Source organism: Oncorhynchus mykiss, chromosome 8 (assembly GCF_013265735.2).
Source record: "Oncorhynchus mykiss isolate Arlee chromosome 8, USDA_OmykA_1.1, whole genome shotgun sequence".
Lineage (NCBI taxonomy): Eukaryota > Metazoa > Chordata > Actinopteri > Salmoniformes > Salmonidae > Oncorhynchus > Oncorhynchus mykiss.
In genome coordinates, this window is record NC_048572.1 from 34,103,412 (window position 1) to 34,247,590 (window position 144,179).

At 42.5% G+C, this 144,179-nt stretch overlaps 4 protein-coding genes across 9 annotated transcripts; 3 read left to right on the forward strand and 1 right to left on the reverse strand.

Annotated features, from left to right (window-relative positions):
* Nucleotides 1–33,146: 33,146 nt before the first annotated feature.
* LOC110529846 (WD repeat-containing protein 20) lies at nt 33,147–54,226 on the reverse strand. The gene is made up of 4 exons (XM_021612441.2): nt 53,903–54,226; nt 37,616–37,798; nt 35,894–37,354; nt 33,147–35,519 (listed from the first exon to the last, which is right to left on the reverse strand). Exons 1-4 carry the CDS (start codon nt 54,149–54,151, stop codon nt 35,466–35,468), a joined length of 1,947 nt encoding a protein of 648 aa, XP_021468116.2. The 5' UTR covers nt 54,152–54,226; the 3' UTR covers nt 33,147–35,465.
* A 1,330-nt stretch (nt 54,227–55,556) lies between these two features.
* On the forward strand, nt 55,557–63,303 carry LOC110529845 (heat shock protein HSP 90-alpha 1). Its single transcript, XM_021612440.2, has 11 exons — nt 55,557–55,846; nt 57,845–57,994; nt 59,810–60,176; nt 60,343–60,476; nt 60,657–60,965; nt 61,091–61,256; nt 61,379–61,569; nt 61,686–61,836; nt 61,956–62,224; nt 62,321–62,654; nt 62,903–63,303. The coding sequence occupies exons 2-11, from the start codon at nt 57,845–57,847 to the stop codon at nt 63,010–63,012; spliced, it is 2,181 nt and encodes a 726-aa protein (XP_021468115.2). The 5' UTR covers nt 55,557–55,846; the 3' UTR covers nt 63,013–63,303.
* A 355-nt stretch (nt 63,304–63,658) lies between these two features.
* On the forward strand, nt 63,659–74,198 carry LOC110529844 (heat shock protein HSP 90-alpha). The gene is made up of 11 exons (XM_021612439.2): nt 63,659–63,856; nt 66,322–66,471; nt 66,758–67,127; nt 67,297–67,430; nt 67,745–68,080; nt 68,279–68,444; nt 68,545–68,735; nt 72,416–72,563; nt 72,661–72,929; nt 73,151–73,484; nt 73,717–74,198. The coding sequence occupies exons 2-11, from the start codon at nt 66,322–66,324 to the stop codon at nt 73,824–73,826; spliced, it is 2,208 nt and encodes a 735-aa protein (XP_021468114.1). The 5' UTR covers nt 63,659–63,856; the 3' UTR covers nt 73,827–74,198.
* Nucleotides 74,199–74,885: 687 nt separating this feature from the next.
* Nucleotides 74,886–115,268, forward strand: LOC110529847 (serine/threonine-protein phosphatase 2A 56 kDa regulatory subunit gamma isoform). 6 transcript variants are annotated; one of them, XM_021612445.2, is made up of 16 exons: nt 74,887–75,049; nt 75,478–75,537; nt 81,104–81,269; nt 106,127–106,326; nt 108,261–108,371; nt 108,457–108,549; nt 108,676–108,806; nt 108,944–109,003; nt 109,112–109,220; nt 109,398–109,451; nt 109,665–109,835; nt 109,941–110,068; nt 110,240–110,341; nt 110,427–110,499; nt 110,849–110,959; nt 112,322–115,268. In XM_021612445.2, the coding sequence occupies exons 1-16, from the start codon at nt 75,023–75,025 to the stop codon at nt 112,454–112,456; spliced, it is 1,731 nt and encodes a 576-aa protein (XP_021468120.1). In that variant the 5' UTR covers nt 74,887–75,022; the 3' UTR covers nt 112,457–115,268. The 6 variants fall into 6 exon arrangements, with proteins under 6 accessions (XP_021468117.1, XP_021468120.1, XP_021468121.1 ...); XM_021612446.2 differs by having other exon boundaries at nt 74,894–75,049; nt 81,107–81,269; XM_021612442.2 differs by having other exon boundaries at nt 74,886–75,049; nt 109,665–110,068.
* The last annotated feature ends 28,911 nt before the right edge of the window (nt 115,269–144,179 follow it).

The following is a 144,179-nucleotide window of genomic DNA, read 5'->3' on the forward strand; positions in this document are numbered from 1 at the left end:
ACCTGCAGCTGAATATCTCACCGGGTGCAGTGGCATGTACCTGTAATCCAAGTCACTGGGAGGCTGAGGTTGGTGGATCAAGTGAGCTGAGGAGCTCTGGGCTGCAGCATGCTATGTCGAACGGGTGTCCACGCTAAGTTCGGTATCGATATGGTGTTCCTAGGGGAGCCTGGGACCACCAGGTTGTCTATGGAGGGGTGAACCGGCCCAGGTCGGAAACGAAGCAGGTCAAATCCCCCGTGCTGTCCAGTGGTGGGATAATACCTGTGAGTAGATGCTGCAGTGCAGCCTTGGCAAAACATCGAGACCTAATCTTTTCATTTTTTAAAAACCTATTTTTATCTGCTACACAAATTGTCACTTCGAAATGTTTAGCAGACCATGAAAAGTCGACACTGTTTTGCAGCTTTCCAAAAACAATTACCGTTATACCTTCTGATAATCGAGAATTATACTGACTACTACTGACGAAATGTGTGAATACCGGCAACAAAATGCAGCACGGACCGTTGAGGGAGGAGTAAGTGCTAGCGCGATGCCTAGCATGAAACTGAGGCCAGCTCTCCCATCACCCTCGACAGACAGACAGTTCGGATAGGTTCATTTACCTGTGTGAAATGAGCCACAATAATGATCAGCCAAATCATTGGAATTTTTTAAGATTCATCTTCAATTAAGTCCCTTATTGAAGGTGATGCAAACGAATACAAAAAGTGGAATCATGTCATATGTTTGTACTAGATTAAGTTATACAAGGTTGGAATGTTGTTACATAATTTCAAATATAATAATTCATATATTTGACAATAATCAGAAAACAATTGAAATCACACTGTGGATATTTTAGACTGCATAATTGCATTGGGAAAGTGCTCTCAAACTAGGCAAATTACATTCACCATCACTAAAGGCATTTGATATGCATATCTATTGATTTGGTGTTTTGCCTATTTGTTGTGTACAACTTTTGATGATACACCTTTGATGATATATTTAGGCAGATTATATATATTTTACCTGTTTTTGCATGACATCACATTTCTTGTGTGTTTCTGCATATGTACCAATATCTTCAAATCAACCTAAACCTACCAAGGGACCAACTGGACATCCAATGACAGTGTATGCACTAGCTTTATAGAAGCAGCACTTCTTAGTTTTTCCCATGCAAAGGCCTTTAGCCTACAACCATCCTTCGTAATTATGTCACACACTCCTACCTCTATCACCTTTACCTGCAGCTGAATATCTCGCCGGGTGCAGTGGCATGTACCTGTAATCCAAGTCACTGGGAGGCTGAGGTTGGTGGATCAAGTGAGCTGAGGAGCTCTGGGCTGCAGCACGCTATGTCGAACGGGTGTCCATGCTAAGTTCGGTATCGATATGGTTTTCCTGGGGGAGCCTGGGACCACCAGGTTGTCTAAGGAGGGGTGAACCGGCCCAGGTCGGAAACGAAGCAGATCAAATCCCCGTGCTGTCCACTAGTGGGATAATACCTGTGAGTAGATGCTGCAGTGCAGCCTTGGCAAAACATTGAGACCTAATCTTTTCATTTTTTTAAAACCTATTTTTATCTGCTACACGAATTGTCACTTCGAAATGTTTAGCAGACCATGAAAAGTCGACACTGTTTTGCAGCTTTCCAAAAACAATTACCGTTATACCTTCTGATAATCGAGAATTATACTGACTACTACTGACGAAATGTGTGAATACCGGTAACAAAATGCAGCACGGACCGTTGAGGGAGTAGTAAGTGCTAGCGCGATGCTTAGCATGAAACTGAGGCCAGCTCTCCCATCACCCTCGACAGACAGACAGTTCGGATAGGTTCATTTACCTGTGTGAAATGAGCCACAATAATGATTAGCCAAATCATTGGAATTTGAGATTCACCTTCAGTTAAGTCCCTTATTGAAGGTGATGCAAACGAATACAAAAAGTGGAATCATGTCATATGTGTGTACTAGATTAAGTTATACAAGGTTGGAATGTTGTTACATAATTTCAAATATAATAATTCATATATTTGACAATAATCAGAAAACAATTGAAATCACACTGTGCATATTTTAGACTGTATAATTGCATTGGGAAAGAGCTCTCAAACTAGGCAAATGACATTCTCCATCACTAAAGGCATTTGATATGCATATCTATTGATTTGGTGTTTTGCCTATTTGTTGTGTACAACTTTTGATGATACACCTTTGATGATATATTTAGGCAGATTATATATATTTTACCTGTTTTTGCATGACATCACATTTCTTGTGTGTTTCTGCATATGTACCAATATCTTCAAATCAACCTAAACCTACCAAGGGACCAACTGGACATCCAATGACAGTGTATGCACTAGCTTTATAGAAGCAGCACTTCTTAGTGTTTCCCATGCAAAGGCCTTTAGCCTACAACCATCCTTCGTAATTATGTCACACACTCCTACCTCTATCACCTTTACCTGCAGCTGAATATCTTGCCGGGTGCAGTGGCATGTACCTGTAATCCAAGTCACTGGGAGGCTGAGGTTGGTGGATCTGAGGAGCTCTGGGCTGCAGCACGCTATGTCGAACGGGTGTCCACGCTAAGTTCGGTATCGATATGGTGTTCCTGGGGGAGCCTGGGACCACCAGGTTGTCTAAGGAGGGGTGAACCGGCCCAGGTCGGAAATGAAGCAGATCAAATCCCCGTGCTGTCCACTAGTGGGATAATACCTGTGAGTAGATGCTGCAGTGCAGCCTTGGCAAAACATCGAGACCTAATCTTTTCATTTTTTTAAAACCTATTTTTATCTGCTACACGAATTGTCACTTCGAAATGTTTAGCAGACCATGAAAAGTCGACACTGTTTTGCAGCTTTCCAAAAACAATTACCGTTATACCTTCTGATAATCGAGAATTATACTGACTACTACTGACGAAATGTGTGAATACCGGTAACAAAATGCAGCACGGACCGTTGAGGGAGTAGTAAGTGCTAGCGCGATGCTTAGCATGAAACTGAGGCCAGCTCTCCCATCACCCTCGACAGACAGACAGTTCGGATAGGTTCATTTACCTGTGTGAAATGAGCCACAATAATGATTAGCCAAATCATTGGAATTTGAGATTCACCTTCAGTTAAGTCCCTTATTGAAGGTGATGCAAACGAATACAAAAAGTGGAATCATGTCATATGTGTGTACTAGATTAAGTTATACAAGGTTGGAATGTTGTTACATAATTTCAAATATAATAATTCATATATTTGACAATAATCAGAAAACAATTGAAATCACACTGTGCATATTTTAGACTGTATAATTGCATTGGGAAAGAGCTCTCAAACTAGGCAAATGACATTCTCCATCACTAAAGGCATTTGATATGCATATCTATTGATTTGGTGTTTTGCCTATTTGTTGTGTACAACTTTTGATGATACACCTTTGATGATATATTTAGGCAGATTATATATATTTTACCTGTTTTTGCATGACATCACATTTCTTGTGTGTTTCTGCATATGTACCAATATCTTCAAATCAACCTAAACCTACCAAGGGACCAACTGGACATCCAATGACAGTGTATGCACTAGCTTTATAGAAGCAGCACTTCTTAGTGTTTCCCATGCAAAGGCCTTTAGCCTACAACCATCCTTCGTAATTATGTCACACACTCCTACCTCTATCACCTTTACCTGCAGCTGAATATCTTGCCGGGTGCAGTGGCATGTACCTGTAATCCAAGTCACTGGGAGGCTGAGGTTGGTGGATCTGAGGAGCTCTGGGCTGCAGCACGCTATGTCGAACGGGTGTCCACGCTAAGTTCGGTATCGATATGGTGTTCCTGGGGGAGCCTGGGACCACCAGGTTGTCTAAGGAGGGGTGAACCGGCCCAGGTCGGAAATGAAGCAGATCAAATCCCCGTGCTGTCCACTAGTGGGATAATACCTGTGAGTAGATGCTGCAGTGCAGCCTTGGCAAAACATCGAGACCTAATCTTTTCATTTTTTTAAAACCTATTTTTATCTGCTACACGAATTGTCACTTCGAAATGTTTAGCAGACCATGAAAAGTCGACACTGTTTTGCAGCTTTCCAAAAACAATTACCGTTATACCTTCTGATAATCGAGAATTATACTGACTACTACTGACGAAATGTGTGAATACCGGTAACAAAATGCAGCACGGACCGTTGAGGGAGTAGTAAGTGCTAGCGCGATGCTTAGCATGAAACTGAGGCCAGCTCTCCCATCACCCTCGACAGACAGACAGTTCGGATAGGTTCATTTACCTGTGTGAAATGAGCCACAATAATGATTAGCCAAATCATTGGAATTTGAGATTCACCTTCAGTTAAGTCCCTTATTGAAGGTGATGCAAACGAATACAAAAAGTGGAATCATGTCATATGTTTGTACTAGATTAAGTTATACAAGGATGGAATGTTGTTACATAATTTCAAATATAATAATTAATATATTTGACAATAATCAGAAAACAATTGAAATCACACTGTGGATATTTTAGACTGCATAATTGCTTTGGGCAAGAGCTCTCAAACTAGGCAAATTACATTCACCATCACTAAAGGCATTTGATATGCATATCTATTGATTTGGTGTTTTGCCTATTTGTTGTGTACAACTTTTGATGATACACCTTTGATGATATATTTAGGCAGATTATATATATTTTACCTGTTTTTGCATGACATCACATTTATTGTGTGTTTCTGCATATGTACCAATATCTTCAAATCAAACCAAAACCTACCAAGGGACCAACTGGACATCCAATGACAGTGTATGCACTAGCTTTATAGAAGCAGCACTTCTTAGTTTTTCCCATGCAAAGGCCTTTAGCCTACAACCATCCTTCGTAATTATGTCACACACTCTTACCTCTATCACCTTTACCTGCAGCTGAATATCTCACCGGGTGCAGTGGCATGTACCTGTAATCCAAGTCACTGGGAGGCTGAGGTTGGTGGATCAAGTGAGCTGAGGAGCTCTGGGCTGCAGCATGCTATGTCGAACGGGTGTCCACGCTAAGTTCGGTATCGATATGGTGTTCCTAGGGGAGCCTGGGACCACCAGGTTGTCTATGGAGGGGTGAACCGGCCCAGGTCGGAAATGAAGCAGGTCAAATCCCCCGTGCTGTCCAGTGGTGGGATAATACCTGTGAGTAGATGCTGCAGTGCAGCCTTGGCAAAACATCGAGACCTAATCTTTTCATTTTTTAAAAACCTATTTTTATCTGCTACACAAATTGTCACTTCGAAATGTTTAGCAGACCATGAAAAGTCGACACTGTTTTGCAGCTTTCCAAAAACAATTACCGTTATACCTTCTGATAATCGAGAATTATACTGACTACTACTGACGAAATGTGTGAATACCGGCAACAAAATGCAGCACGGACCGTTGAGGGAGGAGTAAGTGCTAGCGCGATGCCTAGCATGAAACTGAGGCCAGCTCTCCCATCACCCTCGACAGACAGACAGTTCGGATAGGTTCATTTACCTGTGTGAAATGAGCCACAATAATGATCAGCCAAATCATTGGAATTTTTTAAGATTCATCTTCAATTAAGTCCCTTATTGAAGGTGATGCAAACGAATACAAAAAGTGGAATCATGTCATATGTTTGTACTAGATTAAGTTATACAAGGTTGGAATGTTGTTACATAATTTAAAATATAATAATTCATATATTTGACAATAATCAGAAAACAATTGAAATCACACTGTGGATATTTTAGACTGCATAATTGCATTGGGAAAGAGCTCTCAAACTAGGCAAATTACATTCACCATCACTAAAGGCATTTGATATGCATATCTATTGATTTGGTGTTTTGCCTATTTGTTGTGTACAACTTTTGATGATACACCTTTGATGATATATTTAGGCAGATTATATATATTTTACCTGTTTTTGCATGACATCACATTTCTTGTGTGTTTCTGCATATGTACCAATATCTTCAAATCAACCTAAACCTACCAAGGGACCAACTGGACATCCAATGACAGTGTATGCACTAGCTTTATAGAAGCAGCACTTCTTAGTTTTTCCCATGCAAAGGCCTTTAGCCTACAACCATCCTTCGTAATTATGTCACACACTCCTACCTCTATCACCTTTACCTGCAGCTGAATATCTCACCGGGTGCAGTGGCATGTACCTGTAATCCAAGTCACTGGGAGGCTGAGGTTGGTGGATCAAGTGAGCTGAGGAGCTCTGGGCTGCAGCACGCTATGTCGAACGGGTGTCCATGCTAAGTTCGGTATCGATATGGTTTTCCTGGGGGAGCCTGGGACCACCAGGTTGTCTAAGGAGGGGTGAACCGGCCCAGGTCGGAAACGAAGCAGATCAAATCCCCGTGCTGTCCACTAGTGGGATAATACCTGTGAGTAGATGCTGCAGTGCAGCCTTGGCAAAACATTGAGACCTAATCTTTTCATTTTTTTAAAACCTATTTTTATCTGCTACACGAATTGTCACTTCGAAATGTTTAGCAGACCATGAAAAGTCGACACTGTTTTGCAGCTTTCCAAAAACAATTACCGTTATACCTTCTGATAATCGAGAATTATACTGACTACTACTGACGAAATGTGTGAATACCGGCAACAAAATGCAGCACGGACCGTTGAGGGAGGAGTAAGTGCTAGCGCGATGCCTAGCATGAAACTGAGGCCAGCTCTCCCATCACCATCGACAGACAGACAGTTCGGATAGGTTAATTTACCTGTGTGAAATGAGCCACAATAATGATTAGCCAAATCATTGGAATTTGAGATTCACCTTCAATTAAGTCCCTTATTGAAGGTGATGCAAACGAATACAAAAAGTGGAATCATGTCATATGTTTGTACTAGATTAAGTTATACAAGGTTGGAATGTTGTTACATAATTTCAAATATAATAATTCATATATTTGACAATAATCAGAAAACAATTGAAATCACACTGTGCATATTTTAGACTGTATAATTGCATTGGGAAAGAGCTCTCAAACTAGGCAAATGACATTCTCCATCACTAAAGGCATTTGATATGCATATCTATTGATTTGGTGTTTTGCCTATTTGTTGTGTACAACTTTTGATGATACACCTTTGATGATATATTTAGGCAGATTATATATATTTTACCTGTTTTTGCATGACATCACATTTCTTGTGTGTTTCTGCATATGTACCAATATCTTCAAATCAACCTAAACCTACCAAGGGACCAACTGGACATCCAATGACAGTGTATGCACTAGCTTTATAGAAGCAGCACTTCTTAGTGTTTCCCATGCAAAGGCCTTTAGCCTACAACCATCCTTCGTAATTATGTCACACACTCCTACCTCTATCACCTTTACCTGCAGCTGAATATCTTGCCGGGTGCAGTGGCATGTACCTGTAATCCAAGTCACTGGGAGGCTGAGGTTGGTGGATCTGAGGAGCTCTGGGCTGCAGCACGCTATGTCGAACGGGTGTCCACGCTAAGTTCGGTATCGATATGGTGTTCCTGGGGGAGCCTGGGACCACCAGGTTGTCTAAGGAGGGGTGAACCGGCCCAGGTCGGAAACGAAGCAGATCAAATCCCCGTGCTGTCCACTAGTGGGATAATACCTGTGAGTAGATGCTGCAGTGCAGCCTTGGCAAAACATCGAGACCTAATCTTTTCATTTTTTTAAAACCTATTTTTATCTGCTACACGAATTGTCACTTCGAAATGTTTAGCAGACCATGAAAAGTCGACACTGTTTTGCAGCTTTCCAAAAACAATTACCGTTATACCTTCTGATAATCGAGAATTATACTGACTACTACTGACGAAATGTGTGAATACCGGTAACAAAATGCAGCACGGACCGTTGAGGGAGTAGTAAGTGCTAGCGCGATGCTTAGCATGAAACTGAGGCCAGCTCTCCCATCACCCTCGACAGACAGACAGTTCGGATAGGTTCATTTACCTGTGTGAAATGAGCCACAATAATGATTAGCCAAATCATTGGAATTTGAGATTCACCTTCAGTTAAGTCCCTTATTGAAGGTGATGCAAACGAATACAAAAAGTGGAATCATGTCATATGTTTGTACTAGATTAAGTTATACAAGGTTGGAATGTTGTTACATAATTTCAAATATAATAATTCATATATTTGACAATAATCAGAAAACAATTGAAATCACACTGTGCATATTTTAGACTGTATAATTGCATTGGGAAAGAGCTCTCAAACTAGGCAAATGACATTCTCCATCACTAAAGGCATTTGATATGCATATCTATTGATTTGGTGTTTTGCCTATTTGTTGTGTACAACTTTTGATGATACACCTTTGATGATATATTTAGGCAGATTATATATATTTTACCTGTTTTTGCATGACATCACATTTCTTGTGTGTTTCTGCATATGTACCAATATCTTCAAATCAACCTAAACCTACCAAGGGACCAACTGGACATCCAATGACAGTGTATGCACTAGCTTTATAGAAGCAGCACTTCTTAGTGTTTCCCATGCAAAGGCCTTTAGCCTACAACCATCCTTCGTAATTATGTCACACACTCCTACCTCTATCACCTTTACCTGCAGCTGAATATCTTGCCGGGTGCAGTGGCATGTACCTGTAATCCAAGTCACTGGGAGGCTGAGGTTGGTGGATCTGAGGAGCTCTGGGCTGCAGCACGCTATGTCGAACGGGTGTCCACGCTAAGTTCGGTATCGATATGGTGTTCCTGGGGGAGCCTGGGACCACCAGGTTGTCTAAGGAGGGGTGAACCGGCCCAGGTCGGAAATGAAGCAGATCAAATCCCCGTGCTGTCCACTAGTGGGATAATACCTGTGAGTAGATGCTGCAGTGCAGCCTTGGCAAAACATCGAGACCTAATCTTTTCATTTTTTTAAAACCTATTTTTATCTGCTACACGAATTGTCACTTCGAAATGTTTAGCAGACCATGAAAAGTCGACACTGTTTTGCAGCTTTCCAAAAACAATTACCGTTATACCTTCTGATAATCGAGAATTATACTGACTACTACTGACGAAATGTGTGAATACCGGTAACAAAATGCAGCACGGACCGTTGAGGGAGTAGTAAGTGCTAGCGCGATGCTTAGCATGAAACTGAGGCCAGCTCTCCCATCACCCTCGACAGACAGACAGTTCGGATAGGTTCATTTACCTGTGTGAAATGAGCCACAATAATGATTAGCCAAATCATTGGAATTTGAGATTCACCTTCAGTTAAGTCCCTTATTGAAGGTGATGCAAACGAATACAAAAAGTGGAATCATGTCATATGTTTGTACTAGATTAAGTTATACAAGGTTGGAATGTTGTTACATAATTTCAAATATAATAATTCATATATTTGACAATAATCAGAAAACAATTGAAATCACACTGTGCATATTTTAGACTGTATAATTGCATTGGGAAAGAGCTCTCAAACTAGGCAAATGACATTCTCCATCACTAAAGGCATTTGATATGCATATCTATTGATTTGGTGTTTTGCCTATTTGTTGTGTACAACTTTTGATGATACACCTTTGATGATATATTTAGGCAGATTATATATATTTTACCTGTTTTTGCATGACATCACATTTCTTGTGTGTTTCTGCATATGTACCAATATCTTCAAATCAACCTAAACCTACCAAGGGACCAACTGGACATCCAATGACAGTGTATGCACTAGCTTTATAGAAGCAGCACTTCTTAGTGTTTCCCATGCAAAGGCCTTTAGCCTACAACCATCCTTCGTAATTATGTCACACACTCCTACCTCTATCACCTTTACCTGCAGCTGAATATCTTGCCGGGTGCAGTGGCATGTACCTGTAATCCAAGTCACTGGGAGGCTGAGGTTGGTGGATCTGAGGAGCTCTGGGCTGCAGCACGCTATGTCGAACGGGTGTCCACGCTAAGTTCGGTATCGATATGGTGTTCCTGGGGGAGCCTGGGACCACCAGGTTGTCTAAGGAGGGGTGAACCGGCCCAGGTCGGAAATGAAGCAGATCAAATCCCCGTGCTGTCCACTAGTGGGATAATACCTGTGAGTAGATGCTGCAGTGCAGCCTTGGCAAAACATCGAGACCTAATCTTTTCATTTTTTTAAAACCTATTTTTATCTGCTACACGAATTGTCACTTCGAAATGTTTAGCAGACCATGAAAAGTCGACACTGTTTTGCAGCTTTCCAAAAACAATTACCGTTATACCTTCTGATAATCGAGAATTATACTGACTACTACTGACGAAATGTGTGAATACCGGTAACAAAATGCAGCACGGACCGTTGAGGGAGTAGTAAGTGCTAGCGCGATGCTTAGCATGAAACTGAGGCCAGCTCTCCCATCACCCTCGACAGACAGACAGTTCGGATAGGTTCATTTACCTGTGTGAAATGAGCCACAATAATGATTAGCCAAATCATTGGAATTTGAGATTCACCTTCAGTTAAGTCCCTTATTGAAGGTGATGCAAACGAATACAAAAAGTGGAATCATGTCATATGTTTGTACTAGATTAAGTTATACAAGGATGGAATGTTGTTACATAATTTCAAATATAATAATTCATATATTTGACAATAATCAGAAAACAATTGAAATCACACTGTGGATATTTTAGACTCCATAATTGCATTGGGAAAGAGCTCTCAAACTAGGCAAATTACATTCACCATCACTAAAGGCATTTGATATGCATATCTATTGATTTGGTATTTTCCCTATTTGTTGTGTACAACTTTTGATGATACAACTTTGATGATATATTTAGGCAGATTATATATATTTTACCTGTTTTTGCATGACATCACATTTCTTGTGTGTTTCTGCATATGTACCAATATCTTCAAATCAACCTAAACCTACCAAGGGACCAACTGGACATCCAATGACAGTGTATGCACTAGCTTTATAGAAGCAGCACTTCTTAGTTTTTCCCATGCAAAGGCCTTTAGCCTACAACCATCCTTCGTAATTATGTCACACACTCCTACCTCTATCACCTTTACCTGCAGCTGAATATCTCGCCGGGTGCAGTGGCATGTACCTGTAATCCAAGTCACTGGGAGGCTGAGGTTGGTGGATCAAGTGAGCTGAGGAGCTCTGGGCTGCAGCACGCTATGTCGAATGGGTGTCCATGCTAAGTTCGGTATTGATATGGTGTTCCTGGGGGAGCCTGGGACCACCAGGTTGTCTAAGGAGGGGTGAACCGGCCCAGGTTGGAAACGAAGCAGATCAAATCCCCGTGCTGTCCACTAGTGGGATAATACCTGTGAGTAGATGCTGCAGTGCAGCCTTGGCAAAACATCGAGACCTAATCTTTTCATTTTTTTAAAACCTATTTTTATCTGCTACACGAATTGTCACTTCGAAATGTTTAGCAGACCATGAAAAGTCGACACTGTTTTGCAGCTTTCCAAAAACAATTACCGTTATACCTTCTGATAATCGAGAATTATACTGACTACTACTGACGAAATGTGTGAATACCGGCAACAAAATGCAGCACGGACCGTTGAGGGAGGAGTAAGTGCTAGCGCGATGCCTAGCATGAAACTGAGGCCAGCTCTCCCATCACCATCGACAGACAGACAGTTCGGATAGGTTAATTTACCTGTGTGAAATGAGCCACAATAATTATTAGCCAAATCATTGGAATTTGAGATTCACATTCAATTAAGTCCCTTATTGAAGGTGATGCAAACGAATACAAAAAGTGGAATCATGTCATATGTTTGTACTAGATTAAGTTATACAAGGTTGGAATGTTGTTACATAATTTAAAATATAATAATTAATATATTTGACAATAATCAGAAAACAATTGAAATCACACTGTGCATATTTTAGACTGCATAATTGCATTGGGAAAGAGCTCTCAAACTAGGCAAATTACATTCACCATCACTAAAGGCATTTGATATGCATATCTATTGATTTGGTGTTTTGCCTATTTGTTGTGTACAACTTTTGATGATACACCTTTGATGATATATTTAGGCAGATTATATATATTTTACCTGTTTTTGCATGACATCACATTTTTTGTGTGTTTCTGCATATGTACCAATATCTTCAAATCAACCTAAACCTACCAAGGGCCCAACTGGACATCCAATGACAGTGTATGCACTAGCTTTATAGAAGCAGCACTTCTTAGTTTTTACCATGCAAAGGCCTTTAGCCTACAACCATCCTTCGTAATTATGTCACACACTCCTACCTCTATCACCTTTACCTGCAGCTGAATATCTCGCCGGGTGCGGTGGCATGTGACTGTAATCCAAGTCACTGGGAGGCTGAGGTTGGTGGATCAAGTGAGCTGATGAGCTCTGGGCTGCAGCACACTATGTTGAACGGGTGTCCACGCTAAGTTCGGTATCGATATGGTGTTCCTGGGGGAGCCCGGGACCACCAGGTTGTCTAAAGGAGGGGTGAACCGGCCCAGGTCGGAAACGAAGCAGGTCAAATCCCCCGTGCTGTCCAGTAGTGGGATAATACCTGTGAGTAGATGCTGCAGCGCAGCCTTGGCAAAACATTGAGACCTAATCTTTTCATTTTTTAAAAAACTATTTTTATCTGCTACACGAATTGTCACTTCAAAATGTTTATCAGACCATGAAAAGTCAACACTTTTTGCAGCTTTCCAAAAACAATTACCGTTATACCTTCTGATAATCGAGAATTATACTGACTACTACTGACGAAATGTGTGAATACCGGTAACAAAATGCAGCACGGACCGTTGAGGGAGTAGTAAGTGCTAGCGCGATGCTTAGCATGAAACTGAGGCCAGCTCTCCCATCACCCTCGACAGACAGACAGTTCGGATAGGTTCATTTACCTGCGTGAAATGAGCCACAATAATGATTAGCCAAATCATTGGAATTTGAGATTCACCTTCAATTAAGTCCCTTATTGGAGGTGATGCAAACGAATACAAAAAGTGGAATCATGTCATATGTTTGTACTAGATTAAGTTATACAAGGTTGGAATGTTGTTACATAATTTCAAATATAATAATTCATATATTTGACAATAATCAGAAAACAATTGAAATCACACTGTGCATATTTTAGACTGCATAATTGCATTGGGCAAGAGCTCTCAAACTAGGCAAATTACATTCACCATCACTAAAGGCATTTGATATGCATATCTATTGATTTGGTGTTTTGCCTATTTGTTGTGTACAACTTTTGATGATACACCTTTGATGATATATTTAGGCAGATTATATATTTTTTACCTGTTTTTGCATGACATCACATTTATTGTGTGTTTCTGCATATGTACCAATATCTTCAAATCAACCTAAACCTACCAAGGGCCCAACTGGACATCCAATGACAGTGTATGCACTAGCTTATAGAAGCAGCACTTCTTAGTTTTTACCATGCAAAGGCCTTTAGCCTACAACCGTCCTTCGTAATTACGTCACAGACTCCTACCTCTATCACCTTTACCTGCAGCTGAATATCTCGCCGGGTGCAGTGGCATGTGCCTGTAATCCAAGTCACTGGGAGGCTGAGGTTGGTGGATCAAGTGAGCTGAGGAGCTCTGGGCTGCAGCACACTATGTCGAACAGGTGTCCACGCTAAGTTCGGTATCGATATGGTGTTCCTGGGGGAGCCTGGGATCACCAGGTTGTCTAAGGAGGGGTGAACTGGCCCAGGTTGGAAACAAAGCAGGTCAAATCCCCTGTGCTGTCCAGTAGTGGGATAATACCTGTGAATAGATGCTGCAGTGCAGCCTTGGCAAAACATCGCCAAGGCTGCACTGCAGCATCCATCTTTTCATTTTTTAAAAACCTATTTTTATCTGCTATACGAATTGTCACTTCGAAATGTTTATCAGACCATGAAAAGTCGACACTTTTTTGCAGCTTTCCAAAAACGTTATACCTTCTGATAATCGAGAATTATACTGACTACTACTGACGAAATGTGTGAATACCGGTAACAAAATGCAGCACGGACCGTTGAGGGAGTAGTAAGTGCTAGCGCGATGCTTAGCATGAAACTGAGGCCAGCTCTCCCGTCACCCTCGACAGACAGACAGTTCGGATAGGTTCATTTACCTGCGTGAAATGAGCCACAATAATGATTAGCCAAATCATTGGAATTTGAGATTCACCTTCAATTAAGTCCCTTATTGAAGGTGATGCAAACGAATACAAAAAGTGGAATCATGTCATATGTTTGTACTAGATTAAGTTATACAAGGTTGGAATGTTGTTACATAATTTCAAATATAATAATTCATATATTTGACAATAATCAGAAAACAATTGAAATCACACTGTGGATATTTTAGACTGCATAATTGCATTGGGCAAGAGCTCTCAAACTAGGCAAATGACATTCTCCATCACTAAAGGCATTTGATATGCATATCTATTGATTTGGTGTTTTCCCTATTTGTTGTGTACAACTTTTGATGATACACCTTTGATGATATATTCAGGCAGATTATATATTTTTTACCTGTTTTTGCATGACATCACATTTCATGTGTGTTTCTGCATATGTACCAATATCTTCAAATCAACCTAAACCTACCAAGGGCCCAACTGGACATCCAATGACAGTGTATGCACTAGCTTTATAGAAGCAGCACATTTAACTGTGTTTGTCACTAAATTGAGGATAGATTAATATAAAAAGAAGAAGAAATAGGTATGTCTATGACTGCAACTAGTCCTTTTCTCAGTGGTTGTCCTTAAAAAGAGAACACTGCCATTTTCCTGAGGTTGAGCAGAGAGCGAGAGAAAGCTGTCATGGTCATGGGTTGTCTTTTAATTTTACCACAGCGTCAGACCTACCTCTAAAAGAACATGGCTCGTCATTTCACACCTTCAAAAGAAGACAGTTTTTGGCAGTTAGGGGTGGATGTACGTTCATGTGGATGATACTAGTACATGTTACCTTTAAAACTTTGAAAAACAAGACACTTCTTGTCAGCAAGTTGGTAATGGAGTGTCTGTAATGAAAATTGTTCAATTGTTAAAGAGGTGAATGTAACTTCCACCAATGATGTAAGTCTATGACTGCAGTCTGTAACTGGTCCTTCTCTCAGTGGATGTCCTTGAGCTCAGACAACTTCCAATGAATTGTGAATCAAAGGAACACAATGTACATCACATAGAATGACATGGCCCCTCCGTCAAGAAATGTCCTGGAATAAAAAAGTCATTGAAATGTGCGTATGTGATTTGATTTGTGTGGTTCATGCTGAAAGAGTAGGTTACACGCTTGCCTACTTAGAGCAGTGGTTCCCAAACTTTTTATAGTCCCATACCCCTTCAAACGTTCAACCTCCATCTGCATACAGGGGCCAGCACCAGGGTCAGCGCACTCTCATATATTGTTTTTTGCCATCTTTGTAAGCCTGCCACACACACACACTATAAAACACATGTATTAAATGTGTTGTACAGTATGCATTGTACAATACATTTAATGAATTTAGCTTAAATTCATCAAAAACGTTAGCTTATAACAGTGAACCTTTAGCTTATAACAGTGAACCATTGGCTGTGCTGCTCATGCATTGAATCTGCTCCTCAAGGACATCATGACACTCTACAAGAGAGCCAAGGAAATGGTTAGGTATGTGAAGGGTCATCATGTTATAGCAGCAATCTACCTCACCAAGCAAAGTGAGAAGAATAAGAGCACCACATTGAAGCTGCCCAGCAACACCCGTTGGGGTGGTGTTGTCATCATGTTTGACAGTCTCTTGGAGGGGAAGGAGTCTCTCCAAGAAATGGCCATATCACAGTCTGTCGATATGGACAGCCCCATCACGAGGATCCTCCTGGATGATGTATTTTGGGAGAGTGGTAAGCAGCCTGAAACCTATAGCAGTAGCCATTGCACAAATTGAGGGAGACAATGCCATCCTGTCTGATGTTCAGACTCTGCTTGCAGATGTAAGAGTAAAAAAATGGTACTGCCCTGCCCACTTCCCTGTTGCTCGAAGCTGAGGAATCTGCAGTTCTGAAATACATAAAAAAGCGTGAGGACTTCTGCCTGAAGCCTGTACACGCCGCTGCGTACATGTTGGACCCCAAGTATGCTGGCAAGAGAATCCTGTCTGGTGCAGAGTTCAACAAGGCCTATGGTGTCATCACTACTGTGTCTCGCCACCTGGATGAGGGCAAGGTTCTTGGCAGTCTGGCGAAGTACACTTCCAAGCAAGGGCTTTGGGATGGAGATGCAATATGGCAGTCGTGCCAGCGTATCATCAGCCACCTGGTGGAAGGGACTTCGTGGATCTGAGGCTCTTTCCCCTGTTGCCGCCATCATCCTCCAAATCCCACCAACATCAGCCGTCTCAAAGTGCAACTGGTACTTGTTTGGGAATGCACACACCAAAGCACGTAACCTGCTGACCAATACAAGGGTTGAAAAATTTGTGGCCACCCGGGCAAATTTGAGGCTTTTTGAGCCTGACAACGACCCATCCTCAACAAGGTTGGAAAGTGACAGTGAAGATGAGGCCTCAGAGTCTGATGTTCAAGTGGTGGACATTGAGGAGGTCCAGGGAGAAGACATGGAAGCCTGAGAGGAAGACAACCAAAGCTTTAATTTCCAGACTATCATTTTACAGATGTATGTTGAAAAAGTTTTTGGGAGATGCGATGAATCATTGGGGATCATTCAATATTCCCTTACTTTTGTTGTTTGTACCCAAGTAGCGTCGGGAGCAACTGCTTGCACGCGCTTACCACTCCACTATGTCTCCCTGTCATGGCTTTTGTGCCATCAGTACAGATACCAACACATCTTGACCACCAAAGTCCATTTAATGTCACAAAGCTGTCCAGTACCTTAAAAATATCCTCTCCTGTTGTCCCGGTTTCCAGTGGTTTGACCCCCCATAAACATAACGGACATATACCTGGAGCTGTGCCAGGCCCGCTCTGTCTGTTGACTCATCCAGCTGTAACGCATAGAATTCACTGGCTTGTATGCGAAGCAGTAATTGTTTCAAAACATCTCCTGCCATGTCGCTGATGCGTCGTGAAACAGTGTTGTTTTGATGCGTCGTGAAACAGTGTTGTTTGATGAAGACACATGAAGACAGAGTTCTTTTGGCCTTTTCCCCCAGCATTGTCCCAGCCATATCCGTGGCAGCAGGAAGAATGAAGTCCTCCACAATAGTATGGGGCTTACCTGTCCTAGCCACTTTGTAGCTCACCATATAAGACGCTTCTAGTCCATTCTTATTAATGGTGTCTGTTGCTTTTATACCTGTCTTAATACTCGAAAGTTGTCTTAATTCTCGCTCAAAAAACTCCCGTGGCTTATTTTTCAAATTGGCATGTTTTGTTTCTAAATGTCTGCGCAAGAGTGAAGGTTTCATCGAGTTGTGAGATAGTACTTTGCACATATAACACACTGTGACTGAGGAAAGGCACTACTCCCAATATAAGTGAACCAAATCAATGTAGTTCTCATCATATTTTCACCTCTTCGATGGTCCAACGTCCCTGTCTATTGTTCAGTGCTTTCCCGGGTAAGAGGGCAGTAGCTCTTCGGCTGCATCAGATTCACAACTGTCAGTGTCCATGCTAGCTGGGCTAACACCAAATGTAGAATTACTGATGCTAGCATTGGATATGCTCGTGGAAGCAAAACAACTTGTGTCGTCAACATGTGCAGGTGTAGTACTGCTGGTAGTAGCAGTACTACCAGTAGAGCTGGTATGTGACTCTATGGACGAGGGCCTTACTTTTTTTAACCATTAATCCATTTTTGAGCAAACGGAATGAGCAGCAGCTTAGTGGAATTCCCGCAAGAGAGTAACGGTTAATGTGATTGGATGTTAATTATTTAACTAGGCTACCTGTATTTGACATTGTGTTGTTATTATGCTTAACACTGTATGGTTTCATTTTAGTTTTGGCAGTGAAACAAGGTTACACAGGCGAGAAAGAAACCTCACCCAAATGTATAGCCCCGTTGGAAAATCTAAATGGACTGTTTGAAAATGTTTCATGTGAATCACATTTTTATTTGGCGTACCCCCTACGGCATTGCGCGTAACCCAGTTTGGGTAATAGCTGCTCTAAAACATTGGCAACAGAGACATGCATTTTTGCCTGTGTGTATTGGTCTTTCATAGTTGACTTTCCCAGGAGAGATTTCAGTGTCTCTTTGATAGGGATATATTGACAGAAGCGTTCCTTGCCACTAGCATCAGAACCAAGGTAAACCTTTCGTGTTTTGCCCGACCTTAAGAATCCTTCATTGTGTACTGTAAGCAGATCTTCTTGTGATACTTCAACAATGATTTGCTTTACCTCACTGTCCTGCAAGTTAAGCATAGACAACTTCTCTTGGAGTTTTTAAAGTACACTGTTCATTCCTCAGTTGTGGACCTCCTGGAACTCCTCTCTTATGGACTGCATTCGGTTGCCTGGCAACAGCATTTTTGGCTTGCATTTTTAAGTAAAACAAGGCTAAGTTACTCAAGAATGCCCCTTGGTCAACTTCATCGTCTTTATCGACATGTGCATCTGCGAGTGTTACATTCTCATCCCCTACTGTGTTTACTGCATTTTGTCTGACATGACTGATCTGCAACCGGCTCCTTATGTCTTCTGCTCAGATGGCAGTTAAAGATAACCTGACATGGAAATATCTAAAGCAGCCTCTATGGGACAATACTTTTTCCCATCTCTGATATGCCATCTCAAATGAGCACACAAAACTGAAAAAAATAGGGTTCTGAAATGAGCATCCCTGAACCTGGCAGGTCCGTGGAAATTCCCCTTGTTGAGTCACCTCATTCTGAGGCTTTGTATTTTTATAACGCCTACATGCATGGGATTAAAAAGCAGAGAAGTTCTTAAAAATGCAAGGGCACTCCTCTACCCCACAAGCAAAACTTCGTTTTTTTGCATGAGTAATGAATGCTTTAATATTTAGGCAACAGGAATTGCAGGATTTACACCTGTACATTACCAAAAAAGTTACTTCCAGCTACCAGCCAGCCTGCAATATTAAAATTACACTACCCCCACCTACCAAATTGCATGCAAATTGCATGCACACACCTGAAGAGCTATCAAGCTACAGTTACCATGCAACTCATGCCAACCATACAATCTCTAAAAACATTTCTGAAAGATTAGCAAAAGCAAGAGGGAAAATTCTACTTCTGTGGAAAAATGCCACGACCATGGACTTGAAGAATGCTGCTAGTTAACCACACAATTTGAAGAAAATGAAAATAAAAGATAACTTTCATATCCTGCATGGGCAAAATACCAGTCTGTGCTGTGCTGAATTAATTAGTGTAATGGATTATGAACATGCAGGGGGAATATTCCACTACACTTCTACTGTCACAAGCACCCCCAGACTGAATATAGGTACAGTAACCAGAGATATTTAAAGAAAGATGTCCAGTGGAATTCCCATCTCTGAGCTATAGCTAACATTAGCAAGCACTGTTCCCCTTTCATCTGAGATGCCTATCATTCCAACTACAGAATCCCCCCAAAACTATACATCCCAAAGGCAAAATGTCAGTCTGTGCCTGCTGACAAACTAAAGGTGCATTCGACCTAGCTAAACTCTCGCTCCCTCCCTAGCGGGATAGTCTTTTTGTGTAGCCTAGTACGACCACTTATGCCAGTAATATCTAATCAAACTTTATTTGTCACATGCGACGAATTCACCAGGTGTAGACCATATTGTGAAATGCTTACTTACAAGCCCTTAACCAACAGCACAGTTCAAGAAAGAGTAAAGTTTTTTTTTTAACCAAATTAACTAAAGTAAAAAAATATTAAAAAGTAAAGTAACACAATAAAATAACAATAATGAGACAATATACAGGGGGTACCGGAGTTAATGTGCGGTAGGGGTGAAGTGACTATGTGTAGATAATAAACAGCGAATAGCAGCAGTGTAAAAACAAATGGGGGGGATCAATGTAAATAATCCGGTGGCCATTTGATTAATTGTAATTAAATAATTAACAGTCTTATGTCTTGGGAGTAGAAGCTGTTAATTAAGGAGCCTTTTGGTCCTAGGTTTGGCGCTTTGGTACCGCTTCTCATGCGGTAGCAGAGAAATACAGTCTATGACGTAGGTGACTGGAGTCTCTGACAATACCAACATTCACACCATGCCACCTGTGTCATGCACCCTCCGGTTAAGTAGCCTATCCAATGAAAGACACATTAGGATTTCTGCATGTGGTTAATATTAAAATGATTTGCTCTATAGCTACAATATCCCTGATCATTCTACCAGCAGAAAAGATCAACGCAACAGACCGACATGTCAACTTGGCTTGTTAACACAATCCAAGCAAGCTAGCTAACTAACGTAGCTTGCATATTTTGCATATGGAATTAGTACATACTAGAGGTCGACCGATTATGATTTTTCAACGGCGATACCGATACCGATTATTGGAGGACCAAAAAAGCCGATACCGATTAATCGGACGATTTTTATTTTTTATTTTTTAATGTATTTGTAATAATGACAATTACAACAATACTGAATGAACACTTATTTTAACTTAATATAATACATCAATAAAATCAATTTAGCCTCAAGTAAATAATGAAACATGTTCAATTCAGTTTAAATAATGCAAAAACAAAGTGTGGAGAAGAAATTAAAAGTGCAATATGTGCCATGTAAAAAAGCTAACGTTTAAGTACCTTGCTCAGAACATGAGGACATATGAAAGCTGGTGGTTCCTTTTAACATGAGTCTTCAATATTCCCAGGTAAGAAGTTTTAGATTGTAGTTATTTTAGGAATTATAGGACTATTTCCCTCTATACCATTTGTATTTAATTAACCATTGACTATTGGATGTTCTTATAGTCACTTTAGTATTGCCAGTGTAACAGTATAGCTTCCGTCCCTCTCCTCACTCCTCCCACTCCGTTCGGTTACACCAGCCTCATCTCAGGAGTTGATAGGCTTGAAGTCATAAACAGCGCAATGCTTGACGCACAACGAAGAGCTGCTGGCAAAACAGCATGAGAGTGCTGTTTGAATGAATGTTTACATGCATGCTTCTGCCTATCACCGCTCAGTCAGATACTTAGATATGCTCAGTCAGATTATATGCAATGCAGAACACGCTAGATAATATCTAGTAATATCATCAACCATGTGTAGTTAACTAGTGATTATGATTGATTGTTTTTTATAAGATAAGTTTAATGCTAGCTAGCAACTTACCTTGGCTTACTGCATTTGCGTAACAGGCAGTCCCCTTGTGGAGTGCAACGAGAGAGAGGCAGGTCGTTATTGCGTTGGACTAGTTAACTGTAAAGTTGCAAGATTGGATCCCCCGAGCTGACAAGGTGAAAATCTGTCTTTCTGCCCCTGAACGAGGCAGTTAACCCACCGTTTCTAGGCCGTCATTGAAAATAACAATGTGTTCTTAACTGACTTGCCTAGTTAAATAAAGATTAAGTACAGGTGTAAAAAAATATATTAAAAAATCTGCAAATCGGCGCCCAAAAATACAATTTCCGATTGTTATTGTTATGAAACTTTAAATCGGCCCAAATTAATCGGCCATACCGATTAATCGGTCGACCTCTAGTACATACCTAGCAGCTGCTCAAAAATATTTAGGCGACTTTTCCCCAAAGGAAAAGATCCAATAGCTCGAGCAGAACATAAAGCTTATTTTTACTTTCTCATGCGTCTTGTAGTTCCCAAGGTATGTCAATTCTGATTGGCCAATGGGATTTCACAGTGGCGACCCATCATTCTGCCCCACCTGTTTTGAGCCCCACATTTTTTTTGTGGGGGGGGGGGGGCGCTTGCCTCTTCTGCATGTTTATTTAGGCATTAATACGTTTCACATATCAGTTTGCAAATAATGTAAAAAAAATATATATATATAGATCATTGAGTTAATAAAGCCGCATACAAACATGGTCTCTTTTTTGTTTTCTTTAGTAAGGCAGCTCTAAAATGCAGGTGTTTCAGCCTAGCTCAGTGCTTTCTGTGATGGTGGGGCAAGCGTCAGAAAATACGGAGCGTTGCGCCATTATTGGCTCAGTGCTCTGTCACTCATGAGGACACTACGTCACCGCCAAGTCTAAGAGTAGAGCTACAAAAAAGTAGTGTCCATCCAAGAAGGCTTAAGGTCATTAGCCACAGATAAAATGACTTCAAATCACTCAGGCTCCTGAGTGGCGCAGCAGTCTAAGGCATTGCATCTCAGTACTAGAGGAGTCACTACAGATCCTGGTCAATTCCAGGCTGTATTACAACCGGATGTGATTGGGAGTCCCAAAGGGTGGCACACAATTGGCCCAGTGATGTCTAGGTTAGGGTTTGGCCGGGATAGGCAGTTAATGTAAATAAGAATTTGTTCTTAACTGACTTGACTAGTTAAATAAAATGTATTATATGTACAGTAGTTTTGATTGGACTGATCATGTCAAAATCATACTTTCAAAATCTTAGCTAGCGGTCATCATCATGAATCAAGTCAACAATCTACTGGCAAATCCTTTTTAATCCTTCTCATATGAAGAGAAATAATAGCTAAAAGGTATTGGTGCTCATCAGCCTTTGGACATAAGCATTACACAACAAGTTGGAAATTGCAAATTCAACAATGAGTGGTTTGGAAGGAATCAGTGACAGTGGCTAACTGCTAGCATTGAAAAGCAATAACTAGCCTACTATTCAGTGGAGTGGCTGTGTGGTCCCAAATCTGCGATATGATAGATCTCTTTTACAAGTTTAAAATTATAAACATTCAACATTGGTCATGCTGTCAATGAAGCATGATTTGTGCCGCGCTCAAAACAACTGTTAACTCGGAACTGCGAAAACTTGACTTCAAGACAACTGGTACGTCGGGAATAAATGAACTCCGACTGGGACAACGCGTTTTGAACGGTCATCCAACTCGGAATTGTAAATCCGGCCTCTTTCTAGAGCTACAACGTGAAGATCAATAACATCATCATGATTCAAGCTTGTTTTTTTTCAGAGTTCTCAGTTGTTTTTAAAGCACCATAAATCCAGAGAATACCAGACTTTGATGACAAAATTTGCCGAAGCACCGCCACGCCACCTTCCTGTTCAAGTGAGCACAGTACAACGAGGTGAGTCCAAAAATGTACTGTATACTGCTGCATAAATTATGTAATATGCCAGGGAGATATATATACTGTAGCTAAGAAAGTAATATTAAGTGTATTTTGTATAGTAAGACCTTAGTAGCCCATGGGCCTCACCCTAATAATTTGGTCTATTTACCCCTCTTAATTTCGCCTACTGTTCTGACTTGGTGGTGCACATGTAGCCTATAAACTGGTTTAGAGAAATGTAATTATTGAATATCGTAAGCGCTTTCATTGTCTGCTTATATTCCTACTTTATTTATCCTACGTTTCTGGCTTGGTGTACAGGGAGAACACTTTAAGAACGGCCCTTGTTCTGAATTCTGTTGCTGTACATTTCAATAGTGCTAAACAAATAGTTATACTGACTTACTGTACGTCCGTCCTAGCTCGCTCATTAATGTATTCATCGAAATAACGGATTGCCTCTTATCTGCTTGTTGTCCCCTTATGCCATAGTTTGTACATCTCAAATGTCATTAGAAACCACATTTGTCTACAAGTGTATTCATGTTTGATTGTTGGGATTGTTGTTTTAGTCTGACAATCGGGGTGGGTGGGATTTTTATTTTTTTTTCTTCCTTTTTTCTATGTTTATTGTTTCCTTCCTAAAGAGACACACAGGTCACTTTTGTGCTCAAACCAAAGTTGAAACATTTCCTAATTATCTGCATATGATAGATTTCTATTCAGTTACATATTTGAAACCTATGCTTAATCCACTAAAATATGTCACATTCAACGTAAAAGGTCTTAACAGCCCGATTAAAAGGAAAAGAGTCTATACATACCTTAAGAAATTAAAGGCTGACATTGTGTTTTTACAAGAAACACATCTTACAGCCAGTGAACACAAGAAATTGAAGAGGGAATGGGTAGGACAAGTTTTTGCATCCTGTTTTAACTCCAAAGCAAGAGGAACTGCAGTAGACACATTCCCTTCTGCTCTAACAACACCATCTCTGATCCATCTGGCAGGTTTGTTTTGGTGCAGGGGCATATGTTTTCAGAGTCTTGGATCCTATTGAATATTTATGCTCCTAACTTCGATGACCATATGTTTATTCAGAATGTCTTCCTTCAGGTTGCTCAAGCACCACCAGGATGGCTACTGGTTGGAGGAGATTTTAATTTTTGCTTAGATACAGTTCTTGATAGGTCTTCTGATAAACCCTCACTTCTTACCAAAGCCGGCAAGCTCACCATGTCATTCATGAAAGATCTCAATTTACTAGACATCTGGAGACAGTTGCACCCACAGGATAGGGACTACTCTTTTTATTCACACCCACACAAGACACACACACGCATAGATAACTTTTTACTTTCGACACAACTGTTTCATAGAGTGTTAGATGTCGAGTATCTCCCCAGATTGCTTAGTGACCATTCTCCTCTGGTATTATCAATCTCCATTCCTACCAAGGTAAATGGAGCATATAGATGGAGACTAAATTCTACACTCCTAAAGCAACCTGAATTTTGTGCATTCATCAAAGAGCAGATCAATATGGTTACTTTGACAAACAAACCCTCTGCTCCAGACAGCTGCATTCTTTGGGACACATTGAAGGCCTATCTGAGGGGACAGATTATTTCCTATACTAAAGGGCTGAAGAGAAAACACGGTGCGGAACTGAGTGCCCTTGAATCTGAAATCTCCGAGCTAGAGAAAACCTACCAAAGAGGCCCAACTAAAGATCTATACAGGCTTTTGGTAAATAAAAAACTGAAATATAATATTCTGAACACATATCAAGCTGAGAGGGCCATCATTAAATCAAAACAGTGTTATTACGAGCTTGGAGAGAAAGCTCACAAAGTATTGGCATGGCAACTGAAAGCAGAGGAAAGTAAGAGGACAATTAATGCCATAGAAACTCTTACTGATGAGATATCTTTCGACCCGACTGAAATTAATAACACTTTTAAGAAATACTATGAAGACCTCTACCCTTCCAAATCAAGCGATGACCTATTAGAGATCGACTCCTTTCTCTCCTCTCTCAACCTCTCATGCCTGTCAGGGGAAGACAGCGAGCGCCTGAGTGAACGCTTCTCAGTTCCTGAATTGTTGGAGGCCATTAAATCCTTACCTTCTAATAAATCTCCTGGGGAGGATGGCTTCCCTCCAGAGTTCTATAAATAATTTAGGGAGCTGTTGGTCCCCTACCTTATGGAGGTACTTAAAAAAGCCAGAGAAGACAACTGCTTTCCAGAGTCCTTCTCTCGAGCAGTGATTACTGTAATCCACAAGAAAGGGGAAAACCCGCTAAAGTGCGCCTCCTATAGACCAATCTCTCTCCTTAACACAGATTGTAAACTGGTCACCAAGATGCTATCTAAGAGACTGGAGTCATGTCTTCCCCTGTTGGTCAACCCAGATCAGACTGGCTTCATAATTAATAGATTGTCCTCCAATAATCTCAGAAGGTTCTTTGATATAATTCACCTTGCTAACCAAAACAAAATACCTAGTGTCGCAGTCTCCCTCGACGCTGAAAAGGCCTTTGATAGGGTTGAATGGCCATACCTCTTTCGCGTCTTGGAAAAGTTTGGTTTAGGTACCGTGTTTGTAAATTTGATAAAATCACTCTACAAATCTCCTAAAGCTAGGATTGCTACCAATGGGATTTCTTCCTCCTCTTTCCCTCTTTATAGGGGGAACAGACAAGGTTGCCCAATTAGCCCCCACCTCTTTGCCCTCACCAACCGTTGGCTGAGGCTATTAGAACTTGCCCTGACATACATGGCTTTGAGGTGGGCCCCCATACCTATAAATTATCACTCTTTGCGGACGACCTTATCTTATTTCTAACAAACCCAGAACATTCCCTCTCTCACTTGCAGATTCTACTACAGTGTTATAGTTCTTTCTCTGGATATAAGGTACATTTTGATAAAAGCTAAATCTTACCGTTGTCTGTCTTTGACCATCATACCATCAAGCACAAGTTTCCTTTTAGATGGTCGCCTATGGGCTTCACATATTTGGGCATAATGGTGGATGGTAATCTGAACAACCTCTATAAACTCAATCTGGCCAGTTTGTTGCAAAAGGTGGAGGTTGATCTTTGTAAATGGATGGACTTACCTCTCACTCTACTGGGTAGAATCAATGTAATTAAAATGAATGTCCTGCCCAGATTTCCATATCTGTTTCAATCTCTCCCTATCCCTGTTCCCGCAGCATTTTTTTCCTCTCTCGACAAGCTGACCAGACCGTTTATCTGGCACGGCAAAACCCCTAGGGTTGGCCTGGATAAACTGACCCTTGATTACAGTCAAGGGGGCTTAAACCTCCCCAATTTTAGAATGTACTACTGGGTTGCACAGTCTAGGTTTCTGGCTCAGAGGTTTGACAATGGTCCCTCGCCCTCATGGTTGAACATTGAAAAGCTTGAGGTAAATGATGACACTGGGGCAGAATTGTTTTACAAATGGGACAGGAAATCTATAAAAACCATCACAGACAACCCTTTAATCATACATTCTGTCCTGGCATGGTGTTAACTGCATGAGCTGTTCGGACGAGAGGGATTCCTTTCCCCTAAAACCCCTTTATGGAACAATAGATTGATCCCTATGTTTTTCCAGAATAGTAACTTTAGACCATGGTCTGATAAGGGGATCACTCTTCTGGAACATTGTTACGAGGAGGGTGTTCTTATGTCTTTTGATCAGCTGAAGCATAAATACCACTTGCCTAAGAGGGACTTCTTTAGCTACCTACAACTACGAAACATTATTAGGGTGACTCTCAGGGGACAATGGAACCTACCTAAGATGTCACCTATTGAACAACTTGAACAGCCACGCAGACCAACCACTGTTCAAGACCATTTCCCGTGTATACGATGCTCTTATGTCAGGACTAACACTGCCTGGGCTAGATAAACCCCGACTTAGATGGGAAAAAGATCTGGGTATTGATCTTGATGAGGATCTATGGAGTAATCTATGCAGGGATGGTGTTACATCCACATTGAACTCCAAATACAGACTGATCCAGTTTAATTTCCTCCATCAGCTCTATATCACCCCATCTAGACTGCACAAGTTCAACCCAGATATCTCCTCCCTATGTTTTAGATGTGGCTCAGATGAAGGAACATTCCTCCATTCCACTTGGCAGTGTTCAAAACTACACGGTTTCTGGCAGGGGGTATGCGATACCATATCCTCAATTCACAGGGTTGCATTCCCTTTAGACCCGGAGATCTGTCTACTGGGTAACTTTACTAACACCAATCTTAGGCAAAGCCATACTATAAAGCTAACAGAAATATTGCTAGCGATTGCCAAGAAATGTATTGCCTTGAAATGGAAATTGGATTCCTCCCTGCCAGTTGCAATGTGGCTATCGGAAGTTAATAGTTGTATCCCTTTGGAGAAAATCACTTACTGCTTGAGGAATAAGTTAAAGACATTTTACAGAATTTGGCAACCTTTTATTGACTATATGGAGAATCTCCCCCCACATCTCATTGATTGAATCTATATATAATCCTCATAATGTTTCACACATAATGTATAATATGTAGCCTACGGCAGGTGATCCAATGTCTCGTTATTATTTTTTTCTTATTGTATGTTTGTATATATAATCATAATTATTTTCTTTTTTTTTTGTTACGCTCGTCTGTTACTGTCACTTTGTCCTATCGTTGTCTAAAGTGGCTAGTGATATATTTTACATACATTTCCATCAATTCCCATTGAAGATGAGAGATTTGTTTTCAACATGGCTAGCAGCTAGCAAGCCGTATTTTGTTATTTAAAATGTTCCGGGTGCCAAATGTCATCAGCAAATAAAAATCGAATAGTATCAACTGAACAATTTAACATGTGGCATAAGATAAGGGCATGATAACATCAATACTGAGGGAGTTGCTGCATATCAACATTTGCTGGTGCTGTAGTGACACCCACTGGACATTAAATAAATGACCATAAGGGGAGAAGACATGACTCTTTCTGCTCCTTTTCTGATAGTATAATAACCAGCAGAGGGGTCAAGTTGCTGTCAGAAATGACGCGGTTGACTTGGTGAGTAAGATCACGGGAGAGTGCACCAATCCTCCCCTGAGATATGAGCTAGATTTCAACATCCATTATTTCACCCGCCCTCGAAAATATGTTGACATTCTCAACTTTATTGATCATGTTCACAATGTCTTTTGTTTTGAATTCAACACATATGGTGTGACATTGACCCCATACTGGATGTCAGATCGTAGGGATTGCTATCACAGCTGTCCGTGGTACTGAATCCCTGATTTCCAAGCCATAGTTTGTTTAGGCTACTGTCTGCTACCATTCTTCACATCGCATAGACACAGCAACACACTCACGATGATGAAATAGTTATTCAGACTTTATGATGCAGTCGGGAGGAGGATGGAAAGTAAGGTTTTGTGGTTCATATTCTAATCTAGATGACTATTTCTGAAATCTTATATATGGATGGGATATAATATATATAAATTGGAAAAGGGACATTTGCAGATGTTGTAAAGACCAAATGTCTAATGGATGGAAAGTAGGACTACTCTGCCTGTAAGACAATAAAGCAGCCTTTAGAAAGGTAATTCAGCTGACAGACCAGCAGAGATGTGCACCTTGTAATACAGATATTTATACACACTCTCTCACACACAGCATTATTTGATATTGTGATTATAAGTTAAAAGTGATTAAAAGCTGTTCGTCAAACATCTAATTCCAAAATCATGGGCATTAATATGGACTTGGTCTCCCCTTTGCTGCTATAACAGCCTCAACTCTTCTGGGAAGGTTTTCTACTAGATGTTGGAAATATTGCTACTGGGACTTGCTTACATTCAGCCACAAGAGCATTAGTGAGGTCGGACACTGATTTTGGGCGATTAGGCCTGGCTCGCAGTCGTCGTTCCAATTCATCCCAAAGGTGTTCGATAGGGTTGAGGTCAGAGCTCTGTGCAGGCCAGTCATGTTCTTCCACACAGATCTCAGCAAACCATTTCTGTATGGACCTCGTTTTGTGCACAGGGACATTGTCATGTTGAAACAGGAAGGGGCCTTCCCCAAAGTTTTGCCACAAAGTTGGAAGTGCAGAATTGTCTAGAAGTCATTGTATGCTATAGTGTTAAGATTTCTCTTCATTGGAACTACGGGCCTAGCCCAAACCTTAAAAAACAACCCCAGACCATTATTCCTCCTCCGCCAAACTTTACAATTGGCACTATGCATTGGGGCAGGTAGAGTTCTCCTGGAATCCGCCAAACCCAGATTCATCCATCGGACTGCCAGATGGTGAAGCGTAATTCATCACTCCAGAGAACGCATTTCCACTGCTCCAGAGTCCAATGGCGGGAAGCTTTACACCACTCCAGCCGACGCTTGGCATTGCGCATGGTGATCTTAGGCGTGTGTGCGGCTGCTCAGCCATGGAAACGTTGCTTTCAGAGGCAGTTTGTAACTTGATAGTGAGTGTTGCAACCGAGGACAGACGATTTTTAAACGCTACACGCTTCAGCACTTGGCCGCCCCGTTCTGTGAGACCTTCCACTTCGCGGCTGAGCTGCTGTTGCTCCTAGACGTTTCCACTTCACAGTAACAGCACTTACAGATGAGCGGGGCAGCTCTAGCAGGGCAAAAATGTGACGAATGGACTTGTTGGAAAGGTGGCAGCCAATGGTGCCACGTTGGAAGTCACTGAGGTCTTCAGTAAGGCCATTGTACTGCCAATGTTTGTCAATGGAGATGTGGTTCAGCTCAGGGCATGTCTGTAACCTGTGGGAGGTCCAGGCTAACAGGAGACTGAGTTCTCATCTCAACATCCTGCAACTACATCAGATCATCTTGTGAGTAACACTGAATGTGTCTGTCCATTCCATAGGCCATCTAAGGCGACAAGCCTGTCACAGGTATTCGTAATTGTTACTAACATTTTATTTTTGGATAGAGGTTTAGTTACATTAATTCTACATGGTTGTCTCAGCTCCTATTTTGAATGCATGTCACTTCAAATAAGCATCAGTTAACTGACTAGTTATGTTCTGTTCTTAAACAGAATAACTCTTCTGTACTACTTACCGAGAATTCCTTTCTGAAGTCATCACACTGAGGATAAACATTTAATATCAAGGCACACATGCTAGTTTATTTCCCATTGCCACACTCTTCTTCTTCTGTCTGATGTGTCCTGTCAGTGATGAGAACAGTGGTGCCATAGAGAGAGGGTTGAAGTCGGAAGTTTACATACATCTTAGCCAAATACATTTAAACTCAGTTTTTTACAATTCCTGAAATTTAATCCTAGTAAACATTCCCTGTCTTAGGTCAGTTAGGATCACCACTTTATTTTAAGAATGTGAAATGTCAGAATAATTGTAGAGAGAATTATTTACTTCAGCTTTTATTTCTTTCATCACATTCCCAGTGGGTCAGAAGTTTACATACACTCAATTAGTATTTGGTAGTATTGCCTTTAAATTGTTTAACTTGGGTCAAACATTTTGGGTAGCCTTCCACAAGCTTCCCACAATAAGTTGGGTGAATTTTGGCCCATTCTTCCTGAAAGAGCTGGGGTAACGGAGTCAGGTTTGTACGGCCTCCTTGCTCGCACACGCTTTTTCAGTTCTGCCCATACATTTTCTATAGGATTGAGGTCAGGGCTTTGTGATGGCCACTCCAATACCTTGACTTTGTTGTCCTTCGCCATTTTGCCACAACTTTGGAGGTATGCTTGGGGTCATTGTCCATTTGGAAGCCCCATTTGCAACCAAGCTTTAACTTGATGTCTTGAGATGTTGCTTCAATATATTCAAATAACTTTCCCTGCTCATGATGCCATCTATTTTGTGAAGTGCACCATTCCCTCCTGCAGCAAAGCACCCCCGTGTTTCACAGTTGGGATGGTGTTCTTCGACTTGCAAGCCTCCCCCTTTTTCCTCCAAACATAACAATAGTCATTATGGCCAAATAGTTATGTTTTTGTTTCATGAGACCAGAGGACATTTCTCCAAAAATAACTGTCTGGCTTTTTTATGGCAGTTTTGGAGCAGTGGCTTCTTCCTTGCTGAGCGGCCTTTCAGGTTATGTCTATATAGGACTCGTTTTACTGTGGATATAGATACTTTTGTACCTGTTTCCTCCAGCATCTTCACACGGTCCTTTGCTGTTGTTTTGGGATTGATTTGCACTTTTCGCACCAAAGTACATTCATCTCTAGGAGACAGAACACGTCTCCTTCCTGAGCGGTATGACGGCTATGTGGTCCCATGGTGTTTATACTTGCATACTATTGTTTGTACAGATGAACGTGGTACCATCAGGCATTTGGAAATTGCTCCCAAGGATGAACCAGACTTGTGGAGGTCTAAGATTTTTTTTCTGAGGTCTTGGCTGATTTTTTTTTATTTTACCATGATGTCAAGCAAAGAGGCACTGAATTTGAAGGTAGGCCTTGATAAACATCCACAGTTACACCTCCAATTGACTCAAATAATGTCAATTAGCCTATCAGAAGCTTCTAAAGCCATGACATCATTTTTTGAAATGTTCCAAGCTGTTTAAAGGCACAGTCAACTTAGTGTATGTAAACTTCTGACCCACTGGAATTGTGATACAGTGAATTATAAGTGAAATAATCTGTCTGTAAACAATTGTTGGAAAAATTACTTGTGTCATGCACAAAGTAGATGTCCTAACTGACTTGCCAAAACTATAGTTTGTTAACAAGAAATTTGTGGAGTGGTTGAAAAACGGGTTGTAATGACTCCAACCTAAGTGTATGTAAACTTCCGACTTCAACTGTCTGTGAGCTGATTAAAGGTCCGTGAAGGTTTATGTAGTCTTAGTCTACACTTAGTATATGGCTGCATTTCATTTCAAAACATTGTTCCCTTCCTTCTTCATTTCTCTTCATAGATCTGACTGGTGGTCATAACCAGTTTTTCCATCTAGTTTCCCACCATATTTCTTCTACATATCCAACCCCATCAGAGTGAAAGAGGGCAAAAGGGAAGGAACGTTCACAACTGCCGGGAATGAAACGAAGTCTTTGCCTTTGTTGGAATTTAAAATGCTTTCAGCAGTAAACAGGTGATTTTTATCAGGGGTGAGGTGTAAAAACTATGCCTCATTACTACCATAACCCCTGACCTCTGAGTTAGCCCGACAGTACTCCATGCCAGAGAGCAGGCCCCACAACTTCATGTACCAGTTCTGCAAGTCTCTGGACCACATGTACCGGTAAGCACAGATGAGCATAGGAGAGCAGGCTCACTTGATACTGTGTCAAGGGTAATTTCAGTTGATTTCTGTGACGTGTAGATTCTCTCCTCACAGTCGTGGGCTCTTCCACCGGGATGTGAAACCAGAGAACATTCTGATCAAGGTGTGACAGACTCCCTCAGACAAAGATCTATTGAGTTTAGTAGAGAACTCCATTGCATCCATCATGGTGGCACTAAGAATGCCATGACAAACACAGTACATTTCCATCTCTGTACGAACAAGTTATATTCTACCCTACTCCGATAAAGATGATTATAGGCTCTGTCTACTTGTCCCTCTAGCCCACAGAGGAGTCCCATCGCCCCCCTGGGCTGCACATGTGGAGGGGTCCACAAAGACCCAAAACACTAATAGCTTCACTACTCCTAGGCCCATAATGTTTAGGGTGGGGTAGGTGGAGACACAATGTTGTGGTTTAATCTGTTCCAAGAAACCATTTCCGCTTTTTTAGTCATAACTCTATTGAACAGTTGGTCAAACAAAACATTATGTTGAGTGATTTGAGACAGTCGTCTGTTCAAATGAAATTGAAGTGTCATTTGTCCACTCAATACTACCAAAACAAAGTGTTACAGCTACAATCATAATTGTTTAATTCAAGTGTGAATAAAACAGAATTGAGAGGGAACTTTTGACTGACTGTCCATTCATACTCATTCAGCCCGTAGGCCTACTAGTAAAGACTGGAGGTCGGAGACAACGAGGTCTGTCAAAGTTGTTTAATAGGTGTCACATGGAGGAAAAAATTATACTCCCACTGTTAGACCTTGGAGAATCCTCACACTGCCTACCTGGGTGCTTCACAAAACTCCCTCATCTCCTGGGGTGGGTTCAGGGAGGTGAAACACTCAGGTGCGAGTTTCCCGGACGCTTCACAGCGCTAAAATAATCATTATAGACATCCATTGTAGGCAATGGTCTCAGTGCCATGAAGCTTTCGGAAAACGCTCAGCTGAAATGAGCACCTAGAAATGTCATGAATAGAGCTAACTCTAGTCCCCATCTACACGACAGATATTCCCATATCTTTTCTAGATAATACATTTCTATGTGAACGTTTCATAATGTTGCACCCCCGTAAACAAGGCCCAGCACTCATACCGCCATCAAGTAGTGATGTTTATCAACAGTGTCAGTTGACCAGAAATGTGGTTGACACACATTTCTGGTTGACACACACTCCCATTGTCATTACTTATGTAGCGGCCATAGTCCACACACACCTATAACACCGGTTTAGTCATATTTGTATACTAGGTAGGTGAATTCAGATATTTTATGTACTGGGGCCTAATAATGGGTAAGATAATTATGTTAGCGTTAGTCTTCTGTGGTTTACCTGAGCTCTGAGTGATGTCTGAATTAGACGGCTCCTACCTTAGCCTACGGCCCAGTCCCAAAACAACCACTAGCACCTAAGCCCTGTGACACTTGTGGCGATCTAAGAAGATTGGATAGGTATATGAGCAATATGGTAAAGTATATATCTAGTCTTTCAATTTCCACATTTCCTATACAATCCTCTCAGCATAGCAGAGAAAAATATTACTCAGAACCCCATCGACAGCACCCCCAACCCAAAACTTCCTGCGGCCATGCTCTCAGGACTTCACAAGTGCATAGGGTGCAGGAGCGAGTTTGGGACTGGGAAAACTTTTCTACATAGAGGAGTCTGCAGCGACAGGCTAGCTTTCAGCACTACCTACTAGATAAAGAGGATTCCATAGAGACATCTCCTATAACAAACATTTCATTATGAAAAATACACCTGAATTCTCTTTATGTACAACAGAAAGGAAAAAACATGAACCTGCATATTCAAGATTCATTTTTAATATTATTATGTATATTTTTCTGAATTAGAAATATCACTATTTTCTGAAATGAAGAACTTCAAACTAGTGTAACAATGATAATTTCACCAAATCATTGAAGTACAATATTTACATATAATACAGAGCCCATTTTTTAAATCTGAAACAATATTAAAATAAATGTTCAATAGATAAAGGTTTTTAATTCTATTTATATTTTTAACAACCTTGTCGGGGGAGTCCTTGCACACTCCAAAATTGTAAAGCCATTCTCATCTAACAAACTATTAAGTGCAAACAATTCTCTTTTTCTTTAAAAAAAACAACTATGATTTTAGCATCCAGACAGAGATTACTCGCCACAACCCAAGTGCATCCAAAGGCTATCTTCAACCATCTTGTTTCTGTCATAATTATGAATAAAAATTTACATAAACAATAAAATCAGTGCAACGTACTCAAGCTGTGATATTCTGATTTAAATTCAAAAATATTTTTTTATTGTAGTTATAGGAAGCTAACTGCTCCGGTCTCCCTTTGCTATGAACATGTGATCCAACTCCACCAGGGTTAGTCATGGATGAGGATCAAGCTAAAAGCGATAGCACCTGTCCCAAGACAACACCTAGCCCCTAATACCTAGGCTAGATCTGAGAGAACTGAATAGTGGAGAAATGTGCCTACTACCATAATGATTAAACCTATCCAAGGTCTTTCAGATCTACATGAAGAGCCTAGGGGGTAGTAGTGGCTAGGGGTGGTTTCTGGAGGAGGCCACGCTATTAGAGACAAGCCCAGTCTGAAAACAAGCTGTAGCTTTTACAGGGGTTGTTTTTGGACCGGGAAAGAGAATGTTGAGAGAGGAAGGGAGGTGAAAACAAAGTAAACACATCGCAGCCAGCCTCCCTCTCTGAACAACACTTTAAATCCTCCTGGACGATTTCAAGCATTCTGCACCTTTCACACGATCCTTTACACTCTTTTCAGACTGTGGGCCAACCCATCTACCCTCAATGGCCCACGTTAGCTATCCATCTATCTATCTAAAGATTAACAGAACAAAAAGAGCTTCAGTAGTGGTGATGGTGATGAAGGTGTGTGAGAGAGAGAGAGAACAGCGCTGCAGGGCTGTGGCGAGGTGTGGCCAGGTCATCCTGTCCCGTCATGTCTGGTGGAGCTCGGTTTAGTTTAGCAGCACTAGCACCAGGGCTATACAACAGTCCCACTAGGAGAGTTGGCCGGGTTCTGAGATGATAGTAAGCCCTGTGGAGGAAGAGAGCAGAGGGGAATGAGTTAGAGGAGAAGAGATGGTTTTTGGACACTCAGAACGGTAAAACAATTTGAATTCAAACTTAGGTACTTGAGGGGAAACGGTACGTTTTCATCATCATAAAGAAAATCTAATTAAGATCTTGGATTGATAATCACCCTTGTAAGCAAGTCACAGTGGGCAAAAGAGGATCCTGCGTCGCAAACCCAAACTCACTCAATCATTTTCAGAGATTTATGATGTGTCTAGTCTAGGTGTTAGATGTCAAACTGAAGTGTCTGGGGTTGAAAGTGGCTTGGGGTTAAGACTCACCACTTTTCAAGGCCTGGCCCATATGTCTAGGGGTTAGGGGTTGTAACAGACTCACCACTTTACCGGGCCTGGCCCATGTGCAAATGAAGCCCTCCTGGCAGGCTGTGACCAGACAGTCCTCCAGGAAGATTAACACAGTGAGTCTTTCGTGAGCAATCTTCTTACACACCAGCGGCTCCAGCAGAGGAACCTCCTCCATGCGCGGGCACAGCAGCGTGCCCAGAGTCTTAGCGGCGTCCGCCTTGGCCGTCCGCGCCGCAGAGCTCAGTTGGTTGAGCTTGTCGCTGCTCTTGCTGCTGATGTGGCCCATGCTGTGGTTGCGTTTGTGGTCCTTCTCGTGGCGCTCCTTGCGTGTGTCGTGCAGCGACAGTGTAGCGAACTTGCTGACGCCCGTGGCGATGAAGGTGCTGTCGATGATGCTGCTTCCTTTGCTGCTGGTCGTGTGGCAGTTAGGCGTGGTGCTGCCCCCTGCGGGGCCGGAGGAGTGTGGCAGGCTGTTGGAGCGCGGCAGGGGGGCAGGGAGCGAGTTAGCTGGGGCGCCACTGTTACCACTACTACTGCTCACTGTGTTGTTGCCATTGGTACCAGGTGGGTTAGTAGTAGGAGTAGTAGCAGTAGTAGCAGTAGTAGTAGTAGTAGTAGTAGTGGTAGTAGCAGCAGCAGCAGTAGTAGTAGTAGTAGTAGTATTAGTAGTGGCCGCCCCAGTAGCCGGGGGGCTGGTGGCACTCATGACGTTAGTGTGAGTTCTGGTACGTGACAGGGGCAGGTGGGGAAACAGGATGTCCTCAGTCAGGTCCCACAGACACAGCTGGGTGTCCTGGCCCACCGAGCCGAAGCGATAGGTCACGCTGACTGGCCTGCCGTCTGTAGAGTTCCTCTTGGAAAGATGTGATTGGGAGCTATTAGCCCGGTCCCGCCCCCCTCCAAAGTGGATCTGCTCGTGGAACTCCTCGTCACTCCCGCTGAATTCGGCGGGTGGGTCGCTGTCCTCCACGCTGGTAGTACAGTGATCAAACGCCACCACACTCACCCACGACTTGTGGCCGTGGCCCCTGGCGATCACCCTGCAGTCTGAGAAGGACCAGACGGTCACTAGGTCGTCCTCCCCCCCGGCCACTATATATCGTCCGTCCGGGCTCCAGCACACGCACAACAACCCACCGAAGTAGCTCTTCATTGTGCCGTGCAGCTCGGCTGCATCGAAGCCAAACACGCGCAGGAAGCCGTCCTGGCTGGCGCACGCAAGGAACTTCCCATCGGGGGAGAAGGCAAACTCGTTCAGCGCCCCCTCGCCTACTGTCCAGCGCAGTAGGGGGTTGCGGGCCGACTTGCTCTTGCAGGTGTGCACGGCGTAGCCATCGCCCTGTTTGAGAAGCTGGTAGTGGGGTGGCGTGGTGCCACAGGTGTGCTCTACGTTGTACAGGTACAGGCTGCCGCTGGAGTGGGCCACTAGGAAGAGGCTCTCTGAGCCAGGAACCCACCGTACACATGTCACACGAGACTTGTCTATCAGTCTCTGAGGGAGAGAGGGGGAGACAATGATTGTCAGCGAGAGACAAATAACTCAAGTGTCAAACATGCATTCAAACAAGATATCAACACTAGCGTTACACTTAAATGCATGCCTAATACATTGGATATTGGAACAGAACCTTTACTCTCATTTTGCATTAGAAAACAGTTTCCTCCCAGTAGGGAGTCAACATCATACATTGATATTCAACCACAGGACACCCATCTTAGCCAGCTTGGCTAAAGTAAACGCTGTTAAACCTACCTCCTCATTGAAGAGCTTGCTGGTCTCCTTCTTGATTGGGTCAATGAGCTGCACCTGGCCGGCCGAGAAACCCACGAGCAGGGAGACGCTCTCCGCTGTGGCTGTGAGGGGGTTGAAGTCATGACACGTGGGCTGCGTTCCTTTGTAGATCCTCTTGTCTATGGGCTTGCTCAGGTCAGCCGCCTAGAAACGTGGAGAAAGACAGGACACAACGTCTGACTCACAGGTAGAGCAATTATCTTGAACATACACCTCAGTTATTTTACAAAGCCATTCCTCCTGTCTATATAACACTTGCAGATCATCATTGACCTAATGAGAAATAGTATAATTTCCATGTAAAACGACCCATGATCACCAACATGTGAAGTTCATAGGAGAATGTCAAATTGAGTGTCAAATGAGTCTGTTGTTGTGGAATTAAGGGACATGTAAATTGTTCAACCATTTTCCATCCTAAAAACTTGGAATAATCAAAGGCTTTGAATTCTGGTCAAACAGATAGAAAACGGGTCTTAGAAAACATCTACCAGAAAAATAAGTCTTAAAAGGTATTAGAAATACATTTTTTTCCAGCATTTAATAAGCATTGCCTTGTGCCTTAACTCCGTTATCAAAAACCTACATATCTAAGATATTTTCAAATCGCACTCCCTCATGAGGGAGAATAATGAAAGTTCACAGAAGTAACAAGGTAGACCTTTCAATTAGTTAAGTGTTTTTACTGATAGCAAATGTGTTCATTAATTGTTAAGCGATTAAAACTACATTCCGTTACAAAATCAGTCATGTAATTCCCTAAACAAAAAAAAACTTTAAAAAAATTGGTAACAGACCGTCTGCAATTGAATTGGCTACAACGGTAAATCATAGTAGTCACAAACCACAGTAGAGTTCACAAGTTTGGACAGTACAGCACAGTAAAGAGTAGAGTAGTAAAGAGTAGAGTACAAAGTAGAGTACATCTCACTAAAGTACACAGCACACACACTAGAGTTGAGTATACTATAATGTACTGTACTCTACTGTGCTGTACTTTGATGTCCAAACTTGTGAAACAGATGTCTATGATTGGTGAAGAGTTGGTGCAGTCCAGACATTGTTAAAAGCCTTCCTTGTGCATAGTTGTATGGATTGTTAAACTTTGAAATCAATGTTTTTTTGTTAGGCATACATTTTAAGTGACAAATCAGTCTCTCAGCACAATTCCCATATCGTGGAATTGCCCTATAGCAACAATATTAGTAGAGATGTAACGATTCACCACCGATAAGCAACGTCCCCAGTTCAAATGTTTAAGATACGACTGCATCGGCCTGCGTCCGCTCTTTCAGTGTCGAGCGAAGTATGTCATTATGTTGACAGTCATTGATCTACAAATCATTTTTCATATCGAACAACGCCAGGCAATATCAGTAGCCTAGTCAAAATGCACTGCGTCGAGAGCTGACCAATGAGGAGGTAGGCCTATTCCTGATCTGGCACATCTGCGCGTCACCTTCAGCATTAAAATGTTTGTAAAAATGGCTTGGGGAACATAAGGCTTTATTCGTTGAATGACAACCCAATGTCATTTGATAGGTTATTTTTTATCATGTTTGTTAAATTGTGTTTTACCGGAATAAAAATAGCCTAAGCTACCACCGTTGACAACTCATCTGACTATATGTAGGCTACACGCTGATCAGGGCTGACATGAGATTTTATTTGATTGCTCAGATCTTCCATCACCAATAGGTTTGGTAGTTTTTCTTGAAACAATCAGTATATATGCTAGCGCGGATCCACGAGGGGGCAAACAGGCTGAAGGCAGTGATGGACCCTGGCTTTAAATTTACAGCCACCATGGTTACAGAATCAGTCTTCTCGATCCTCCAAACAAATTACTCCATGCAAAAGCAACATATCTTTACACTAGAGTCAAAGTGGTCCGCAGTGCGTTGGAGTGTGTTGAGAAGCTGAGGTGTGACAGCGAGTTCGAAACCATTTGGGCACAGTTCCGTGCCAGTGGCACTGACTCACCACCAGCTCCAAGCAAACGACAACGTTATGTAAGTACATATCTCCAGCAATACATGGTGGACAGTACAGTAGGCCTATGAGGACAGAGAAAAGACTGAGTGTAAAAAGACTGTTCTTGGATGCGTTCATTGGTGAAATTTCAGAATGATTCAGCAAACGCAACAGCCAACTGGTGGAGGCCCTGTGTGCCCTGTGGAGGCCCTAAGAGCCATGACTTTCCAGATGTGAAAACGTGAAACCACTGCTGGATCTAAGCAAAACAGATTTGGTGGAAGCTGAGTTTAGTGTCACTTGCCAGTTTTTGCGCCAATGAGGACAAATAAACCCACTTGATATCCTGCAAACGAATCTCTGGGCCTCTCTCCGCTATGCCGACAGTGCTTACTGCACATGGATTGACTTTTGGGGCATCCACAGCTTCATGTGAGAACTCCTTTTCCACTTTGACAAATGTGTTCAGTCAGCACAGAAGAAGCATGCTACACCCAAGGAAAACTAAAACAACTGGCATTTGAGGGGGATCTTACAAGAAGATTGAGAATGGAATGACCGATTATTCAGGAAGTTCCACAGAGGATCTTTTGAAAAAGGTAAACAATCTAGCTGTTTGATTTTTCAAAAAATCTTTGTGGTATAGCCAGCAGCGTCATTTCGGCAAAAACCTAGGGTATGGAATGATAAAATTACTTCCTTAACCAGCCTAGGTTTTCAACAGCCTTGCTTTAGTGTGTAGGGTGCTTGGTCAAAAGCAATCAATGGTCTCAGCATTTGAACTTACATTTATTATGGTATAGCGTGATAAGCTGTTTTTTTAATTTTTTTTTAAGTATTCCAATTTCATTTCTTTAGCACTATCACATATCATTATAGACGGTATTTTTACAATACATACTGGTATGTGGCTGCATAGTCAGATCCACCATCCCTCACACACACACAGTTAAAAAAAAATCATAACCTAGCAAGTAGCAACATTGTCAAACTTGCCCAAGGACAATCATATCAAGGGCATTAGAGGTATTGCATGTCTGTAAATTCATTATTAGGCTATCTCCAGAGGCACAAGACGCTGGTCCTACTGCCTTCCTGATGCCGACCAATCATTAGCCCAGAGAGAGAGAGAGAGGCAGAAACAGAGACAGAAAGAGCAAAAGAGAGCTGCAGTGCCAATGTCTACCAACAGGTGGCTAGGGCAGAGACGCACCTCTGGGGTGACAACTTGACTCCAAATCAGAGAGATGCTACCGTATAAACACTATAAGAGGGGTCATTTGTAATGTCGGTAATTTAACAGCGGTTGTCAAATTCATGGATGTAAAACATTTAAGAGTAAGGGTTTGTGGACAGCTGGTCGGTACTAGGCAGTGAGTGGTACAGTAGGTCACTGCAGCTGGATTTGAGGAAGGTATAGGCTAGGTTATCACTTGTAAGATAAGTAGCTATATTGTTGACCATTAGGCCAAGAGTTTTTCCTGTCCATGTGAACTGACAAGGAAAAACACCTGGCCATAGTTTTACCGAAAGCTTTTCTGAGGAAATTCAGAAAAACTCCTGGCCCAAGGGATGATACTGTAGGAGTCAGTCTGAGACCCTGGTGATGCAACTGAGTGGAGGATCATCGGAGGCAGCGAGGTAGATTATATGGTTGTCATAAGACTGCTGACAGATCGGTCAGAGCACGGCCAGCACACTTTGATATGCCAAGAATCCATGCTGCTCCAAAGCCCTCGACAAACCAATGACCATAGGCCTTTTCTATCCATGGCACTTTAAACTTTAACTCATGTCATGTGAAACTCAATTCAAAACACACAAAAGACAGACAATTGATTAGGCCAAGCCTATGTCTGAGAGAATAATGCAGAGTTCAACTCAGGATCAGATCTTGCTGATCTGTGGACCCTCGGATGAAAGACACCATGACAAATTCAATCACACACACCAAGAGCCACAACAGGACATAAATGCTCTGTCAGACCTGCTAACTCCGAGCTCCAGCATGAGTGATGACAGTGAGTGATTGAAAATGAATGTCAATAACCAGGTTTCTATTAGGGGTGTGAGCATTTTAAAGTTAAAAACTTTGAAATAAAAGTCTGATCTTTAACATTAAAGAAAAATGTAAATAGTGCAGTTATCACAAAACATGATTTTCCGTGTTATAGCCTAACTAAACGATAGGCTATAAGGCCTGGGGAAAATTGTGTCATTTAAATAGAACTTTAGGCTACTTTGGTAAATATATGCAAGGCATGCTAAACAGATTATCAAGACATTCACATCACAGCTTTTTCTGCCTGCCCCTTCCTTGCACCGGCTCGCCTAGGGCGTATTCATTATGCCGATTCTGTTTCAAACCATTTCTTAAACGGAAGCAAACAGGGAGCAACCTACCAGCATTTATACAATAGAAATCTTGTTTTAGTTGCAAAATGTTTTGAGCCGAGATCTACCGCTCAATATGTAACTTTTTGGCCGACCCAACCAAATTCACATAGAAATGTGAGCTATAGATCTGTCACTCATTAATAGCAAGTCTAAGAAGCGGTAAATATGTTCTGTGTGCACTTTCTATGCTTCAGGTTCTTAAGTTTGGTTTTTGAAAAATATTTCACATGGGTTTAGATGGTACAATGATTCTCTACACTACACACTTGCTTGTTTTGTCACAAACCGAAATTGGGTAAACTGTTAGAATTTTAGCAACCAGGAAATGGCGGAGCAATTTTGCACCTTTAATAACCTATTAAAAACCGTTCTGTAGCAATGAGGCTTGTGCAGGCTATAGGACCAATACATTATCACTGCATTTTGGCTATGCTTGAATTGCCCTGCCAGTGTTGTTATTCTCAGACCATTTAAAAATGATATTTCAAAACCTGAGGCATATGAATACACTGGTAATATATCATTTGTTGTATTACTTGTGAGGCACAGCTGAGTGAACAAAAACTAAAATAATTCCTTTTAATTTTACTGGACTGATTGTGCCTGCATCTGATGGCCAGCCTCTCACAGTTCCTCAGCTCTCGTTTCCTGAGACTGACCAAAAAGGGGCCACTGTCTTGCACCACATTTCATTATTTCTGCCTCATACATGAATACATGTTCTTACTCCTATCACCAGAGAACATGAAATATTCCTCAATATTAAAAAAGGCAAGCCACTAAAAACATAAGTCAATCGATACTTTGTAGCGGGAGTGGATAGGGAGAAGCACATTTTCTGGCTTATATAAGTGTTGACAGTGCTGAAAAAAATACAAACATTCACTCACTCAGAAAAACAGCTGTTCTTTGCGGTATTAGTTGAGTCTCTAGTCATGGTTTTAAAAGTTTAGAAATGTCAGTATCAACTTTGCTATGGGCTCGTGGAAGCTGCAGACATGGTGATCTGATTAGCCAGCAGTAGGCCTATAAGGGCACATGATTTGCTCTCCCGGCCTTCCGGGTAGGAGTTTTTACATTCAGACAGATGAAATAGCTCAAAATGGGAACACTTTTACTACCTAGCATGCAGGGCAGCTGAATCCTGTACACCTACCGCAAAACTAATAATACTTCATCCGTTTTTTATTGTATTTTTTATAGAAATGTTTGGTGATGGACTGATTGGTGACCACTGGATTGGACTAAATTACACCCCTGCTCTTTCTCTTCGCTAATGATACAAGTGTGTTCAGTCTTCGGTCTGTTGCGTGTAGACTATCGTAGCCTATTCATTGATAGGCCCTGCTTTACTGAAATTGCAAGCCAAGAAATTGTGAGATACATCATTCCATTGAGAGATACAGCTTTGGTTGTTGCCAGATAGAACCGCGCACTAGGCCTGTCTGTCTGCCTGTCTGGTGGCAGACCTGCCCATGTTGTGCTCCTCCCCTTACTCTCACACCATGCCCAAACGCGTTCGCCATCGTGCGCAAATTTATTATGTCCCCCCCACATCAAATGCGACCACAGCACGCAGATTGAAATATCAAAACAAACTCTGAACCAATTATCTTAATTTGGGGACAGGTCGAAAGCATTAAACATTTATGGCAATTTAGCTAGTTAGCTTGCAGTTGCTAGCTAATTTGTCCTGGGATATAAACGTTGAGTTATTTTACCTGAAAATGCACAAGGTTCTCTACTCCGACAATTAATCCACAAATAAAAGTCAAACGATTTTTTTCTAGTCATCTCTCCTCCTTCCAGGCCTTTTCCTTCTTTGGACTTTATATGGCGATTGGCATCTAACTTTCATAATAGGTGTATTACCAAAACCGACCGACTGACCTCAGTTCATTTTTCAATCACCCACGTGGGTATAACTAATGAGATGGCACGTGGGTATATGCTTCTATGAACCAATGAGGAGATGGAGAGGCAGGACTTGCACCACGTTCAGCGTCACAAATACTGTTTGCCAACGCAGACGCTTGTTGGCACGTGCGAGCAGTGTGGGTGCAATGATTGAATAACGTGTATATTTATTTTGCGGCGCAAGCGGTGTGGTCAGAATGTCAGTCCCTCATTGCTCGCTATGAAAGTTGTGAGTATTTGTGTTCTCAGAAGTACAGCAACTAATCAGTCTCCTCCTTTCTAAAAAGACTTAACCTTAAAGAGTCGGTTCGTAGCTGAATCGAATCCTGACACTCAGAAATGGGAGTAGACGTGCAATGATTAGAGGAATAAATTATTTGAGTCGACTTTCTACCACTACGCCACCGTCGTTAACAGTTGGACAAATGGCAGAGAAAGGCAAGCGACAGCAGCGAATTCCTGTATGGCTTTCAGAAGTTAAATGAGAAGGAAATGTTAACTTTGCGAGATGGAACGGAGGTACAGTGATGGTAGTACAGTTGCATTTGAAAAGGGACAGATGCATTTGAAAAGGGACGCACCGAGAGACCCAACCCGTTGTTGGCAGCAGCACAGCTGCATTGTTAATTAGTGTGAATTTTAGAATATGTTGTTGTTAATGAAAAGCAAAAAAAAATTGCTGCTTAAACGTTAAGAAAAAAAATATTTTGTCATATCCCTAGTTTCCATCCAACCTTTATGCAATTAAAGTAAAAGTACATGTTGGATATAAAAAAAAGTCACGACAGGCCTGACGGAAACAGATAATTTGTCAGTAAACTTTTCAAACGTCGACAAAACAAAAAAACACACTAGACAAGATGGGATCTTTGTAAAAATGAATAATGTGATAAATGGTGGTAGAAATGCCTTTATGGGCAAATATTGATATAATAACCATCATATTGAAGTCAACTTGGAGTCACACGATGTGTTGTGTGGTCCTCCCACTACGATTTGGGAATTGATGCAGTTTATTACGCTACAGCTGAAATAAATTATGAACTTCACAGGGTGGTAAAAATGCACGGTGAAGAGTTTCATGCTCCTTTCCAATAAATATCAAGGGTCTTATTCTGGTGACATGATAATCAATGCTTGGCTGGCGTTTGACAAATAAAAAGAATCTCGCTCTTTTGTCCATAATAATCTGATCATGTAGGCCTAGGCTATACCAACCCAATGAAACCAAACAGCACCCTCAAAACTAATCAACAGGCATTAGCTCTGCAGCCCTATTTACCTAGGGGTGTTCTACAAAACAAGATCAATGAGTTAGCCACCTACCTCTAATAAAACTGCAGAAATAACCATTGATTTTCTTGTTAATTAAAAAAAAAGCTAAACTTAGATGTGTTATAGTTTGTTTAATCAATTAGACCACACACACATTTCAAGCTTCTCTCTCAAAAAAAAGTTATATCAGAAGATTTAGGCAAGTTAGCTGGCTTGTGGTATACCCTTCTGGCATGCTTCACTGACTACAGGAAGGACTACATAGAGACCTGCTGAGTCCAGTCCTGGGGAGGGCAGGTTTGCCAACCTGTGCTAAGACAGCACTGTTTACAGGAAATGACAATGTGACAGGAGTGAACTCAGTGAAGAAGTAGGCCTTTATGTATGATGCATTAAACCAGTCTGTCCCTTAAATTATTTTCCAGACAGGGCACAGAGGCCTCCAAAGCAACAATTGTGTCAAGGTCAGTAGACCATTTATTTGTCAGGAACACTTGCAGACAAGTGTTAAAATATCTTACAATCTCCCACACAGATCTACTCCATCCAAGAAGTGGCCCACAAGTCCCCCATGTTAAATGGGCAGTGCAGTCAAAAACATGACTTTCCTGTGTTTAACAGTGACTTTGGAAAGTATTCAAACTCCCTGACTTTTTCCACATTTTGTTAGGTTACAGCCTTATTCTAAAATTGATGACAGTTTTTTCCCCCTCCAATTTACAAACACAATACCCCATAATGACAAAGCAAAAGCAGGCAAAACATTTATTGCCAATTTATATAAAAAAAAAAAAAACTGATATCACATTTACATAAGTATTCAGAACCTTTATTCTGTACTTTGTTGAAAAACCTTTGGCAGTGATTACAGCCTTGATTATTCTTGAATATGAAGCTACATGCTTGGAACACATGTATGGGAGTATCTCCCATTCTTCTCTGCAGATTCACTCAAGCTCTGTCCGGTTGAATGGGGAGTGTTGCTGCACAGCTATTTTCAGTTCTCTCCAGAGATTTCGGTCGGGTTCAAGTCCGGTCTCTGGTTGGACCACTCAAGGACATTCAGAGACTTGTCCCGAAGCCACTCCTGCATTGTATTGGCTGTGTGGGAACGTTGTCCTGTTGGAAGGTGAACCTTCGCCCCAGTCTGATGTCCTGAGTGCTCTGGAGCAGGTTTTCTTCAAGGATCTCTGTACTTTGCTCAGTTCATCTTTCCCTCGATCCTGACTAGTCTCCCAGTCCCTACAGCTGAAAAACCTCCACACAGAATGATGCTGCATCCACCATGCTTCACCGTAGGGATGGTGCCAGGTTTCCTCCAGATGTGACGCTTGGCATTCAGGCCAAAGAGTTTAATCTTGGTTTCATCAGACCAGAGAATCTTGTTTCTCATGGTCTGAGAGTCCTTTAGGTGCCCTTTGGCAAACTCCAAGCTGGCGGTTATGTGCCTTTTACTGAAGAGTGGCTTCCATCTGGCCACTATACCAAACAGGCTTGATTGGCGGCCAGCTCTAGGAGGAGTTGGTCATTCCAAACTTCTTCCATTTAAGAATGATGGCGGCCACTGTGTTCTTGGGGACATTCAATGGTACAGCAAATTTTTCGTACCCTTCCCCAGATCTGTGCCTCGACACAATCCTGTCTCAGAGCTCTACGGACAATTCCTTCGACCTCATGGCTTGGTTTTTGCTCTGACATGCACTGTCAACTGTGGGACCTTATATAGACAGGTGTGTGCTTTTCAAAATCATGTCCAATCAATTGAATTTACCACAGGTGGACTCCAATCAAGTTGTTAAAACATCTCAAGGATCATCAATGGAAACACGATGCACCTGAGTTCAACTTCGAGTCTCATAGCAAAGAGTCTGAATACTTACAGTACCAGTCAAGTTTGGATATACCTCCTTATTCAGGGTTTTTCTTTACTTTCATTATTTTCTATATTGTAGAATAATAGTGAAGACATCAAAACTATGAAATAACACATACGGAATCATGTAGTATCCAGAAAAAACTGTTGAATCAAAATGTTATATTTGAGATTCTTTAAAGTAGCCACCCTTTGCCTTGATGAGAGCTTTGCACACTCACGGCAATCTCTCAACCAGCTTCATGATGTAGTCTCCTGGAATCCATTTCAGTTAACAGGTGTGCCTTGTTAAGTGAATTTGTGGAATCTCTTTCTTACTGAATTTGAGCCAATAATTTGTTCTGTGACAAGGTAGATGTGGCATACCGAAGATATACCAAATAGGGCTAACACCAAGTCCATATTATTGCAAGAACAGCTCAAATAAGCAAAGAGAAATGACAGTCCATCATTACTTTAAGACGTCAAGGTCAGTCAATGAGGAAAATTTCAACAACTTTGAAAATGTATTCAAAAGCATATACTCTTCTGTAAACTAGTCATCTCTGTATACCCGTCGCAAGACCTACTCAGGGCTCTATGGTGCTACCATTTTGGTCATATTGGCTCCTAAATATTTTGCTGTGCTACCTGACATTTTCATTTGGAAGCGCCAGTGCCCCTACAGTACTTGGATAACATTTAGTGCAACAAAAATAAATGAAAAGGGATAGCCTCTTCAGGATATTTTTTCATGTGCTCCTACATGTTTCAACTGAGGTGCACATGTGCTCCTCGTCAAAAATCTCAGCGTAGAGCCCTGCCACTGGTTGTTGCTTATTTATGAAACCCTCTTAGGCCTCACTCCCCCCTATCTGATATATCTACTGCAGCCCTAATCCTCCACATACAACACCCGTTCTGCCAGTCACATTCTGTTAAAGGTCCCCAAAGCACACACATCCCTGGGTCGCTGGGCTTTTCAGTTCGCTGCAGCTAACACTCAAACTGGACAGTTTTTATCTCAATCTCTTAATTCAAAGACTCAATCATGTACACTTACTGACAGTTGTGGCTGCTTTGCGTGATGTATTGTCTCTACCTTCTTGCTCTTTGTGCTGTTGTCTGTGCCCAACAATGTTTTTACCCTGTTTTGTACTGCTATGTTGTGAGCTGCCATGTTGTGTTGCTACCAAGATGTTGTCATGTGTTGCTGCCATGCTATGTTGTCGTCTTAGGTCTCTCCTTATGTCGTGATGTGTGTTTTGTCCTATATTTTATTTATTTTTAATCCCAGCCCCGCAGAAGACCTTTTGCCAATTGGTAAGCCGTCATTGTAAATAAGAATTTGATCTTAACTGACTTGTTAATTAAATCAAATAAAAATGTGCAAAAGCCATCAAGCGCTCATGAGGACAGCCACAGGAAAGAAAGACCCAGAGTTACATCTGCTGCAGAGGATACGTTTATTAGAGTTCCTGGCCTCAGAAATTGCAGCCCAAATAAATGCTTCAGAGTTCGAGTAAGAGACATCTCTACATCAACTTTTCAGAGGAGACTGTGTGAAATTAGGCCTTCATGGTCCAATTGCTATAAAGAAACCACTACTAAAAGGACACCAATAATAAGAAGAGACTTGCTTGGGCCAAGAAACACAAGCGATGGACATAAGACCAATGGAAACCTGTCCTTTGGTCTGATGAGTCCAAATGTGAGATTTTTGATTCCCTTCCGCAGTGTCTTTGTGAGACGCAGAGTAGGTGAATGGATGATCTCAGCATGTGTGGTTCCCAACGTGAAGAATGGCGGAGGTGTGATGGTGCTTTGCTGGTGACACTGTCTGCGATTTATTTAGAATTCAAGGCACACTTAACCAGCATGGCTACCACAGCATTCTGTTATTCAAAAGGACAATGAGGGGTGGCAGGTAGCCTAGTGGTTAGAGTGGTGGGTTAGTAACCTAAAGGTTGCCAGATCAAATCCCTGAGTTGACGAGGTAAAAATCTGTCGTTCTGCCTCTGAACAAGGCAGTTAACCCACTGTTCCTAGGCTGTCATCGGAAATAAGAAATTGTTAATGGACTTGCCTAGTTAATTTAAAAAAATTACCCAACACACCTCCTTGACCAAGAAGGAGAGTGATGTAGTGATGCATCAGATGACCTGGCCTCCACAATCACGCGACCTCAACCTAATTGAGAGGGTTTGGGATGAGTTGGACTGCAGAGTGAAGAAAAAGCAGCCAACAAGTGCTCAACATATGTGGGAAGTTCCAGGTGAAGTTGGTTGAGAGAACGGCAAGAGTGTACAAAGCTGTCAAAGGCAAAGGGTGGCTACTTTGACGAATCTAAAATAACATATTTTGATTTGTTTAACAGTTTTTTGGTTACTACATGATTCCATGTGTTATTTCATAGTTTTTACAAATGTAGAAAATTAATCAGGCCCTTATCTATGGATTTCGCATAACTGGGAATACAGATATGCATTTGTTGGTCACAGATACCTTTTAAATAAAAAAATAAAAAAAGTAGAGGCATGGATCAGAAAACCAGTCAGTATCTGCTTCATGCTGCATGAAACACCTCCTTTGCATCGAGTTGGTCGGGCTATTGATTGTGGCCTGTAGAATGTTGTCCCACTCATCTTCAATGGCTGTGCGAACTTGCTGGATATTAGCGGGAACTGGAACACGCTGGCTTACACGCCAATCCAGAGCATACCAAACATGCTCAGTGGGTGACATGTTTGCGTATGGAAGCCATGGAAGAACTGGGACATTATCAGCTTTCAGGAATTGTGTAGAAATCCTTGCGATATGGGGATTAAACATGAGGTAATGGCGGTGGAATGGCACGACAATGGGCCTCAGGATCTCTGAGCCAATTGTGTTCGTTGTCTGTAGTTTCTGCCTGCCCATACCATAATCCCACTGCCACCATGGGGCACTTTGATCACAATGTTGACATCAGCAAACCACTTTCCCACACGAAGCCATACACATGGTCTGCGGTGGTAAGGCCGGTTGGACGTACTGCCAAATTCTCTAAAACAACGTTGGAGGCGGCTTATGGTAATGAAATGAACATTCAATCATCTGGCAACAGCTCTGGTGGACATTCCTGCAGTCAGCATGTCATTTTCACACTCCCTCAAAACTTGAGACATCTGTGGCATTGTGTATTGTGTGACAAAACAGCACATTTTAGAGTGGTCTTTATTGTCCCCAGAATAATCAAATCAAATCAAATCTTATTTGTCACATACACATGGTTAGCAGATGTTAATGCGAGTGTAGCGAAATGCTTGTGCTTCTAGTTCCGACAATGCAGTAATAACCAACAAGTAATCTAACTAACAATTCCAAAACTACTGTCTTGTACACAGTGTAAGGGGATAAAGAATATGTACATAAGGATATATGAATGAGTGATGGTACAGAGCAGCATAGGCAAGATACAGTAGATGGTATCGAGTACAGTATATACATATGAGATGAGTATGTAAACAAAGTGGCATAGTTATAGTGGCTAGTTAAAGTGGCTAGTGATACATGTATTACATAAGGATACAGTCGATGATATAGAGTACAGTATATACGTATGCATATGAGATGAATAATGTAGGGTAAGTAACATTATATAAGGTAGCATTGTTTAAAGTGGCTAGTGATATATTTACATAATTTCCCATAAATTCCCATTATTAAAGTGGCTGGAGTTGAGTCAGTGTCAGTGTGTTGGCAGCAGCCACTCAATGTTAGTGGTGGCTGTTTAACAGTCTGATGGCATTGAGATAGAAGCTGTTTTTCAGTCTCTCGGTCCCAGCTTTGATGCACCTGTACTGACCTCGCCTTCTGGATGATAGCGGGGTGAACAGGCAGTGGCTCGGGTGGTTGATGTCCTTGATGATCTTTATGGCCTTCCTGTGACATCGGGTGGTGTAGGTGTCCTGGAGGGCAGGTAGTTTGCCCCCGGTGATGCGTTGTGCAGACCTCACCACCCTCTGGAGAGCCTTACGGTTGAGGGCGGAGCAGTTGCCGTACCAGGCGGTGATACAGCCCGCCAGGATGCTCTCGATTGTGCATCTGTAGAAGTTTGTGAGTGCTTTTGGTGACAAGCCGAATTTCTTCAGCCTCCTGAGGTTGAAGAGGCGCTGCTGCGCCTTCTTCACAATGCTGTCTGTGGGTGGACCAATTCAGTTTGTCTGTGATGTGTATGCCGAGGAACTTAACTTGCTACCCTCTCCACTACTGTTCCATCGATGTGGATAGGGGGGTGTTCCCTCTGCTGTTTCCTGAAGTCCACAATCATCTCCTTAGTTTTGTTGACGTTGAGTGTGAGGTTATTTTCCTGACACCACACTCCGAGGGCCCTCACCTCCTCCCTGTAGGCCGTCTCGATGTTGTTGTTGGTAATCAAGCCTACCACTGTTGTGTCGTCCGCAAACTTGATGATTGAGTTGGAGGCGTGCGTGGCCACGCAGTCGTGGGTGAACAGGGAGTACAGAATAATGTACCCCTGTGTAATGATCAGGCCGTTTAATCAGCTTCTCCATGTGGCGGCAGGTAGCCTAGTGGTTAGAGCGTTGGGCCAGTAAATTCTGTTATCTTTTATTTAATCTCATGAAACCAACACTGTACATATTGCATTTATATTTTTGTTCAGTGTATATTTGCACACTAAGAGGTTGGAATAATACTTGGGGGATGCATCCAGTACAGTAGGTGGCGGTAATGTACTATAACATTGGATGCCAACAGCCAATGAACCCCACAGAAGAAGCCAGCTAGGACAATGGGAGACAGTGTCCTTTGCCCCACTTGTCAGGCACTGCTTTCCTGCAGTTCTGTTAATGACGGCAAGGGGCAGGTGTTCAACAGGCTGGAGCGAAGGATAGACACTTTGCTAGCTAGGAAGGCTCTGGTACACAGCAGATACTTTTATTTTCCTTTTAAGTTACATTTTTAGTAGCAAGGACAATCAGGGAAAATACAGAATACCATTAGTGTCACACAAGCATGAAGATGCCGTGCTCGAAAAGGGGGGCGTTCATGCAGGAACCAATGGGACACTCGAGGGAGGAGGAATTTATTATTGTTTTGGTCTGCCTCGTTAAAGCTCAGACTAATAACAAAGAGTTCCCAATAACAGCTCATTTTCTAGTTACATATCAGACAGGGGAGGAGATTTTAATAATACTCTGAGTAAAAGAGAATGTTTTTGGATTTTCACCCTCCAGACATTATTTCCTAAAGGACTTAATGATGAAATGCCTATGTATGTTATGAATTTGAACATGAAATATGTGTCTCTTGTAGATTATTCTGACGTTTTTCGTATGATGTACCTTATGACTAATGAAAACTTGCTATGTCCTCATTGAGATTTTACAGACATGTTTAATACGCCTTGTTCATACACTTTTGTAATATTTATGAAATGCATATTGTTATATTTGGTAGCACTTATTTATTTTTCCTTTGCCTCCAACCCCCTTCGATGTGTAGAATGGATGTGGGAGGGGCCAGGTCCACATAATGGTGCAACTTTCAAAAAATCCCAAAAGCTCTGACGAAGGCCGTGTGGCCGATACGTAAGCTTATTAAAGATCGGTGATACTATCAAGAGCAGTGTGTGGTTTCCTTTTTCCTTCATCTAGTTACATATCCCTCCCATTAAGCTCCTCCAATTAGGTACCTCACTGAAGACTACTCGTGCAAAATTATTGCGTGAGAAATAGCTTATCAAAAAGCTACGTGTTTCTTTTTGACAATTTTAATTGAAAACAATCACAGTAAGATAATTAATTGTTAGCCAGAAATGATTTGATATTGTGATAAAAACAGCTGCAATGGACCTTTAAAACCAACTAGGCCAACACAGTAAGTCATGGAAGTGGTAAAACATCTTCCTCATCATAACACTAGAAAGCCCCTAGCAGCCAATGGATTATTTACTGGTGTCTGATAATGGTCTAAGTTTAACTTGTTTTATGATTTGAACATGTTTAGAAATGTGTGGATCAGACATGTGATCACCATCATCGTCACTAGATACCTTAAACAAGCATACAGCTCGATGCAGTGACATCCCCAAATGTTGCATCACCACCCCTGTCAGAACCAGACAGATCACTTGCATGACATCATCATCCCGAATCATCAACAAACACAGCTTACTTCCAACCTAACACACATTCACAATACTGTACAGCGCTGGCTTTGGGGCCTTGAAGTACCAGCAGCATATCACACATAACTAGCTTGCTATGCAATGGTCAACTATTCTATGATTGCAAAGAACCTGTGCAGAATCAATTAAACAAGAGCACTAAAAACACAACCAGTTAATTATCACTAACGTCAAAATACATTATGTCAACGAAGAAACGTGTCTTATTTAACATACTCTGAAACTGCAGATGGCAATCAACATGTCAGAACTGAAGACGGGCACGAGCCTTTGCCCACACTCCAAGGTTAAATCGTACATATTCATATAGAGCAAATAGGCATCACACAATAGTAATCTCATGCCTATGCGTAAACAGTCCACCATAACAGAAGGAGGGCCCTTCGCTTGAATTGAACTGGTTAACTGGCCAGCTAGATAGCTAAGTAGGTGGGTGACATGTAAACCAGCATATCTCCACAAGGTGCGGGCAAAACAAACTGTGGCGATGCTAGCTAGCTAGCCACCATAGCTAAGTGGCCTAGTCTGGCTATCTGCGCACGTCAGTGAAAATACCATACTGGACAGCAAATTACTATGCGTTTGAACACACACATTCACTTCTTGATAATACAGGCATTGTCACCTGGGTGCTATGTACCTTTCTTACGCCTTTGTAGATATAAAAATACAGTTCCCGGCCCACATTGAAACAGATTCTGTCGCCGTTGCCGGACTGGTCGTTGACGTTCACGAAGGAGACTTTCACCGGATTCGAGCCCTGTGAATTGAAAGGCACCCTGTTAGGGCGGCTATATTCGGAGTGAGTGAGGAGTTTATAGACACCTTCCCGAGTGGTGAATTGAGTTTTAATTTCGTTCATCTCCTTCCCTCCTCCCTCCGCCGCCATCTTGGAAATTGGCGTTCATCCTGTCCAAAACCCGGATCTTCCCCACAGAGCATGCGCTCGGCAATTGATTCTAGAACCCATGCGCTAAAAGCATCAATGAACGTTAGAAGTGACGCTCTAGTTTAGCGAAAGCAGTGAGGTATTTGATAAGACGAAATTCACTTCTAAACCCTCGACAAAAATAAATGTCATAGTTTAATCTAGTTTAAACGCTCTTGTGGAATTGCATGGATGAGTAATTTCTTATTGTGGAAAATGCTGTCTCTGTGGGTCCTTGAATCATGGTGGACCTTTGGAATATAATATCCTCCTGAACACGCTCGAGAATGTCGTAAAGAAAAAAAGTATTGTTTCAATTTGAATACAATCCCCATTTACATGACATTTATATTAATGGTGTGAATATGAATATGTGATGAATATTTGATTGATTAGTTACATAAATGTATGCCATTGAAATTGCAAACTCTAGTCATCCAGTCCAATCATCATAGTTGCAAGAAATTCAATGTATTCCTTCTTGTTAATTATTTGTTCTGTCCAGATGTTCTTTGTAGTGTGACCATAGTCTAAATCTAATTATTCTGTCTCCTCTCGATGTTTACATCCACTTGGGGAGATACAGTAACTTCTCGAAACAACTAGATATGTTTTAATAACTCGTCTGTTGCTAATAGTGCCATCGTCTGGTCAGTCTGCGGTCAAGCGCTGTGCAGTATACCCATGCCTGAGAATTCTGGTATTTTCTATGATTTGACATGAAAGATTTTCTAATTTCTTGTTTATAATCAAGATGTGTATTGTATATGTGTTAGCCTACTCATGTTAAACTCCTCACACAAAATCACCATATTGCAAGTCATGTTAATATCATCATTATAACTAAATGAGCAGTAGTGTCACCATTAGGACACAAAACATGCCCTCTTGTTGGGATAAAACCACACAAAATAGTGTATTTCTATAGGCCTACAAGTGTTTTATTGGTTGGCGGGATTAAAAAATGTAGAAGTAAACTCTTTATCCAATTTGTCAACACAGTTTCTGTGGCCTAGAACTGAACCATTACTTGAACACATCTATTCTTTCCCAATCTCACAGGCCCCAAAAAAATACTTGTGGCCAGCCTGTTATCTTTTCAGTCCTTCTGCCCTGCGTCTGTCTGTCCGGATGGTTCAATGGGAGCAGGTGGTTTGAAAGGCTGCGCACAGCTGTGACATTGCTGACACGCCATAGGGGTGTATGGTGGGGCCTAGTGGGCAAGGCCTGACACACTATCATGACGCCTCAGGCCCCCGAGTGGCAGGCACCCCTTATGACTGTGCTGCCCTATAAGGACACATGTGGTTTATGGCGCGGACCCCTCACAGCTTTCACTGTCACCCCCACCCTACTGGTCATTTCTCTCTTAGCCTTTACTGTAGTGGGACTGGGCATTCCTTCTGGAAGCTTCTGAATGGGGGCTTCGAGAAAGCTGCCCCTTGTATAAAAAGAATGGAGTAGGCCCAGGGGTACTCAGATACAGAAAGTGAGAAGACATTCACCAGAAGCCATAGAGGATTTAGGAGCAGTGAAATACAGAGATTTAAAGACTACATTAATCTGCAGAGGAACAGAAGTGACGCTCAGAGATTCAATCTACAGCGATCAGCAAACGAGAAGTGAAGCACCGGAGCTCATTCTTATCTATTCAAGGTAAGAGAGCCTCTCTCTCTGTGCAGTATACCCATGCCTGAGAATTCTGGTATTTTCTATGATTTGACATGAAAGATTTTCTAATTTCTTTCTCAGGGAGAAAGGTAAACCAAATATGTAGCTACTTGCAATTCAGGGACACAAGGAAGATCAATAGACAATATTCTGGAAATACATTATGCATTGATATTATAAAGGTGAAACACCAGCAGGAAGTAAGCAGCCTACAGTATATATTGGTACTCTAAATTGAATAATATATCATGGGGATGAATTGCACTGTATTAATCTGAAATGGCATTAAATCAGTGAGGAGACTTTGATAGACAGTTACCCTGGATCTGGTAAAACCCTTTTGTGGGTGCATGGCAAGAGAGGAGCACATGGCATGGAATATGACCCTGGTTAGAAGGAGCAAGGGACATGGCAGTTGAAGAGAAAGAAGAGAGTCCTGGCAGTCAGCACAAATAATTATTACAATCAAGTTGTCTATACCAAGTTCTTAAATAATGCATTTATCAGACCTGAAAGTGTCTCAGACCAGAATTCTACTTGTTCATGTGGTCAATTTGAAGCCAAGGACCAGGAAGGATTCATTTATTCATTCATTGAACTGGAAAAATGCCTTTGATGTATTTTAATGATAAGCAGCTACTTTAGGAAAAAGTATCTTTCATGGGAAAGAGTGTTAATGGCATTTGATGAATACTTCTCAGTATATCAGTGCTGTTAAACAATCATAACTTTTAAGAGCAACTCTAATATTTTTGCTGAAAGTTAATAACATATAAAACCCTATACTTGAGAGAAAAATGCAATGTTGAAGACACCCTATGGGTGGATTTACATTAGTAAAATATGTCTAGTGAGATCTATCTCTCTTCAACACCAGATTTGCAAATGTTCTGTTTACACTAGCCTTGGATGTGGTGTGGCCAAATCCACATTCTTGCTTAAAGTGTGACTGCAGCTATTAATTGACATACCGTAAAAACCATAGTATATAGACAAACAAAATAAGGGTAGCAATTCAAACTATACAGGCGCTTCTCATCTAAACCATATTGCACAGTGTACATATTGCACACTTTATGAATGCAATGATTCACAAATGCAGATATTTTAAAAGCCTTTCATTTTCTATTTGGCTAACAGAGCAAAAATGCTCTCTACTGGTGTTAAGGTCATTGTTGCAGGGATATGTGGTGTGGGAGAGCCATTGTCTTTACAATGTACAACTCAGAGGAGGATATGTTGTGTAGATATCTTGCACACTACCTGCAGAGGTAGCGTGGGAGAAATCTCTTAAAAAGAGAGATTTTAATATAGATCCGTCTCTTTACACTAGACAAGTATATCTCCTGGACCTAGTTTGTGTCATTTAAGTAGTGTAGTGTGAAGAAGCTCTATTAATACAACTCTACATTACTCTATTCAAGCCAAGTCTTGCTTCATCTTAATCCTCAATTTCAAAGAAAGGGTATCACATGGCATGACTGCAGCTGTTGGCAAGGGGGTGTGAAAAGGTCTGGAAACTCCGACAGTTTTTCAAATGGCAGAGGCCTTGATTGACAGATGTGGCCTGTGCAATAGGAGCCTCTGACGGAGGGCTGTAACAGGTGCCTCTATTCCTCAATACTTCAATCCCCTATTGCCTCATTGTCATGTGGTCTGACTAGACTAGAGGCTGTATACAAAAAAGCAGGTGTTTCTGGCTTCAAAAGCTGTAAAACATAAAAGTCCACATTTCAGACAATGATCATTTGCAAGCTACCATAAGTTGTATTTTTTTATTTATTTAGCTGAAGCAAGTCTTATTGCAAAATGCAGAAAAAAAGCCTTATGTGCTTTTCAAAAACATGTCTTCTGAATAGCCTTATTAATACAATATTCATCCATTGTTAGGATAATTGAAGAACAATTCAAATCTAAGTGTTGAGGCATCAAAGTCTCCATCAGTCTGAAGTACAAACTCTGCTATTTTGTTTCTCCTTCCAGATGCCAGAAAAAGCCGGCCACACCATGGATGAGGAAGTGGAGACCTTTGCCTTCCAGGCTGAGATCGCCCAGCTGATGTCTCTGATCATCAACACCTTCTATTCCAACAAAGAGATCTTCCTTAGGGAGCTCATCTCCAACTCTTCAGATGTGAGTAGATTAATCATAATGCTGAATTGACCAATGTAACATTTTACCTTAATAAGCAGCCACGTATACACTGCTCTCTGAGCCAATATAGTAAAACAAGCTACAGTGCCTTGCGAAAGTATTCGGCCCCCTTGAACTTTGCGACCTTTTGCCACATTTCAGGCTTCAAACATAAAGATATAAAACTGTATTTTTTTGTGAAGAATCAACAACAAGTGGGACACAATCATTTATTGGATATTTCAAACTTTTTTAACAAATCAAAAACTGAAAAATTGGGCGTGCAAAATTATTCAGCCCCCTTAAGTTAATACTTTGTAGAGCCACCTTTTGCTGCGATTACAGCTGTAAGTCGATTGGGGTATGTCTCTATCAGTTTTGCACATCGAGAGACTGAAATTGTTTCCCATTCCTCCTTGCAAAACAGCTCGAGCTCAGTGAGGTTGGATGGAGAGCATTTGTGAACAGCAGTTTTCAGTTCATTCCACAGATTCTCGATTGGATTCAGGTCTGGACTTTGACTTGGCCATTCTAACACCTGGATATGTTTATGTTTGAACCATTCCATTGTAGATTTTGCTTTATGTTTTGGATCATTGTCTTGTTGGAAGACAAATCTCCGTCCCAGTCTCAGGTCTTTTGCAGACTCCATCAGGTTTTCTTCCAGAATGGTCCTGTATTTGGCTCCATCCATCTTCCCATCAATTTTAACCATCTTCCCTGTCCCTGCTGAAGAAAAGCAGGCCCAAACCATGATGCTGCCACCACTATGTTTGACAGTGGGGATGGTGTGTTCAGCTGTGTTGCTTTTACGCCAAACATAACGTTTTGCATTGTTGCCAAAAAGTTCAATTTTGGTTTCATCTGACCAGAGCACCTTCTTCCACATGTTTGGTGTGTCTCCCAGGTGGCTTGTGGCAAACTTTAAACAACACTTTTTATGGATATCTTTAAGAAATGGCTTTCTTCTTGCCACTCTTCCATAAAGGCCAGATTTGTGCAATATACGACTGATTGTTGTCCTATGGACAGAGTCTCCCACCTCAGCTGTAGATCTCTGCAGTTCATCCAGAGTGATCATGGGCCTCTTGGCTGCATCTCTGATCAGTCTTCTCCTTGTATGAGCTGAAAGTTTAGAGGGACGGCCAGGTCTTGGTAGATTTGCAGTGGTCTGATACTCCTTCAATTTCAATATTATCGCTTGCACAGTGCTCCTTGGGATGTTTAAAGCTTGGGAAATCTTTTTGTATCCAAATCCGGCTTTAAACTTCTTCCCAACAGTATCTCGGACCTGCCTGGTGTGTTCCTTGTTCTTCATGATGCTCTCTGCGCTTTTAACGGACCTCTGAGACTATCACAGTGCAGGTGCATTTATACGGAGACTTGATTACACACAGGTGGATTGTATTTATCATCATTAGTCATTTAGGTCAACATTGGATCATTCAGAGATCCTCACTGAACTTCTGGAGAGAGTTTGCTGCACTGAAAGTAAAGGGGCTGAATAATTTTGCACGCCCAATTTTTCAGTTTTTGATTTGTTAAAAAGGTTTGAAATATCCAAAAAATGTCGTTCCACTTCATGATTGTGTCCCACTTGTTGTTGATTCTTCACAAAAAAATACAGTTTTATATCTTTATGTTTGAAGCCTGAAATGTGGCAAAAGGTCGCAAAGTTCAAGGGGGCCGAATACTTTCGCAAGGCACTGTATATCCCAGAGTTAACCTGCTAAACACTTTGTTAAATTCGCTCAAGGTATCAACCATGACACTTTTCTTTTAACCTTGTGACCTCTTTTTGCCATGATCTGACAGGCTTTGGACAAGATCAGATACGAGAGCTTGACAGACCCAACCAAATTGGATTCTTGCAAGGAGCTGAAGATCGAGGTCACCCCTGACCTGCGCACTCGTACCCTGACCCTGGTTGACACCGGCATCGGCATGACCAAGGCCGACCTGATCAACAACCTGGGAACCATTGCAAAGTCTGGCACCAAGGCCTTCATGGAGGCCCTGCAGGCTGGAGCTGACATCTCCATGATCGGGCAGTTCGGTGTGGGTTTCTACTCTGCCTACCTGGTGGCTGAGAGGGTGACTGTCATCACCAAGCACAATGATGATGAGCAGTATATCTGGGAGTCTGCAGCTGGTGGCTCTTTCACTGTCAAAGTTGACACTGGTAAGCCTCTTCAACAGTATTGATTAATATGCTGCTGCAATTACTTTTCTATAATACAACACCATCAACCTACATCCTGTATCAGTTGAATCTTCTTTTCAACAATGTAATTCAAAAGGAAGTAAGCTTAGATCCAATGACTAAGTCTGATTTTTCTGATCTGAAGGGGAGTCCATTGGCCGTGGCACCAGAGTGATACTGCACATGAAGGAGGACCAGTTTGAATACTGTGAGGAGAAGCGCGTCAAGGAGGTTGTGAAGAAGCACTCTCAGTTCATTGGCTATCCCATCACACTCTTTGTAAGTTCAATTATAACTTTATATTTCTTTGGTTGTAACAATGTAACAACATAATGCGGAGATTGACTGAAATCTGCTGTATGAACTAGGAAAGTAACCCGTTAAAAAAAGTGGATCCAAACATTGTTCCCCATACTGGACAAATCCTACAACTTTTTAATAACAAACATTTTCATCCAGGTGGAGAAGTCTAGAGAGAAAGAGGTGGACCTTGAGGAGGGAGAAAAGGATGAGGAGGCTGATAAAGATTCTGCAGCTGAGGACCAAGACAAGCCCAAGATCGAAGATGTCGGTTCTGATGAGGATGAGGACACCAAGGATTCCAAGAACAAGAGGAAGAAGAAGGTCAAGGAGAAGTACATTGACGCAGAGGAGCTGAATAAGACCAAGCCTATCTGGACCCGTAACCCTGATGACATCACCAATGAGGAGTATGGAGAGTTCTACAAGAGTCTGACCAATGACTGGGAGGACCACCTGGCTATCAAGGTGAGTCTCTATGATGGCAAACTGAAAATCAAAACTCAAGCTTTATGGGTTTGTCTTGATCCAACCTATGAATTAATATATTAGTATGACTGTATGAGTCAAAGTTTATCTCATTATTCCCACAGCACTTCTCAGTGGAGGGCCAGCTGGAGTTCCGCGCTCTGCTTTTTGTGCCCAGGAGGGCTTCCTTCGACCTCTTTGAGAACAAGAAGAAGAAGAACAACATCAAGCTGTACGTGCGCAGGGTGTTCATCATGGACAACTGTGACGAGCTGATGCCAGAGTATCTCAGTGAGTACTGTACCTTGAACCTTTAGCCTTTCATGGATACCTCTTCAGCACCGCACTCAAGCATGACATTGAGTAAAGCTGTAAGTAAGATGTCTGACCAGTTGCCATTCTCTTATCTCCAGACTTCATTAAGGGTGTGGTGGACTCTGAGGATCTCCCCCTGAACATCTCCAGAGAGATGCTGCAGCAGAGCAAGATCCTCAAGGTGATCCGCAAGAACCTGGTCAAAAAGTGTATGGATCTTTTCATCGAGCTCTCAGAAGACAAGGACAACTACAAGAAGTTCTATGAGCAGTTCTCCAAGAACATCAAGGTAAGGTCTTCCTCCCTTTGAAATGGATTTTCCAAGTTCCTGAAACTCTTCAACCAGAACTTCTCCTTCTCTTTTTGAGGGACCTTCAGCTTGAACATTTTCCATCTTTCCATTAGCTGGGAATCCATGAAGACGCTCAGAACCGCAAGAAGCTGTCAGACATGCTGCGCTACTACACCTCCAACTCCAACGCTGACGAAATGGTCTCCCTGAAGGAGTATGTTTCTCGCATGAAGGACACCCAGAAACACATCTACTACATAACTGGTGAGCTGCTATCTATTTTCACTCTCCATTATTCCTCCTTTGTTAAATCCATGTGACATAAAAATACATCATTTAAACCAGGGTAATCTAACTGTTAATAACTGTGCATCCTCTTCTAGGTGAGACCAAGGAACAGGTCGCCAACTCTTCCTTTGTAGAGCGCCTCCGCAAGGCCGGCTTGGAAGTAATCTACATGATTGAACCCATTGATGAGTACTGTGTCCAGCAGCTGAAGGAGTATGATGGCAAGAACCTGGTCTCTGTGACCAAGGAGGGTCTGGAGCTGCCTGAGGATGAGGATGAGAAGAAGAAGCAGGAGGAGCTGAACACTAAATTCGAGAACCTCTGCAAGACCATGAAGGACATCCTGGACAAGAAAATTGAGAAGGTACAAGCACAACTTACCTGAACCCAATCCCTCTGCAATGTGTCTACGCCTTTTAATAACATACCACTTCATACACAACTGTCAATATGTCTACAGGTTTCAGTTTCCAACCGCCTGGTCTCCTCCCCCTGCTGCATCGTCACCAGTACATATGGCTGGACGGCCAACATGGAGAGAATCATGAAATCTCAAGCTCTCAGAGACAACTCCACTATGGGCTACATGACAGCCAAGAAGCACCTGGAGATCAACCCAACACACCCTATTGTCGAGACTTTGAGAGAGAAAGCTGAGGCTGACAAGAACGACAAAGCCGTAAAGGACTTGGTCATCTTGCTGTTCGAGACTGCTCTATTGTCATCTGGGTTCACGCTGGACGACCCTCAGACCCATGCAAACCGCATTTACAGGATGATTAAGCTTGGCCTGGGTGAGTTGCTTTGCCTTAATGCATTATTTGCCCTCAACTTTTGTCTTGGTTGATGGGGTTTAAAGTCTCCTCCTAGATCAATTTACAGTACAGGTCTGCAAACACCAAGTAACTTACAGGACTATCATGGTAGTACAATGGTTAGGAATAAGGCTTTTGTTTTTTCCCATACTTTGGCTGTCTGAATAGCAGATTGTACACGATGTGAATATGTTTTTCTAATGTTGGCTATTTCTTCCCCTCTACAGGCATCGATGGTGATGACTCAGCAGTGGAGGAAATCCTCCAGCCCAGTGAGGATGACATGCCTGTCTTGGAGGGAGATGATGACACATCAAGAATGGAGGAAGTTGACTAAAGATATATCAGAAGTACATCATTTTTTCCCTTTTTAACATTTAATTTTTTAAGTTACTTCATTGTGTCCCAAATAGACTTTACGTTTTCATGACTGCTGAGTCGTGGGGAAAGTGTTGTAATTAATTCATCATAATTAATGAATACCATAATTATATAGTATATCTGCTGTTTTCAACCCTATTCAACTGTAAAAGTCAACAGGGATTTGACGTGTGTCTTTATCTATTTCTGTAAGCTATTTTCTATGAAAAACGACAAGGTTTATAATAAAAAAATATTTTGAAACATATTTGACATGTTTTCTCTTTATAAAATAGTCTGGATTATTGTGATGGCATGTTTATAATTCAATACTGGACTATCTATTTAGCATCTTCAGTCATACTTTTGCAATCACCTTATCCCCATAAGAACTCCCTGTATTTCAGATCTTTTTAGAGTAAACTTTTAGGTAAAAAGTGTATCTTAATTATGAAATCTTGTGAGGGTCATGAATGATGATGAATATCCCAGGTACACTATGTACCCACTGTACAGATTTGATATCGCCACGCCCATAGACCCGCCTTCACGATAGAGTTAAATGAAGGAGGGGCGTGGACAGAGAAACAGTAGGGTTTGATTGATATTCCATCGCTCCTCTCAGTGTACACGCTCATCCTACACACAGTAGAAGCGTCAGGAAGATTCCAGACGGTTCTGGAAGCTGATTTCTCGAACACTCTCAGCGTCTATAAAACCTAGCCAGTTATCATCTCCCCATCTTCTCTGATAGCTGGCTAGGTTTCGTTTCGTTGGCGACCAACTTCTGAAGAAGAATTCAGGGATATTTCCACAGCAAGGTAAGACATGACATAACATTTATGTTCCAACATGATGATGCGAGTGTCATTATCCAATTAATATAGTCAATGGAAGTTTAGAATATCAACATAATATCATCAAATATCGTTTTTACTCTCAGAATAATCCACTCGAAACATTATTTGAAATTTTGTTGCAATGAATTGCATTGTACATTTCCTAATTTGTAGGTCTAACGACGTTATTTCAGAATGAACTTCGTCCGCTATTTCAGAATAGGCTACCACATTCTCTATTAAAGTTGACCTATAAAACCTAGGCCAATACATCCAAATTTGGGTCTTGACTGCCACACATCCTTTTCAGAAAAGTATTTTCATGCACGTCACTTCACTGTCGACATGACAACTATACATCACGATTTGGCTAATATTTATTCAAATAGGAGATTCATCGAGATTCACATTCAAACTCGTTATGGTACCCGGTCGCGAGATTGAGAAAGGATGGAAACGTTTGATCGATCGTTCTGGTAGTTTCTAGAATCATGTTATTAGCCGCGCGAACCGGCAGGTGGAGTATGTTTTGCCGTTGCGCTTGGACAGTTTACACTGGGATATGGAATAATGAATGAAAGCCAATGAAATATATCCGTCCCTTTAAAAACTGTGCATCATCATTATGGCTGGTTCTTACATAGTCTACCAGCAATGTGGAATGTAGAATATTTTATTCCATTTAATTATATTCTAGTGTGCCTGTCCAGAGTACAAAATTATCAATTTATGATGTGCCTATCAATTTCCTTACAAGGAACTTATTTCAGTTTATTGGAGAAAATTTTCCTAAAACCCTTTCCTCTGTGGAAAGGGTTCTACATGGAACCAAAACGGTGTCACCTGGAACCAACAAGGGTTCTCTTATGGGGACAGCAGAAGGAGCCTTTCGGGAACCCTTTTTTCTAAGAGTGTAGTGAGTCCCACTGATTCCCGTTGACCTGAAGTAGGCTTGTGGACTGTCATAACCATACTGTGACTAACATGCTGATAAACAGTCGTTTATTTGGGGATGGAATTTTTGATGGTTGCAAGGGGCAACCAAACCATGCTTTAAGTGGCTGTGCTAACAGCCAAAGGAGTGATGCAAGCTGTCAGAAGACAATGCAGTGCCAGGGCATTTTGTAGTGTTGTGCCTCCTTCTCAGTATGTGCTTACGCTTAACCCTTATTCATGACTCCAATTCCATTGTATTACATTAACCTATTGGACGCCCCCTTTACAGTGTCTCTGAAGACGATGTGGGCGATAAAACTACGAAAAGCCATTAATTTCCAATAGAAGAGAAGCAAAGTGGGTGGAGGACCTTTGGGGCGATGCGAGCATGGGCGAGGGACGTGAACTGAGCGACACCAAAGTTGGGGAGAGCTGAACTTTATGCAAATACTCCAAGACTTTGTGGCACGCTCGTTTCTTAACCCAGAGGCGCAACATCGCAAGACTACAAAGGAACGCTTGCGAAACAGATCAAACAGACTAGGCCGAGGTTTGGGAAATCAATGAGAGAAGCGTAAAATTCTTCTTCAGTTGTTAATTATCTCTAAAACAAAAGGCACAACATAGGTTTCGAACCAATGTCTTAAGTAGTTGAACATGTTTTTACTCCAAGCAATCTGTGAAAGTGACAAACTGACACGTCTAATTTGTCAGAAACAACTTTATATTGAAGGAGTACCTTTGATTTGAGGACCTGATTACATATTTTGCGCATGAGCTTTGCGAGCCAACGTCACCATGACAATGCCTACACGTATGATCTGGGATTTCGATTGGAGATGCAGTTTTTGCCAATATTCATGCTGTACTCTCTTTGCTAGTGTGGCGAGGCGGAATATAAGTACTAGTTAAAACGATCTGTTAGCCTTGTGAGAGATGCTCCGACGCTGCTCCAGTGCCTTGCACGCGATACATTTGGAACTTAACTTTCATTAAGTGAGAAATCATTTTAAAAATACCAAAGATACACTTACTGTAAGCAGTTTAGGAAAGTTGCACCTGGCTGTATTTTCAAGAACACTGCCTCCAACCGAGAATACACTTCCTCCCCTCCATTTTTTTGCTTCAAACTTCTCCTATGGAGCGTATCTAGGGAGGAGGTTTCATATCTCGACTTGGGGCTGTGTTTTAAACAATTCTGCAGGGTGTAACCAGGATGCAACTTTGCTGAACTGCGTACAGTAAGTGCATCATTTGTTTTTGAAATATTATTTACTGCTGTTATGAAAGTTAAGTTACAAATGTTTCCAAAACTGTACCACAAGCAAGGATTATTCGTTTCTAAATGTTAAAACAAAGCGTTGGGATTGTAGTTCACATGGAACCAGCTGTCCTCCATACCATCAGCTGAGAACCTAAGACGGGGACTGGCTGTAAGCCACCTTGGGCCCCCTTGTCACCACAGTGTGTTTACAGTATATTCATTCAGTATGTGTGTTGTGTCTCCACAGATGCCGGAAGCCCATGACGCCCCGATGGAGGAAGAGGCAGAGACCTTTGCCTTCCAGGCTGAGATCGCCCAGCTGATGTCCCTGATCATCAACACTTTCTACTCCAACAAAGAGATTTTCCTTAGGGAGCTCATCTCCAACTCCTCAGATGTGAGTACTTCAGGCACCACAGGCGTTTAGACTACTTGGTAGTTTAGTATTATTTGATGATTTACAAAATACACACACAGGCATATTACTTTAAATACTTGTTTATTACACCACTATTCATATTTTATTACATATCTATAGATAGTTTATTAGGAGGTATTCATATTTTATTACATAAAATATTGACGTAGCCTGCAGAATACATTTACATATAATTAAGAGTTTTGTTAATCTAGTGACGTCAAAAAACAGATTTATTTAGACCTATGTATTTTCATTCAACTAGGCTCTAGACAAAATACGCTATGAAAGCCTCACAGACCCATCCAAGATGGACTCTGGCAAGGACCTGAAGATCGAGGTCATTCCCAACAAGGAGGAGCGCACCCTGACCCTGGTTGACACCGGCATCGGCATGACCAAGGCTGACCTGATCAACAACCTGGGAACCATTGCAAAGTCTGGCACCAAGGCCTTCATGGAGGCCCTGCAGGCTGGGGCTGACATCTCCATGATTGGGCAGTTCGGTGTGGGTTTCTACTCTGCCTACCTGGTGGCTGAGAGGGTGACCGTCATCACCAAGCACAACGATGATGAGCAGTACATCTGGGAATCATCCGCTGGCGGATCCTTCACCGTCAAAGTCGACCCGTCAGGTAAGGACAGATTATAGTTTTACACGTAACTTAACCAGAGCTTGTTATTATATTATTATATATTTTATATAAATTGTGTGAACTGAAGAGGCCTACAGTTACAGACTATTGTTTTCCTGGTGTGGTCTGTTCTTAACACCCACTAAACTCCCATGTCACTCTACTATAGCTGAGTCTATTGGTCGTGGGACCAAGGTGATTCTGTACCTGAAGGATGACCAGACAGAATACTGTGAGGAGAAACGGGTCAAAGAGATCGTGAAGAAGCACTCCCAGTTCATCGGATACCCCATCACACTCTTTGTAAGAGCTAGCAGGCATGAGATAGTGGAAACTCCACTGAGTGATTACCAAATTGTTGTACTACATCTGAAACTTCCTTTCAGGTTTACATAAGAGGTGTCAAGGGAGGGGCTAGGAGTTGATTTCAGATTGGACAAGTAAATGACTGGATGATAAATTGATGCGGATATCTTTCACTTTTAGCATTTTTATATTGAATGAAAAACAGGCACAGTGAATGAAATATTTTTTGACAACTACCCACTCAAAGTCAGCTACAGTACATCAACACATTGAATGTGTCCCCTAACATTCTCATGATCCTCTCTGTTCAGGTGGAGAAGGAGCGTGACAAGGAAGTGAGTGACGATGAGGCAGAGGAGGAAGAGGAGAAGAAGGATGGGGAAGAAGGAGAGAAGAGAGAGGTTGACAAACCTGAGATCGAGGACGTAGGCTCAGACGAGGAGGATCACCATGACCATGACCACGACAGCGCATGCGGTGACAAGAAGAAGAAGAAGAAGAAGATCAAGGAGAAATACATTGACCAGGAGGAGCTGAACAAGACCAAGCCCCTGTGGACCCGTAACCCCGATGACATCACCAACGAGGAGTATGGAGAGTTCTACAAGAGTCTGACCAACGACTGGGAGGAACACCTGGCTGTCAAGGTGAGGATATTCTATTCATATTGGCCAACAGAATAAGTTCCCACACTGTTTATTTACTAAGTTTCCCTTGCTGATGTGTGAAGTCATAGATAGTACCAGTATTAGTCAGCTGATAATGGGTGAGGTAATTTCAGAACGACAAATATACATGTACATTAAGGTTTCAGCAGTTGGCATTCTGTTTGTTTACTTACACAGCACTTCTCAGTTGAAGGCCAGCTGGAGTTCCGTGCCCTGCTCTTTGTGCCTCGCCGTGCACCCTTTGACCTCTTTGAAAACAAGAAGAAGAAGAACAATATCAAGCTGTACGTCAGGAGGGTCTTCATCATGGACAACTGTGATGATCTTATCCCTGAGTACCTCAGTGAGTCAGACAGAACTGAAGCAAATGCTCACGTAGATCTGGGAATGAGCTATAATCTAATTGAAGGTGTCTGACCAATTGTCTCTGTCATTTTCTCCAGACTTCATCAAGGGTGTGGTGGACTCTGAGGATCTCCCCCTAAACATCTCCAGAGAGATGCTGCAGCAGAGCAAGATCCTCAAGGTGATCCGCAAGAACCTGGTCAAGAAGTGTATAGAGCTCTTCACTGAGCTGTCAGAGGACAAAGAAAACTACAAGAAGTACTACGAGCAGTTCTCCAAGAACATCAAGGTCAGTTTCATACTTTTTAACGTAACAGTATAGAACATAGTAATAATGGATTGCATTATTTATACGGATATTCTCACTAGTTCTTTCTGACAATTGATGTTGCAGCAGCACCCACCACATTGGTGATACAAGGCAGCCATTTTGTGCTAGCAGGTTCACCAGAGTCAGCTTTCATCATTATGTAGCATTGCCTTAAAGGTCAACCTAAACTGAACTTAGGATGCATTGTATTTAGTGGTAGACATGATCTAGGTGGATCCTACGATGACCCTTATCACCACCTGTTCTTTTAAAAATCCTTGGGGAACATTCTGAATGGTGTAGTTGTTGAATGTTCCACTAACCTTTAACTGGTCACCACCCGTCTGATCCCCTCGCCATCTTGTCTCCTCTAAACCTGATATAAGCAGCTTAGGGCCCAGTCCTTCACAGAGCTCCTTACCACCATCCTCTGGCTTTCTGTAGTGTGTTTAAATGACTAGACAGACTCTATGGCATATTGTTACAGTTATCGCGTATGTCTTAAGGTAAACCTTGGATTCCATGTGGAAATAATCTGCAGGGGGTGCACCTTTGTCATGTCTGCTGAAATTATGTGAAATCTATCTGGTTTTAATCTTAAAGGGGACGTTTACCCCTTTATATATATTTTTGCATAAGTACACTAATTACATAGTCAGAAAAACCTTACTGACAAGTCAACAACATGCACCTTGTTGGTATCATATTTACTGAACTTAGGTTACTTCCTGGAAAATGTCAGTCTTGTAACACTTCAAGATATTTTTGGGGGACAGTTGTTATTTAACCTTTTACTGCAATGGGATAAATCATGGTCATACAGATTGATTATTGGTAGTCTTAAACAAATCTACTTTGAAACAAGAGTATAAACATCACACACATGGTAATGGCCTTAAAAAAAATAAGATGTCTGTACCATGTCAGATTTAGAATTGAAATGTATTCAATTTTGAGTTTGCATCTGCAACGTGTACGCTGGGAGTCAGGAACAAAGATCAAAACAAGAAACACAAGTAGAGTACAGATATGGAACACAGTCAGTAACGCCTAGGGAAAGAACCAAAGGGTGTGACAGATATAGGGAAGGTAATCAGGAAGGTGATGGAGTCCAGGTCAATCAATCAAATGTATTTATAAAGCCCTTTTTACATCAGCCGATGTCACAAAGTGCTATACAGAAACCCAGTCTAAAACCCCAAACTTCAAGCAATGCAGATGTAGAGAAGCACGGTGGCTAGGAGAAACTCCCTAGAAAGGCTGGAACCTAGGAAGAAACCTAGAGAGGAACCAGGCTCTGAGGGGTGGCCAGTCATCTTCTGGCTGTGCTGGGTGGAGATTATAACGGTACATGGCCAAGATGTTCATAGATGACCAGCAGGTTCAAATAATAATAATCACAGTTGTAGACGGTGCAACATGAGTAAATGTCAGTTGGCTTTTCATAGCCAAGCATTCAGAGTTAGAGACAGCAGGTGAGAGAGTCCACGTCCGGTGAACAGGTCAGGGTTCCATAGCCGCAGGCCAGTTGAAACTGGAGCAGCAGCACGACCAGGTGTCTGGGGACAGCAAGGAGTCATCAGGCCAGATAGTCCTGAGGCATGGTCCTAGGACTCAGGTACTCCAAGAGGAATAATTAGCATACTTAAATTCACGCAGGACACTGGATAAGACAGGAAAAATACTTCCGATATAAAACACAAACTATTGCAGCATATATACTGGAGGCTGAGACAGGAGGGGTCGGGAGACACTGTGGCCCCTCCTGACGATATCCCCGGACAGGACCAACCAGGCAGGATATAACCTTCACCCACTTTACCAAAGCACAGTCCCCACACTACTAGAGGGATATCTTCAAACCACCAACTTACTACCCTGAGACTAGGCTGAGTATAGCCCATGAAGATCTCCCCCACGGCACAAACTCAAGGGGGGCGCCAACCCGGACAGGAAGATCACGTCAGTGACTCAACTCACTCAAGTGACGCACCCCTCCTAGGAACGGCATGGAAGAGCGCCAGTGACTCAGCCCCTGTAATAGCGTTGGATGCAGAGAATCCCAGTGGAGAGAGGGGAACCGGCCAGTCGCTCCATTGCCTTTCCGTTCACCTTCACAACCCTGGGCCAGACTACACTCAATCATAGGACCTACTGAAGAGATGAGTCTTCAATAAAGACTTAAAGGTTGAGACCAAGTCTGCGTCTTTCACATGGATAGGCAGACCATTCCATAAAAATGAAGCTCTATAGGAGAAAGCCCTGCCTCCAGCTGTTTGCTTAGAAATTCTAGGAACAATAAGGAGGCCTACGTCTTGTGACCGTAGCGTACGTGTAGGTATGTACGGCAGGATCAAATCGGAGAGATAGGTAGGAGCAAGCCCATGTAATGCTTTGTAGGTTAGCTGTAAAACCTTGAAAATCAGCCTTGACAGGAAGCCAGTATAGAGAGGCTAGCACGGCGAAATGTGATCAAATGTTTTGGTTCTAATCAAGATTATAGCAGCTGTGTTTAGCACTAACTGAAGTATATTTAGTGCTTTACCTAGGTAGCCGGAAAGTAGTCTAATCTGAGTCTGAGACGCTGGTGCGAGTAACGATGTGACAGGTGTGCGTAATAAGCAGACTGGCGACCTCGAGTGCTTGAGAGGGAGTATACGTGAGAGTACACCCTCCCTGACGCGAGGCCTAAGCCACAGAACACCGACCAGAGGGACGGTCCCAGGGACCAGGAGCGAGCCGGTCGCTTCTGCTGAGACTCGGGAACCTGTCAAGCCAGCTGAGGCATGGGAGCCTGACGTGCTAGCTGAGGCATCCTCCAAGTCTTGTAAACCTTATGAGCCCGCTGGGGCATCCCCGGTTGCTCATGTAGTGGCACCCGGACCCGGCGTCACCTACAAAAACACTCCCTGATGCGCCCCTTTGGTGAGGTGATATTCTGTAACGTATATGCTGGGAAGCAAGTACAGGGAGTGTATTTAATAAATAAATGAACATAGAACAACCGGCTCGTCGGGCTCCCGCGTCTCAGCTGGTTCTACGGGTTCCGCGCCTCAGCAGAGGCGACCGGCCCGCTTCTGGTCCCTGGGACCGTCCCTCTGACCGTCCCTCTCGTCGACGTGCTGTGGATGGAGCCACGCGTCAGGGAGGGGGGTACTGTCACATCTACTCCCACTCCCCCTCTCTGGCTCTCGTTGTCGCCAGTTTATTCATTAGTACGCACACCTGCCACCATCGTTACACGCACCTGCGCTTCATGAGACTCAACTGGACTCCATCACCTTCCTGATTACCTTCCCTTTATCTGTCACTTCCTTTGGTTCTTTCCCCAGACGTTATTGACTCTGTGTTCCATGTCTGTACGCTACTCGTGTTGCTTGTATTGGTCCATGTTTGTTTATATATTAAATATTCACCTGTACTTGCTTCTAGACTCCTAGCGTACACGTTAAATCGTCCCAATATTACACTTTTATACATCACAGAAGACTGAAATATAACATAACTGTTTGACATAGAAACACCAGATTTTCATAGTTTCATAATCTTTATTATTAAAAATATTAATAAAATTCCACCCATGAGGCCAAAGAGGGTGGCTTTTGTCATTGACTGCAGGAAAGGGCCACATAACCTATCCTGTGTTTTCTCTCTCCCAGCTGGGGATCCATGAGGACTCTCAGAACCGTAAGAGGCTGTCAGACATGCTGCGCTACTACTCCTCAGCCTCAGGGGACGAGATGGTATCCCTCAAAGACTACGTCACACGCATGAAGGAAACCCAGAAACATATCTACTACATCACTGGTGAGGAAACACACTCCTCTCTGTACAGCCCAGTTCATAGGTTGTCACATTATAAGAATTTGATTTCTCAAGTCGCTATATCTACTGCATGTTTCAGGCGAGACCAGAGACCAGGTGGCTAACTCTGCATTCGTGGAACGCCTTCGAAAGGCCGGCCTGGAAGTAATCTACATGATTGAGCCTATTGATGAGTACTGTGTCCAGCAGCTGAAGGAGTATGATGGCAAGACCCTTGTCTCTGTGACCAAGGAGGGTCTGGAGCTGCCTGAGGACGAGGACATGAAGAAGAGGCATGAAGAACAGAAGTCTCAGTTTGAGAACCTCTGCAAGATCATGAAGGACATCTTGGAGAAGAAAGTAGAGAAGGTAAGAACGCTTAATCACATTGCTTACATATATCATGTTGCTGAAGGGGTCCTTTATGTTAAGACAAATGTCAGGAGGCTTGACATTACCTTAAAAATGCCACCAATATTTGCCACTGTATTTACATGCTCACTGCCAGTACAACAATTGCCTGATTCAATGTTGTTCTGATCATCTCCCTAATAACCAACCTCTCCTATCTTCTCCCCCCCCCTTTATAGGTGACAGTGTCCAACCGCCTGGTCTCCTCCCCCTGCTGCATCGTGACCAGCACCTATGGCTGGACGGCCAACATGGAGAGGATCATGAAGGCCCAGGCCCTGAGGGACAACTCCACCATGGGCTACATGGCTGCCAAGAAGCACCTGGAGATCAACCCAGACCACCCCATTGTGGAGACCCTGAGGCAGAAGGCAGAGGCTGATAAGAATGATAAATCAGTGAAGGACCTAGTCCTTCTGCTGTTTGAGACGGCTCTGTTGTCCTCTGGGTTCACCTTGGATGACCCTCAGACACACTCCAACCGCATCTACAGAATGATCAAGCTAGGACTGGGTGAGTTAGTTTGTCTAAACAAGAACCATGTTTGCTGTCAATATATGATCAATGCCAGCCCCTTGTCTGTATTCCTTTTGTGTTTGCTGATCTGAAGGACCCATGTTGGTATAATAATGGCTCCATCTAGCCCTCCTTCATTTTCTCAGCATTAAGTGGTCTAGATATGAGAGAACATTGTTTAAGCTTCAGTAACTGACTGAGACTCTATTCCCTCCCTTCCCCTGTCCAGGTATTGACGAGGATGACCTGACCCCCGAGGAGCCAACCTCAGCCCCTGTGGAGGACATGCCTCTCCTGGAGGGAGACGAGGACACATCCAGGATGGAGGAGGTTGACTAGACCAACTGACTCAGCTGCAGTGTTACTGTAACTACACCAGTTTGCTTTGACACTAGTAGTGTTGTAAATTAAGACAGGATGACTTTGATGTTTGTTCATGAACCTGGAATTTCCCCCCTTGCCCTCCTTCTCGATCCAAAATCCCTTGACCTGCATTGATCATATGCAGTTTAGATTCATTCCCATAAGTGTTAGTGTTTACAAAACAAGAGCCTGTTGACACTTTTTTTGTATCTTGAGTTGTATCAATGATTTTTTTTATTGACATTCCAACTTTCTTTTGTGTGTTCACTTGACTGTAAATATTTTCTGAAATTGATACTGTAACTTGAAATGGTGGGACCCCAAAATAAAGTTGACCATGTTAACCAATTCCATTGCTTCATTTTCGCTATTTATGTTGTTGAATGAAATTAGCTCTTTTAGAGGTTTAGTTAGATACTGTACAAATGCTCAAGTTTGAGGTGATGCGAGCTTATTTGGTCACTTACTGTGCTGAGAAATACTTTGTATTACAATAATTTAGTCTAGACCAATTGCACAGTACATAATTACAGTTGCATATCCTGTGCATGTACACCACGAATGGAAAATAACTCTAAATATGCACAGCAGTCAGCGAAACCTACAGTCTTGCGTCAGACAGCTTGGCCACCAGATGGCATCTGCGTCCATGACTACCCCACACAGTGACTGAAAGAGGTCGGCATGAACATGTTGAACATGTTGTTTAAGGCACTAACTACAGTAGCTACTAGTAATAGCTACATACACATATTTGCTAATGTGCATCGTTATTTATTTGTGAAATAGATGTGTCAGAGCATCTGACACAAATACAAATAATTTATAGATAACAGACCATTCTGAATGGTCTCCTGCAGATTAATAAAAAAATAAAAAAGTTAGCCCCACACATTAAAAGAAACTGCAACCTGCCACGTTGGACAGGGAACAAGACCCACCCAATGACTGTATACTTTACTTATGCTGTAATTTGTCTCGCTGGCAGGGTGCTTCCATCACGAAGGTATAAAGAACTCCCTCCAATGCACTCTTTAAGAGCACGTTGAGTCACCTGACAGATATCAGCCTATCATATCCGAGAGGATAGGCGAACGGCTAGTGCAGTGGAGAGTTGTCAGGATTTAGCTTCGGTGTGTCAAAACGGGAACGACGGCGGTTATTTTTGTGCAATGCCGAATAAAGCGAAAAAAGAGAAGGTGAGTTAGGAGTTTGCAAAACAGTTGATACTAGTGCAGAGTACTAACAAAACTAGCTAGTTTTTTTATGTTTTAAAACTACGAACAGACACCCATCGACGCGATATTTGTAATGTCCCATCAACGCATCATCAGCTAGCTAACTAGGCTTGCTAGCTACCTGAGTGTTGTAGTGAAGCTAGCTATAGTTTGAGTAACGTTAATATCTAACGTTACCGTATGTACGTTTTGTGGTACATGAAAACGCTAGCTAACGTTTGCTACAAAATTAACTTTTTTAAAGTCAACTTGTTTAACTAACCACAACTGTCAAACAGTTTAGTTAGCGGAAAAGTTAAAGTACTAGCTAATTTAACGTTAGTCAAAACTTGCCTCTGTCCCTTCACATTAGCTGACTGGTGAATATTGCATCTCCATTTTTTTTACAGGACTCTCCTAAATATGGAAAAGTTGGCAAAACTGGAGGACAAGAGAACTCGGACATTGAGGTAACTTTATAACATGTGCATGCTGACCACACCGCTTGCATGATTATGTTGTCCACCAGCAATAGACTCTACTTAAAAATTAAACGTTTAATTTAACCTTTATTTAACTAGGCAAATCAGGTAAGAACAAATTTATTATTTACAATGGCCTACACCGGCCAAACCCAAACGTCTTTGGCCAATTGTGCGCTGCCCTGTGGGACTCTCAATCACAGCTGGATCTGTGATACAAACTGAACCAACTATATTAATTTGGGGACAGGTCAAAAAGCATTAAACATTTATGGAAATGTAGCTAGCGAGCTTGCTATTACTGGCAAATTTGGCCTTGGATATAAACATTGGTTGTTATTTTACCTGAAATGCACAAGGTCCTCTACTCAGACAATTAATCCACAGATGAAAGGGTAAACAGTTAGTTTTTAATCTCTCTTCCTTCAGGCTTGTTCTTTGGACTTTATATGGTGGTTGGCAAACAACTTTAAGCTGCATTACCACCACCAACTGGAGTGTGGACCTCAGTTCATCTTTTAATCACCCATGTGGGTATATCCTCCTAAAAACCAATGAGGAGATGGGAGAGGCGGGACTTGCAGCGCATCACAAATATAACCAAGTTTTATTTTAGCGCCTGGCTATGCAGACACTCGTTGGCGCACGCAATGATTGAATAACATGTATGTGTACATTTATTTGCAGTGCATGCGGCATGTTATAATGTCAGCATGTTAGCTAACGTTATATAACCAACTAAATATGAATTAACTTTGGTTTTGAATAAAAGCGTTTCCATTTGGATGCTATTTGGTCTATCCAAGTAGCTGTTTTCAACCTGAATCACATGGAGACGACACTAGTTGTTAGTGTTGAAGTCAGTTTCAAAAACATGGTAGCCACTACAATACTTTCCTGTGGATATTTTCTCACATTTTAGGGTGGCCAATCATAAATGCATCTCTTTTGTCCAATAGGTAAAATGTTTATTGTGTAGATACTCCCATAAGAACACCAATGGTCCAAACTTCATGTCTCTAACATAATTTGTTCAAATGTTATGCGTGTTATTACTCTTGTATGATGGCCATTATTATGGTGACTAATGAAGGCCAGAGAAAAAAGTGCTACAAAATCAGGAAAATTGCGTCGTGTCAGCTAGGCTGGGTTCTGTGCAAGAATTAAAGATGGATTATGCAGAAATGTTTTTGCCATTTCGTGGTTGCAAAAGTTCTAATAGTTTGACAAAACAAGCAAGTATAGTGTAGGGAATCAAAGTACCTTCTACACCTCTGAAATATATTTTCCATAACCAAAAATATTGTTTTCAGTTATTTGAAGCTGGTGTACAAAACCTAAAGTTAAAGACTCAATAACTAAACTTTTTTTATTTTATAAAAAACATGTATTTTTTTCCCCACCCTAATTTCGTGGTATCGAATTGGTAGTTAGTCTTGTCACATCGCTGCAACTCCCGTACGGTCTCAGGAGAGGTGAAGGTCGAGAGCCGTGCGTCCTCCGAAACACAACCCAACCAAGCCGCACTGCTTCTTGACACAATGCCCACTTAACCCGGAAGCCAGTTGCACCAATGTGTCGGAGGAAACACCGTACACCTGGCGACAGTGTCAGCGTGCACTGCGCCCAGCCCGCCACAGGAGTCGCTAGTGCGCGATGGGATAAGGACAACCCTCCCCTAACCGGACGACCCAATAGTGGGTCTCCCGGTCGTGGCAGGCTGTGTCAGAGCGTGGACACGATCCCGAAATCTCTAGTGGCAAAGCTAGCACTGCGATGCAGTGCCTTAGACCACTGCGCCACTCGAGGCCCTGCAAAAACTAAACTTAAGAACGGGAAGCATAGAAATAGCCCACATATAACATATCTATTGCTTTTTAGACTTGCTTTCAATGAGAATGACAGATCTATTACACATCTATGTGAATTTAGTCAGGTTCCTCAAAGTTATATATTTCAGCCTTAAGGCTGCTCTTTACCTGACAGGCTCCACTTTCTCATTGAATTTGTCATATCATATCTGCAGGACATAAAACCATAGAGGTTAGATGGACATTTTGAGACATGACATGTAGTATTTGTTTTATGGAGTGGTTGGCTGACAACACAAATGCTGTGTGCATCGATGTGGCTGGAAGGCATGCGTTATGATTCTAAATGGTCAGATCACTAGCAACAATGTCAAGAAGCTGCCGTGTGGGGAATCGTAGGTGGCTCGTGTCTTATGGATACCATGTCTTGTTCAAATCAAATTTTATTTGTCACATACACATGGTTAGCAGATGTTAATGCGAGTGTAGCGAAATGCTTGTGTTTCTAGTTCCGACAATGCAGTAATAACCAACAAGTAATCTAGCTAACAATTCCAAAACTACTACCTTATAGACACAAGTGTAAGGGGATAAAGAATATGTACATAAAGATATATGAATGAGTGATGGTACAGAGCGGCATAGGCAAGATACAGTAGATGGTATTGAGTGCAGTATATACTCATATATCATATGAGATGAGTATGTAAACAAAGTGGCATAGTTAAAGTGGCTAGTGATACATGTATTACATAAAGATGCAGTAGATGATATAGAGTACAGTATATACATATACATATGAGATGAATAATGTAGGGTATGTAAACATTATATTAGGTAGCATTGTTTAAAGTGGCTAGTGATATATTTTACATAATTTCCCATCAATTCCCATTATTAAGTGGCTGGAGTTGAGTCAGTGTGTTGGCAGCAGCCACTCAATGTTAGTGGTGGCTGTTTAACAGTCTGATGGCCTTGAGATAGAAGCTGTTTTTCAGTCTCTCGGTCCCAGCTTTGATGCACCTGTCCTGACCTCGCCTTCTGGATGATAGCGGGGTGAACAAGCAGTGGCTCGGGTGGTTTTTGTCCTTTGATCTTTATGGCCTTCCTGTGACATCGGGTGGTGTAGGTGTCCTGGAGGGCAGGAAGTTTGCCCCCGGTGATGCGTTGTGCAGACCTCACTACCCTCTGGAGAGCCTTACGGTTGTGGGCGGAGCAGTTGCCGTACCAGGCGGTGATACAGCCCAACAGGATGCTCTCGATTGTGCATCTGTAGAAGTTTGTGAGTGCTTTTGGTGACAAGCTGAATTTCTTCAGCCTCCTGTGGACCAATTCACGATGCTGTCTGTGGGTGGACCAATTCAGTTTGTCTGTGATGTGTACGCCGAGGAACTTAACTTACTACTCTCTCCACTACTGTTCCATCGATGTGGATAGGGGGGTGTTCCCTCTGCTGTTTCCTGAAGTCCACAATCATCTCCTTAGTTTTGTTGACGTTGAGTGCGAGGTTATTTTCCTGACACCACACTCCGAGGGCCCTCACCTCCTCCCTGTAGGCCGTCTCGTCATTGTTGGTAATCAAGCCTACCACTGTTGTGTCGTCCGCAAACTTGAAGATTGAGTTGGAGGCGTGCGTGGCCACGCAGTCGTGGGTGAACAGGGAGTACAGGAGAGGGCTCAGAACGCACCCTTGTGGGGCCCCAGTGTTGAGGATCAGCGGGGTGGAAATGTTGTTGCCTACCCTCACCACCTGGGGGCGGCCCGTCAGGAAGTCCAGTACCCAGTTGCACAGGGCGGGGTCAAGATCCAGGGTCTCGAGCTTGACGGCGAGCTTGGAGGGCACTATGGTGTTTTGAGGTGTTGACTGATGTCATGTCTATGCTAAAATGGCAATTATTTGTTAACTAACCAACAACAACTGTATTTGAGAGACAAGTGCTCATTTCAATAAATATTTGGAAACAATAAGGTTTGCATGTTTTCAACTGTCTAAGCCAACTGTCTGTTTTGCCTCATAATTGCGCACGTGTCAGTTTCTTTTGTTAAACAACAAGTCTATTTTTAGTATACACTTTTCATATTCATTTGAAATTCCCCCCCAAAAATGGATGATTTCTCACAAAAACAAGCGTATCGCTGTGAAATATTTTTTGATATAATGTTAAAGACCCCACTGAACGATTCAGAACATGAATAATCATATTTGTCTTGATAAATTGTATTTAAAACAGAAGGAAGTGAAATTTAATCACCAAAGCTCGCTTTCACAGCTGAAAGACATACCGCACAGACAACCGGTAGAGTAGGGTTAAATGTCATTTTATATAACATTCTGGCTTGTAATGAACATTTACATGATTTTTGCAGGCAGTTTCAGACTGTATTACAGCTTGATTTAATCAGACTAGGTAGCCACTATCCCTTCAGAATGGATGGTAAAAATGTTTGCAAAACATTAGCTACTACCATTGTGCGCTGAGACCACTTGAGATGATTAGCTATGTCTGTTCAAATCAGAAAATCTACTGAAGACCAAAATGAAGATGTGGCCTTAAACCCACAGAAACACACAAACCAATCGGTAATGAAAAAAACGAATAGAATGGAAGATGTCCCTTGTTAACACCCAGTAATGCATTTCTTTATTTTGTGTAGTCTGCTCTTCTCTCTGGGGTTATAACCCTGGATTATGTTTCTACTGTGTGTCATCAGCCATGAGGCAGATCTGCTAATGTGCCAACCTTGTGTCAAATTTAAATCGATGGACAACAAGCTGTTGCTGTATTACTCCCCCACCCCTTCCCTGCGTACAGCCAGGCTCCACTCTCCTCATGGATGCTTTTGGGCACTAGGGCTCTAAGCTTTCGACGTCAATGGGACAACGACGACAACATGGGAGTCATATTAAGACAGGCTGATTCAGGCTTGGTAATTTCCTTTGTTTAAGCGCCAATGGTCTGTGAGCTGGCATTATCTTATTGTTTGAGCAAGGTTAAAAAGGGCACTAAATGTAAGCAAAGAGGTCTGTTAATGTATTCTGCTGGTTTCTGAACAGACATTTCTGCCTCTCAGGTTGATATAGCTAAACCTATTTTCTATCCATCTTGTGTGTTTTGGATGTTTGAACCACTCCTCTTATTCAATCTCTAACCCAAGGGCCTGACGAGCCGCAGTATGAAGCGAATACAGTATATGAAGCTATTAAGCCCACACATTTATGAAGCTAACGCTGTTATTTGAAGGTAAAAATAAGCTGACACAGTAAGGAGCTGGCACACATTGGGTAAATGAATCAGCGGGAGAAAAGACCTTCGGTTGGGTCACATGCGTCAGTAATCCAGGCCCATCACGGGGTTCAGCAGCTTTAGTCTCCCAGACAGTCAGCCAGCCGGCGGCTCACTAAGAAGGCCTAAAACCCTAAACCCCTGTCTTGTAGTGTGAAGGGCAAAATTAGTTGAGGTTCTAAGTTCATTTGACAATTCCCACCCCCCTTGTTGTCGTGTGTGTGTGGTGATGAATGGATCCCAGCAGGCAGATGGGACAAAACAGGAGAAACAGCCCACATTCACCAGATTACATATCCAACCTAGGGGAGATTGGGGACAACACTGGGTTGTGCTAAAACCTTTTGAAATGAATAGTCCCTCCCCGTTTGTCTTTTTTTTTTTTTTCGTTTGGTGTCTCATGAACAAACCCAGGTGCATGCTCTGATCCACCTCTACTCTTTCCCTCCCTTCATACAGCAGGGCTCCAACAGAAAAGGCAGTAACAGTGTCCCTCCTACCACTCAGCTGCTGAAGGGCAAGCAGCTGGGTTCCCAGATGCCTGTCAAGAAGGACAAGAGGCAGAGCTCGTCCCGCTTCAGCCTCAGCAACAACAGAGAGCTGCAAAAGCTGCCCGCCTTCAAAGGTATGACTGGACCTAATCTAGTCTATTCCTTGCCTTGCTGTAATGCAGCCCATTATTTTGCCTTCAAAAGTATGACTGCGTAGTACGCCACTACTAGCCTAGGCTAGTTGGGGCTGGGGGATATATCGAGTTAAATAAATAATGAGTTTTTGACAATATGTCAAATGCCTGTATTTTTATTCATGAGCCACTTGTTCACATGTTTTTGGTCTCGCCTCCTTCGCTCCTTCTGAGGTGTACACCTTCCCATTTACGTCAGAGATCTGTATATAATGATGAGATGCGCATGTCTCCACCCTAACAATGGAAGTCGTTGTCCCAAAGGCGGGAAGGGTGGCTGCAAGCTTAGGTCCAAAATAAGCCCATAGAAATGCATTGGGCTTATTTTTGTGCAGATTTTTGTGAGATTGAAACCTCTCGCTTCACCTCTTCGTCTTTGTTTACACACACCAAGCCTCTAACCTGCCACTCACAGCAACAAAGATGGGAGATCACTTCTTCCTCTGACAAGCGGTTTCAACTCGCTATTTGCATTTTGAGTTTTTACTTCCTTTTTTTATTTTTATTTAACCAGGTAGGCAAGTTGAGAACAAGTTCTCATTTACAATTGCGACCTGGCCAAGATAAAGCAAAGCAGGTTGACACCTACAACAACAGAGTTACACATGGAGTAAAACAAGCATACAGTCAATAATACAGTAGAAAAATAAGTCTATATACGATGTGAGCAAATGAGGTGAGAAGGGAGGTAAAGGCAAAAAAAGGCCATAGTGGGGAAGTAAATGCAATATAGCAAGTAAAACACTAAAATGGTAGATTTGCAGTGGAAGAATGTGCAAAGTAGAAATAATGGGGTGCAAAGGAGCAAAATAAATTAATAAAATAAATTAATAAAATAAATTAATACAGTAGGGGAAGAGGTAGTTGTTTGGGCTAAATTATAGATGGGCTATGTACAGGTGCAGTAATCTTTGAGCTGCTCTGACAGCTGGTGCTTAAAGCTAGTGAGGGAGGTAAGTGTTTCCAGTTTCAGAGATTTTTGTAGTTTGTTCCAGTCATTGGCAGCAGAGAACTGGAAGGAGAGGCGGCCAAGGAATAATTGGTTTTGGGGGTGACCAGAGAGATATACCTGCTGGAATGTGTGCTACAGGTGGGTGCTGCTATGGTGACCAGCGAGCTGAGATAAGGGGGACTTTACCTAGCAGGGTCTTGTAGATGTCGCCAAACCCACTGGCTCCAGGTCGAGTATGAAGCGAGGGCCAGCCAACGAGTGCGTACAGGTCGCAGTGGTGGGTAGTATATGGGGCTTTGGTGACAAAACGGATGGCACTGTGATAGACTGCATCCAATTTATTAAGTTGGGTATTGGAGGCTATTTTGAAAATGACAGGATGGTCAGTTTTATGAGGGTACGTTTGGCAGCATGAGTGAAGGACGCTTTGTTGCGAAATAGGAAGACAAATCTAGATTTCACTTTGGATTGGAGATGCTCAATGTGAGTCTGGAAGTAGAGTTTCCAGTCTAACCAGACACCTAGGTATTTGTATTTGTCCACATTTTCTAAGTCAGAACCGTCCAGAGTAGTGATGCTGGACAGGCAGGTCCAGTTAGCGATCGGTTGACGAGCATGCATTTGGTTTTACTTGTATTTAAGAGCAATTGGAGGCCACGAAAGGAGAGTTGTATGGCATTGAAGCTCGTCTGGAGGGTTGTTAATTAAGTGTCCAAAGAAGGGCCAGAAGTATACAGAATGGTTTCGTCTGCATAGAGGTGGATCAGAGACTCACCAGCAGCAAGAGCGACATCATTGATGTATACGGAGAAGAGAGTCGGCCCAAGAATTGAACCCTGTGGCACCCCCATAGAGACTGCCAGAGGCCCGGACAACAGGCCCTCTGATTTGACACACTGAACTCTCAGGTCTATCAGGTTTGGTCCAACATAATTGGTCATATAGACACCGAAACAAATGGAGACATTATTTTACTGTGTTAGAGAAGTGAACCTCTCTAACGAGACCCTTTTTTATTTTTCAACTACTCAAATTGCGCTAAGAGCAGAAACTACTCAAACGGGAGCGTCAATGAACATTGCTTCTGGAAAATGAATGCGAGGTTTGTTACGTGCAGCGTTGTGGTACCAGTAGCTGCATTTTAGACAATGACTGTTATACTAGCTGTCTATTCTGTTTAATAAATGTGCAATAAACATAGAACACAATTTTATATAAGGAATTGGCAACTCGTTCTTAGAAATAAGCTAGGCCCCTTTAATTTCAACATCTGAACAAAGTGGACAGGCTAATATGCTGTTTAAACAGTTGGGGAGACACCGAAGTGTGTTCATAACAATTCAACTGCTCTGCCTTGTTAGCTAGCAAATGGATAAAAATTATTGGCTAAACTTGACATATAAAGATTAGCTGGCTACTCACTAGCACACGAGCTTGAGATTGTTTGAGACCTGTGTTAGTTTTCTAAAACACCTGCAACAAGAAGTTAGTCATTATTAGTGAATGTGCGTTATGCATAGTTTTGGTTAAATTTGTAACAAAGGCCATTTTCGTAGACTGACTTGAAAGCCAGATCAGTGACTATTGCAAAAAAGACGGGTTAAACTATTTTGATTAAATTATTGAAAGGTATGTTTGTGGAAGGCCTATATTTAGCTTGGGTAGCATTTCACGGGCCCTGAAATAATTTAGATTATTGCTGACTGTTTGAAATGCAGTGTATTTGACATTTTAATTGTACAGCAAAGCTTATTTAGAGAACATTAAAGTCAAGATATTGTGGATCGTCTGAAAGTTCATTCTAAGACCTATTTTGTGTCACTCTGTTAGGTAAAAGCAGATTATCTGGACCGAACAAAAATATAAACACAACATGTAAAGTGTTTATCCCATGTTTTATGAGCTGAAATACATGTTTGCTGAAATGTTACAAACGCACATAAGCTTATTTCTCAAGTTTTGTGCACAAATTTGTTTACATCCCTGTTCGTGAGCATTTCTCCTTTGCCAAGATAATCCGTCCACCTGACAGTTGTGGCATAGCTGATTAAACAGAATTATCATTACACAGGTGCACCTTGTGATGGGGACAATGAAAGGCCATTCTAAAATGTGCTGTTTTGTCACACAACACAATGCCACATATCTCAAGTTTTGAGCGAGCATGCAATTAGTATGCTGACTGCAGGAATGTCCACCAGAGCTGTTGCCAGAGACTGGTATGTTCATTCCTCTACCATATGCCGCCTCCAACGTCGTTTTAGAGAATTTGGCAGTACGTCCAACCGGCTTCTCAACCGCAGACCACTTGTATGGTGTTGTGTGGGCAAGTGGTTTGCTATTATGAACAGAGTGCCCATGGTGGGGTTATGGGCAGGCATAAGCTACGAACAACAAACACAATTCTGTTTTATCGATGGCAGTTTGAATGCACAGAGATACTGTGATGAGATCCTGAGGGCCCATTCAACCACCGGCATTGCATGTTTCAGCATGATAATGCACAGCCCCGTGTCACAAGGATCTGTACACAATTCCTGTAAGCTGAAAATGTCCCTGTTCTTCCATGGCCTGCAAACTCACCAGACATTTCACACATTGAGCATGTTTGGGATGCTCTGGATTGACGTGTACGACAGTGTGTTCCAGTTCCTGCCATTAGCCAGCAACTTCGCACAACCTTTTTGAAGAGGAGTGGGACAACATTCCACAGGCCAAAATCAACAGCTTGATCAACTCTGTGAAGGAGATGTTTCATGCTGCATGAGGCAAATAAATGGTGGCCACACCAGATACTGACTGGTTTCTGATCCACCCACCTACTTTGTTTTTTTTGGTGACCAACCGATGCATATCTGTGTTCCTAGTCTTGTGACATCCATAGATTAGGACCTAATGAATTTCCTTTTATTAATTGTAACTCACTAAAATATTTTTAATAGATGTGTGTGTGTGCACTGCTCCAAAAAATAAAGGGACCACTTAACACTTAAACAACACAATGTAACTCCAAGTCAATCACACTTCTGTGAAATCAAACTGTCCACTTAGGAAGCAACACTGATTGACAATAAATTTCACATGCTGTTGTGCAAATGGAATAGACAACAGGTGTAAATTATAGGCAATTAGCAAGAAGCCCCCAATAAAGGAGTGGTTCTGCAGGTGGTGACCACAGACCACTTCTCAGTTCCTATGCTTCCTGGCTGATGTTTTGGTCACTTTTGAATGCTGGCGGTGCTTTCACTCTAGTGGTAGCATGAGACGGAGTCTACAACCCACACAAGTGTCTCAGGTAGTGAAGCTCATCCAGGATGGCACATCAATGCGAGCTGTGGCGAGAAGGTTTGCTGTGTCTGTCAGCGTAGTGTCTAGAGCATGGAGGCGCTACCAGGAGACAGGCCAGTACATCAGGAGACGTGGAGGAGGCCGTAGGAAGGCAACAACCCAGCAGCAGGAACGCTACCTCCGCCTTTGTGCAAGGAGGAGCACTGCCAGAGCCCTGCAAAATGACCTCCAGCAGGCCACAAATGTGCATGTGTCTGCTCAAAGGGTCAGAAATAGACTCCATGAGGGTGGTATGAGGGCCCGACGTCCACAGGTGGGGGTTGTGCTTACAGCCCAACACTGTGCAGGACGTTTGGCATTTGCCAGAAAACACCAAGATTGGCAAATTCGCCACTGGCGCCCTGTGCTCTTCACAGATGAAAGCAGGTTCACACTGAGCACGTGACAGTCTGGAGACGCCGTGGAGAACGTTCTGCTGCCTGCAACATCCTCCAGCATGACCAGTTTGGTGGTGGGTCAGTCATGGTGTGGGGTGGCATTTCCATGTGCTCGCCAGAGGTAGCCTGACTGCCATTAGGTACCGAGATGAGATCCTCAGACCCCTTGTGAGACCATATGCTGGTGCGGTTGGCCCTGGGTTCCTCCTAATGCAAGACAATGCTAGACCTCCTGTGGCTGGAGTGTGTCAGCAGTTCCTGCAAGAGGAAGGCATTGATGCTATGGCCTGGCTCGCCCGTTCCCCAGACCTGAATCCAATTGAGCACATCTGGGACATCATGTCTCGCTCCATCCACCAACGTTGCACCACAGACTGTCCAGGAGTTGGCGGATGCTTTAGTCCAGGTCTGGGAGGAGATCCCTCAGGAGACCATCCACCACTTCATCAGGAGCATGCCCAGGCGTTGTAGGAAGGTCATACAGGCACGTAGAGGCCACACACACTACTAAGCCTCATTTTGACTTGTTTTAACTTCTTGATCCTACTTGAGACGCAGATGTTTCAACTAGGCACCTGGAAATGCAAATGCTCTACGCTAAATGCTAAATGTACTCGTTAAAACTCAAACGTTCATCAAAATACACATGCAGGGTATAGAATTATAGCTACACTCGTTGTGAATCTAGCCAACAAGTCAGATTTTTAAAATGCTTTTCGGCGAAAGCATGAGAAGCTATTATCTGATAGCATGCAACACCCCAAAATGCCTGAATGCGACGTAAACAAAAGATTTAGCGTAGCCGGCGCTACACAAAACGCAGAAATAAAATATAAAACATTCATTACCTTTGACGAGCTTCTTTCTTGGCACTCCTATATGCCCCATAAACATCACTATTGGGTCTTTTTTTTTTCAATTAAATCGGTCCATATATACCCAAAATAGCCATCTATGGAAGCTGTGTAATTCAGAAAAAAACATGTTTTAAAACGCAGCGTCATTTTTTAAAATTAAAAAAGTCGACGATAAACTTTCACAAAACACTTCGAAATACTTTTGTAATCCAACTTTAGGTATTAGTAAACGTTTATAATCTATCAAAATGCTCACGGGGCGATGTGTATTCAATAGCTCCTCGTCTTCAAGTCAATGGCTGAAAATGTGCACTTCAAAACATCCTGGTGGAGACCGGAAGAAATGGAATCCAGTTAGTTGGATTTACCAACAAAAACTCCCCGGATAATGACGACAATGGCGACATCGTGTGGAATCTGTAGGAATTGCATGCAGGTCCATAATTAATTTTGTGCCCTTTTAACAATCCATGAAAGTGACGCATGGATATTATTTTTAGCTTTCAGTGAGCAGTTTTTCTTGCGCTTTTCGATGAAACACAAGATCTGTTATAGTCACAGCCGTGATTTAACCAGTTTTAGAAACTTCAGAGTGTTTTCTATCCACACATACTAATCATATGCATATACTATATTCCTGGCATGAGTAGCAGGACGCTGAAAAGTTGCGCGATTTTTAACAATGTTCGAAAAAGGAGGGGGTAGGATGAAGAGGTTTGGACATTACATCAAAGTTGGATCAGCCTGTAGTGTGGTTTTCCACTTTAATTTTGAGTGTGACTCCAAATCCAGACCTCCATGGGTTGATACATTTGATTTCCATTGATCATTTTTGTGTGATTTTGTTGTCAGCACATTCAACTATGTAAAGAAAAAAGTATATAAGAATTTTTCATTCATTCAGATCTAGGATGTTATTTTAGTGTTCCCTTTATTCTTTTGAGCAGTGTGTATGTATGTATGTATGTGTGTGTGTATATATATATATATATATTTTTTTTTTTTTTTTAATTAGAGGGGGAGGGGGAAAGGCAGCTAAAATCATCAAGGTTTCCATCTGCAGAGCACGCAACTCTGCTGTCCCCAGAACTGGATAATTATTAAATAATTCACATCGCTGACTAATTTTACATTCTTATTAGGCCTGGGCTTTTATACATTGTAGCCTACATTGCTAACAATAGGCAATGGAAATAGGCCTACTCTACATATGTCTTTTCATAAGCTTTACTCAGCTGTCTGTATCTTTTAACTTCTCATTAGATTTTTCCATCTTGATCTTGTTTGCTCAATTTCACTTCTTGTTACCTGTAATATTTGTCATTCAAAATAAAGCTGTGAGAGAGTAGACTGACTTTCACAATTGTTCCCATTTTGAAAGCTGCAATTCTAGGACATTAAACACTTTATTAGAATAGCTTATTTGAGAATTACTTTTCATAACTAACTTAATGCTTTTGATAGGCTGTTTTTTAATTAGTAGGATTTGGCTTTTGGCCATTTTGTTCACAACAGCAATGAGGGGTGCATGAATAATTTATTGTATAATAGACTAGGCTTTCAACTGTAAGGTTTGTTCAAACTATCTTTCGATTTTTCTATCTTGCTCTTGTTTGTTCTACCGCTCTCATTATTACCTTAGGCCAATCATGTTTTTATGTTATCCATAAACAACTTAACTTTCTTATAGCCTAGAACTCCGTTAGATAATTCATTGTTTGATCATGAGGTAGCGTGGCGGGACAAAGCCAGCATGCATAAAAAACCGAAGTCATATTCATATCTAATGGAGAGAAAATTCCAAATTTGGCTCTTTGGCTATATGACCCAGATCTTCCAACATTCAGAGAGGGAGTGGGGGGGTTTGACTGGACATTTTGCACTGCTTGGTGTAAATCTTACATCTGTCTACATTGTTCTCTTGCATTCTGTAAATTGTTTAACATCTTGAAATAATAGGTTATGCAGGCTATAGCAAAGAAATAGGCCACTTGGCATGGCCCGGCTGTGCGCTGCACGGTCAGCTCCTTACTGCGTGGTGCTGGTCAAGTTGAAATGGGCTATACATCGTCTGTCACATCACGATGTCGTCGCCATCTTCAATATCCGATACTAACAGAAGATTTCCCAACCCTTTTGAACTACTTTTGATTGACTAGTCAACTAGTCTCTCAGGACAGAACCATGTATAGGCTTGGTAAGGTTTGGTTTCCCAGCCCACCTTACTGATGCCTGGCCTTGGCTTATCCTTTAAGTTCAGCCTTAACATAGCTGCCTGCCATCTCAGTCTGCTTGCATTCTTATCTGTAAATCACACCGTGTCTATCCCTCTCTTCTCTCTCTGTGTGTGTCTGAAAATCCACACTGCCCTGCTATAAAATGCACCGCCACGGTGTTGCGCAAGCCATGGTAACATTAAATGTAAGTGACTGACTGTGCTTGATTTAACCCAAGTGTCTATATTTAGGGAAAATCCAGAGATAAGGCTTTAATGCTCCGGGTCCTTGTGTTTCAGGATGCTGCCAGTGCCTAGATAAGCGGGTGGCTGGCAGGGAGCTACAGTGTACAACTGCAACCCACCTCTCATCCCCTGCTCCTCTCATGGAAAATGTCAGCAGTGGCAGATACATGTCCAATGCTATCATGTTACTACTTTGAGTGACTGGCACTAAGTTGGCTCTCCATGGCCAAACTTTTAAAGATGTGGAAAGTGCACAGTGTGCAAATCCAGCGGATTTTACAGGAGAGATGATGCAGTCTTGCAGAGTCCATAATAATGTTAGTGTTTAGGAGCTTCTAGAGTTTTAATGTAGCTGTGTTTGGACCACTGTGTGGATCCTCTCCATGCTAATCTACCATGACCTGAACCACCAAACCTCTCTAGGGCAAAGTAGAGAGCCGCTATCTGGCTCCAACTCAGTCTAGACTGGAGCTTTGGCAACAATCCAGCCGAACACACACACACACACACACACACACACCACAGTTGCCTTGTTACAGTTGCAAACCAAGCCAGCTACCTCAGTAGTGATATGGTGTCATGACCTGCATTCACCTCTCATTCTTCCCTATGTCTTCTGTCAGACCGCAGTGCTTCCCTCTAGGATTTTTTTTTCAGCAACAGTGGCAATGGTTTAGGTGGTACATGGCTGCTAGGGTTAGTGAATTGCTTGTTAGCGCATTGACATGCTAGCTGTTCTTATAGACTTCAAGTCATTTGAGCTAACGACTATCCATTTAAAAGCTTGTCTCTTTAGAGCCACCGCTGCTAAATTTTAATACAGGGGAAACACTGGACAGCCTACATTGTCAGACACAAAGGACTGTTTTCTCTGATCATGGAGGACCTTTTATCTTGGTTTTACTATGGTCTTTATAACACATTCCATAAGCTTTGATTCGTGATAACAGCTGGGCAAGTCCAGCGGCCCAGCAACGAGGGCTTCTCCAAGTATTGTCCCATGGGCCATGGATGTTGTCAGTGGTCCTATCCTGACAGACAGTCAGGAAAGGCTTGTTTTCAGAGCTTTACCAAAGTGCTCACTCTGGAGACTTGGGCTACATGAAGTAGTAGAGGGCTGCTTTTGGAAAGTTAGTTCTTCTAGTAAGTGCCTCTTTTGGACAGCAGTCTATAGGCAGGAAAAGATGCCTGATACCACCTCACATTATTGCTGAGTGGAAGATGCAGTATGCATCGTGTTCATTTGGTGATTTAATGCTTGAAAAGAGCTGTGCCACAGTCGCAGGATAATTGATAAGCATGACAAACATGCTATTTTGGGGGACAGCAACAACACAGCGTTCCAGACGGGTGCCTTTTAAAAAAAATATAAAAAAATTCACCTCAACTCTCCAGCTGCAAGTGTTTGCCAAAAGGTAGTGAACGAACAAACAGCTGGTGATAGTGTGAAAAGAGGAACTGTCCTAGGAGGGATAGTTTCTCACGCTCGGTCTCCCTCTGTTGGGGGGAATGGGAACTGTGGTCTGAGTGGATAAAGTTCACTGACTTGGCTGGATGATAAATAGCTTCAAGTTCAGTAATCGAGGTCAGTAGAACCTCGAGGGTCAGCGGTCTCAGTCTTCAATTCCTGTCGTTGACTCCTCTTTGAAATAGCTACAAAACAGACTTTGTTAACGTTAATAGCCAGAGTCAGTCACAAGATCAACCCCGTCGTTCTGCACAGATCTAGAGGCTGAGTTTATAAATAACTGGAGCCCGGTTACGTGTGCCAAAGTAGAGTTTAGAGGATAACCGCAGACCGCTGGAGAGAAAGTGTGTCCGTTCACGCAGGCGTGCGCTTATTTGGTCTGTATCAGAAGAACAACAGCTCTTCAGACAGGAGAATGCCCCATGACTAGACAGTGGGGTGATAGTGAGTGGACTCGTTTGGAGGATTTCCAATTGAGTCAAATCTGTCCACGGCATGAGAGTGCTACAACATCTGCTTTATGTTTGGTGAGACTGAGCAGAACAGATGGAGCTCCAAATGTAGTTAACAAAGGACAAGGCTGCAGGTCTCTATCAATAACTTGAGAAATGAGTCAATAGCAACATCAATGCTTCCTCACACCTTCCTGTAGCCACCCAGCCCAGGACCTACAAAGTTCAGACTGAAAACATTCAGCAGCTAACCTGACGGGTCAAGTTCTGTTTTACCTGTTACAAACAAAGCCAAGAAGTCCCGCTTAGAGTTGGGGTGTTTTCTGTTCACTGGATGCACTATGACTAACTTCACCTAAGGATTTAGGTCGTCAACCACAGTAGGAGGAATACATTGACACGTTTTTATTTTCTCTATGCACTCACTCCATACGCGCACACTACACACTCACTCGCACAGTCACACTGACACTCCAACACACTCACAAAATTTGCTCACACTCTCGGATACAGTCATCATATACACTGATGCTACTCTGTTTATCATATCCTGATGCGTAGTCACCTTACCCCTTATACATACATACATGCATGCATGCATGCATGCATGCATGCATACATACATACAGTATCAACCTCTATTACTCCAGTGTCCCTGCACGTTGTAAATATGGTATTGGAACTGAACTTGTATACACTGTAGCTTACTTTCTCAGGCTTTTATTTCTATCTCTTGTGTTTTTGTTCTACTTTTTTATGTATGTATTATTTTTTTTTATAGTACTACAGATATTGATTACTGCATTGTTGGGAAAGCACGAGCAAGAAAGGCAATTTGCTGTAATTGTGCATGTGACATTAAAAACATGAAACTTGGCTCTTACAATGAATGTGGTTAGTGTACACTCGTGTCAAAGTCTTATAAAGCAGAAAAGTCTGATACACAACTAAGAACAATAGACGGATGTGAGCCATTGCTGTGTGTGCACTATGTGGTGCAGATGGGGACATTGCGTTGGTGTTAAGCACTGTAACTGCTCACTCTGGGAGAGCAGCTGAGGCAGAGCACACTCGCTCACTGGCTTCCTGTTTTTTGTATAATCGTGGCTTCCTGTTTCTCACACCTGGGCCATCTGTCCACACACACACACACACACACACACGTCAGCAGTGAATTCTGTGTTTATAACAGCCTTTTACTGAATGATAATCAATGCTTCCCTTCAAGTGTTGGTTATTTATCACATCTCTAATTGTTCACTGTCATTGTGTGATGTTTGAGGGGAAATCCAGGTGTTGTGGCTCCAGAAAGGCCAGATAAAGAGAGCCTAAAAATGTCAGTGTGTATAGAACTGACCTTTCTATGATGTATCAATGGACTCTCTATGCTTTTCCTGGAGTGAAGATAAGGGAGGTGATATGTATTAGGATAAGCCAAAAACTCTGCTTGTTGGGAATGTAATTTATTGTAGGGTAGACGTGTGTGAGAGCCTGAGGGAAATAAAAAAATAAATGAGGGGAAAGGTTAGCTGTGCCTCAGTTAGCCAGACCTCCTGCCTCTGCTCCAATCACAGCAAAGGTCCTGCCCCAGCCCACCAGCCAATCCCCTGCCTCAGCCCACTAGCCAATCCCCTGCCTCATGGTTATGCATTCTGACGGCCTTCCCCATGTGACCAAGGTTGGCCAATAGGGCTTCTTCCTAGAGGGATGACATCACTAACTAGCCTGTTCCCTCCAGCAGCAGGGCAGAGCTTTATTTTCTGCTCTGAGTGTTTGATGCTAAAATGGAGGCTGGCTCCTCGACTTAGCCTGGGCTATCGCTATCTCTTCTACCCCAGCCCCTAGATGTTGACATGTACTAGAGCTGCCAGTGCGATGGTTCTGGATTCACCCAACTCAAATGGGCCTTTCCAGCCTGTGGCCCTCATGCATTTTAGAGGTGAGCAACGCTAGCTGGCTGGCTTTTTGTTTGTGTGTGTGTGTGTGTTAGGGGGAGGTGGACAAGAATGTTGCGATTTACCATCTGTAGCTTTTTAGTGTACTTTGGAGACAAACAGTTTTGAAAGTAAAGCCTGCTTTAGGAGACCGGGAAGGGTGTCTTATCTTTGTCTGTGTAATTGGGGTGTATTTGGAGCAGGAAAAGGTTGTGCGTGTTTGTCCTATGAAAACGACAAGGATCGCTTAGTGAGAGACAGCGATGGGAGGGGTGCTAGTTTTACTGCCTTCTGCCTCTCCCATCCCCCACCAAGACTGCTGACGTCAAAGGAAGTGAGGTCACAGCCGTTTGCATGTGTTTAGTGTTACCCTAAAGCGGCAGTGCCCTTTGGCTATGTTCTGTCTTGCAGTCCTCCCTTCACAGTGGAAATGGTTTCTTTTTCATACGTCCCCTCGGTGTTACACTGTAGCTTTTGAAGGGGAAAATGAGTACAACAGTAGCAGACGGAGACTATCGTGTGGGTGACTTTTGAGATTAATTAATTGATGTAATTTTGCTTCTGGGTTGACTATCAGAACACCGTAGATATCAACATAAATTGTCCCCTGTTAAATGTAGGCCCCACATAAGCGGAGATGAACACTTCAAGTCAGTGTGTGTCTACTGTAATAATCCTGTTTGGTTTCCTTGTTGCAATATGAGTAAATGTTTATAGATGCCATACTATGTACTGATGGGGACACTACACTTATCTCGTTTTATTATGCACATACAGTACCAGTCAAAAGTTTGGACACCTACTCATTCAAGGTTTCTTCTTTACTTTTATTGTTTTCTACATTGTAGAATAATAGCAAAGACCGTCAAACTATGACATAACAACATTTGGAATCATGTAGTAACCAAAGTGTTAAAACAAATAAAAATGAGATTCTTCAAATAGCCACCCTTTGCCTTAATAACAGCTTTGCACACTTGACATTCTCTCATCCATGAGGTTGTCTCCAGGAATGCATTTCAATTAACATGTGTGCCTTGTTAACTTGTGGAATTTCTTCCAGGGGTGGAATACAGAAGATATCCCTATTTGGTAAAATACCAAGTCCATATTATGTCAAGAACAGCTCAAATAAGCAGAGAAATGACAGTCCGTTACTTTAAGACCTGGTCAGTCAATCTGGAAAATGTCAGACTAAGTTTCTTCAAGTGCGTTCGCAAAAACGATCAAGCGCTATGATGAAACTGGCCACATGAAAGGAAGACCCAGAGTTTCCTCTGCTGCAGAGGATAAGTTCATTATATTTGCCAGCCTGAGGAATTGCAGCCCAAATAAATACTTCAGACTTCAAGTAACAGACATCTCAACATCAATTGTTCAGAGGAGATTGCGTGAATCAGGCCCTCGTGGTCGAATTGCTGCAAAGAAACCACTACTAAAGGAGAGCAATAAGAAGAGACTTGCTTGGGCCAAGAATCACGAGCAATGGACATTAGACTGGTGGAAATCTCTCTTTTGGTCTGATGGGTGCAAATTTGTGATTTTTGGTTCCAACCGCTGTGTCTTTGTGAACGGATATTCTCGGCATGTGTGGTTACAACGGTGCAGCATGGAGGTGTGAGCGTGCTTTGCTGGTGGTACTGTCTGCAATTTATTTAGAATTCAAGGTACACTTAACCACCATGGCTACCACAGCATTCTGCAGCGATACGCCATGCCATCTGGTTTGCGCTTACTCCCACTATCATTTGTTTTTCAACAGGACAATGACCAACACACCTCCAGGCTGTGTAAGGGCTATTTGACCAAGAAGAAGAGTGATGTAGTGCTGCAGCAGATGACCTGGCTGGCACAATCACGCGACCTCAACCTAATTGAGATGGTTTGGGTTGAGTTGGACCGCAGAGTGAAGAAAAAGCAGCCAACAAGTGCTCACCATATGTGGGAGCTCCTTCAAGACTGTTGGAAAAGCATTCCAGGTGAAGCTGCTTGAGAGAATGCCAAGAGTGCAAACTGTTATCAAGGCAACAGGTGGCTACTTCGAGAATTTAAAATGGAACATTATTTTGATTTGATTAACCTGTTTTTGGTTGCTACATGATTCCATATGTTATTTCATAGTTTTGATGTCTTCACTATTCTACAATGTAGAATATATAAAAAAATAAAAACCCTTGAATGAGTAGGTGTCCAGACTTTTGACTAGTACTGTAAATTATGCTAAGACACCTGCGGCCTCAGATGTCATTACATTTTTTGTGGGGTTAATGCATTGAGCATCAGCACTCGTTCAAATATTCATAGAAGCTAATGGCCACTGGCACTGTTGCGAATAGTTTAGCAGTGACACTGCCATTTTGGCTTCGAGGTGGGGACTTGTTACTATACCTAGTCATGAAAAATGCATGTATGCCATTATTTGGCATCTAAATGGTGCAAACATTCAAAGCAGTTTGTTTAGGGAGGGCACTCCACACTTTCATCTTGGCCTAAAGTATTGAGAGCAGGCACTTCTAGCCACACTACGGGGCTGTTGCAGAGACTCAGTTTAAGCTTGTTACTGGAGTTAAATGTTTTTTTCAACAGACTTTCCACTGCAAGTGCCTTGGCTGAATCTGGGTCTGTGCAACAACCACCCTTCAGATGTGCTTGTGTTCACTGGGAGTTCTGATGAAGCGGATCCCTGATCTCTTGCCTTTTACACCCGTCAAATGTTCAGATGCTTTCTCTTAAACTGTAAATACCTGTGGGGGCATAAAGGCCATGTGCCCGTGTCTGTCTGTTAGCTGTGTGTGGCGCCACAGCGCATCCCTTAATGTTTTAGGCGTGTTGAGAAACCCTAATGCTGTTGTAAGGAGAGCAGGGGTACGGTAGGCACGGAGGATCATAGGACAACCGTGTTAGCGCAACATGTGCCTCAACACACCGGCATGTACCATAGCAGAAGCAGTGTTGGGAAACAGGAGATTGACAGGGACATGTTAGAACAGGGCTGTTGGGTAGTGTATTTTTACTTTGTGAAAAACACAGGTTTAGGCTTAGTTATGTTATGGAATTTTTGTGTTAGGGTTTAGCCTATATCCAGCATATCTGTATACACTCCCCTACATATGTCAATTCACATTTGATGTCCAAACACATCAAATGTTTCATGAGGTGACTGTACAGATTGTCACCTTTTTATTTAAGCTCTCTGGGATATGCCAGGGAAAATGCAGAGTGCCAAATTCAAATAAATTACTATAAAAATCAAACTTTCATTAAATCACATGCAAGATAGCAAATTAAAGCTACACTTGTTGGGAATCCAGCCAACATGTCAGATTTCAAAAAGGCTTTTCGGCGAAAGCAAACGAGGCTAACGATCACAAATGGTAATTTTGTTCGATTTAATTCCATCTATATCTACACTGCTCCAAAAAATAAAGGGAACACTTAAACAACACAATGTAACTCCAAGTCAATCACACTTCTGTGAAATCAAACTGTCCACTTAGGAAGCAACACTGATTGACAATAAATTTCACATGCTGTTATGCAAATGGAATAGACAACAGGTGGAAATTATAGGCAATTAGCAAGACACCCCCAACAAAGGAGTGGTTCTGCAGGTGGGGACCACAGACCACTTCTCAGTTCCTATGCTTCCTGGATGATGTTTTGGTTACTTTTGAATGCTGGCGGTGCTTTCACTCTAGTAGTACATGAGACTGAGTCTACAACCCACACAAGTGGCTCAGGTAGTGCAGCTCATCCAGGATGGCACATCAATGCGAGCTGTGGCAAGAAGGTTCGCTGTGTCTGTCAGCGTAGTGTCCAGAGCATGGAGGCGCTACCAGGAGACAGGCCAGTACATCAGGAGACGTGGAGGAGGCCGTAGGAGGGCAACAACCCAGCAACAGGACCGCTACCTCCGCCTTTGTGCAAGGAGGAGGAGGAGGAGCACTGCCAGAGCCCTGCAAAATGACCTCCAGCAGGCCACCAATGTGCATGTGTCTGCTCAAACAGTCAGAAACAGACTCCATGAGGGTGGTATGAGGGCCCGACGTCTACAGGCGGGGGTTGTGCTTACAGCCCAATACCGTGAAGGACTTTTGGCTTTTCCTAGAGAACACCAAGATTGGCAAATTCGCCACTGGCGCCCTGTGCTCTTCACAGATGAAAGCAGGTTCACACTGAGCACATGTGACAGAGTCTGGAGACGGCGTGGAGAATGTTCTGCTGCCTGCAACATCCTCCAGCATGACCGGTTTGGTGGTGGGTCAGTCATGGTGTGGGGTGGCATTTCCATGTGCTCGCCAGAGGTAACCTGACTGCCATTAGGTACCGAGATGAGATCCGCAGACCCCCTGTGAGACCATATGCTGGTGCGGTCGGCCCTGGGTTCCTCCTAATGCAAGACAATGCTAGACCTCCTGTGGCTGGAGTGTGTCAGCAGTTCCTGCAAGAGGAAGGCATTGATGCTATGGACTGGCCTGCCCGTTCCCCAGACCTGAATCCAATTGAGCACATCTGGGACATCATGTCTCGCTTCATCCACCAACCACAGACTGTCCAGGAGTTGGCGGATGCTTTAGTCCAGATCTGGGAGGAGATCCCTCAGGAGGCCATCCGCCATCTCATCAGGAGCATGCCCAGGCATTGTAGGGAGGTCGTACAATTACGTGGAGGCCACACACACTACTGAGCCTCATTTTGACTTGTTTTAAGGACATTACATCAGTTGGATCAGCCTGTAGTTTGGCCATGGGTTGATGAATTTGATTTCCATTGATCATTTTTGTGTGATTTTTGTCAGCACATTCAACTATGTAATTATTATTATTTTTTTTAAAAGTATTTAATAAGAATATTTAGTTCGTTCAGATCTAGGATGTGTTATTTTAGTGTTCCCTTTTTTTTGAGCTGTATGTATGTATCTGAAATGTCCATTTATTTGGCGCCTTTGATCCAGAAAAACACTGGTTCCAACTTGCTCAACGTGACTACAAAATCTCAAAAGTTACCTGTAAACTTTGCCAAAACATTTCAAACTACTTTTGTAAATTAATGTAAATAATCTATAAAATTAAAGACTGGATGATCTGTGTTCAATACAGGAAGAAAACAAACTGTAGCATGCTTTCTGGTCTCGCGCCTCTAACAGTACACTTCAAATTACCCTTTTTCAAGATGGCTGTACTTCTTCATTATACAAAGGAATAACCTCAACCAATTTCTAAAGACTGACATCCAGTGGAAGCGATAGGGCTTGCAAGAAGGTCCCTTAGAAATCTGGATTCCCAATGAAAACGCATTGAAAAGAGTGACCTCAAAAAAAAAATATATATATCTGCATGGTTTGTCCTCGGTTTCGCCTGCTAAATAAGTTCTGTTATACTCCGACATGATTCAAACAGCTTTAGAAACTTCAGAGTTTTCTATCCAAATCTACTAATAATATGTATAGCTTATCTTCTGGGGATGAGTAGCAGGCAGTTGAATTTGGGCATGCATTTCATCCGGACGTGAAAATACTGCCCCGTCACCAAGAAGTTAAGGGTATTGTCATAAATATCTGACTTTACTCTACAAATGACAGCAATTTATATATCTAGTCCCCCATTTTAAAGAAGTCATAAGTGTTTGGACAAATTTCACATAAATGCTGACCACACCGCAAGTGTTGCAAAATAAATGTACACCAGTCAAAAGTTTGGACACCTTCTCATTTAATTTTTTTTTAATATCTTTACTATATTCTACATTGTAGAATAATAGTGAAGACATCAAAACAATGGCATCATGTAGTAACCAAAAAAGTGTTAATCAAATCAAAATATATTTGAGAATTCAAAGTAGTCATTCTCTCAACCATCTTCACCTCGAATGCTTTTCCAAACCTTTTGACTGGTACTGTACATGTTATTCAATCATTGCACCCACACTGCTCACGTCCGTCTGCGTAGCCAGGCGCTAAAATATGACTTGGTTCTATATGTGAAGCTTGTTGCGCTGAAAGTCCCACCTCTCCCATCTCCTCATTGGTTTTTAGGAGCATATACACATGTGGGTGATTGAAAGATGAACTGAGGTCCACACTCCAGTCCAGTTGGTGGTGGTAATGCACCTTATAGTTGGTTGCTAACCGCCATATAAAGTCCAAAGAAGAAGCCTGAAGGAAGAGAGATTAGTAAAAAACTAACTGTTTACCATTTTATCTGTGGATTAATTGTCGGAGTAGAGGACCTGGTGCATTTCAGGTAAAATAACAACCCAATGTTTATATCCCAGGACAAATTAGCTAGCAATAGCAAGTTAGCTAGCTAAATTGCCATGAATGTTTAATGTGTTTTGACCTGTCCCCAAATTAATATAGTTGGTTCAGAGTTTGTTTTGATATTTCAACCTGCGTGTCCTGATCGCGTCTGTTGGGGGTGGGAAAAATCAACATGTGCGCAATGGCGCACAGTCTGGTCAGCATGTTAGTGTACCATATTCCTAGCACGCAATGACTACATCAAGCTTGTGACTCCACAAACTGGATACAAGTTGGATACATTCGCAGTTGGTTTTAATTCTGTTTTGGGGCATGTTTTGCGCAATAAGTACTGACCTTTTAGGTTACTGGCCCAATGCTTTTAACTGCTAGGCTACCTGCCGCCAGGGTCCCTCTAACTTTCTCACTCATCACCATTCACGATTGTCATTGTTATCCGTATTCATGGTAGGAACCACATTCATGCTTACATACAATAAAAATGACACCATTATTTATCGTTCACTTCCTATTGGACAAAACATAATCTGAAACACAACCAAAACCAGCTTTAAATGTACCAAACAAGTTTGTAGAGTCACAAGCTTGATAGTCATTGTGTGTAAGGAATAAGGGACCAAATAATACTTTTTACTTCTTTAATAAATACTTTTATACATTTTTAAATGGGGGACTAGATGTATAAAGTGCTTTCATGCACAGTGCACAGAAGGCTGCTGCTCGGCAATGATGAGTGTGCAATAGCTAGCTATCTACATGAGGTGAGCGTTCATCCAGAAAAATGAGACTGATAACGAGTGGCTATTTGTGAGTTAATGGTTCTGTGGTGGCTGTCACGCTCTGTTCTCCTGGAGCATGATTGAAAGTGTTTTACATTTTGTATTCATTCAGCAAGCACTGTTGTCAGGAGTGCCTCAGGGTCTGAGACTGCCTACTATTAGAGTATCAATCATTTGCTCATTCCCGTTCTGTGCATGTTATTTTACACTTTTTTAGGAAGCTGCTGCCCACCCTCCCCCTCATCACATTTCTTATGTATCTGCTGCTCAACCTCCGCCTGCACGTTTCTCTCTTTACTCACCGTCTTCTGAACCTTCAACCAATTTGATCAACATGATGTAGCCTATGTTTCTGCCTCAAATTTCTGAACAACAGAAATAAAAACCCAGCGGCTATTTGAATTGACCTTCCAAAAATAAATACGTTTTGTAGGGGGATTTAGGCTACAACCTTCTCTGTTGTAACTAAGGATATTGCAGTAGCATAATATCCTTAGTCTACATATTGTTTTGCCACAAAGCAATATGTTTTAAGCACTAGTGTTGTACTTTAGGGCTGGGAAATGCCAGGGACCTCACGAAACGATATTATCATGATACTTGGGTGTGATGTGTTGCGATGGTGTTTGTGATTAGCACAGCAAATAACACCACAGAGCTAGTGTGACGGCCACATTGTTTACATCAAAAGTTAGTGGGGTATTTACTGCTGCTCGTTATCAACACCTCGTCAATCAGCTCTTCATCTGCTTCCTCCAAAATGCAACTATATTTTGCCCAGGTGTATTTACCACTTAGTTTCTATTAACACTAGAAAAGTTTGGTCTCTTTGTACCCCCGTTGAGGCCAATGAGTAGTCATTTTTACTCAACATTCTAATAGTAATAAATACATTTCATGTATGCTACGGGGAGAATAATATTTTGCTTGTGTTTATGAAGGTCTTGGGTAAAATAAGGAAAAAATGAATCTAAACTACCATTTTCATCAGTTTGTTACTGTACGCTGTTTGTTGCCGTGTGCTCACTTGTGGAGTGCATGGAACATATTGAGTTACTTGGCAATGGTAAGTGTTTTGGAAATCTCAGAATATGTTCTTTCTGATACTATATATAAATGTAACCATTTTACCTGCATGTGATGTTTCGATTGACATGTCCTCTTAACTGCTTATAACACATTGATTGTGATATTGAAATTCTAACATACGTGTGTTAAATAGACTTAGGGAAAAGTCAAGGATGGTGGGGACATAAATACATTTTAAATGTTAAATTAATATTGGGTCAAAATGAGCCCTTTGGCCTTCATAGCGTTACAAAAACGTACTGTAGTTTTAACTTCTTCGTGACAGGGGGAAGTATTGAGTAGCTTGGCTGAATAAGGTGCCCAGAGTAAACTGCCTGCTACTCTGTCCCTGATGCTAATATATGCATATTATTAGTAGTATTGGATAGAAAACACTCGGAAGTTTCTAAAACTGTTTGAATGATGTCTGTGAGTGTAACAGAACTCATATGGCAGTCGAAAACCTGAGAAAAATCACACCAGGAAGTGGGAAATCTGAGGTTTGTAGTTTTTCAACTCTTTGCCATTCCAATATACCGTGTAAATGGGGTCATATTGCACTTCCTACGGCTTCCATTCGATGTCAAGTCTTTAGAACTTTGTTTGATGCTTCTACTGTGAAGTGGGGGCGAATGAGAGGGGATTGAGCCAGGTGTCTGGCAGCAGCCTCAGTGACGCGCATTCACATGAGGTAGCTCTCGTTCCATTGCTTTTCTACAGACAATGTAATTCTCCGGTTGGAAGATGATTGAAAATTTATGATTAAAAGATTATTGAAGATTTATGATTAAAAACAGCCTAAAGATTTGATTCTATACTTAGTTTGACAAGTTTCTACGACCTGTAATAACTTTTTGTCCGACGTTCGGCTGGACCTGAACACGTGTTTGGATTTGTTTACCAAACGCCCTAACAAAAGAAGCTATTTGGATGTAAATGATGGATATTATCGAACAAAACAAAAATGTATTGTGGAACTGCGATTTCTGGGAGTGCATTCTAATGAAGATCATCAAAGGTAAGTGAATATTTATAATGCTATTTCTGACTAATGTTGACTACACAAAATGGCGGATATCTTTTTGGCTGCTTTGTCTTTTTGTTTTTGTTGCTTTTTCCGTAACGTGTTTTTGATATCTGACCCAGCGGTTGCATTAAGGAGAAGTATATCTCTAATTCCATGTAAAGACTTGTATTTTCATCAACATTTATGATGAGTATTTCTGTAAATTGATGTGGCTCTCTGCACAATCACCGCATGTTTTAGAACTACTGAACCTAACGCGCCAATGTAAAATATTTTTGCGGTATAAATATGCACTTTAGCGAACAAAACATACATGAAGTCCTGATGATCATCAAAGGTTAGTGATTAATTTTATCTCTATTTGTGCTTTTTGTGACTCCTCTCTTCGGCTGGAAAAATGACTGGGTTTTTCTGTGAGTTGGTGGTGACCTAACATAATCGTTTGTGGAGCTTTTGCTGTAAAGCCCTTTTGAAATCACACTGTGGCTGGAACAACGAGAATTTTATCTTTTATCTGGTGTACAATACTTGGATGCTTGAGGAATTTTAATTGAGATTTTTGTTTTGAATTTGGCGCCCTGCACTTTCACTGGCTGTTGGCGAGGTGGGACGCTACCGTCCCTCATAACCTCTCTGGGATAATGAACCGCTTGCTCTAGTCATGTATTATCGACCACCTTACGAGATCTAGACAGTGGTTTGTTTACAGTAAAGCTACAGTATACAGATGCTAGCACTGACACCTTGTGGTGTTAAATTTGAACTGCACACAAGGATGGTACATAATATTAACTTTTTTTCAAGCAGCATTTGGTGATTTTTGTATTTTGCAATTAAATCAAATTAACCTTCAAATATTCCTTTCTACACACCCTCACAATTGTGGTATTTGCTAATAATGTCTCCTGTGTGTCACCCCTTAAGGCCTACTTTCATTACGAGGGTAAGGCTAGCTACAGATTTCACACCAAATAATGTGATTTAACCAAAACGGGATTCTCAATGTCAGTGTCCAGTTGCAGGGGTTCCGTTTTTAAAATAGAAAATGCCCCCGTTATTAAATGTTGTTGCTCCATGAAGTAATCCAACAATGTATACGCAGTCTCATTGATTGAGACCGGTGGCTCCACCCTAATTCATGACACTCACCTGTCTCTTACAATGAGAGAATATTTGAAAATAGACTAGATGGTGGCGTACACGTTGTTTGATTACTTCATGGGGCAAAAATGTATTTATTTTAGTAACAGAGCATTTTCTAAGTTGAAATGGGCCCCCTGCAACTGGACATGGACATTGAGACTCTGTTTCCATGAATTGAGAACAAAGATAATATCGCCAATACCAGGTTAGTTGAAATATCTGACGTTTTGTGTAGGCAAACCCTGTAACTCCCAGTATAATGGATACCAACATTTTGGGGTTAAATCACATTATCTGGCTTTAACATCTGTAGCTAGGGTAGGGCTTGCACAAATACATTTCATGACTGCATGTACAGGAGCTGGCGAAGTCAAATCGGTTATTCTTCCACACAGCCTCATAAAATGAAAAACCCACACACTCATCTTTCCAATATCAGCCTTTTTCTTTTTTTAATGAAGTTATCATCAAATGATTCCTACACACATTACCTTAGATGTGAGTGCTTTAACTACGTCTATCATTTTAAAATGGATAACTGTTTACATTTAGATGAGAAATCTTGAAAATGTATTAGTCCTGTTTCAGTATAGAAATGACAAGCCACATGCATTGCACATGCCCACAAGGTCAATACTAATCCCATCAGTTAAATTACCATAAAATTCACTATACTGAAGTCAAAGAATGAACACTTTCATATCATGCGAAGACCACCACCTACAGTGTTCGGCCACTTTAATTTTTCCACATTTTGCTACGTTTGTCTTATTCTTCTAAAGTTAATTAAATAAAGCGATTTCCTCATCTATCTACACACACTACCCCATAATGACAAAGCGAAAACAGGTTTTTATAGTGTTTAGCAAATGTATTAGAAATAATAAACACCTTATTTACGTAAGTATTTAGACCCTAGAAATTGAGCTCAAGTGCTCCCTGTTTCCATTGATCATCCTTGATGTTTCTATAACTTGGAGTCCACCTGTGGTCAATTCAATTTATTGGACATATAATTTGGGAAGGCACACCTGTCTACATAAGGTCCCCACAGTGGATGTCAGAGCAAAAACCAAGCCGTGAGATCAAAGGAATTGTCCGTAGAGCACTGAGACAGGATTGTGTCGAGACAGATCTGGGGAAGGGTACCGGGACATTTCTGCAGCATTGAAGGTCCCCAAGAACACAGTGGGAATGTTTTTCAGGGCAGGGACTGGGAGACTAGTCAGAATCGAGGGAAAGATGAGCGGAGCAAATAGGGAGAGATCCTTGATAAACCTGCTCCAGAGCCCTCAGGACCTTAGACTGGGGCGAAGGTTCACCTTCCAACAGGACAATGATTCTAAGCACCCATCCAAGACCACACAGAGGTGGCTTCGGGACAAGTCTCTGAATGTTCTTCAGTGGCCCAGCCAGAGCCCGGACTTGAACCCGATCAAACATCTCTGGAGAGACCTGGAAATAGCTGTGCAGCAACACTCCCTATCTAACCTGGATCTGCAGAAAAGAATGGGAGGAAGTCCCCAATTACAGGTGTGCCAAGCTTGTAGCGTCAAACCCAAGAATACTCCAGACTAATTGCTGCCCAAAGTGCTTCAACAAGTACTGAGTAAAGGGTCTGAATACTTATGCAAATGTGATATTTCAGTTGATTTAATTTGCAAAAATTTCTAAACCATTTTTTGCTTTGTCATTGTGGGGTATTTTTTAGATTGATGGGGAAATTATTTATTTGTATTTATTTACAAGAAAAAGGGGGCAGCTCTTGGGAACTGTGGGGAGGATATTGGCCTGGCGGTTGGGAGCTTTGGCCGGTGGCTGATGGTTCGGGTCCTTGTTTTTGACCTTGTGGGAGATCTGTCTACGTGCCCTTGAGCAGGGCGTTGACCCTGGTTCCTTCTGTGTGTCGCTCTGATATGAGTCTGTTAGATGACTAATGTGATGTAGTTGTTGAGCGCTTTCACTGCAAGTATGTTTTAAATAATAATAATAAAACATTTCGAAAAACTTACCGTGTGCTACACGTCATCCTGGCGCCGCCACCTCTTGCGGCTAACGTTACTATCCGTGCAGGCACTGCATCCCGCTGCCATTCTTCTTTGGGAAATCTTAACTTTTTAATTTGAAAAAAAGATTCCTTCCCGGTCGTAAGGACGATCCCACCTGTGAATAATATGGTCAATTGCACATTTTGACCTTGAAAACAACTAGACTGTTTACACACCAGCAGTTCTTTGGGTTCCAGGAATCACTTCTGCTGCTCCTCAAAGCAATTAAAAGATGTACAGTTATGCTGCCATATCGTAACCTTTAATTGCTGGAAAATAACACTTACTTTGACTGCTTGTCTGCCCCCCTGCTTTGACCATGTTTGCTATGAAAAAATAACATTGCTGCTTCGACTACCTGTCTGTCTTGCTTGTGTTTTGATATGCTTGCCTAAATAGCTGCATGTACTCCCTCCTGAAATCACTATATTGGGAAGAAGGGTCCAGGAAAAGTTGGATCCCCAGCCTCTCCATTTCATTATTTTGCCTACAGCCTGTGCTGCAAATTTGTTTGTTCTGCGTATTTTGTCAAGCAGTGAAAAGGAATTTCCCTCGTGAGGGGACAACGTATGAATCTGACTCTCTCTCTCTCTCTCTCTCTCTCTCTCTCTCTCCCCCTCCTAGATGTCCCTGCGGCGGAGCAGGAGAAGCTGTTTGTCCAGAAGCTGCGTCAGTGCTGTGTCCTCTTTGACTTTTTGTCGGATCCTCTGAGCGACCTGAAATGGAAGGAGGTGAAGCGGGCTGCGCTCAGCGAGATGGTGGAGTACATCACCCACAACAGGAACGTCATCACAGAGCCCATCTACCCAGAGGTGGTGCACGTGGTCAGTAGACACACAGTGGACAAGGCCTTGCCTCATGCACTTACAAATGCCTATCTTGCCGTTTCCCTTCCATGCTGATTGTGTGGTGAACATAGGACTAGCCACAACGACATTGATTCTGTCCTCATAAACTTGCTATTAATGGTCACCAGAGACAACCCAGTGTTCCCCCTAGAGGTCTTGTCCTGGGTCAGGTGTAGGTAGACCTAATAAGCCCCTCATACAAACAAATATTTTGTGCATGATTCTGTCTCTGGCTTCATTGACGTCATAACCCTGCCATCCTCAATCACAAAAGCTATAAACCATTTCAATCAATTCAACTGTCAGAAGCTATTATAAAAATACATTGTTGAGGTTGCCTGTTGCAGGTTATGTCTTCAGTTCTATTTAGATATTGTATTTTGGTTCCTGAGGCGTAGGGAATGGGACGTGCCTATCAGATGAACTATGTGAACCCAGGGTATGACAAAATACAATTGCTTTAAGGGAGTATGTAAGCACACTCGTTCGGTTTGCCTAGCCGACTTCGGCTAGCCGCCAGCTAAATTGAAGCATGCTGAAGCCTTTACACTCACTGGACTTAAATCTTATCGGTTAGCTTTAGGCCTCTTATCTACCAGTATTAACTTGCTAGCTGTTATCAGCCAAGGGCTACTACTGTGGCCTGAATCTGTTTCAGTCCACATAGTTGACAAAAAATCAAATTGGTGTTCGTCATCCTGGGTTCACCTACCTCTAACAGATATAGCCTCCTCGTTGTCCCTTCAGTTCAGCCCTGGTTAGCAGGCCAGGCCGCCTACTACCTGTAGCTGAGTGAATGAAATACTGGGTCTGTGGGGTAGTCTAAATGTAAATGAGTCCAGTGTGAACATAGCTGCAGATGTTAAGTGCTGCCTGCTTGCCTGTCAGCCAGACGGGTCTGAATTAAAGCCTTTGATGTTTATCAAAGCAGGCCTCAATGTAACGCAGGAAACCGAGGATGATCGAGGTGCAAATTTCCCCCTATTCTCCTGATCCTGTCTCTATTTGATCAGTGCAGCAGAAAATGCAAGGCTGCTGCCAAATCGGCATAACAATGTTCTTGGTTTACTTTAGTTCTCCCCTTTTTGCCCCTTCACTTTGAAGTATTCACTGCTTTTAACATCAAAGTATGGAGAGAGATGGACGAAGCGCACTGTAAAAGGTGTTCTTCATGGTTATAATAGGCCACAACGGACAGCTCTTTGATAAGTGCGCTATTGTTAGACGTATCAGCTTCAGATTGGTAAAGCACTCCCTGTTCATGTACCTTGGTGGTCCATTAGACTGACAGTGACACACTCTGGGAAAATAAAATGGGTTCTCAGAACGTAAACATTGACAAGTGAGTGCACGCTAACCTCAGGCCTGCAAGGGGTGTGGCAGGATGTAGTGTTCTCTGAGAGGAGAGAAAAGGCTGTGAGATAAAGAGAAGCCTGCCAGAGTGATGAGGTATGTCTGCTGCTTATTCGTTATGGGAGATTGAGAGACTGGTGAAAAGAAAGCAACTATCTAGGCTACTTGTTTTTTTTTGACAGAGCTGGAGAGCGAGAGGCCAGGTAAATGTCATCTTGACGGTCGTGTCATTTCTTCCTCCTCTGTCTAGTCTGCAGCAGTAGTGGTTTGTGCTTCATCTTTTGGCTGCGTTGACAGAATTTTTTGAAATCTAAAAATGAGCACATAAATGAACAGGAATAAACAGGCTGATGGGTGAAAAGGTCCGATGAAAGTCTGTACCGTTATCTTCTATTTAGTTTGATACACATTAATCAAAATGTCCGTTTTCACGTTTGTGTGCCGGAGTTGGTTTGAAAGCTAATCTTTGACCCCTGTCATGATTATTTTTTTCAATAGCTCTGATGGTGGTAATGTGTGGCGTTCTGTGTAGTGACTTGTCTGTCTCTGTCCTTCAGTTTGCAGTGAACATGTTCAGGACGTTGCCTCCATCGTCCAACCCCACAGGGGCGGAGTTTGACCCGGAGGAGGATGAGCCCACGCTAGAGGCAGCGTGGCCACACCTACAGGTACGCACGCACACACGCACGCACGTGAATGAACACACACTGTTTCATACCAGTGATGTGTACACCTCTGCTCCTCTTTCTCCAGCTCGTCTACGAGTTCTTCCTCCGGTTTCTAGAGTCTCCAGACTTTCAACCAAATGTAGCCAAGAAGTATATCGACCAGAAATTTGTAATGCAGGTAAGCACGGGTCCTTTCTCACTGGAAGTAAAGCCACATGGGATGTGATGATGTCTGTGTGGGACTGGCTGTGTCTCTGTGTGTGTTGTGAACAGGTGTTGTAAGGTCACTGTGTTGTCTCCACAGCTATTGGACCTGTTTGACAGTGAAGACCCCAGGGAAAGGGACTTTCTAAAGACCACTCTGCATCGCATCTACGGCAAGTTCCTGGGCCTGAGAGCGTACATCAGGAAACAGATAAATAACATATTTTATAGGTGAGTAAATAGCCCTAATACAGCACTGTGAGATGAGTTATTTGTTGGCAATGTTTTTAAATGACCATTCATTTCACTAGTCTGTTTCACTTGGGTCTTTGGTAATTTTAATTGATGGAACTGTCATTTCTTTGCAGCTTCATTTATGAAACGGAACATCATAATGGAATAGCAGAGTTATTGGAAATATTAGGAAGGTATGTCAATTTGTAATTATTTCAAATAGTTTTTGTGCCTACGTTGTTTTGCCAATCTCCCCGTATTAGATTTGCTGATCACAACCCTTTTTGTCTTTCTGTTTGCAGCATAATCAATGGGTTTGCCTTACCGTTGAAAGAGGAGCACAAGATATTCCTGTTGAAGGTGTTGCTGCCTTTACACAAAGTCAAGTCCCTTAGTGTCTATCACCCGCAGGTATAGCATCTAGACCCATTACTGTTAAAGAAGCCTTAGGCCTACTTTAGAACAAAACCTTTTGATATAGGCCTACAGTGTTATAGGTTGGAATACATGTTCATTCCAGTTCTAGTCAGCGTTGTTAACATGATAGTTGTAGTTAATATGCTCTTTTGTGTCTCTGTCTCTTTCTAGCTGGCGTACTGTGTGGTGCAGTTTCTAGAGAAGGACAGCACCCTCACGGAACCGGTAAGACCTCTTCCAGTTCGCTGGGCAAGAATCACCAGTCCCCAGTACACTGTTTGAGATTAGTACATTGCTCCAATGCTGGTTCAGTTATCATGTGTAAATCATCTCCATAGGCAGTGATGGCTCTGTTAAAGTACTGGCCAAAGACCAACAGCTCTGTGTGTGACTAGTTAGTGCAGTGTTAAAGTATGGCTCTACTCTTCTCGCCTACAGACAGTGATGGCTCTTTTGAAGTACTGGCCAAAGACCCACAGTCCAAAGGAGGTGATGTTCCTCAACGAGCTGGAGGAGATTTTGGATGTCATCGAACCCTCTGAGTTTGTCAAGGTCATGGAGCCCCTCTTCAGACAGCTGGCCAAGTGTGTGTCCAGCCCACACTTCCAGGTGTGTTATGTTGTTTGCTCAAGTGTTGTGTGTTGCGTGCTTGTGCGTGTGTTAGTGGTTATGTGTGCTAAGACGTTACCTGACCAAGGATTCCTCATGTGTCAGGTGGCAGAGAGAGCGCTGTACTACTGGAACAACGAGTACATCATGAGTCTGATCAGTGACAATGCCGCCAGAATCCTCCCTATCATGTTCCCCTCGCTCTACCGCAACTCCAAGACCCACTGGAACAAGTGAGTTACTCTGCTAACAACTAACTACCACTATGGAGCTTGCCTCTCTTTCTGCCTATCGGTTTTCCGCCCTATTATAAGGAAGTTAACAACCGTATGTTTTATTGTTATGCATTCCTGGGTTCATACGAATTTGTGTGTGCGTGTCTCTCTGCATGTCTGTGTGTACAGGACAATCCACGGTCTGATCTACAATGCCCTGAAGCTCTTCATGGAGATGAACCAGAAGCTATTCGACGACTGCACACAGCAGTTCCGAGCAGAGAAGAACAAGTAAGAAGCCTTAAACTTATAACATCCACCCACATGTTGCCCATGACTCTGAAATGACTGTTCCCCTGTCGTCGCGTGTGCGCAGAGAGAAGGCCAAGTGGAAAGAGCGAGAAGAAGCGTGGGTGAAGATCGAGAATCTGGCTAAGTCCAATCCTCAGGTGAGCATGCATCGTCACTATTCGTCTCTGTGCGGGCATGTTACTCCAGCCCCGGTGTCTCTTCCCCTCTCAACCCAGTAGTACTGCACCTAGTCCCCCATCTCAGGACAGAACAGCCCAGGCAGCAACAGATAAATGGATGTACGCTATGGCTGTACTCTGTGTATTGCTCAGAGCCCAACAAGCACTTAGCAGAACTGGACACACAGCCATCATATATTTTGACCAAATTATCTAAAAAGGTATATTTATTATCTTTGGTTCTGGGAGTCCTTCACCTCTTTCTTTTGATGGTTTTACTTCCTGGTGTCTCATTATAATCCTCCCCCTTTCACTCTCCCATGTTTAGTTCCTGGTGTACGTGGACCAGTCAGGCCTGGGTAGTCCCATGGAGACAGACGGACCAATGATAGAGGACTTCAACATGCTGAAGAAGACTATAGAGGAAGAGGCCACACAGGTACTGTGGGTGTGGGACTGTGTTCCTTTCCTGCTGACCACCTCCATGCTGTCGTGTGTTCACGTGAACGTCCAGAGCAGTGTCTTCCTCACTGTGTGAAATGTAGCACCAGTGTGACATTAGTAGAACTAATCTTGTGGATCCTCTCACACCTTGTTGCAGTTTTTAAATATGTGGAGAGACAGACGTGTGTTTGAACAGGAGCAGGGTAGCATGGGCCTTGGTCAAAAGTAGTTCACTACGTGGGGAATAGTGTGCAATTTGGGACGTAGTCTAGGTTGTAGGTGAAGAACAGGTTCAGGGAGAGGGCTGAGTGCCGCACTTATTGACAGGATCAGATATAGGCAGGCTCACATTTCAAAGGCAGTGGAGAGCTTACATGAATTAATTAAACACCGTACTCTAGTGTACACCCTACAGCATTTGTTTTCAACCTGTGGTCTGCAGGGGTACTGCAAGTGGTATACAAATTATTATATAAAAAAAATAATAGTTTTTTCTTCCAAAAAATATGTTTGGAGTATTAATAGTATTATAAGCTTTTTTTACATATCACAATGCACATTTGTTTATTATAATAATAATAAGCCTTTAATTTGTTACATTCAACGCAAATATTTACAAAATATGACTGCCAAGATATATATATTTTTACATAAAATATGTTTGACTCGTCGAATGATTGTCCTCGAGAGCTTTTGACAGTGATTTGGTGGTCCCCGGAAAAGGCTGAGAACCGCTGTCCTACAATGCACAGCATAGTGTACACTTCCTACTAGACTACTACATGTCTAGGAGGGTTTAGTGATCACTGATGGATTGGGCTGAGTTAGCAATACAGTATGAATCACTTTGAGTTGAGATCTCGTCAAGACGTGATGGACCTAGTGAAACTTGTTATTTGAATTTTAGCGGCACTGAAGAGTATTAAGGACTAGAGAACGTTTGTTTTGAGGGGGTGAACTCACTCTGTGTAACTGTTTCTTGGTGCAGAGGAACCAGTATGGGTGTGTGACCAGTCCAATGCTTTGATTACACCAGGCACAATCTCTAACGATAAACTGCTGGAGATAATTTGTTTTACAATGGGGGGAGGAGACGAGGATACATTCAGCAACTTAGCGGTCGACGACTATGAGTCCCATGTTTATGCAAATTAGCAGTAACCAATCGGGGGAGGGTCTAGTTAGCTAGCTTCGGCACTGTGCTGGATAGGCCAACAGCCAACGTGAAGTTGTGCATGCTATTTGGAAAATACACCCAAAAATGGGAGTGCTTGGCAATTTCTTACTATTTTGTAGCTTTTGGTATGACTGGACTATGCTTAACAGTTCTCTCTCTGTTCCTGCCTGTCCCTGATAGCTCCAGAGGAACGAGCGTAAGGAGCGTCCACTGGTCAGGAGGAAGTCTGAGCTGCCTCAAGACATTTCCACCGTCAATGCCCTGGAGACGCACCGGAGGGCCGAGGACATGGTAACACCACACGACGGCCACTAGAGACCACACACAGTACAGTCCGATTCACACTGACAGTCCGATGCACACTGACAGTCCGATACGGACGGAAGGACACGACAGACGGACCAGCACAGAAGAGAAGAGAACAGAATGACCTGGCTGAAAAAATCTGGAGCTCAAACCAAACTCTACTTAGCCCAGTCCAACTATGACAGTTGATCCCCAGTCCACTCCAGCCCTGCGCAACAGATGTCAATGGCACAGGACGTTATGGCATGACCAAACATGACATTGTTTCCCTCGCCCAACCTCCCTATCCCTCTGTTCTGCTCTCGCTGTCTTGTAAAAGCGCTCTAGGGTGCAGTGGTGCCCCCTTCTGGTAATTTCTCAGGTTTTCTTTTCTTGTTTTTATTTGTTGGTTTCTGTTCTTTTTCTCTCATTAATGATGTCATGTGCTTTGGAAATCCGACTGGCGAACAGACATGTATTATAGGCACATGCTGTACGTAATGGCGAAGGAAGAAGCAGCTTGGTTGAAGACCACTTTTTATTTTCTTCCCATCTCTCTCTACTTGAGCATAGAAAGGAAAGTGCCGTACTTCTTCCTCAGAGCCCCATTACATCTGCTTTTGCCATGAGCTTTACCCTTCTCTCTCTGTGTGCATTTTTCTTTGTTCTGCTATGATTGGATAAGAGGAGAAGCAAGGGGGACAGTCGGCGGACTGTTGGTCAACAGACGTTGTTGTAATGGAGTTGTGGTGGGGATTTAAATGTGCTGGCCTGAGGAAGGTTGAGGCTGAGGGACAGGAAGGGGTTCTTCTGTCCTCGACTGGATATCTGCTGGTCTGTACAAACATAGTTTGGTGCCAACTTCACTTTTTTTTATCTGAATGATATTGTAGGCAATAAGTTGACCCAGGTTGCAGTGTGTTTGGGTTGTTCACACAATGGTCAATGGTTTTCTGGATCCATTGGAGTTTACTGTCCATGTAAAAACAAAAGACACAGACTCCGTCTGTGTACTTCACAATCCCCATCAGTCTTTCAGTCCTCATTAATATTGATCAATGTCATCCAACTCCTGTCATGTTATTGATGTGAAAACTCCAAGGTCTAATTTTATAGTTCAGTGTTTACAGACTCCCATTTTGAGTTTTAGTGTGTGGGACAAGAGGAACTGAACTGGGCTACACACAGAGGAATACTCATGGCTGGTTTTTCTACTCTTCATAACCAAAACCCCTTTCTTTCTGATGTTGCTGTTTTGTGTTAGCAAGTAGTAGGCTAGTTCAGCCATATAAAGACCATTCTGTCTGGAGAAACCGAGTCGAATTTGAACACAAGCCTTTCTTTTCATAGTGCCTTTATTGTACATGGGGGACATCGGCTAAACTGGGAAAGAATAGAAGGCTAACGTTATTTGAAGGCCAAACCATGTTAAATTCATTATTAGCTTCCTAACAGACCAGAGAGAGAGAGACGTCGAAACACACTGCCCCAGAGTATTGTTAAATCTACAAAGCTGATGATGATGGTGGTCAAGCTAGAGAGGAGTGGAGTAGCCCCAATGACTTAACATGGAAGGACTTCCTGATTTTTAAAACATGAACAATAAAAATATCCAAAATGAGTCAGTCATGCTGTGTAGTCTGCTCGGTTCTGTCAGTCCCTCTGTGTGCCCGATGAATAACGTGTATAGAAGGATGCTTCCCAATTAACCTCTAATTCCCCGTTCCATTTAGGATCTATCCCAAATGGCAACTTATTCCCCTAGAGCACTATAGACCTTGATCAAAAGTAGTGCACTATATAGGAAATAGTGTGCCATTTGAGATTCTATCAAGAGTATTGATGTCTGTTGCAGTACCATTGTTTGCGCCCCCAGACAGACAAGAACTCTGGCTGTATCTCTGTAGAGAAGCTCACCATCCAGGTGGTGCTGCTGTGTATGTTTGTGTGTGTGAGACTGCTTCGGGATTCTTGCAGGGTCTATTCCTTTGCCTGCAAATTCTATTATTTGCCTGTTCAAATTGAATGTGCAAATGGTAGATTTACTACCATGATCACGTTTTGCGGCTTCTTTTTTGTTTCTTTTTTTTAGAAGTAACATTCACCCATTTATGCCATCCCCTTCCACTCCCAACTATTTTGCTGTACAATTACTAGAAGGAAGTCTAGAGTGCTTTATTGATGGCACAAACAACTGGATGGCTCCAGGGTTGTGGTCAATTCACTTACAATTTCATAAATTAAGGAAGTAAACTTAAATTCCAATTCATTGCTTCTCAAAGAAGAGAATTGGCTCTTCAGTTGACTTCCTGAATTGACAAAGTAGAATGGTTCCCAACCCTGTCTGTTCCAATGTCCTGAGAACCGAGGACTTCACTTTGGTGATATCAAATGGCTTTAATATTATAGTTTCTTTGGAGCCCTCTTTATATTTTACGTAAGCATTTTTTTTTTTTTTCAAAAGAATAATACTGCAAGTGTCCTTTTAGTAGACATCCTGTACTAAATGGCTTTATCTACTATTTTATTTGATCTGTGTATTATTAAATGGTAGATGCCCCTGTGTACATACAGGAAACAAAGGTTATTAGCTACTGCAGACAGTTTGGATGTGGCACAGACTACAATATGTGACTATTTTGCATTTAGAGCAGTTAAGAATTTGAATTATAATATTTTTTTATCGCTTTGTAATTAAACAATTTGTTTTACAGCATTTAAAAAATGTGAAGTGATCCTACATTAGCATTTTGTGAGCGCTTTTATAAAAAAAAAAACAGCTGTGTACATCAACATATATGGTAAATAAAGAATGTGTTTTTTATATTTTCATCCAAGAACAGCCATTGAGTGCATTCATGATTTGCCTCATTCCTCCTTGACTAGCCTTGGAACCCCATGAGACGAGATCAGAAAGGATGGCCACGGGAGACTACTCCTTGATGGATTGCATCTCCTATCCCTCTTATTTAGTTCGGTATCCGTGGACACAAATCACTTATCAAGGTTTCAGTCTCAAATCTCCATCACTCAAAATCTGGAGATTACCTTTTTAATACATCTCTACACCACAGCACATCAACCCTGAGATAATATTTACAAATCAAACACCAGACCTGTTTGTATTGGCTCTGTACCAAGCCTACCATTTAGAATGAGCCCATGGGTACGATTTTAGCCTGCAGTCATGATGCGTTGTATGAGTCATTTCATTTAACCTTTATTTAGGTAGGCATAGTCAGTTGAGAACAAATTCTTATATACAATGACGGCCTGGCAAAAGTCCTCTTGCGGGGACAGGATGGGATTAAAAATGTATTAAATTTAAAAAAATGGAACAAAACACATCACAAGTGAGACAACACTACATAGAGACCTAAAATGACAACATAGCATGGCAGCAACAGTTATTAGTATTTGACACCCCTAGTGTCTTATAATCAAATGCTTAGGCGTGTATTCTATACTGGTACGAGGATATTGGAATGTAGGCAATTATTCTCACTTAAAAAAATATATATATTTGTTACACCACCCACAATTTCCCGAAGCAAGCAAGCATTTTCCTAGCTTTGAAACGGGGCCCAGGATCAAGCTGCTAGACTAGAGATTCCTACTGTAACTCTCTGCTACCATCTTGTGGTTTAAAACGGTCACTTTAATACTGAGCTCCGGAAAACAAATACTTAAGCTTTCGATCAAAGGGAACTCACTGAACCAGTGACATTCTGAAACGATTTGCTAATCTGCCATTTGGTGTACTAGACAAGGGGCCAGTTGCATAAAACCGATTCAGTGGAGGGCCTTGTTATTGTTTTGACATACTAGACTAATTTCAGTTAGCCTGTTGTGTAAATGGGATGACCTATTGACTGTTGGAGGGCTTAGTCAAAGTCTGGGGGCTACACAACTGAATCAGACCTGGGTACAATCAAATACTTTTGAGATTAGTCCAGATTAAAGAGTTCACTCACATTGGGTAAGAGGTCTCTGTTCACGAGATTATGTATGATGTGGTCAAACAGGCTCCCTTCCATTGTCCATAGCATAACACTTATTAGCAAATACACTTATTGTGTATTTGAAACACAGTGAACAATGGACATTTGTCACCCAGCCCAGGATTTGTACCGGCGACCTTATGCCTACAGATCTGCCTCCTTAGCCTTTGGGCTAGTGAACCTCAGAGCACCAATTCATAACCTTGAGGCAAATGCTCTACCTCAGCTGTTATCGACCAATATAACCTCATAGATGAGGTAAGTGTAGGCTATTTCTGTGCTGTGTTGTCTCTGTGCACTCTCAGTAGTGGTGCAGTGAGACAATTGGCTACACGGTGCCAGCTCCGGACTTAATTGGTTGTTCTAGGGTCATGCTGTTCCCCAGCCCCTTAGAGAGCAGACAGGGCTGACTGTGGTGTGGGGGACGCTACCCCTACGCACACTGTGTCTAGCACATCTGCTGAGCCCTGCTCTGCTCCCACACCATCCAGCCATCCAACAGACCAACACACTCAACCACTCAGGGAATCATGTCTATAATTATTATGCTCACTCAAACCCATGATCATTATCAGGATGATAATAATTGTGATGGTTGTGATTGACACAGTCATTTTTGTTTTCTGGCCTCGGTATTGTGGAGGTGATGACTCGTGTATGTCGGTAGAGCCGTCCTCTATAGACAGTGTGGATCACTCCCAGTAAGAACAACATTAGGCATAGGCAAACAAATCGTTTTAGGTTAGCAGGGAAAAAGGAATCGGTCAACTTCTGAGAACTATTCATCTGTGTCATAATCATTCATTTACGTAAGTGAATAGTGTCCCCGTTTTGACCCTTATTGGAGGTGTTTATTATGAACAAATAATTTGCTTTATCATCGACACATTGCTTCCCATTTATCCCAAAACATATGTTCTCTGAGGAATCTGAGATGTTGAATATAACTAAATAAACTAGTTGTCTAATGGTTCTCTCTCTCTCTCTCTCCCTCCCCCCCTGTGGTAACCCTCCCTCTTTCCTCTCTCGCTCTCTCCCCCTGTAGGTACCCTCCCTCTTTCCTCCCTCGCTCCCTCTATCTTTCTTCATCTCTGTCTCTCAGACGAGGTCGTTTAAGATGCTGAATGTTTTTGCCGACAGCTGTAGCGTTTTGTTTAGGCTACCAGAGATTTTCAAAAATGATCATGTACTAGTTATGCGCCTGTCCTCCTGTATACCTCCCTCCACCTCCAGTGTTAGATCTTACGGCTGCCGTGCTACCCCAGGTCTCTGTATATAAAGACATTTTGTCACGACGGGATGGTGTCAGCTCCTATTGCCATGGAAACATTACTTGGAACTTTTAAGCGTCGACTCCATTGTGATTGCGTTCAATAATACACTGCTCAAAAAAATAAAGGGAACACTTAAACAACACAATGTAACTCCAAGTCAATCACACTTCTGTGAAATCAAACTGTCCACTTAGGAAGCAACACTGATTGACAATCAATTTCACATGCTGTTGTGCAAATGGAATAGACAACAGGTGGAAATTATAGGCAATTAGCAAGACACCCCCAATAAAGGAGTGGTTCTGCAGGTGGGGACCACAGACCACTTCTCAGTTCCTATGCTTCCTGGCTGATGTTTTGGTCCCTTTTGAATGCTGGCGGTGCTTTCACTCTAGTGGTAGCATGAGACGGAGTGTACAACCCACACAAGTGGCTCAGGTAGTACAGCTCATCCAGGATGGCACATCAATGCGAGCTGTGGCAAGAAGGTTTGCTGTGTCTGTCAGCGTAGTGTCCAGAGCATGGAGGCGCTACCAGGAGACAGGCCAGTACATCAGGAGACGTGGAGGAGGCCGTAGGAGGGCAACAACCCAGCAACAGGACCGCTACCTCCGCCTTTGTGCAAGGAGGAGCAGGAGGAGCACTGCCAGAGCCCTGCAAAATGACCTCCAGCAGGCCACAAATGTGCATGTGTCTGCTCAAACGGTCAGAAACAGACTCCATGAGGGTGGTATGAGGGCCCGACGTCCACAGGTGGGGGTTGTGCTTACAGCCCAACACTGTGCAGGACATTTGGCATTTGCCAGAGAACACCAAGATTGGCAAATTCGCCACTGGCACCCTGTGCTCTTCACAGATGATAGCAGGTTCACACTGAGCACATGTGACACACGTGACAGTCTGGAGACGCCGTGGAGAACGTTCTGCTGCCTGCAACATCCTCCAGCATGATCTGTTTGGCGGTGGGTCAGTCATGGTGTGGGGTGGCATTTCTTTGGGGGGCCGCACAGCCCTCCATGTGCTCGCCAGAGGTAGCCTGACTGCCATTAGGTACCGAGATGAGATCCTCAGACCCCTTGTGAGACCATATGCTGGTGCGGTTGGCCCTGGGTTTCTCCTAATGCAAGACAATGCTAGACCTCATGTGGCTGGCGTGTGTCAGCAGTTCCTGCAAGAGGATGGCATTGATGCTATGGACTGGCCCACCTGTTCCCCAGACCTGAATCCAATTGAGCACATCTGGGACATCATGTCTCACTCCATCCACCAACGCCACGTTGCACCACAGACTGTCCAGGAGTTGGCGGATGCTTTAGTCCAGGTCTGGGAGGAGATCCCTCAGGAGACCATCCGCCACCTCATCAGGAGCATGCCCAGGCGTTGTAGGGAGGTCATACAGGCACGTGGAGGCCACACACACTACTGAGCCTCATTTTGACTTGTTTTAAGGACATTACATCAAAGTTGGATCAGCCTATAGTGTGGTTTTCCACTTTAATTTTGAGTGTGACCCCAAATCCTCCATGGGTTGATAAATTTGATTTCCATTGATCATTTTTGTGTGATTTTGTTGTCAGCACATTCAACTATGTAAAGAAATAAGTATTTAATCAGAATATTTCATTCATTCAGATCTAGGATGTGTTATTTTAGTGTTCCCTTTATTTTTTTGAGCAGTGTATTTTAGGAAGAGCATTCGACAATGAGCATTACTTTCGTTGCAATTGCTGTGTGTGTGGTGTGTGTGTGGTGTGTGTGTGTGTGTGTGTGTTACTCCCCCGCATCTCCATGACTCAGCACCCCTCTCCAGCAGTCTGTGGATGAATGGGATAGGGAAGGGGGATGGAGGGGGCCAGCTACCAAGGAAGGAGCTACTGAGAATCAGGAAATGGACTCACACTGCCCTGAAGGTCTGGAACGGCAGTGATGTGACTCCCTCTTGTTTAATTCTCTGTCTTCAGCTGTGCTGCTTCTTAGAGAGGGATGTGTTTGTTTTCCCTTACTTACTTTCTGTCTGTTCCCTTCGTCATCATGGGACCATGCGATCCATTCACTAAGTCATCCACCACCAAAGCAGCTCTCTCTGTGGTCAGCACACTGACTGGAGTGGTGTGGCATGGAGCAGGGAGGGTGAGTGATGGGCACACAGAAGGAAGGAAAGGGGGGAGGAAGAGAGGGATGGAAAAGGAAAGAATAAGAAGGAGATCAAGTGAGGGAAAGGGGTACACCTAGTGAGTTGAACAACTGAATACATTCAACTGAAATGTGTCTTCCACATTTAACCCAACCCCTCTGAATCTGAGAGGTGTGGAGGGCTGCCTTAATCAACATGCACGTCTTCGAGAGGAGAACAGTTATGACACTGACAGGGGCGTGAATTGATCTACTCAGAGAGGAAGTGGGGGGATGAGTGGTAGAGCAATAGAAAGATATAAGGAGAGGGAGAGTGTAAATGAGTGGCTTAATTAAGGGGCAAATCTAGTTTAGGATTTGCTACCTGTGGTGCTCTTGCTTTAATAATAACCATCCTTACTGGTGCAGGAGCAAGGTCCTGTGTATCTCTCAGCTGAGGGGTTATATTTGTAGCCTCCACTTCATGAAACACACTTTTAATTGACCCGGAAGAAAACAATGAAAAGAAAGAGGGAGCGAGGTGGAGTGAATGAGAGAGAGTGAGCGGCAGCATCGACTTAATATGAGCTTCAACAGAGTGGGTGGAGTCGAGCCAACGTCCCTCTCTCACCCTGTCCGAGGCCACAACAGGACAGCAATCTCGAGACAGGCTTTTGGTCCAGTCTACATGTAGATAACCATTACACAAGATGTCTGCTGAAGCCTCTAAAGTCAGTCACACCTTATCATGGCTTCAGTCTCCTTTGTCTCCGTATTGAATAAAAGAGGCTGTAAATTCGGAAATAGGCTTCAAAGGGTTATTCAGTCTGAGACTTCAGTAGCCTATTTCAATGAACTATGCCTTTAACAAAGAAATGCATTTCCTGCTGAAACCCCCAGTATAGACCAACCTAAATTTCAAGCTGGTCTAGCTGGTTAGGCTGGCCGACTATCTGTTCAAGCTAGTGATGCTGGTGACTAGCTCATGCTGGTATGCTGGTGATGCTTGGTATGCTAGACCTAGCTGGTCTAGCTGGTCAAGATGGTCTGGCAAAACCACACCCATAATATTTCCCAGCATGCTCTATTGCTGTTTGATTTACAATTGTCTGTTTTGTTTGTTTTTGCATGTGCATTGATTGATTCATTAATCTTATCATGCACAAAGATAAATACCATACATTTTGATAAACTAATCCAATCTGTTAGTTGGACTTATTACACCTGTTACTGAAATGGTTGTTACAGTTGAGAGGGTTTAGGAAGTCTATGACCCCGGCAGTCATTCTGAATACAGATTGTGGGTGAATAAAAGTTCCAGTTGTTGGATATCCCCTCTCTGGCTGGATTCCTATAGGAATTAAACATAACTTTGCAAGCCAGTGGAAGTTACCCTGGCAGTTAGAGTGTTGGCCAGTAACTGAAATTCCTGAGCCGACAAGGTAAAAAAAAATCTGTTGACATGCCCTTGAGCAAGGCACTTAACCCTAATTGCTCCTGGGTTGCTGTTGATAATGGCTGACCCTGGCCGTGACCTCACTCTCCGAGGGTGCCTCAAGGAGAGAAGGGATGCGCAAAAAAAACCACATTTTCAATTCACACATGCGTATAATACACACTTGTACATAAAATTGGACAAATATAAGCACTCTAAATTATTTCTTATTTTAATGTGGCTTGCACGCCAGATGTGGCCACTGTATTAGCGAAAAACTAGGCCTTTAAAGTAAGGCTGTATGTAATGTATTGTCCTAAATAATTAAGCACTTCGATGCTGGTTTTGCTGGTGGCGAGCATATGTTTGTATGCTGGTGACCAGTGTCCAAAACACAGTAAAGGCTGGTCACCTGCAAAAACACAGTGAAGACACCAGCAAAAAAAACTGTGAATGCTGGTCTCCAGCAAAAGCACAGTGAACTCAGCTGGTCACTAGTGTCCAAAACAGAGAAAGCCTATGCTGGTCTGTGATGGGTTTTTTTCAGCATGGTTAAACAGAAACAAAATATTTTGGTGAGCTACGGTATGTTAAAGTATGTCAGTATGTTAAAGTGGGTGTAGTTACTCCTGACAGGTTTTTTACCAGGAACAGATATTTTGGGGATGTTTTGTTCTGTCCTGAAGGGAGGGTTACATTGCTATTAATGCGCCGCGAATGAGGCCATTGTGAAGGCCACACAGGGAAAGGACAATAGATGGAAAGCAGAGAGGGGGGTTGGGGTCCATGGGGTTGGGGTTCTTTGGTTTATGAATCTGCTGTTAAGTGTTGTGATGGTGCTCTATGAACTTGGTTTGAACTCACTCAGAGTTCACTCTAGTCATAATAATAGAAATCGGCCGGTGACAGGCTAGACTTGCAGTTCACACCTCCCTTTTCCCTACAGAACAAGAGTGATACTTGGCTCTGACAATTAAAAAAAGACAGCTCGACAATGTTCTAGTCTAGTTCTTGAAAATAATAGAAGGCGTCTTTTCCTCCTCACGGTCTTGGAAGTGATTACTTGGAAATGTTTACTGATCAGAGCTGACTGGTTAATGGATGTCGTGGCATCTTGGCTATCTAAGTGTGTTCTCTAACTATCCAAGAAAGGAAGGGCGAAGCATGTCTATAGTATTAGAACAGGCTCGTTGTCTAAAACTGCTCTGTAATACCCATTGGATGTTGACTTTGTACATTGTAATTGCAAAGGAATAAGGCATACAACTTTGACCAAGTACAGTTATTAGCGACTATGTTGTTTTTTGTTAGGAAATCTTTCTCTTCTTAACAAGAGAAGAGGTGACTTCCACGAACTCATGTCTTCTAGGAGCAGAGAGGTCTTCTGTGGATAGTGTATATTTTCTTGCTGAACTCTTGCCCAGGAACTGTCTTAAAGATTTGTTCCAAGAGCTGTATTTTGTGCTGGAGTGGGAGCCAGGAGGTTGGGGGGGGGGGGGGAGTATGTTTAAGAACTTGAGTGCTGAGAGTTCGTCTGAGGTGAGGCGAGGTGAGAGGAGGGGAGACGCAGTGATCTGAGTTGAACTGATAAGGCGGGACGGGAGGTGTATTTTGTGTGTGTGTTTGTGAAGTGGATAAAGCTGTGTTGGTATCCTCAGCCGTAATCCAATCAACAGGGACGCTGGGACCGCTGTCTGTCAGGATATGACAGAGTTACACCAGGACACTCTGCCGCTGTCACCCTCAGTAGCAGAACACACATGCACCAGCACACACACACACACACAAAATGTTTACTTATCAGAGCTGACTGGGTTAATGGGTGATGGGCATTCCAGGTATGTTTGGTGAGCCAGATCTTTTAGCTCCGCTCACCAAAATGAGCCGTTAATTTGGCTCCTAAAAAAGCTCAATGGGGTTCAAACGGATGAAAAACCATGAAAAATAGCACATTTCTAATGTAAAGCATGAAAGGTTGCCTACCCTTATGTCAGATTGTGAAATGTGAGTTCCAATACATTTTACCTGCCAAAATTTGTTTGCTTGTGACAATAATTATTTTGTATTATTTTACACACTGCAAAAAAATGATCATGGACCAGAATGAGGCTCTCTCCTCAGTACTTATTGATCCTGTAGTGAGGAATTGCCATCTTCAGATAATGTTTTTATAACACACACCCACCCACAGCCACACCCAGGGACTATGCTATTGTCCACCAGAGTCAAATGGGAACAACAACAACACCCTCTCTGTGTGAGAGTCTGAGGGACAGGTAAGTGTGTGTCTTGCTGCCCCTGGAGCTGTACTGTATAAGGGCCAAAGGTACATTCAGACCACACTGGAAAACCACAGGTAGCCAAGACCACACTCTGACTGTCAGAAGCAGGAGTGGGAAATCTTACTCTGCCAGTGTGTGTGTGTGTGTGTGGGTCCAGGCTTTTGTTCCAGCCAAGCTGTAACACACCTGATTATATTACTCAAAGCCTTGATCAAAGACTATGATAAGTTGATTCGAAGAATCCGGTGTGTGTCTGCTTGGATAGAGCATTTGTACATTTCAGTAAGAAGAATTACACGTAGACTGATGAGTATTTGTAAATGCCAAGTGCAACATCTCTGAGGTGCATTGACAAATGCATGATATTTCCAGCATGGTGATGAACTAATTATCAATTTGATACAATGACAATTTATTTCAGACACCAAAAGATCCGGCATTGGGGTGGAACGAGATTGAGAAGACAGCCCAGAACAGGGAGCGATGGAGAGGAGTTGATTGATTGCCTATGGTCCCTATGAGCCTACGTGTTACGTAAGTAAGGCATTTTATCACAGTTTTTACCATCCAATTGATCAAGATGATCACACTATTGTGTCACGCCCTGACCATAGAGATCTGTTTATTCTCTATGTTGGCTAGGTCGAGGTGTGATTAAGGGTGGGTTATCTAGGGGAATTGTATATCTATGTTGGCCTGGTATGGTTCCCAATCAGAGTCAGCTGTTTATCGTTGTCTCTGATTGGGGATCATATTTAGGTAGCCATTTCCCCATTGTGCTTTGTGGGATCTTGTCTATGTATAGTTGCCTGTGAGCACTATTATAGCGTCACGTTTCGTTTGTTAACTTTGTTGTTTTTTTCTTTGAAGTTTTCTATTCCATAATAAAGGATGGAAACATACCACGCTGCATCTTGGTCTACTCCTTATGACGAACGTGAAATATTGGAAGAATTTTCTAAACTCTCAGTTTCAGCGGAAACATATCAGAACATATTGTAAGATTCATTGAATTTTTAGTTGAATTGAAATGTAATTCGGCACTATAATGACGAATCAACAAAATAAACGTTTTATGAAATACCGTCAGAACATTGAAATCAACAGAAACACCTGCTTCATCGTTAAGCTGTTTGAGCAGACAATGAACTTGACAGATCTTCCGTAATGAATGTCTTTGATGTGTTAAATAAAGGGAATAATGGATAAATGACCATTTTGCCAGGCTCACAGTGAAACTACTTTGAATCATTCATTGTTCTTAGAAGTACAGTATCAATGCAGTTCATTTTGGTCTCCCTCTGTCAGTTAATGTATCAATTTATTAAATGCAGATGAAATCCAAGATGCCTCAGACTTGCAATAATCTGTCAATCCCAGGGTGTTTCTTCCGTTTTGAACAGAACCTATTCTCCTGATTAATATTGCAACAAGCCATCTCTCCATCTCTCTCTCTCTCAATTTCTCCTGGGGGGATGCAGTCGAAAGATTGAGTGGCCACATGACATCAGGGGTGTAACCTCTGGCGACAGGTTCAGATGTTCAGCTGTGAGCCATGGTTACAGTTCCTTCAGAAAAGTTTTCACACTCCTTGACTTGTTTTGTGTTGTGTTACAGCCTGAATTTAAAATGGATTCAATTGAGATGTGTCACTGGGTTTAATGGCTGCGATAGGAGAAAACTGAGGAGGGATCAACAACATTGTAGTTTCTCCATAATACTAACTAAATGACAGAATGGAAAGAAGAAAGCCCGTACAGAATACGAATATTCCAAAACATGCATCCTGTTTGCAATAAGGCACTAAAGTAAAACTGCAAAAATATGGCAAAGAAATTAACTTTATGTCCTGAATACAAAGCGTGATGTTTGGGGCAAATCCAAACAACACATCACTGAGTAACACTCTTCATATTTTCAAGCATGATGGTGGCTGCATCATGTTATGGGTATGTTATCGGTAAGGACTAGGGAGTCATTTTTTAAATAAAAAGAAACAGAATACAGATAAGCACAGGCAAAACCCAAGAGGAAAACCTGGTTCAGTCTGCTTTCCAACAGACGCTGGGAGACAAATTCACCTTTCAGCAGGACAATAACCTAAAACACAAGGCCAAATATACACTGGAGTTGCTTCAATGTTCCTGAGTGGCCTAGTTACAGCTTTGACTTATTGAATCGGCTTGAAAATATATGGCAAGACCTGAAAATGGCTGTCTGGCAATGATCAATAACCAACCTGACAGGGCTTGGAGACATTTAAAAAGAATAATGTACAAATATTGTACAATCCGGGTGTGCTAAATTCTTAGAGACTTTCCCAGAAAGACTCACAGCTGTAGTCGCTGCAAAACAGGATTCTAACATGTATTGACAAGGGGTGTGATTTGATTTTCAATAGATTTGCTAACATTTCTAAGAACATTTTGTCATTAGGTAGGTCATCATTGCAAATAAGAATTTGTTCTTAACTGATTTTCCTAGCTAAACAAAGGTTAAATAAAATAAATTAAATAAAATGAAGGGGTGTATAGATGGGTGAGAGAAAAATATAGATTTTTTTTTTTTGTTCAGGCTGTAACACAACAAAATGTGGAATAAATAAAGGGGTATGTATACTTTTTGAAGGCACTGAATGTCATTAACACCAGACAGGAGAAGTTTAGGATCCATGGTGGGCTATTGGAACAGAGACTGTAACTTTCAGATTGATTTTGTGATATCCACAGATTGATTCTGTTGTGACGCGTTATCAATTCCCTGTGGCTTAAACTCTAAAGAGAAAAGCCGACCAGAGACTCAGAGTTCCTGCATAATGTCTTGAAGACCTGGATCCTATGCCTCCGTATTCCACTCACAATCCAACCTCTGACAACAACCTTCTTCAGATTCAGGTGGGATGGTACAGGCTGCATTATGCTACGTAGACTTCAGTCACTTTACTGAAAAAGTCAAAACAGTTTGTGTGCTCCCCCTTTCCCTCCAGAGTTTGGTTTATAACCAGGACCAGAGGCACTTTCTGTGTCTGACCCTGACCATTGACCCATGACCCTAACCCTGAGGTCTTCTTAAACATGTATGTGTGTGTGCGTTAAATTCCCATTGTGTGTCCAATTCCCGTTGTGTGAAGACCAATTTTCAATTGTGACAAGTGGACAATAACTTTATATTGAATTGTATTGTATTGTATTGTAGACTCTGCCAACAACTGTGGCTGTGATTTATATCTCCTAGTACAACATAGGGTCGATCGTATGAGGCCAGAGGCCTCATGTAACATGAGACTATCTCGAGGCCAGGGCCACGCTTAGCACAAAGCCTTGACAATCAAACTCTCTCAACCCCACCTCCATCCTCCATCCTACACACACACACACACACACACACACACACACACACACACACACACACACACACACACACACACACACACACACACACACACACACACACAGTTTTGTAGAACTAGCCTTGTGGACACACACAATTCAGTCCCATTCAAAATCGTATTTACCCTAACTCCAGTTCCTAACCCTAAAAGTAACCCTAGTTCCTAACCCAAATTCTAACCCTAACATTAAATCTAACCTTGAGCATACCCCACCTAGAAATAGCATTTGACCTTGTGGGGACTCTCTCTCTCTGACTGTGCCTTTAAACAGCTTAGAATATTAAAAAAACAATGTCATGGCTTTAGAATGTTCTGATAGGCTAATTGACAACATTTGAGTCAATTGGAGGTGTACCTGTGGATGTTTATCAAGGCCTACCTTCAAACTCAGTGCCTCTTTGCTTGACATCATGGTAAAATCAAAACAAATCAGCCATGACCTCAGAAAGAAAATTGTAGACCTCCACCAGTATGGTTCATCCTTGGGAGCAATTTCCAAACGCCTGAAAGTACCACATTCATCTGTACAACAATAGTATGCAAGAATAAACACCATGGGACCACACAGCCGTCATACCGCTCAGGAAGGAGACGTGTTCTGTCTCCTAGAGATGAACGTACTTTGGTGCGAAAAGTGCAAATCAATCCCAGAACAACAGCAAAGGACCTTGTGAAGATGCTGGAGGAAACAGGTACAAAAGTATCTATATTCACAGTAAAACGAGTCCTATATCAACATAACCTGAAAGGCCGCTCAACAAGGAAGAAGCCACTTGCTCAAATACCGCCATAAAATAACCAGACTACGGTTTGCAACTGCACATGGGGACAAAGTTCATACTTTTTGGAGAAATGTCCTCTGGTCTGATGAAACAAAAATAGAACTGTTTGGCCATAATGACCATCATTATGTTTGGAGGAAAAGGGGGAGGCTTACAAGCCCGAAGAACACCATCCCAACCGTGAAGCAAGGGGGTGGCAGCATCATGTTGCTTTGCTGCAGGAGGGAATGGTGCACTTCACAAATGGATGGGCATCATGAGGAAGGACAATTATGTGTATATATATTGAAGCAACATCTTAAGACATCAGTCAGGAAGTTAAAGCTTGGTCGCAAATGGGTCTTCCAAATGAACAATGACCCCAAGCATACTTCCAAAGTTGTGGCAAAGGATAACAAAGTCAAGCTATTGGAGTGGCCATCACAAAGACCTGACCTCAATCCTATAGAAAATTTGTGGGCAGAACTGAAAAAGCGTGTGCGAGCAAGGAGGCCTACAAACCTGACTCAGTTACACCAGCTCTGTCAGGAGGAATGGGCCAAAATTCACCCAACTTATTGTGAGAAGCTTGTGGAAGGCTACCCGAAATGTTTCACCCAAATTAAACAATTGAAAGGAAATGCTGCCAAATACCAATTGAGTGTATGTAAACTTCTGACCTACTGGGAATATGATGAAAGAAAGAAAAGCTGAAATAAATCATTCTCTCTACTATTATTCTGACATTTCACATTCTTAAAATAAAGTGGTGACTGACTGACCTAAGACAGGGAATTTTTACTCTGAGTAAATGTCAGGAATTGTGAAAAACTGAGTTTAAATGTATTTGGCTAAGGTGTACGTAAACTTCCGACTTCAACTGTAGGTAGTTGAGTGTACTGTATGTTGACAGCTAGCCAGGGCTCTTACACCACCCCACGTCAAAGGTACTGGGCAAGCGTCATACGGGGACACCATGATTCGCAGGAGAGTCCCTGGGATACGCAGGGAAGGGGGAAAAGAGGGAAGGAAACGGGGGAGGGGGACAAGTCTGTTGGGTGGAATGCTATTCTCAATGGGCACTTGCAGATGGCCAGACAGACAGATCTTGGTTGTGTAGTAGATGACTGCTAATCATTACTAGCTACGCAGAGTGTAAAAGCTAGGAGGTCGAGCTTTAACTGTATGTAACTGAGTCCGTTTTGAGAGGAGAGGAGAGGAGAGGCATCCGCAAGCCACCGTGTGATCTAAAGATGGATTGATCTCATAGCAACCGCGTCGCCATGGCAATCCGGGATACAGATTCCACGCTGAGGTGACCTGACGAGTGATTGGATGCTGCATGACCCAAAAAAACTGACGACATCGTCTCGTCTTCTTTTCGCTTCCTTCTTTTCTTCTGTTCTCCATCTCTCCGTCGCAATATTCATACCATCCCCTGACAGTTCTCTAATAGGCTGTTATTAGATTACATCCACTTTAGACTGTTGTGTAATTATCACGTGTGTAATTACCTAAACTTCAACTTGTGTCTTACAATAACTGTCTTAGACATATTTTTCGCACCATTCTATATTCACCAGATTGGTTAGAGAATAGATATCCACTTAAAGATGTGTTACGCTTTCATAACAGCATAAGTTCATGTATCCAATCAGAACACTGGTCCTGTGTTTTACAGACAGAGTCTGAGGGACTGGCTGGTACAACACTTACACCTCTCCTGTCCATGTGTCTTCCACCCAGGCTTTCATCTATCTTTAAGTCACCCTGGAGGAGAGGAGTGTTTGATCACATGAAATATTATCATAAAAGGTCAACAGATTATCGAGGGAAATGTCATCCCACCAGAAATCTGCTCCTCTCTCGCTCTCTTGCTCTCTCTCTCCTCCACAGTCTGTCTGCCGTGTGTGTTGTGTGTATGTACTGGTTCTGACCGATGAGTTTGAATGCCATATAGTACATACCTTTGTGCCACAAGCAGAGTGGATGAGCAACAAGTTCTGAACATGTCTTGTATACTCATGTTCGGTCCTGTTCTGTAACATGCACATACGTGTTACCATTTTGATACATAACATGCATTCAACCAGGTAGATACAAAGCCATATATTAAAATAACTGACCAGTGAAATTCTCACTTTTAAAAGTTCATACCCAAATAACGTTGTTGACTCATCCTACACTGGTGATTGTAGCCAAAGCATAAATTGGAGAAACAAAAACACTTTAAAAACCCCAACTCAAAATTGTATCTCAAACAGCGTTTCAGAAATGCTTGCTATTAATATTGTGAATGACCGGTGTACTCACACATTGTAATTAAATATAGTTCATATTTAATTGAAATCTGGGAACACTGGACAGTTACTTACTTATACAGCAGCCATATGTATTTATAGGAATACACCGAGTGTACAAAATATTAGGAACATCTTTCTAATATTGAGTTGCACCCCCTTTTGCCCTCAGAACATCCTCAATTTGTTGGGGCATGGATTCTACAGAGATGCTAGCCCATGTTGACTCCAATGCTTCCCACAGTAATGGAGCTCCTTGTGCTGCCTAATGCTGGGGTGGCATGATGGTTTTGGTTTCTAATACTACTCTCTATGTGGTCAAACTAAACAATCAAGCAAAAGGGGAACAAGCGAGCTTCAAGTAAATTACAGTGCACTGAGTTTAGAAAGCATTAGGAACAGATTAAGCAGATATAAGCAACTATTAAAGCAGGAAGCACCAGTGACTCGGCCAATAAAAAAGTGGTCAGATGAAGCAGATGCTAAAAGACTGTCCAGTCTGTGCTAACAAAACAGGACTGTTTTGCAAGCACAGACTGGAATATGTTCAGGGATTCTCCCGAAGGCATTGAGGAGTACACTACATAAGTCACTGGCTTCATCAATAAGTGCATTGATGATGTCATCCCCACAATGACTGTGCGTACATACCCCAACCAGAAGCCATGGATTACAGGAAACATCCGCACTGAGCTAAAGGGTAGAGCTGCCGCTTTCAAGGAGCGGGAATCTAACCCGGAAGCTTATAAGAAATCCCGCTATCCTCTCTGACGAACCATCAAACAGGAAAAGCATCAATACAGGACTAAGATTGAATTGTACTACACCGGCTCCGACGCTCGTTGGATGTGACAGGGCTTGCAAACTATTACAGACTTTAAAGGGAAGCACAGCCGAAAGCTGCCCAGTGACACGAGCCTACCAGACGAGCTAAACTACTTCTATGCTCGCTTAAATGCAAATAAAACTGAAACATGCTTGAGAGCATCAGCTGTGTGATCACGCTCTCCGCAGCTGATATGAGTAAGACCTTTAAACAGGTCAACATTCACAAGGCCGCAGAGCCAGACGGACTACCAGGACGTTTACTCCGACCAACTGGCAAGTGTATTCACTGACATTTATAACCTCTCCTTGTCTGAGTCTGTAATACCAACATGTTTCAAGCAGACCACCATAGTCCCTGTGCCCAAGAACACTAAGGTAAGCTGCCTAAATGACTACCGACCCGTAGCACTCACGTCTGTAGCCATGAAGTGCTTTGAAAGGCTGGTCATGGCTCACATCAACACCATTATCCCAGAAACCCCAGACCCTCTCCAATAAGCATACCGCCCCAACATATCCACAGATGACACAATCTCTATTGCAGTCCACACTGCCCTTTCACATCTGGACAAAAGGAACATCTATTTCAGAATGCTATTCATTGACTACAGCTACATGCTACAGTATTCAACACCATAGTGCCTTCAAAGCTCATCACTAAGCTAAGCTGGGACTAAACACCTCCCTCTGCAACTGGATTGTTGACTTCTTGACAGGCCGCCCGCAGGTGGTAAGGGTAGGTAACAACACATCCACCACGCTGAACCACAACAGAGGGGCCCCTCAGGGGTGCGTGCTAAGTCCCCTCCTGTACTCCCTGTTCACTCATGACTGCATGACCACGCAAAACTCCAACACCATCATTAAGTTTGCCGATGACACAACAGTGGTAGGCCTGATCACTGACAAGGACAACAAACTCTCCCTCAACGTGATCAACGCTGCTGCTACTCTCTGTTATTATCTATGCATAGTCACTTTAATAACTCTTCATAACCTACAAGTACATATTACCTTAATTACCTTGACTAACCGGTGCCCCCGCACATTGACTCTGTACCGGTACCCCCTGTATGTAGCCTCGCTATTGTTATTTTACTGCTGCTCTTTAATTATTTGTTACTTATATATTATATTCTGTGGTATTTTTTTAAAACTGCATTGTTGGTTAAGCGCTTGTAAGTAAGCATTTCACTGTACCTGTTGTATTCGGCGCATGTGAAAAGATACATTTATTTGATTTTAATATTGAGTTGTACCCCCCTTTTGCCCTCAGAACATCTTCAATTCAGCGGGGCATGGACTCTTCAAAGTGTCAAGCGTTTCACAGGGATGCTGGCCCATGTTGACTCCAATGCTTCCCACAGTTGGGTCAAGTTGGAAGGATGTCCTTTGGGTGGTGGACCATTCTTGATACACACAGGAAACTGTAGAGCATGAAATACCCAGCAGTGTTGCAATTCTTGACACGCCCAAACCGGTCCATCTGGCACCTACTTTCATACCCTGTTCAAAAGGCACTCAAATCCTTTGTCTTGCCAATTCACCCTCTGAATGGCACAAAATCCATATCTCAATTGTCTCTAAGCTTAAAAATCCTTCTTTAACCTGTCTCCTCCCCTTCATCTACATGGATTGACGTGGATGTAACAAGTGACATTAATAAGAGATCATAGCTTTCACCTGGATTCACCTGGTCATGTTATGGAAAGAGCAGGTGTCAATGTTTTGTACACAGAATAAGTATTAACTTGACCATGCTTAAAGATATATTCAATGATATTGTTACTGTTATTGTTACTCATCTACCAATCACTGCCCTGCTTTATGAGGCTTTAGAAAAGCTCCCTGGTCTTTGTAGTTGAATCTGTGCTTGAAATTCAATAATTGACTGAGGGCCCTTACAGATGTTATATGTGTGGGTCCATGTAACTTATTATGTGATTTGTTAAGCCATGTTTTACTCCTGAACTAATTTAGGCTTGCCTAAACAAAGGGTCTGAATCCTTATGCAATTACTACACTTTAGTTATACATTTTTTATTTAAATCCCACTTTGTAACACAAGAAAATGTGTTCCGCATAACACACAAAAAATCCTTTATTTAACTAGGCAGGTCAGTTAAGAACAAAATCCTATTTTCAATGACAGCCTAGGAACTGCCTTGTTCAGGGGCAGAACAACAGATTTTTACCTTCTCAGCTCTGGGATTCGATCTTGCAACCTTTCGGTTACTAGTCCAATGCTCTAACCACTAGGCTACCTGCCACCCCACTATCTGATGATAGTGTTTGCAAATAGCACTGTTCATGACCAAAATCCCCAAGTCTACCAGTATTTTTTTAATGTTTCCAGTAGATTTTATGTTCCTTCTGAAAGCCCTAATCTGCTCACTTAAATAAATAGAGATCCTGGTTATGGTGCTACAGTATGTTGTTACAGCATAATCAAAGTGAGGACAATCGGCCTCCCTCTCCGGCCTCTAGGTCACCAGGCTGCTTATTGTTGTGCACCTCTCACCATCGGCTCGCGCATCAGCGCCTAATGACACTCACCTGGACTCCATCACCTCCCTGATTACCTGCCTTATATATGTCACTCCCTTTGGTTCCTTCCCCAGGCGTTATTGTTTCTGTTTTAGTTTCATGGCTCTGCGTGGTTCGTGTTTCTTGTTTTGTGTTATGTTTAGTTCATTTATTAAATGATTCACTCCCTGAACTTGCTTCCCGACTCCCAGCGCACACGTTACAGGCGATCTGCTGTATACTTATGTCCTACTGTAACCTGAAATTCACACCTTTCCAGTACTCCTCACCCCGCCCCAAACTCCACCCTTGAGTCACTCAGCTTTATGTAGGTGCCGAGGCTATATGACTGCACCATCAACTCGATTATTTAGCAGACATCATTTGCTTATGTTCAGTCAATTCTTAGAATAAAAACCTTAGTGGAACATATCCTTATATCCATATTATATCCTTCCTGTTTGGCCCTGTCCGGGGGTGTCCTCGGACGGGGCCACAGTGTCTCCTGACCCATCCTGTCTCAGCCTCCAGTATTTATGCTGCAGTAGTTTATGTGTCGGGGGGCTAGGGTCAGTTTGTTATATCTGGAGTACTTCTCCTGTCCTATTCGGTGTCCTGTGTGAATCTAAGTGTGCGTTCTCTAATTCTCTCCTTCTCTCTTTCTCTCTCTCGGAGGACCTGAGCCCTAGGACCATGCCCCAGGACTACCTGACATGATGACTCCTTGCTGTCCCCAGTCCACCTGGCTGTGCTGCTGCTCCAGTTTCAACTGACCTGAGCCCTAGGACCATGCCCCAGGAATACCTGACATGATGACTCCTTGCTGTCCCCAGTCCACCTGACTGTGCTGCTGCTCCAGTTTCAACTATTCTGCCTTATTATTATTCGACCATGCTGGTCATTTATGAACATTTGAACATCTTGACCATGTTTTGTTATAATCTCCACCCGGCACAGCCAGAAGAGGACTGGCCACCCCACATAGCCTGGTTCCTCTCTAGGTTTCTTCCTAGGTTTTGGCCTTTCTAGGGAGTTTTTCCTAGACACCGTGCTTCTTCACCTGCATTGCTTGCTGTTTGGGGTTTTAGGCTGGGTTTCTGTACAGCACTTTGAGATATCAGCTGATGTACGAAGGGCTATATAAAATAAATTTGATTGATTGATTGATTGATTGAACAACAGTTTTAGTAAGTAATACTGATGAGTAGAAACAAAACAAATCAGTGTCTTTTCTGGGTGTGCACGTGCAGGACAGAGGAAAAGCAATTCTTACACTATTGTTCTCAATTCAATCACCTTCTTCATCTTCATCATTCAGTTCATTGAAATTCAATTTTGAAGTCGTGCACAATTATCAGTTTTTATTTGGTTTATGTTGCCCATTCATTGTCAGTTAGAGACACATTAGTGCCTTTGGACCCAAAAGCATAATCAGTGCTCTAACTCCCCCTTGGGCTGGTCTGGAGCAATAAAGCAGTGACGCAGGGTACCGTACTAAACCACAAATTACCTCTAAATCCCTCAGCATAATCTCAAAACTGTTAGTTGAGCAACCACTGTACAATACCAGTCAAAATTTTGGACACACCTACTCATACCAGGGTTTTTCTTTATTTTTACTATTTTCTACATTGTAGAATAACAGTGAAGACATGAAAACTATGAAATAACACATATGGAATCATGTAGTAACCCAAAAAGTGTTAAACAAATCAAAGTAGCCACCCTTTGCCTTGATGACAGCTTTGCATACTCTTGGCATTATCTCAACCAGCTTCACGAGGTAGTCACCTGGAATGCATTTCAGTTAACAGGTGTGTCTTATTAAAAGTTTATTGGTGGAATTTCTTTCCTTCTTAATACATTTCATGCAATCAGTTGTGTTGTGACAAGGTAGGTATATGAAAGATACCCATATTTGGTAAAAGAACAAGTCCATATTAAGAACAGCTCAAATAAGCAAAGAGAAACGACAGTCCATCATTACTTTAAGACATGAAGGTCAGTCAATCAGGAACATTTCAAGTACTTTGAAAGTTCCTTTAAGCGCAGTCACAAAACCATCTCGAGCTATGATGAGGCTCACATGAAGACCTCCACAGGAAAGGAAGACCCAGAGTTACCTCTGCTGCAGAGGATAAGTTCATTAGAGTTACCAGCCTCAGAAATTACAGCCCAAATAAATGCTTCACAGAGTTCAAGTAACAGACACATCTCAACATCAACTGTTCAGAGGAGACTATGTGAATCAGGCCTTCATGGTCGAATTGCTGCAAAAAAACAATATTAAAGGACACCAATAATAAGAAGAGACTTTCTTGGGCAAAGAAACATGAGCAATGGGCATTAGACTGGTGGAAATATCTCCTTTGGTCTGATGAGTCCAAATTTGGGATTTTTGGTTCTAACCGTTGTGTCTTTGTGAGACGCAGAGTAGGTGAACGGATGATCTCCACATGTGTGGTTCCCACCATGAAGCATGGAGGAGGAGGTGTGATGGTGTGGGGGTGCTTTGCTGGTGACAATGTCTGTGATTTATTTAGAATTCAAGGCACACTTTAACAGCGTGGATACCACCGTATTCTGCAGCGAAACGCCATCCCATCCCAACAGGACAATGACCCAACACACCTCCAGGCTGTGTAAGGCCTATTTGACCAATAAGGAGAGTGATGTGGTGCTGCATCAGATGACCTGGCTTCCACAATCACCCGACTTCATTCCAATTGAGATGGTTTGGGATGAGTTGGACTGCAGAGCGAAGGAAAAGCAGCCAACAAGTGCTCACCACATGTGGGAGCTCCTTCAAGACTGTTGGAAATGCATTACAGGTGAAGCTGGTTGAGACAATGCCAAGAGTGTGCAAAGCTGTCATCAAGGCAAAGGCTGGCTACTTTGAAGAATCTAAAATAGAAAATATATTTTGATTTGTTTAACACTTTTTGGGTTACTACATGATTCCATGTGTTATGTGTTATTTCGTAGTTTTGATGTCTTCACTATTATTCTGCAATGTAGAAAATAGTTAAAATGAAGAAAATCCCTTGAATGAGTAGGTGTGTCCAAACTTCTGACTGGTACTGTATGTAATAAAATGATCCAAACAATTAGCTTGATAGAACTCCAAATCTATCTGCCAAATTGAAGTTGATCAAATAACAAATGAATAGATATTCAGTATGTAATCGTAAAAACGAACTTAACAATCACTAACTCTGAGTTACACAAGTCAGCAAACCTCCACTGTGCGTCACTTAATTGGAGCATGTTCCATGTGAGGCCGTTTCATAAGATCCAATTTATGCCGGAGATGACAAGCAATGTACAGACCACTCACGCAATGTCAGTGTAATTTCACAGTGGTCCGCATGGGGCCGGAGAATTACACATTAAGCATGACACACACACACACACACACACACACACACACACACACACACACACACACACACACACACACACACACACACACACACACACACACACACACACACACACACACACACACACACACACACACACACACACACACACACACACACACACCTACCCCCACACACACACACACACACACACATACATACATACATACATACATACAGATAGGACCGTTGTTATGGCTTTCTGATTCCATCCTACTCTGGGACATATACCTGCTGGTATATAGCTTCTAGTTCTGTCCAATTGCTTGTTTGTCCATCCTCTCAAATAGGGACGGATCATTACATTGTAAAAATTGTATCAAATAAAAAAAATTATTGTGATGTAATATTTTTTGGGGAAAAGGGGTTAAATCAGTTGGTTTGTACTCAGATGGTTTGTGCTCATTGCAGCACAGATGTCTCGTGCACACTGTCCCGTGCACACTGCCTGGCGTGCCCTGAGATGTCCCAGATCTGTGACCAACACTCTCTTATGACTCCAGTCACCTGGTTCTGTTCTACCCACAGATGGTGACGCTGTCACTGCCTTTGATGGTTCAGGGTGTGGGGAACATTTCGTATCCCCTGCTTCTCCATATGACAAAGGTTTGCATATACAGGTACAGAGCACTGTTTCTCAAACTCAAATGGCTTTATGTAACGCAGGTGGTTTTGTGTAACAACTACCTGCGTGATGCACACTGCGCAGTGGCCCTTTTGCACCAGAATCCTCTCCACTGATTGGCTTAGTAATTTGCTGGGGGGGTTGGGAGAGTTGAAGGGAGTTGATTTTTGTTCACCCGCTCAGCTGAGACCATGGGAATGTGGTTTTCTAAGAACTCAGAGACAGATATGTCAAAGGAGCCACTGTTCAGCAGGAGGAGCAGTGACGAAGGTTTTAAACACATTTTACGACGTCAATGATCTGATTTAGATGTTTTGATCTGAATTAGATGTGTGTGTGCGTGTGTGTGTGTGTGTACAGTATTTGTATGGTTCACACAAGATTTTCAGTGGGCTCCACTAAAAAGGCTTCTCTGGAAAACCCCGTAAACCAGTCAGCTAAATGTAATGTTTGTCAAGTGAGTTTATACGCTTACCATAACCAATGACCATAACTTTTGATGCTGTGTGAGGACACTTATTAAGGGGTAATCACGAGCTAAATGAAACAGCAACAAGGGTGCATCTAACACATACCTAAATAGTTTGAAGGTCTCTGTCTGTTGGGTGTAGTACAGCAGGCAGACATGTTCTCCATGGCATCAGAGAAGAAGAGTGAACCCAACAGCCTGGAAATCTGCTCAGAGTTTATTAAAGGGATGCAGCCTACTGCGGTTCCTCATGTATTAACTGTCCTCCTTAGTCTCTGCTCTGTTATAGTACTATGGTCCACGATGTAGAATCATTTTCTATCAAATGAAGGATTTTTTATCAATAAAATGTTCCCCTCTATCAATAGAATTTCATATAAATGAATATTTGTTTAATATCAATATACCTAATCATAGTTTTTTTTGTTTGACATTATTCCTTGTTTTTTTAAGAACCTGCAAAAAGTACTGCATGATTAATAAACTAATAAACAACCAAAGTACTGCTATCGTTTTCCTGTTTTGACTGTATGTTTTAAACCAGTGGTTCCCAAACTGTTTATCGTCCCGTACCCCTTCAAACACTCAACCTCCAGCTGCGTACCCCCTCTAGCACCAGGGTCAGCACACTCACAAATGTTGTTATTTGCCATCATTGTAAGCCTGCCACAAACACACTATACGATACATTTATTAAACATAAGAATGAGTGTGAGTTTTTGTCACCATCTGGCTCGTGGGAAGTGACAAAGATCTCTTATAGGACCAGGGCGCAAATAATAATATAATAATAATCAATAATTTTGCTCTTTATTTAGCCATCTTACATGTAAAACCTTACTTGTTCATCAAAAATGTTGAATAATTCACCCCGGGTTAATGAGAAGGGTGTGCTTGAAAGGATGTACATAACTCTGCAATGTTCGGTTGTATTGGAGAGAGTCTCAGTCTTAAAGAATTTTCTGTGCCTGTTTTTAATTTTCATGCTGTTGAGGGCTGAGAATCCACTTGCACATAGGTACGTGGTTGCAAAATGCATCCGTGTCTTAACAGCGCGATTTGCCAAGTCAAGAATCTCTGAGCGCACGCAGCCCTATCCAGAAATCTGGCAGGGGCTTCTGATTTAAATTCAATTTTCACAGAAACGCTTGTTGCAATTTCGATGAGTCTCTCTTGTTCAGATATCGGTAAGTAGAGTGGAGGCAGGGCATAAAAGGGAAAACGAATCCAGTTGCTTGTGTCGTCCATTTCGGGAATGTACAGTGCCGTGCGAAAGTATTCGGCCCCCTTGAACTTTGCGACCTTTTGCCACATTTCAGGCTTCAAACATAAAGATATAAAAATGTAGTTTTTTTGTGAAGAATCAACAACAAGTGGGACACAATCATGAAGTGGAACGACATTTATTGGATATTTCAAACTTTTTTAACAAATCAAAAACTGAAAAATTGGGCGTGCAAAATTATTCAGCCCCCTTAAGTTAATACTTTGTAGCGCCACCTTTTGCTGCGATTACAGCTGTAAGTCACTTGGGGTATGTCTCTATCAGTTTTGCACATCGAGAGACTGACATTTTTTCCCATTCCTCCTTGCAAAACAGCTCGAGCTCAGTGAGGTTGGATGGAGAGCATTTGTGAACAGCAGTTTTCAGTTCTTTCCACAGATTCTCGATTGGATTCAGGTCTGGACTTTGACTTGGCCATTCTAACACCTGGATATGTTTATTTTTGAACCATTCCATTGTAGATTTTGCTTTATGTTTTGGATCATTGTCTTGTTGGAAGACAAATCTCCGTCCAAGTCTCAGGTCTTTTGCAGACTCCATCAGGTTTTCTTCCAGAATGGTCCTGTATTTGGCTCCATCCATCTTCCCATCAATTTTAACCATCTTCCCTGTCCCTGCTGAAAAAAAGCAGGCCCAAACCATGATGCTGCCACCACCATGTTTGACAGTGGGGATGGTGTGTTCAGGGTGATGAGCAGTGCTGCTTTTACGCCAAACATAACGTTTTGCATTGTTGCCAAAAAGTTCAATTTTGGTTTCATCTGACCAGAGCACCTTCTTCCACATGTTTGGTGTGTCTCCCAGGTGGCTTGTGGCAAACTTTAAATGACACTTTTTATGGATATCTTTAAGAAATGGCTTTCTTCTTGCCACTCTTCCATAAAGGCCAGATTTGTGCAATATACGACTGATTGTTGTCCTATGGACAGAGTTTCCCACCTCAGCTGTAGATCTCTGCAGTTCATCCAGAGTGATCATGGGCCTCTTGGCTGCATCTCTGATCAGTCTTCTCCTTGTATGAGCTGAAAGTTTAGAGGGACGGCCAGGTCTTGGTAGATTTGCAGTGGTCTGATACTCCTTCCATTTCAATATTATCGCTTGCACAGTGCTCCTTGGGATGTTTAAAGCTTGGGAAATCTTTTTGTATCCAAATCCGGCTTTAAACTTCTTCACAACAGTATCTCGGACCTGCCTGGTGTGTTCCTTGTTCTTCATGATGCTCTCTGCGCTTTTAACGGACCTCTGAGACTATCAAAGTGCAGGTGCATTTATACGGAGACTTGATTACACACAGGTGGATTGTATTTATCATCATTAGTCATTTAGGTCAACATTGGATCATTCAGAGATCCTCACTGAACTTCTGGAGAGAGTTTGCTGCACTGAAAGTAAAGGGGCTGAATAATTTTGCACGCCCATTTTTTCCGTTTTTGATTTGTTAAAAAAGTTTGAAATATCCAATAAATGTCGTTCCACTTCATGATTGTGTCCCACTTGTTGTTGATTCTTCACAAAAAAATACAGTTTTATATCTTTACGTTTGAAGCCTGAAATGTGGCAAAAGGTCGCAATGTTCAAGGGGGCACTGTATCTGCGTAATTGCACTCCCAGCTCACTCAGGTGCTTCGCAATATCATATTTGACATTGTCCGGAAGCTTGAGTTCGTTTGCACACAAAAAAAATCATACGATGGAAAGACCTGTGTGTTGTCCTTGTTAATGCAGACAGAGAAGAGCTCCAACTTCTTAATCATAACCTCAATTTTGTCCCCCACTTTGGATATAGTTGCAGAGAGTCCCTGTAATCCTAGATTCAGATCGTTCAGGAGAAAAATAACATCACCCATCACCCAGATAGAAACTCGTCATCATGCAAGCGGTCAGACAAATGAAAATGATGGTCAGTAAAGAAAACTTTAAGCTTGTATTTAATTTTAAAAAATGTGTCAATACTTTGCCCTTTGATAAAAACACACTTCTGTATGTTGTAAAAGCTTTACGTGGCCTCTACCCTTACCATTGCATAATGCAGAAAATATACGGGAGTTCAGGGGCCTTGCTAGAACAAAGTTAACCATTTTCACTGTAGTGTCCAAAACATCTTTCAAGCTGTCAGGCATTCCTTCGGCACCAAGAGCCTCTCGGTGGATGCTGCAGTGTACCGAAGTGGCGTCGGGAGCCAATGCTTGCACGCGTGTTACCACTCCACTATGTCTCCCTGTCATGGCTTTTGCACCATCAGTATACATACCAACACATCTTGGCCACCAAAGTCCATTTGTTGTCACCAAGCTATCCAGTACTTAAAACATATCCCCTTATGTTGTCTTGGTTTCCAATGGTTTGCAGAATAGGATGTCTTCCTTAATTGACCCCCCCCCCATAAACGTAACGGACATATACCAGGAACTGTGCCCGGCCAACCACGTCTGTTGACTCATCCAGCTGTAACACATATAATTATCTGGCTTGTATTTGTCACAGTTTCTGTGTTATTTTATTGTTGTTTCCTTAGGTTACCGCTGGAGGGCACCCTTACCCTTTTTTTCTAGTTTCCAGGTTACCCTGATTTTTAGTTATTGGATTTACCCAGGTTTTATTACCTTCTCTGTTCACCTGGTTGCCTTGTTATTTAGATTCCTCGGTTGGCCTGTATCTTGGCTTAGGTCTCATGTTTTATTAGTGTGCTCATGTGAGGTTGTAAAAGTTCTGGATTTACTCTTACCTCTGCTTGCTGTTTCTCTGCGCCTGGGTTCGAGTTCATACTAGCATTATTGTTACAGTAGACCTAAGCTTACAATGGACCCAGCAGAGATTTCGCAGTTGTCCGAGGAACATTCCAAACTCCAACATTTACGGTCGGCTCTCACCCACCATGGAACTGTGATTGGTCGCCATGAGGCGCGGCTGCAGACATTGTCGGATGATTTAAGAACTCGTGTCCACTCTGCAGACAGAACAGGCGGGAGCAACGGCTGCTGCACCTGTGGCTGTTCCTAATCCTCCACTCCATACCAGCTCAGCGTCTTCCTCCCTGGGGAGCCTCATTTCACGGCACCGGAGCGCTCTGAGAGGCATCCTGGGAGGTGCCGTGGGTTCCTGCTCCAATGCTCGCTGGCCTTTGAGCTGCAGCCATCAACGTTTCCCCCCAAGCATAGTGGCATACATCATCTCCTTGCTCTCAGAACAAGCTCTGGCCTGGGCCACAGCCATATGGGAGCAGCAATCAGACATTTGTTTTAATTGGCAAAGCTTCACCCAGGAGATGAATAGGGTTTTTGATCACTCCATCAGTAGCAGGAACGCTGTTCAAAGACTCATTGCGCTTCAGCAGGGCCGCCAGAGCGTAGCTGATTACACCATTGACTTGGGCAGTTGGACATTCCTACTTTCATAGACTCTGGGGATACCGTCTGTTTTCTGGATCGCATATTAGCTTGCCAACAGGGGCTGCCTCTCACTAAGCTGGACATTCTATTGTTGGTCACTGCGCTGGATGGTCAACCCCTAGGGTCTGGGAAGGTGAAGCAACTCACCATGCCTATTCAGCTACGAGTTCTGGATTATCATGTGGAGTTTATCCAGCAACATTTGGTGGACTCTCCTGAGCTTCCCCTGGTTCTTGGACATCCGTGGCTTTCTATCCATAATCCTGAAATTGATTGGCCCTTGGGAAGAGTTCTCGGATGGAATCCTTCATGCCAGTCCAACTGCCAGCAGCTCTCTCCACAACTTTCCGGCCCTGCTCGTCAGGAGGCTTCCAATTCTCCTAATCCCCTGGCTGGGGATGACAAGCCTGATCTTTCCCGCATACCTCGGGATTACTGGGATCTGGGTCATGTCTTCAGCAAATGAAGGGCCAGCGAACTGCCTCCTTACAGGTCCTATGATTGTGCCATCAACCTTCTGCCCGGCACCACTCCTCCGAGTGGAGGGCTGTATTCTCTCTCAGGTCCAGAGACTGCAGCCATGAACAGTTAAATTAGCTGCCGGCTGGTTTTATTTGGCCGCCCACTTCACCTGCAGGAGCGGGTTTTTTGTTGTTGGAATGAGGGATCGGGGATTATGTCCCTGTATCGATTTTAAAAAGATATATATTTCACCTTTATTTAACCAGGTTGGCAAGTTGAGAACAAGTTCTCATTTACAATTGTGACCTGGCCAAGATAAAGCAAAGCAGTACGACACATACAACAACACAGAGGTACACATGGAGTAAAACAAACATACAGTCAGTAATCCAGTAGAATAATAAGTCTATATACAATGTGAGCAAAGGAGGTGAGATAAGGGAGGTAAATGCAAAAAGAAGGCCATGGTGGCGAAGTAAATACAATATAGCAAGTAAAACACTGGAATGGTAGATTTGCAGTGGAAGAATGTGCAAAGTAGAGATAGAAATAATGGGGTGCAAAGGAGCAAAATAAATAAATACAGTAGGGGGAGAGGTAGTTGTTTGGGCTAAATTATAGATGGGCTATGTACAGGTGCAGTAATCTGTGAGCTGCTCTGACAGCTGGTACCTAAAGCCAGTGAGGAAGATAAGTGTTTCCAGTTTCAGAGATTTTTGTAGTTCGTTCCAGTCATTGGCAGCAGAGAACTGGAAGGAGAGGCAGCCAAAGGAAGAATTGGTTTTGGGGGTGACCAGAGAGATATAAATGCTGGAGCGCGTGCTACAGGTGGGTGCTGCTATGGTGACCAGCGAGCTGAGATAAGGGGGGACTTTACCTAGCAGGGTCTTGTAGATAACCTGGAGCCAGTGGGTTTGGCGACGAGTATGAAGCGAGGGCCAGCCAACGAGAGCGTACAGGTCGCAGTGGTAGGTAGTATATGGGGCTTTGGTGACAAAACAGATGGCACTGTGATAGACTGCATCCAATTTATTAAGTAGGGTATTGGAGGCTATTTTGTAAATGACATCGCCGAAGTCGAGGATCGGTAGGATGGTCAGTTTTACGAGGGTATGTTTGGCAGCATGAGTGAAGGATGCTTTGTTGCAAAATAGGAAGCCAATTATAGATTTAACTTTGGATTGGAGATGT

Bases quoted from the DNA above. Each gene is read 5' to 3' on its own strand.
- LOC110529845 (XM_021612440.2), top strand. From the start codon at position 57,845: ATGCCAGAAAAAGCCGGCCACACCATGGATGAGGAAGTGGAGACCTTT. The intron at 60,477-60,656 runs GTAAGTTCAATT...ATTTTCATCCAG, and splicing joins GCTATCCCATCACACTCTTT to GTGGAGAAGTCTAGAGAGAA. The intron at 62,225-62,320 runs GTACAAGCACAA...ATATGTCTACAG, and splicing joins TGGACAAGAAAATTGAGAAG to GTTTCAGTTTCCAACCGCCT.
- LOC110529846 (XM_021612441.2), bottom strand. From the start codon at position 54,151: ATGGCGGCGGAGGGAGGAGGGAAGGAGATGAACGAAATTAAAACTCAA. The intron at 37,799-53,902 runs GTACATAGCACC...CCACGTTTCTAG, and splicing joins TCTACAAAGGCGTAAGAAAG to GCGGCTGACCTGAGCAAGCC. The intron at 37,355-37,615 runs GTAGGTTTAACA...TCTCTCCCTCAG, and splicing joins GCAAGCTCTTCAATGAGGAG to AGACTGATAGACAAGTCTCG.
- LOC110529844 (XM_021612439.2), top strand. From the start codon at position 66,322: ATGCCGGAAGCCCATGACGCCCCGATGGAGGAAGAGGCAGAGACCTTT. The intron at 68,081-68,278 runs GTGAGGATATTC...TTACTTACACAG, and splicing joins AGGAACACCTGGCTGTCAAG to CACTTCTCAGTTGAAGGCCA. The intron at 68,445-68,544 runs GTGAGTCAGACA...CATTTTCTCCAG, and splicing joins TCTTATCCCTGAGTACCTCA to ACTTCATCAAGGGTGTGGTG.
- LOC110529847 (XM_021612442.2), top strand. From the start codon at position 75,023: ATGCCGAATAAAGCGAAAAAAGAGAAG. The intron at 106,327-108,260 runs GTCAGTAGACAC...TCTGTCCTTCAG, and splicing joins ACCCAGAGGTGGTGCACGTG to TTTGCAGTGAACATGTTCAG. The intron at 110,960-112,321 runs GTACTGTGGGTG...TGTCCCTGATAG, and splicing joins TAGAGGAAGAGGCCACACAG to CTCCAGAGGAACGAGCGTAA.